Here is a 101,031-nt window from a genome sequence, read left to right on the forward strand (position 1 = left end):
ATAAGCTATAATAAAAATAATACGCGGAATAAATATGTGAGATAGTAGTAGGTGGGCCATGCCTTCGGCATGTGGCCCCCCTAAATATAATACGCGGAATAAATATGTGAGATAGTAGTAGGTGGGCCATGCCTTCGGCATGTGGCCCCCCTAATAAATATGTGAGATAGTAGTAGGTGGGCCATGCCTTCGGCATGTGGCCCCCCTAATAATACGCGGAATAAATATGTGCGATAGTAGTAGGTGGGCCATGCCTTCGGCATGTGGCCCCCCTAATAATACGCGGAATAAATATGTGAGATAGTAGTAGGTGGGCCATGCCTTCGGCATGTGGCCCCCCTAATTAGATAAAGGGGCATCATATTCTTTTTTTACAACAAAACATAAGAGGTTTTGGCACTTTTCCAGGGCTGATTTACAAGTTTAAAAACTCTTTACATTTATCGAAGCTGACTGATGTGAATGATTCCAGATCAATGGGAAAAGGCATAGATTCTTAAACCAATTAGTCTCAATACAACAATGTAGTTGACACTGTTTGGGTTTGTTTGTATGACAATTGCAATATTGAAGCAAAATGAAACAAACAAAAACACAGGGTCAGCATTTATACATGTTCCTTAGGTCTGTGAACAATATTGCACACATAATACACCTGTTTTTAAAACTCAAGAGACCTTAGCCAGATATGATCACAATCATTCTTTGTTAAAAAACTTAGTCCAACTCCTAAAGTTCTTCGTAGAAGCTGAGAAAGAGACAGCTTGCTATGATTATGCAGTTGCGGGAAGGAAAAATGCATAACTCATCTATAATCCAAGTGGAGCTTGGTGAGTGTTAACCACCGCAGGACCACTAAAAGTGCAGAAATTTGTTTTTATAATCTTTCCTTCCTACTTTCCTTTCCTTCCTAATCTTCCTTCACAATTGCCACAAGTAATCCAACAATAAAAATAATGGTATGTTTCATTCGTTGACATCTTAGAAGAATCTAAATGTTAAGATTCTTAGCAACATTGAAAATATAAAAAGTAATAGTTGCTGGATGCATTGTGCAGCTTAAATTTAGACACTTTTCCAATAGATTTAAAATCTTTAGCAACTGAGGATAAATTTGAATTTGAATTGTTAAACAACAAAACTGGCAGGGTGAAACCGTTCAAGCAACCCCCACATTTTCAAAACATACCCACTACCTGCATATTGTAGTAGTAGATAAAGAGACAGGGAGTGTCTAATAAGATTTTTAAAGAGCCTAATCTTCTTTAAAACCCTGAGTTATGACATTTAATTTCCCTTTGAGATCAGTAATTTATTTTTATTGAATGTAATAAAGGGAGGGAGTCCTGAAACTTGTCTGTGTGGTGGTGAGGGGATTGTATTAATTAGGGATGTGAGGATCTGATATTGATATTGGAAATCAATCTGATATCAGCCAAATCATAAATTTCGGATTATATGGTCCTATTTCTGAACTCTCCAAAATAAACAGAAACATTCTTCTTATTTTTAATGTTTATTCAAGAGCCCCAAAAAAATCAGATGCACACTGCGAATGGCAGTGCAGGCATTTTGGCTAGTTCCTGACAATGATACTCTGTTAAACCTGTTACCTCTGCTGTTGGTGATGGAGACCCCGATGATTTCAAATGGCAAAAACGGATGCATTATTTTTTTCAGTGTATACTGTATAGTGTCCAATCTTATGAGAGGAGACATTAATAAATAAATGTTTATTCAAAAGATGTATTAAGCCCCAAAATTGTATCACAAATAATTTATTATCAAAAACAATCCGATTTTTGTCTGTTTTGCTTATAACCATTGCCTGCTTCTCCTAAGCTGTCAATAAGGCAAATGAAAACCAAGACAAAACGGGTAGATTACTAAATTGTAATCTACAGCTTATATTAATTTATATATCAATTATATTCACCGACTAATACTGGGATGGAGGTTTATGCTTCTAAGCATCATTGGGGTAATGGTGAGGAAAAACCTTTTAGCTGAGCTATAGTTAAAGTTATTATCTGGCTATGATAGGAAATAGGAACTATTTATGTGAATTTCTAGCTTGGTTTGTATCTTGATTTGAAAAAAAAAATTGTACTTCAGCTTCTTAAATAAGAAAAACAAATACAAAAAAGTAATTTAGATCGCTGTTGCAGCTCATTGCTGCAGGCAGTCTAATTCTACATGTAGATAGAAACAAGTTATGCCAACTGAACAATATGAACTCAAGCCATTAGGACATAGGAGTAAGTGCATCCATACATTTCATTCTTCTCTTTCATATTTCCAATTCAGATCTTAAACAAAACTAATTTGAACAAAATTTAATTATTTTCTCCTTTCAGATTTCTCTTTTCTCGATGAATAAAACTACAAAAATAACTCCATACTAGCCACCTGCCAAAATTTACTCTCTAAAATTACACTGACATCTTGAGTTTATGAAACATCCATTTTATTTCCAATTATATAGAATCTGGTCTGGTTCAAATTCAGCTTATTGGTCCATTTCAGTCCAATCGTGTGCAATCTTTTATTCAGATTCCAATCCAAATATAGACATTCTGATTCATTCTTCAATTTGATAAAATACGGTCACAGTGGACTGCAATATGTTGGAGAGTCCAAGACAGTTAATCTCTGATTCGTTTCACATTTTTCAGGATTCAAAATAGATCCTAAAATGTTATCAAAATTCCTCATCTTTGTTGTCAACTACTAAGTTTAAAAATCATTAATTAAATGGCATAGAAAAATATTTGATATATATAAAACTGGGAAAATTCCATTTTTCTATGTTGCAAAAACTAAATTTACTGTAAACATCATTTGATCTACTTAAACTGTCATCCAAACTAACTTTGTTAGTCTGTAAGCCTGGTTAAATTGGAATTCCCTTCTGTTACAAGTAAAACACGGACTGATCAGTGGTACAGGAGATAATGGACTCTTTCTTTGATAAGTACATCCTTTAGAAAAAACATCAAATTTTTGGAACAGATTCAGGGATCAGCTGAAGAAACATTTCAACTTTTATTTGTAAATCCTCTAGGTCAGGGGTCTTTAACGTTTCCCAGGCTAAGGACCCCCAAACTGATGGCGAGATGGGGGCCGGGACCCCCTAATTATACGTATTGTATGAAATTGTGTTCTATCAACTTGGTGGTCACTCTATTAAAAATGGTGTCATGTAACGAAAGTAGTTTCACCCTGGGATTATTAAAGTATTTCTGATTCTAATTCTTCATTGATGGGACAGGTGTTGTGAATGAAACGGTGTCCAGCTTGAAAGAGCTCCTGTGTGTCGCTGAATGTGTGCATTGATGACTGAAAGACATCTTCTGCCTCAATTTATCTGTTTACTGCAGTGTGTTGAATTCATGTTAATGTGTATTTAAACACATTTCAATTAGTAGAAAAATTGCAGGGGGAATAAAAAAAAAAAAAAAAAAGTCTAATCAACCAAACCTTTCGTGACCCCCATGCAGTACCCCTATGGACCCCCTAGGGGTCGCGGACCCCCTGTTGAAGACCTCTGCTCTAGGTTACACAATTATTTTTGGAGTCATAATAATTATATTTATTGAAATTTTTTTTTTGCTGTGATTTGAAGTGTGAACATGTTTGTAAGACAGGCAAAATCATTTTTTTTCGAAATCTGCCTGTTTCTAATTAGTCATAGCGTTTTCTGGTGCCATATTAGATTTACAGTAAATCTGAAATGTCAGAATGACGCAGTCATGATGCAAAGGACCACAATCAAGATTTTCACACTTGTCTTGCTGCAAATGTTGAGGTTGTGCAACGAAAGTAATACGTCTTGCAAAAGTCGTCAAATTGTCTGAACCTTTCAAAAAAAAAAAAAAAAAAATTCATATTACAACCATAAACTTTAATGAGTTTTATTAGGATTTTATGTCATACACAAATGTCTAGCAGAGACCTCCAATAATCAAACACAATCCAGATTCAGATAGGTAAAGCAGTTCTTCCAAATCCCCACCCTGCACTCAAGACCATCTGTCCTTTTCTTGGCTAGAAGTTTAGTTTTAGCATTACTTGCAATTTGTATGAGCCTGAGAGGATTACATTTTATGACATTACAATCTTCTGCATATTTTAATAAAAAGTTGATAAAAGGGAGATATCCAAAAGTATAAAGAATCTTGACTCACATGTTAAATGTCACCTGGAACCAATTATCCCAATTATCATCCCACTTTCCTATGTGCTTTGTCATGTGAGTACTATATGACATTATGATGACAAAGTGGTTTACATTGATGAGCGAGGAGGAGAATCCATAAAAGATGACAGCTGTGGTGGCCTTTTAGGATTCCTCTTGCAATACTCAATAGACACTTTATTCAAACAAACTCAGTGTCTTCTGTCTAAAAGACAGGTTGTTTAGTGACAAAAAGCTTTTTTTCTACCAGTATAATGAGAACATAATGCTTTTAAATGTTTAAAAGTTTAGTGAGGAGAACTTGTGCATTTTTTTCTTTTTCCAGATAAGATGTGTTTTTTAAATGTGGGAACTTGTTGGGCCTGGGAGTTACAAAGACTCTTCTGTCCCCTCCTTATTTCTCAGACATGACTCAGCCAGAGACAGGGAGGTGATGTTCTGGTCTCTGTACCACAACAGAAACAGGGGCCCTCCCTGTTTCTCTACTCTAGTCATATATTTTACATTAGGAAATTCTTACATTTCCCTAATTTATGAGATTGTTTATATGCAAAATAATAACACCTTTTGTTTACAAGAACGTCTTTATCCTTCAAAGACACACAAAAACATGCTTCACTCTTTGAGCATCAAACGAACAGTAGTGAGTAGTGACAGATGTTATCTCACAAGATTAGTTGCCATTGTACAACATGTTTTTATTAACATATAAAGTGCAGAGTCCTTCATGTACACGTGCTGAAACTTCCCAGCAGGCACAATCCTGCTCTGTGGCCAGAAGAGTACATCAAGGGCTGGTAACAAGGTCCATATGCAGTCACTTCCTCCCACTACCACCCTACTGCAAGGAGGTTTTATTAACAAGACCACAGAATCCATTGATTTACACTCTGGAGAAAGAAAAAAAAAATACTCAAACACAAAACAGAGAGAATTACAAGCTTCCTTTTGCAATAACTTTCTTTGACGTAGGGAGGTGCACAAAGTCTAAAATCTTAACATTCTTTTTACTACAACTTTAGAGTCCTTGCATTATGTGATGTTGATTCTCTTAAAATTCACTAATTAAAACGCATAAATATTACCCCAGCATGATGCTTCCACCATGTCTATCAAAATGTGAATGTTGTGTTCTCTGCACACACACACATATATGTGTTTGTACACACACACACACACATGTTGTGTCACAATGTCCTTGTGGGGACCTTCCATTGACTTCCATTCATTTCGCACTAATTTATATGGCCTAACCATGACCCTTGCCCTAACCCTAACCATTACCGACACATACCTATCCCTAAACCTAACCTAAACTCAATTCACACCTTAGTCCTAAACCTAACCCCCACCCCAAGAAGAGAAACTTTCCTTATGGGGACCAGTTGTTGGTCCCCACAAGTACCTATGAGTCCCCAAAATGTAGCATATTCCTAGGAAATTGTCCCCACCAGGTATTAAAGACATGGTCTCACACACACACACACACACACACACACACATATATATATATATATATATATATATATATATATATATATATATATATATATATGTGTGTGTGTGTGCGTGTGTGTGTATGTGTGTGTGTTTGTACACATATATTGCAACATCGGGAAAAAGGAACAAGAGAAACTAGAAAAATACTAGGAGCTTGGAGAAGAGCTTGAGAAAACCTGGAAGGTCTGGAGGAATGGCTACAGCAGATCCTTGAAAATACAACAGACATGTCGGTCCAGAAAAGTGCAGTTCTAGGAACAGCAAAGATACTGTGCAGAACCCTCAAGCTCCCAGGCCTTTGGTAGAGGACCTGAGCTTGGAAGAAAAAGAGAGACCGCCCGCGATCGGTGAGGAAGAGGTTTATATGAGGGTTTGACTTTTATTTGTCCAGTTACTTAAATACACACACAAATTCATGGTCATTTTTAAATGTTTGGCTGAATTGTTTCTAATTTGCAATGAACCGGTTTTCTCTAGAAAAATAGCTTGTTCTCATTAGCTTCAGGAAGTTCACACAAAGCATCAATGCGACTCGGAAAACAGTTTGGTGAGGAACCACACCAGACGCTAATTGCACCAGAATTTATTTGTTATAAGGAAGAATGAGCTGCTTTAAAAGTTCATGGGAAGCATTTCCTTCAAAGACATGAAAGAAGAGGCAGGAGTACAAAATGAGTATCATTCTCTAATGTTTTCTTGTTTTTTCACCGTCTGTTTCACAAGGACTACACAACAATTATCAGGAGGAATTTCATAGAAATCATTAGAGAAAGACAATGTGGGCCAAAGAGAAGCTTTGGACTTTTGCATTTTTAAATGTGCTGCAAAAAAAGGCCTTCTTTGTTTTAATTTTTACTTTCTTATAATTATGACTTCACAAAGCTTCAGAAGAAACCTCCCCATGAAATGTTATTTTATTCGGTTTGGAATAATCAAAAGACTTCTGTGCAGAATAATAGTCGCAAACATCTGACAGATTAATACATTCTTTTACATCTACTGACAATTGTGCACTATAAACACAGCTCATCTCTCAATATTTTCCCATCCATCCTGCTTGGATTAAAAGCAACATAAAACCAATTCTTGTAATTCTGGGAGGCTCCGACATAAACCAATGATTTACTGCTAATAATCAAACACAGCAGCGTGTTAAGCAAAGGCTGAGAGAGCTAATGCGTCAGCTGTGACCATACAGAGCGATGACTTTCCAATGAATACGTACAAAAGTTGGGGTGAATCATTGACATATGCTCAAGGATTGGAAACACATTATTTAAAACAATTGTTGTGCTTGGTTATTACAGTGTAAAACATTTTATCGTTATTCTCAGTATGCAGCAGACAAAACAGCATTGCACAATTCCCTGTCGTTCCATAGTTTGTGGTCCTGGATCCATCCCTGTGGGAATTTGATTCTGTTTGTTATGTCACTCATCAACAACATCACTAAGCTGTTCCAGAGGAGGGTGGCAATGTGGGATTCCCCTTGTACCACTGCTCTTTTCAAAACTTTGAGTCACTAAGAGAGAAAAAAGGAGAGTGATCCAAAAATCGAAGCTGGTTTTGAAATAAAAGGTCACATAAAAGAAATAAAAGGTCAAATAAAAGATCACACAATTCTGATTAGGTAAGTTGTCAAATATCTAACTGGTTTCAAGCCAAGAACTTGTTAATGGCTACAAAAGTTATGTTGTTTCTCTGCATATTCCCAAAGTATGTCTATTCAAATGTTAGCCAGTGTATGTGTTTGTTTGAGCCTGTCTGTATAACTGGGATCTGTTCAGATAAGTTATTGAATAACAGCATTAATTTAAGCCTGTGTACCAAGTTCAAAATATAAAAAAAAAGGAAAAACAAAAAGCGTTTTAAATTCTCAAATCATCCTGACAGTCGTGCTACATATGAGCAGAGATGGGAAGTAACGAAGTACAAATACTTCGTTACTTTACTCAAGTAGATTTTTCTGATATTTTTACTTTACTTTACTACTTATTTTTATGGCGACTTTTTACTTCTACTCCTTACATTTTTACACAAATATCTGTACTTTCTACTCCTTACATTTTAAAAAATTGGCTCGTTACTTTGGTTTTTAATCATTTCAATGGAGTTACCGTTATTATTTTTCACGTCATCAATACCAAATTCAATCTAATTGGATGGGAATCTACGTTCATTTGACGCACCACTACAAGATGAATCGACAGATTCGGCGGTATTCATTCGCGGCAAATCATTGCAGCTTGGTGGCGTTAGCATAGTAGTATGGATGACGAGATGATTGAAAATTAACACAACGGAGATCTAGTCCTATTGGCAGACATCCATTTAAAATGTAGGCAATGGAATGAAAAAAGTGGTTTCTACTTTTACTTTTATACTTTAAGTAAATTTACAAGCCTGTACTTTGTTACTTTTACTTGAGTAAAGAAGTTTAATCAGTACTTCCACTTTTACCAGAGTATTTTTTAACACAAGTATCTGTACTTTTACTCAAGTACGGAAAGTGAGTACTTTTGCCATCTCTGCTTATGAGTGTACGTGAACACCCAATTCAAAGCTTTTTGAGGCTCAGTTAAAGAGTACGTTTCAGGTAAAGAAGAAAATTGAGAAGTAAAATTTTGTTGCGAACTTTAGAGTATCAAGCCATTAGAGTACTGAACATATGTAGCATGTAATGAATTTTGACTTACCAATCTGATATTATATTAAGCATTTAAAATGGTGCAACATTTAAACTACCCAACAGAACAGAACTACAGAGATATATGTGAAATAATTAAATTAAATAAGCTTACTAAATACAGTATAAGCAGAGCACACAGATGTCTTCTATATTTGCAAATAGAGCCACGACTACCAGGACTGCTGATACAGGAAACAAGAACAACATGATCTGATGGCCAAGAGTTGAGCCAGACTGTAAAATAATGAGATGTGGACTTTAATTTTACTATCAAGTTAAGAACAGAAAAACTGTTTTTAAAGGAAACACACATACCAATGATTATTTAGCCCTCATTTAGTCTGTGTACTTGCTCCCTCTAGTGGCGCAAATTAAGTAGAACCTATATATTTTTTTCAGACAGACAGACAGACAGACAGACAGACAGACAGACAGACAGATAGATAGACAGACAGACAGATAGATAGATAGATAGATAGATAGATAGATAGATAGATAGATAGATAGATAGATAGATAGATAGATAGATAGATAGATAGATAGATAGATAGATAGGCCTCCATCTCCAATTGCATGGTCCTCTAAGCATCAGTCCCTCATAGTTCAATTCAATTCAGTTTATTTCTATAGCGCCAATTCACAACACATTTCATATCATGGCACTTTACAGTTCACCAGATCATACAGTCATATTGATTCAAAAATTTTTATCTAAGGAAAACCAGTTGATTGCATCGACTTATTGACTCAAATGCAATCCCTCACACTAAGCATGCTTGTAGCAAAAAAACTCCCTTTTAATAGGAAGAAACCTCCAGCAGAACCAGGCTCAGTGTGAGCGGCCATCTGCCGAGGCCGACTGGGGTTCAAGGAGACAGAAGCAGAGATACAAAAAGCAGCTGTAAAAGGCGGCCCCGTCCAGGAAACACACAGCCAGGCAGACAAGCTCCGAGCCAACTCCCATGTCAGAGGATGAAGAGAGCACATCCAACCAGTCAGAGAAACAGGACTACACTGAAAAACAGGCAGATCTCCAGCATCTATAAACAACAGTGTTGATGGCAGCAGCACAGCTGATGTTTCTCTCCAGGATGGAGTCACAGCCAAACAGGATCAGACGAGGCAAAGCTACTCTGAGGAAAAGCAGAGAGAGCATAACGTTAGAGATTGAACTAACAGATTCTGCAGAGTGGGAGAATAGAGATAGAATGAAGCAGAATGATGATATAGGGGTCCCTATGTCCTCCAGAAGTCTAAGCCTATAGCAGCATAACTATAGAGATAGCTCAGGATAACCTGAGCCACTCTAACTATAAGCTTTATCAAAAAGGAAAGTTCCCCTGTAGGTAAGGGGTTACATGGCAGCACTGGGTCCCACAAGGAGTAACATGACCACCAGCCACACACCAATGAGCCCCAACCCAAGGCCTAGCCAGCTCATTTGTACTGGACAACATAACTTGTCTCAACATCAGGGGACATCCATGCGGGATATCCTTTATTTTTTTTGCTGATCTTTGTCTGACTCATCACCAAGAGCAGTTTTTGCTATTGGAGACCAGAAGAGGGGCATTTAAGCTCTAAATATAATAGCCCCAAGGATCGCCTGAGCACTGAAACCCCTTCACCAAATTACAGAAGGTGTAACAATGGTGTGTACTTTGTATATTACACCAACGTATGATGCTGCCATTTACATGTTTTTTTTTTTCATCTTTCCCCATTATTGTATATTTTTACCTTTATGCCAAACTTACCTTTTCAGTGTCCCAGATGTTCACTGTTACCATAGAAGACAATTTCCCCTAGAGTATAGGAGATTTGGCAGAAAACAAAAAATATGGTCTTGTGGCCTTGTCTTGAGTCTTGTACTATGTGTCTGGGCTACAAGACATGATTATTTTTTTCAGCCAAGAAACATATTGCTGTACATAGTAAGATTCAATAAATACCAGTGAGAGATTCCCACAGTGTTAGTTTGATGGTGCTTCTAGCCCCATGGGCTTGACCATTTCTCTACCATATTGTATCTATAGTATAATCCCATGGATTCTGTTGTATATCTTCGCAGTTGATACCTTTATATAATAAGATAAATTCCACAAACTACTCTGGTTGACCACCTGCAAATACTGGATCATCAACTTGATTACCAGCATCACCTGAAGGAATCTGTTCTAGCTGTATACTGTAATGTTCTTCCACATATTCATTAATAAACCATTTGCTAATATGGCTTGTTTTTCTTACATTTGTAATAATTCAGTCAAGCAAACTATAGCAAAATAAGCTTTTTTCTTTATTTATTTGTATTGGCACGTAGGATTTTGTAAATACTCAACTTTACTGTTCAACCCAAAAATACTTTTTCCTGTGAAAAATGAAACCGTTTATGGAGAAGTTAATAGGCTTTCTAATGATCAAAAGGTTTATTGTCAATAAACACATACCGGTACTGCCGTATTCAATCATTTTTAAAATTACTGATAAAGTTAATTTATTTTAGTAACTCACTAACTAATATGCATATAAATTACATATAAAGTGATGTTTTTCAAGTTGTTGTTTCTGTTAAGAAATATTTTAATCTTATAGCTACTAGGATCACTGCAAATTGCAATAATGTATCAGACCTATTTATGCTATAAGCTCTGAGTTTTAGACAGAACGATCAATTAACTGATCTGCACTTAGGCCGCATAATGGTGCATTTATGTCAGTGGCAACTTTTAGCTCTATTTTTCTGTCATTGGGTCAAACTTTGCAAGCACAAAAACCTCTAAGTAGCGTCTCCAGTCACCACAAGAGGGCAGTATGTCACTTTAGCCTGTAAAGGAAGGGGGCAGAAAGGCTACTGTTACTCAAGGTCAGCATTATACTTCCTGTTTAAAAAAGTTTGGGCTGATTATGGACCTGGGAAACATACATAAAGTGTCATCACTCTTCTTATCAGCCACAGTGGGTCAGACCAGTACGATGGAAATGTCTGAACAGCATGATGCAAAGCTCCATAACAGGTTCCGGCAATGGTAGATCAGTTGATTTAGGTTGAAGAACAGCAAATACGTTTGCTTAATTATATCAAAGATGTCCCCATGAAGAACCAGTTAACTACTCACTGAAAAACAACACCATGGTGTTTATAATTTGTCCTCTTAATTCTAATTACATCTTGTTCTTGGCAATAGCAAGAAGACATCATTATTAATAAGGACCTCACTGACACGTGCGCGCGCACATGCACACACTTACACAACCACACAGAGGGGAGAGGAGACACCCCGTCAGGGAATGGCAGGAACAAGCTTTGGTCTGTCTTCAGATGGGGCTGCAGTGGTTGCACCATTTGCTCACATGCTGGCAGATGTGCATGCACACACGCACACACACTAACTGAGGGAGAAATAGAGAGAGGCCATCTCTGGACTCATCCACAAGAAAAGGATTTGAGCTGTGGAAGAGCTGAGTTTGCCGCACAGACCCACGCACACACGCATACACTCTGAACGCCTGAGCCCCCATTGGTTGATGCCTCTCCACCCCACCGCCAGAGTCTCTGAGGGGTCTGCAGCAGCAATCTGCTCCAGGGTCCTTGAAATGCTGAAGTGAGCCTCGTTTTCCCCTTTTACTTCTATTTTTGGGCTGAATAACCAAGGTCCTCTGCCTCCTTCATTTTCCACAGTATTTCAAGCGCTGGTTCCCAGTGTGCATTGCCTGCTGCAGCCTCACTACTCGCTAAACAAGCAAAGAAAAAAAAGCAGTGAGGCCTACAGCTCACAAAGGCTATATGATACCGCTGAGACAACGAGAACCTGAGCAATAAGCAGCACGGAAGGATGCATAAATCGTGGCTCAGCTGCAAGGCCCAGGGGCAGCAACCCGGTGCTCAGCCAGCCATGTAGACTGAGGCTGCAGCTAAAAGAATTTGGGAAGGGCCCTTCCTGCAGCCCATCCCCCCCTATGCAAAGAAACATGGTTTCACTGGTGTCTTGCAAAGCAAGATTGGTTTTAGAATATCTCAGGATAAGTCTAAAGAATAATGTTATATTTTAAACCTCTTTTCAAAGCCAATCCAATACTGTCTAGTGTTGTAACGCACAATTTGGTTTGCAGGCACTCCAGCTATCTCGAAAATTACAATATGTCCTATAATCCTCATTAATCCTACTTTATGCATCATACATTTAATATAACATTACTACTCTTTATCATTAGATAGCACATCGTCATCCACACAATGACCACTTACCACGCAATCACAATTAATTGAATTACATAAAGCTCACATTAGCTACATATTAGAACCGTGTGTGCATGTATACAATTGTATAAAAATGTATTGTATAATCAATGAAACAATACTCAAAAGGTTTTGAATCAGCGCTTAACAGTTTTTGAGTGGCGCTCCCCCTACAGGACATGTTTAAAATAGCACTATTGTAAACACGGACAGCTCTTCGTGTGCCCTGCACCTCATAGCTACAGCACACTGCGACACAGCTGGAGGATGTATGCCAGCACAAGTTGTCTAAAGGGGTGGGCAGTATTGTACAATCCATCCATTTTCTTCCACTAATCCATCAGGGTCACAGTGGGACGGGTGCCTTTCTCCAGCAGTCTATGTGCAAAAGGCGGGGTGCACCGTGGACAGGTCACCAGTCTACTGCAAGGCAACAAAAAGACACACAACCATGCTTACACCAAAAAGCAAATTTATGGAAACCAATTTATCTAATTGGAGTACCTGGAGAGAACCCACACATGCGCGGGAAAAACATGCAAACCAGTGGGGGATCCAGAGGGATAGCTGAAATCCTTGCCCCCCTGTTGCCACCCTGCTAAAAACATTAAAACTGTTTGAATTTTATGAAGATTTGCAAATTAAACTGTCAATTTTCCCAACGGTCTTAAATGCATCCTCACGCAGAACGCTTCTGGATAAACTAGCATCCACTTCCTTCATGCTCCAAATGGTGCCAAAACACAAAACAGCAGCAAGACACGGGATCAATGAAAACATTTCCTTTGCTGATATGCATGTTTATCGGTATTAAATTGAACAAAGTGCTGTTTTAACAGGAAGTAAGGGAGATATTGCACTGCAGTGCTTGTGGTTAGTATTACCTATAAGCAGTGGTGGCTGGTGGAGTTTTCTCCAGGGGGGGGGCTATACATTTAAAACAGACGCATGCCAAAAACCAATCAAACATACACAGTTATCATACCAGTACATTTGTATATTCATATGAATGCCAACAACAAAAAACATTATAAAACACTTTATAAAAACAAAACATAATTTCATGTGCAGGTTTACTTTTTGTACATAAATTTTGCCCTTCTGAGGCTTTGTGAAGGCAAATCTGTGTTTTGCATGCTCCAATATTGTGTCACAAACTTAAAAAAATAATGTACCAGTTTAATAATGGAGAAGCTATTAGTCAGCTTTATAATTTTTTAATATATAAAAACAATCTGTTTTCTGAGAATGTGTTTCAATGTGAACAAAAAGTTAATTGTATAATATTATTTTCCATGTGAATCCCAGATTGTTCATTCTTCTTTGCCTTTTCTAAAAAGTGCTTTAAATCAGTCGTATCCGTCTGTATCTATGCTGAGTCCGATACTGACATTTGAAAAAGGAGGCAGAAAAAGCGGATTACAGCTTTAACCTCACTCCATGCATTAAAGCCTAACATACACTGTGTGGCTTTTTTGCCATTTTCGGGCCGACTTTCCAGTCATGCAAGAATATTTCGATCAGGCCAACTTTCAGCATGATCGTGCAGCGGGCGCGGTGTAATGTACAGGGGGTAACGAGGGGCGCTCAGCCTCTCACGACCACCTCCCGATCAGGAATCGTGAGGTTGGGAGAAAATCAACATGTTTGAAATTCAGTCGGCCGTCGTGGGCAAATCGCTCATTGGGCATGCGCAAACAAGGATTCAGAATCATGCAAGGGGGCAGTAAGTAAAATGTTCTTTCTGTAAAATTGACAGATGATAGTAGCCACATTTGGTCAGCCATGTCTTTGTCCAAATACATTTTTACTTTTTAGGGCTTTCAACACAAAAAATTGTCAAGGTACCGCGTTTCACTCTAGTGAGCTTCATATTCCTCTTCTGCTCGTTTGGCTAGACCAGTCCAAGTAGCGCAATCTAATTGCGGAGCTGAGTCTGACGTGGCTTTTGGACGTGCAGCGTGAGCAGGTAGATCGCATCAGAGCGTCAGGTCGCACAGTGTGAGAACATGCTTCGTTAGCTGTTAACTCACACTGTACGACGATACCCTGTGGTTTCGTTGTACATGTGAGCTGTAGCTGCATGCAACGATTGAAAAAAATCGCACAGTTTATGCCCGGCTTTAGCCAAGCCTTGTAGCTAAACCAGGTCCTGGAAAAGGATGTTTATTGGACCATTTGTCTCCCTCTCTCTCTCTCTCTCTCTCTCTCTCTCTCCAATGCATCTCTTACTCCTGCAACTCGACCTGTCAATCACCCACAAAACGTCTGTGCTGTGGCGAAAGGTAGTGAAAAAATACACTTCCTGTCAGCTCAGGGCACACGAGAGCTGCACCCCAAGCTTTCTTGTACTTCTGTATTGCAGAGGAGCTACTGTGCATTTACAACTTTTAACGAGAGTTAATGGGCAAAAATGTTTTGCACCCTAGGATGGAAATACGTCACCAATCCGACGAACAATGAAATGACGCTTTACTTGTCATTAAAGATTATTCATCTTGCACATCTCAAAACATATGTAGCAATATATTTCGAAATATTTTACATTTTATTTTAAAATTAAATAAAAAAAAAAACCCCATATATACACATATATATATATATTTTTTTGTCTTAATTAGAGTGATTGGGATGGTTGGGGCGGCACCCTGGCGCCCTCTATTGAGCAGCCGCCACTGCCTATGAGTATTACTAGTTTTTTAATTACTAGTCTCATGAAATGGACAAATAGCTTCACACTGGTGTGAAGACACTTAAAAGAACATGTTCAGACATTTTACATTTGAAATAAGAAAAAACGATTATCATATACTTATCTTATTTTAAGAGTAAAAATAATCATTCCATTGGCAAATCATCTTATTTACCTTCTCAAATTAAGGGTAAATACACTTAATTTAAGAATTTTTATTTATTGCTACATAGTTTTTGCAGTGTAGGTGCATTGAGGGTTTTTTTGTATGAATTATGGGACATTATTCCTAAAGGAGAAGCCTCTGCTTGCTTTGGGGAAAACATTCAAGTCAGATTTAGAAAACCTTAAGCATAAACTTCATCAAATGAGAGGGCTTCTTTTGAGAAGGGAGAAAAGTGGAGAGAGACCAGCTTCTCTACTTGAGTTTTACAATTTGGCTAGTGATTTCAGTTAGGACTGCATCCTGCGAAATAAGTTTCTCTGCCATTAGAAGAATAAAAACCCACCTTAGGTCAACAATGGCAGATGATAAATTAAGTCACCTGGGCATACACAGTCTTGAGTCAAGGAGGGCATATTACCCAAATATGAAAGACTTTGTAAAACATTTTGCTTCATCTCACTAGAACTGTTGCTGTTCTGGTTGCTTTTGTGAACTTGGTGTTGTCATATCGCTGGGCAGTGGTCAACTATAGTCAGTTTTATAGGGCTTTATTTTTTTCTTTTGTTGTTCTATTATTATTATTCTTTTGGAACACATTTAAATGTGCACCGCTACTTGTCCTGCCCTGTTTTGACAGGTCCATTGAGTATTTGTTTATTTCTATTTTTGCTGTATTTATAATACATTGTGCAGTACATCATTATACACATTTTGAAAAATAAATAGCTTTAATTCAATCAAAATTTATTTTTGCAGAAAATGATTCTTGTTTGTAGTCTAACTGAGCCCTTTATATACAGGCACCCCCAAATAATGCCTTGCATCCCTTAGCCACCCCTGTTCTAAAAGTCCAGCTCAGCCAGTATTGGAAATAAACAAAGTATATTCACTTAAGTACTTTTTGATTATCTTTACTTTACATGAGTAATTTTTTTGTTGTTGTTTTTTTTCGGGGGGGGGGGGGGGGGGGGGGGGGGGGTTACTTATAACTTTCACTCCACTACATTTCAAGAAGGCTCCTAAATGCTAATTCCTTTTGGGTCAGATTAGCTTTGTAAAACACTGTTGCTGTTTTTCTTTCTTGAAATGCAATTTCAACATGCGTGATACCAGCCATTAGGACTGAATTTGGATGTCAATTTGGACACCAGAGGTTTGCATGACATCCCATAAATGCGAGAAACTCAGGGGAAATATTAGTTGTAGTTTATAAATCTCATTAAGGCGTTAGTTGTTGCCATTTGGCCAACTTGCTCAGTCGGATGAATTCTTAAATCAGAGTAAAGGTCTCTTTGTGGTAATAGATTCAACCTTAAAACTCTGTCAATAGTGAAAGTGCGAGGAGAATAAAGACTCCTGTTTTCTTTTTGGTTTGCCTTTAAATAAGAAACAATATTCAAATAGCTGTCCTTGTTTTTTGTGGATTTTACAGTTCTTTACAGGTGGTTTAGAATATGTAGCAGATTGATCAGCTCTATGCACCAATACATCAGGTGGTTTCTAAAAGTTACAAGGTTCTTTAAAATAATTAGAAAAAAATTAGACAGAAATATACTGATATTAGACAATTTCATTTGTATTTTTGAATAGTATTACAGGGGTTGACATTAAGGATTTTTACCACCTGCCCTTTGGGCAAGTGACTTTCACATTTCATTTGCCCAGAAACAATTTTTACTTGCCCAGTATAATGTTTGATAAATATAGTTCCTACTATTCGTTTTTGTATATTTATCAATGAAACATGTTTGTTTTTTAAATGTTTTTTTGTTATTCAGTATTTTTTAAGTTTGCAGGTTCCTGGTGTGTATATGCATGCGTCAGATAATGAACTCAAGCCAACATTACCGTGTTAACATGCTTTTCAATCTTTCCTGCACATTCTTTTCAAACTAAACTTTGCTTTAAACTGTTGTGTGCTTGGAAAAATATAAATTGTAATGTTAAAAATATAAAAAAAAAACTTGACAGGTAAAAAACATAAGATAAATCACAAGACAGAAGTCAGTGTCACAAATGAAAAACTTTTATTTTAGAGTCACGGTATGTTTATACAAGATAATACTAATAATATAATGTGACTTTTCTAGAGAATCATTATACATAGTTATTTTATACAGTCATGTACAGTCTTACATAATTTCAGAATTCCCTGACTTTTAACTGACTCAGGATTAGTTTTCCCTGACAAAATAAATGCAGCCGTTGGTCATTTTGGTAACTTCATCAAAATTACTGCTAGGTGGAAAAGAATCACGCCATCTGGTGGAAAATCACCTGGCTTTTGCAAATCAAGCGAGAATGTGTAGTAAAACAACAAAAATGGCGCCGGCAACGCTTCTGGGTCGTTTTCAGCGAATGTCGGTGATTTTAAAGTAATTTTGAGTGATAAATAATTTTTTTTTGTCATCATTGCACTTGCCCGGCAGGCAAATGCAATGAAATTTGTACTCTCCCAACAATAAAAACTACTTGCCCACGGGAGATCAGGCAATGGTTAACATCGAGCCCTGTATTATCAAAAGTGAGTACTTCAATACTTTAACTAGAGTAGATGTTTGACCAAGTTAATTTACTTGTAGTTGAGTAAGATTTGACAATGAGTATCAATACTATTATTTGGGTAAGAGTAGAAGTCTTTTTGTTCAAGAAATTGTTACATTTTTACAAGTCAGTGAAAGGTAATGGTGCTTTCGCACCAAAAGTGTTCTGGATGTCAAAGCATATGATTTACATACAAAGTCTATGGTGGAAGGCGTCAACCAACATTGATTCTGGGTCGTGTTGGGAGCAGCTCACCCTGGCTTTCCAGCATTGGGGCATCTCAATGTCAGACGCTCAAGTTTTGAAATTTAAACTCTTGCAGGTTAATGCAAAGCGTCAACCAATTATAAAAGCTGATCCAGCGTTTTCTGAGTGACAGATACTGCATACAAGGCATAATCACTTCTGCAGAGCTGTCAGCATATGAAAAAAATTATATATATATAAAGGGGTTAAACTAGAAGAATGGATGTTTAATGTACAAGGAAATTATAAAAAGAGAGTTTTCAGATCATTATTAATCCACTAAAGCATTTTATTACTGAATTGTGGAGAATAATATATAATAATAATAAATACCTACATTACCAAAAAATGTTAAAACCTGTCAGTGAAAAATATTTAATTTTATATTCTGCTGCTTTTAACCACAGATCTAAAAAAATGTATATTCACTTTCAGGCGCTACAGATGGCTTCAGGAAATCCCAGAAAGCCTTCAGAGAGTTTTCACACTTTCATCGTTTGACACTGTTGATCACTTTATTTTATTAGAGCCTCTGGAATTACATATTCTTTATTTCTTTAGAAGGGTCTTAATACATTATTTATTTATTTTGTTTTTATTGTGAATGTCATTTCATTACATTAGCATGTTTCTTTGATGTTTATTTGTCTTATACTGGAATTTCCACAGTGGTGTTTTTATGTGTGGATGTAGTGTGACAAATTGTTTGGACTAAGTAGTAACCAGAGTCTGTACCCAAGACAAATTTCTTTCGGGACAATAAGGTTCATCATCATCATCAAAACTGGGTCAGCCTTTCTGGTACAGCACCTGAGTGGTTGAAATCCTACTTGAAGAACAGGGACTTTTATGTGTCAGTAGGGAACTTTTAACTGAAAAAAAAAAACACATGTGGGGTTCCTCAAGATTCCATTCTGGGGCCCCTCTATTCATCATCTATATGCTCCCCTTAGCTCAGGTTATAGCAAACAAGATCAGCTACCATAACTATGCAGATGACACACAGCTTAATATCACGTCATGAGGTGACTATGAACCCATCATCAATGGCTAGATACAGAGAACAGATTAATACATGGATGCACCATAATTTTCTCCTGTTGAATAAAAACAAAACTGAGATAATTATCTTTGGACCAAAGGAGGAGAGATCCAGAGTTAGCTCACAGCTACAACAGCTAGAGACCATTAATTATGGATTAAATCTTGGTGTCATGATGGACTCACACCTGAACATTAAGACACACATCAAGCAAGACAGCTGGACCCGATCCAAAAGTGTTCTTACTAGAACTAAGAATGTAGAGCACATCAGCTCTAAAGTTCCTAGGTCTTGTTGAAGTTCCAGCCTACCCTGTATACCCAGACAAGGAACCAAACATAAAGAAGCAGCATTTAGTTCCTATGCTCCACTTATCTGGAACAAACTCCTAGTAGACTGTAAAAGTGCAGAAAGCCTGAGTTTTTTTAAGTCAAAGTTAAAAACCCATTTGTTTAGAACTGCCTTTGACTTTCCAGGTGTAAATGTTAACTGAGGTATGATTAGCATACGTTTGTGGTCCAACTGTTTTATTTGTTTTACTACCTGCTTTTATCATGTTTTTATCTTTACTGGTTTTTTCTCCTTATATTTCCTTTCTATTTTATTGTTTAATTCATGCAAAGCATTTTAAATTGTTTTGTAATTTATTGCACTACCTAAACAAGTTGCCTTGCCTTTTGGACTCCCTACACCTTTGCCCACTGGTATGGGGTTGTGTACTTTTTAGCTCAAAAACATGTTGAAACAACGCATGAAAGCATATGAACCAAGACACTCTATTGATTGCAACCACAGAACAGTGAAGCTCAACAACAAGAGCCGAAAAAAATATATTAAAACATCTTGACCCGTTTTGGGCGCTTGAGCGTTTTGGACAGCCATAACTTGTTTGATCTGAGCGCATTAGTCTACCTTTTGTTAGGAATCCAGTTTGTGTGGGCTGTTTGTGTGTTTTCTTTTTCCAACAACAGGAGATGCCCTGTCGTCGCTGTCCCTCCCTGCACACCTGCGGCTCATTGGATCATTACCTGTAGGAGTATTTGAGCAGTGGACTGTCACTACCTCGACGCCAGTGTTTGCCAGTTTTGGGTACTCTAGCCAAGCTGAGTTTAGCTGAGTCTAACCTAGCTTTGTTTCTCTGAGTCTAACGAGTTTTTATCTTTGCTCCCCGGCAGGAAGCTTTCCTGTGTTACTGGATACCTGGACCTTCTCCCCCCGGAAACCTCCACATGTTCCGTTCACGTACCCATCGGAAATCCGAGTGAGAGTCCGCTCCATTACTCCTCCGGGTCCAATGCTTGTCAACCTGTTCAGCCTCCAACGTGTGCGCTATTCTCTGGATTTACCACACAGACTGGGTCCAAGGACTAACAAGGCCCTCCTCAAACGTGAGTCCCATTCTAGCATAATCAAAGTGCTTCCAAGATTCCCACGGTCCCTGAACTGACCACTGAACTTCCCTCACTTCCAGTTCCAGGTCACCAGCTCACTGAGTCCCAGATCCAACTCCTGTTTGACTCCCTCAATAAACCTGTTAAACTTTTACCGTGCTCTCTAAGTGTTTTCTCTGCATGTGGGTGAGATTCGTTAAACCGATCATGACACAGTTCAGTTAAACTTATTTTTAATTGCTCTTATCGGTTAATTCAGCCTATTTTATGTTTTATATGGCCACACTAAAAAAAATAATCACTAAATTTACAATGGTAACACCAAAAGGGATTATCACAGTAACCATTTACAGCATTGCTTGGTCCGTATCAGTTTTGCATCCTTGTTTTTGTTTGCAGTCCCTCTATGGAGTAAATGCCTCCCTGTCCCAATGAAATTCACTTTTTTTTCCTTTCCTATTGGGACAAAGTTTTCCTTCCTTCTTTTTTCTGCTGGCTCTGCAATCTCAAACCTCCAAAATCCCCAAATGTTCTATAGCAATCTAGGAGAAGTGCATTCATAGGTTTGTGGCTATTGATGGCCTTACATAGGGCTGCCAAAAAGCTGTTTATCTTAGAGTAAAAAAAAAAGAACAGAGCCATGAGACTGCCACTGGGACAGTGGCATAAAAATCACATGTTTGGTTTTCCAGCCAGAGACAGTGGTTGAGATGACAGACCTCTCAATTATCTCATAAATACCTAGATTACCATCACAGGCACTTACTGTAGAAGAGGGTGTATGAAGTTAAAAATTTTACTTAAAGCTGCTTTAACAGAATGAGTACCCCTATACTTACATGTACCATTTTAGACCGTAGCCATCACAGTTTTACTCGACATATTACTATTCATCTCAGAAGCACAACAAAAAATAAATATCCCTAAATCACTTTTTTAAGCATTGTTGTGACCCTTGTTAATATTGGGGACCTAAAGAGCTTCATCTGTGGCCCTTGCTACTACCTTAGTATTACCCCGTTTACACTACCCTTAAAAAACTGAGCCGAGACCGGTCCGAGCTCAGTAACTGAGATAACTTGTCGTGTGTGAACGGAAACAACCTGAACTGAACCGAGATAGACATAACCGGACCGCGCTAACTGCAGACCAGTTCCCGAGGTGGGTTCGGCTCGGTTTTTTCCTGGCTCGGTTCTCTGATAACAAGAGCGCATGAGCAGAACGCGTCATCGCGACTGGCTGAACATGCCGATTCACACTCCATTCAAGAACATCCGCGCAAGGTTGCCGTCTTCGCCTGACCCACCGCAAACACGGAAGTACAGCAATAATAATCAAGCCTAACTTTCTGAATGTGACGGGCGCCGCCATTTTGATTTGCTTGATTCCCTCCTCCTTCGTCTTCTTCTTCTTGGGTTTTACGGCGGTTGACAAACAGCGTTTGGTGCATTACCGCCACCAGCTGCTTGAGTCCCTCCTTCAATCCTAGCAGTAATACCGCACATCGTCACTAGGAGGCGAGGAGGCGAGGAGTCGAGATAACCGAGATAAGTGTGACGTGTGAACGGTCGTCAAAACTGAGCTTGGCCTGGTTACCGATCCAAGCTCGGACCGGTCTGGGCCTGGATCGGTTTTTCAAGGGTAGTGTAAATGGGGCTTATGTCTTAATTTCAGGGTCTTTTTTTTCTGTATAGAAAAAAACATTTCGGATGGGGGGTGGGAGTATGGGGGTGCTGTTTGATTAGTATAGCATTATGTGGTATGAAATAGAGGCATCTGATGCTGAGATCTGACTCAAGTTATTCTGCTTTTATAGTGACTACATATCAAATTCCTTAAAAAATGTATATGATATAACTTAAAATAAAATGCCATATCCCAGGGTCATTTGAAAAAAGGCTTGGAACCCAAAGAGATTCAAATCTGTTGTTGTGCTGGTTTTTAGTCAAATATACACAACACAAAATCATTATATGTTGCTATGAGTATTTTTTTATTCTTAATCTCTATAATGCATTTAATGACCTAACTTCAGTCAACAATAAACTGATATAAAACTGCTAAATGCATGTGGAAAAAAATGTAATAAATTGACGTATATAGGAAGAGAATGACAAAAAGTTGGTACAAAATGGAACTAAAAAGCTGCAAAAGAAAAAAATATGTATGATTATATAGGTCTATTAGTGGAATGCTCATAGTTTGCATGGAGTTTGCATGTTCTCCCTGAGCATGCGTGGGTTCTCCCTGGGTACTCCGGCTTCCTCCCACAGTCCAAAAACATGACTGTTAGGTTAATTGGCTTCTCTAAAGTCCCCTTAGGTGTCAGTGTGTGTGTGAATGGTTGTTAGTCCTGTTTGTCTCTGTGTTGCCCATTGACAGCTGGTGATTGGGATTAATCATGTCAGAAAATGGATGAATGGATGTCTATGAGGGGAGTGTTGGCCTAGTGGTTAGAGCAGTGCTTTGAGTCATCTGGGCATACACAGTGTCTGGGTCTATGAACAAAACCCTTAACTTCACACTGCTCCCCGGACGGCACACAATGGCAACCCACAGCTCCCCAAGGGGATGGGTCAAATGCAGAGGTTAATTTCTCCATTGTGAGATTAAAATAGTTCAATTATTATTATTTATTATTACTTCCAAAAATTATGCTAATAAAATGATTTTGCAAAGACAAATGCATAGATACATTTTCAGATAGTTATTTTTTAATGTTGAAAGTGTTTTTGAAACTTGCATTTGATGTTTATTTATATCCAATTATCAGTCTAATTGGTAGGGACCAAAACTGTCTTTGGCCCATGGCCCCAAGTCCTGCTAGATTCAGCCCTGGATATCTTGCAAGCTATATTGGTGTCACTATAAAACTAGCAAAGTGACAAAGGGGAGATAAATCTGCACAACAACTGCTTGTAAAAACTGTTTCATATGGTTATTTTGGGGCTGTAGTTATCACAGAGCAATAAATGTATATTAATAACGTTTTAAGAACTTTACTTATTAATTTGCTATATAACACAGTAGGATTCACTGATCTGATTCTGAATCATACTGTTGCTGATCTATAACTGATATATCTATTAATGCAGTCAACAAGTGCAGGGCTGATCTTCAGTCCTGAAGTTAAACCCAATTCTTCTCACATTCATAAATTAGAGGGAGGTCCCTAATTCTACAATAGCCTATAGGGCTTCAGATTCATGTGAAAACCTGTCAGAGGGAGGATGCATGTTTATGAATGAACATGGGCTCCCTGCCTCAGTTCAGAGAGGAGTATTTTAAGTAAAAGAATAAGTCAGATGTGTTTGTGACTCAGCTGAACCTGCAGCACTTTTATTACATGTGCACTTTTAATATGCTAATAAAATGATGCAGTACATTTCAATGATGGGATCAAAATCAAGTCATTCTGTCACATTTGCACAGCTGTAAAGTTTTTAATCACTTGAATTGGAGCTATGTATATATTTAGTTTTGTGGTTATTTGTGTTATAAACAATGCTTTCTGTAGGATTTTGGTATCCGGCTTATTGACGGCGGTGAATGCCAGCGGGCATTAAAACAGCGAGCGGCCATCTGCCAGCCTAACGAACTAGCAACCCCACCAGCTGCAGTCGCAAAACGCCCTACAAAGCAGGACATGCATGCAGCTTCTGACGTCTGCGGCCACACTGCGCTACAAAGCCCAGAAAAACCCAGGAGCGGAAACAATGAGAACCGAGCGCACAGGCGCCGCATAGGTCCCAAAACTGCAAGTTTTTAAACAACATCGGTTCATTTCGGGCGAGCTGTCGGTGAGATTATTCATTTTTTTTCACGCTGGAAAAAAAAACCCACATACATAAAAAAAGACTCATGCAGGGGCACTTTAATACCCCGACATGGCGACGGCAAGAAAAGGGAGAGAGCTTTTTACTATTTTGGAAACTAGCGCGGACGCAGAAAGTAGCACGGAGTGCGACAACCAAGACGCCCCGCTTAATCTTTCCGCCGATGTAAAGTGGTTCGAAATCCCGAACAGAAAGCCGGACTCGGACGAGGAGGAAGACGAGGAGACGCGGGGGGCGGCGGAGGACGGCGAGGGGGAGAATGGAGTGACGAGCTCTGCAGCCGCGGCGGAGGCTGCGGACGCGGCCAGCCTGATCGCCGGAGGAGGCTGCAACATTATTCTGGTCACCGGCAGCAACGGGATCAAGCACGACGACGAGGACTACGCGGAGGACTGCTATTATTCCACCTCAACTAACTGCTCCGACACCAACTCAAACGATTCGGATATTGATTTCTCCGATCTGGAGGAGGAGGAGGAGCGCAGGAGCTTTTTCGGCTTTGAGGAGGATCTGGAAGAAGATTGCGCATCTCCAGACTTCTGGGGCGAACCGGACCAGATGATCTCCATCGAACCGTTCTCTGCCGCCAGTGGCCCTCAGCACCCACTCGGGGATGAAGCTGACACCCGTGACTATTTCCGGATACTCTTCCCAGATTCTCTTTTTGAACACATGGTAGAACAAACAAACAATTACGCCCTCTATCGGCAGAGAAGGGTTGGGAAATCGGACCCCCACTGGCACCCCACTGATGTTAGAGAGATGAAAGCTTATGTGGGGCTGAACATTCTGATGGGCATTAATCAGCTTCCAGACACGGGCATGTACTGGGCCAGTGACATTTTTATTGGGAATGCAGGCTTTAAAAAAACAATGACAGCCAGACGCTTTGAGAAACTCACCCAGTATCTTCAGCTATGTGACCGGGAGTCTGAGCCTGTGCGCGGGGAGCGGGGATATGACGGCCTCTTTAAAATCAGGCCTCTCCTGGATATGGTGGAGAACACTATGTGGGATGCCTACACGCCCAACCGCTGTTTGACCATAGATAAGTGCGCCATTGCCACTAAGAGGCGCTTCTCTCCTACCCAGTATATGTCCTCTAAGCCCCTGCGGAAAGGGCTGACTGTGTGGATGCTCTGTGACTCCCGCTCAGGCTACTGCCACAGGACCAAGATCTATGTAGGTAAGCCCAGTGATGATGAGGCAGCAGCCGCTTTGGGTTACAGGGTGGTGAGCTCTTTAGTGCGAGGCCTGGAGGGTCAGTACCACCATCTGTTCATGGACAGCTTCTTCACCTCTGTGCCCCTCCTCCAGAGACTGCTGAGGGATGGACTGTACGCCTGTGGGCCCACTCATGCCGGGCGAAAAGGTTACCCAGAAGTCCTCCGTCCTCGCAATGTGGGAAAGCTCTGCCAGGGGGAGTTCTACCAGTGCCAGCATGGTAACCTAGTTGCTACAGTGACCCGGGATGTCAAAATGGTTAGCTGCCTCTCCACCAACTCCACACCTGGGATTGTGGGGATCAGTCCGAGCCGTCAGCACCCAGACACAGATGGGGAGGGGGAGAGCGACAGCCTGGACGGCTCTAGCTTCTCGTTCGGTGTACCACGACCTCTGCCACTGCTGCTGTACCAGGAAAACATGAGGGGGGTGGACCTGTGTGATCAATTGAGGGAGTGCTACCAGGTAGGCAGGCCGTGCAAGAAGTGGTGGCGCTACTTCCTGTGGTTCTATGTCAACCTGTGTATCGTCAACGCCTACATAATACTTAGGGAAAGCCGAGGTGGCGCGCCTCCGGCTGGATTCAATGGGAAGCAGTTCACACAGCGTCACTTCCGCGTGCGGCTGGCGCAGCAGCTGATTGGAGACTACCAGGGGGCGAGGGGCATGGAGCGAGCAGCACGTAAGAGGCATGCAGACTCCCCCATAGAGTATGGACATCGACTGGAGCGCATGTCAGAGCGCTCCCGTCGATGCAGGAACTGCACAAACAAGGGACTGCGACACGAAAGTGTTTTCGGGTGCAAGATATGCAACGTCCACCTGTGTAGGGGTGGCTGCTTCTCTGAGTTTCATAAGTAAATCTGAACTCTTTTATATATATATATATATATATATATATATATATATATATATATATATATATATATATATATATATATATATATACATAATTTCTGTAATCAAATAACTCCTGTCAATGTTTTTTAAACACTACAAAAAATATTCCAAAGGTTACCACTACAAGTGCACAGTATATTTACACTTTATGTAGAGCTAGTTTTAGATTAGAGGTATAATTGCACGAATAATATAAAAAAATAATTAAAAAGCTGTAGATTATTTTGAATAGTTGAATGTTTTGGCATCTTGCCTTCTGTAACACTGACAAAATTGCCTTGTATCACTTTTTATACATTTAATTATTGTAAACATTTTATATACAAAAAAAAAAAAACAAGAAGTCAAATGTTTCTGCACTCACAATAGATCACAAAATGTTTACGATGGAAAGTTTATCTTTCTGTTTTTTTCCAAAAATAAAGGCTTCATTATGATGAACTTAACTGAACTCTATTCTGTTTTTATTGTTTTGGTATATAAAAAAAAAAAGACATCAATGAGGAATCTGAGGGTTTTTGACATTTAAATCTTTGATGAATATTCTGAACAAAAATTTTGGTTGGGACTTTAAAGGGGACACAGCTTGGAGCAATTAGAGTAGAAAAAACCCCTCAGTCATTCCAGCCAATCGACTAAGATGAACTTTCTCCCTCCAACAGCAGCCATCTGTGGTCCGTTTACAACAAATCCAAAGTTGTGGTCCTTTTCACTGACAAAACTGAGAAAAATGAATAAAGACTTAGATGAGTATGCTGTGATAAATAGGCTGGAGAAAGCAGAGTAGTGACATAATTTAACCTTGTACACAAGCATTGGTTGAATCAGCACTGCTCAGTCAGGCTGTAGACCTCAAGAGAGTTTAGTTAAAATTTTTAGACACAGGCAAATATTTTTCTAATGAGTTTATTCTGCTGTGGGCTTCTAATTCTGTATGTAGGCAGAGATGGGCCACTTCTGCAAGGCAGAGTCCTCGTCTCCAGCCTGCTTCTGTCTGAGGTCTCTGTCCTTCTTAAGCTTTCTATCTCTTTATCACTCTCCCTCCTCAGGCTCTGCTGTGCCATCCCTCACACACACATCACAGAGACACACACATCCTCCCCTCCCTTCCCCTTCACTCCACTACCTTGCACTCCCTCTCAACCGTTCCTCAGCTGGGAGAGGGTTAGTCAACTGGACGCCCATCCCGCTGATCTGCGGTCGCCCCCGTGGGGGGTTACCATGGCAACCGTGGCCGATGAAGACAGGGAGTCGCCGGCAGGCCCACATGGTTGTCATGGCGCTGACTCTGGCTACGGCAATGGGAGGTACCAGAGGCCACACCTCCATGCTCGGCTCTCCAAAAGTAGAGAGGGCTGTGGTATGGTGTTGTGTAGTGTGTGTGTTGGTGTGTGTGTGTGTTAAAGGAGCTGGCTGGCTCATAACGTGCACAGCCTGCACAGAGCCAGAATGGTTACCAGGCAGGCTTTGCTACAAGCACAGTCAAGACCAAAATCGCTGCCAACTCTGAGCCCGTGTTGTTTTCTAGAGACATCCTCATGCAGGTGTTGCTTGGCATTAGAAGAATCTGTCTTGCCCCGTGTCACATCGCCTGTATTAAGATAGATGAGGCAGATAAAGCCACATTTGGGCCTATGTGCAGTACAAAAGTCAAAAGCGTGGACGCACAAACGATTACTTCGAATAAGTGGTATTTTGTCAAATGTTTGAAGTACAATATAGATATTTCTCCCAATAATCCATGTGAGTAAAGCGTCTTCAAGTTCGGTTAGTTTGGTATGAATCATAAACCCTTGTCTGAGCTGACTCATGTCCTTCCCAGGGTAGTGTCCTTTTCAGGGGACATAATTTTTCCTGGATCGACCCCGACCATAAAACTCTGAAGAATCTCTGAGTCTGTTAGGAATAAGGGCCTGGTTTCAATTAGAAACCACTGTTTGGCAAGCACACATACTGTAAGAGTCATCAATGTTCCTTTGTTGAACTCTTTCCTCAGTTGTAATATGAATACTTAGCCAAGGATGATCAAGATGAAAGATTTAACATCTAAACCTCGGTATTTTGCCTTTTTTTTCTGTACAGAATTCATACTGTCACCCTTTAAAATAATAATCTGCATTGCCTCATATGCTTAATGATAAAAGCCTTTTTTTGTTAGGTTAACTTTGCTTACAAATTAAAATAGTACCACAGTCAGAATTATGAGTACTCAGATGTTCTGCATAACTGATAGTCGTCTCAGCAGACACATGTACTCATTAAAATCAAATCTCTTCACCCTATTTCAGGTGATTAGATAACATTTTTATATTAAGATAATATTTTATAGATTATCTTATGAATTAACAGTTCTTAGTTGTCCTTTGTCTATTTGCAACCACCTGTTGCCATTTTGTTTCTTGCTTTTTCAGTTGCATATCTGTGAAAAAGGGCCTGTTTCATTTTATTTATAATTAAATATGCCATTACTCAAAAGTTGCTGACACTGCCATCTAGTGGAAATGTGTAGTATATACTGTATAATGTTTTACCACCATCAGAAGTTACTTTAACATAGACCCAACTTTGAAAGTGATCACTGTAGCTACTTTTATCAATTAATTTAAAATAACACCGACTTGCATTAATGCCATTATATCCATCTTCCTTTCTCAGAACTGTCCTTTTAACCAGGAAGTGTCCTGAAACAGATAGGTCTCCTGGTTTTTTGGGGAAGAGGTGCTGGCGAACTCTGCAGGATGATCAGAGGAAGTTTAATTTCTGAGTCTCTCCGCAAAGGGACATTAAGGATGACCTGTTGGCGAAAGAATAAAAAAAAATTACAAACATTCTAATAATACTTTGATAAATTGACCTATTAATATGACAATGGGCAGTAATGTATGCAATGCTTTTTTCTCTGCCTAATGAACAATTGTGTTGTGAGAGCTCAGATGCAAATCTGTTGGAGTAGATGGCATGATGGAACAGGTTGTGGTGTAATATGAAACTCTTCCCTCGATGAGCCGTGAGGCTTTCAACCCCTCCTATTTACTCTCTCTTTCCCATCACACACTCTGTTTGTTGAGCTCTTTTCATGATTCCAGCACTTAAAAAACCTTCAGTTAGTAAAATAAATACATTTATGAATCAAGCCTTTTATTGATTTATAAAAATACTGAAATTAAAATGGTGTTAAAATGAGATTAAAATGATATTAAAATGGTAGAATAAAAAGGAACTTGTACAGCTGTCTATATTTATCGCCTAACAAGTCTAATTACAGTACCTTGATTTTGTACTCAAGATTCATCAAGCTGCAGTTGAAGAAGGTAGCAGGAAGATATGGAGGGATAATCAACACTTTGGTTACAGTCTGACTGCTCTCGGCAGGAACTGCGTCTCCTATCCCGAACAAGATGTCCTTTGTTTGTGTTTTCCTCTTTGACTGTGCCACAAAGGTCTGCTTCTCACAAAGGTAGAACTTAGGTGTTACAGAGCGTGCCGAGTCATTGATTACTTCCACAGAGACTCCCATTGCCTCACCTTTTTTCAGTCAGGAAGATGCAAACCAATTTATTTTGAAAAACAGACATTGCAGAAACACTGAGCAATACTCAGATAAATGTTTTACTAATGAGGATATTTACCTGAAATTCAACCGGATGTTAGAAACAAACCATGTAATCCACTCATAAAGAAATTTATTTGCAAAAATCTGTTCAATATGCTGAAGAAAAAAATCCAGTGTAGGGACAGACTATTGGAATGATTTTTATAATCAAGACCAATAGTTCCCAGTAACAGTCTTAACATTTCTGGGTGCATTACTTATTTCATTGAACAACTGTACCTCCATATTAAGCTCTCTCTACAGCTCTCTAAAATTGATCAAATGCTCATAGAAAACCTTTATTATGATTCATTTGACTCCTCTGTAATACATTTTGTGATGAGAATGAATTCAACACCAGTTTATTGGTTTCTTATCTCTTTCTTAAAGGTATAGCGGAGGATGTTCTTTTTCCGGGTGTATCATTAAAATAGGTGGTCCTCCTAATTGTCAATCCTTCTGGTGATGTGTCACCAGTGGTGAGCCTGTCATAGTGGAAAAAATTGCAACTCTTCTTTTGGAAAGTAAGCTTGTATGAACGATGCAAACAGCAACTTTTAAGCACGTGCACGAGAAGAAATGGACGCATGCATGCTCTCACACTTAAAGTTGTAGGGAAGTCATATTTAAATTTTAAATCATTCTGGATTAAACGTGTATATAAATGTAATCTTTATCAGACCATATTGTCCCAAAAGTTAGAACATTTCTATCTAAAAGAAAATCCTGTCTTAAAATCTATGGGGTTTTTTTTCCGTTATCTTATGCAGGCCAGTTGGTTATACGTGAGATTGTACACTTAATTTCGGTCAATCATATATCAACTGTCATTTGTCAATGAAATTTTTTCGGTCATAGCATCTTGATTCATATATCGCAGCTAATATACGCAACGGAAATAAGAAATACGAATCATTTACTTTACCATTGAGTTGCGTCCCAGTGTTCACGGGGATGGACGTATATGTCTTTGGCAGGCGTAGAATTAATAGAACTGGCAGCATTGCGAGGCAATGGTTCAAACATGTATGGCTGTAAGCCTTCTACACCAAACCAAGCTTCTGCCGCCCTGGCGTCCTCTTCCATAACATCTTTGTCCGCGCTTTCCTCCTCTAAATAAAAATGTATGACAGAGGAGACTCATCCACGACCTCCGGCACGTTTCTGCTGTCCAAAGCGTTCCTTGACTGTGTCGTTTCTAAGTCACCAATTTAATGCTACTTGATCCCAATGTAATTTCCCATTGGGAACCTGCTACCACTAAGTTGCTAACTGGTTAGCAAGATGCTTCCAAGAAACCGGCTACAATCAAGCATGCTTGCAAACCTTCCTCCACAGCAATCCCGCCCCCTTGATAAACGATCAATCACATTTTTATTGACCCATTTAAGGTCGGGCACCACTCGGGAGAATTCGGAAATGCAACGTTGGAACAGCCGCTTTCCTACGATTTTAATGGGCGTTCCCTCTCGGGAGCGGTTAATTAGTTGTGCATGTGCATTTTTGGGGTGAAAATCCTCCACTATACCTTTAATTATGGCCCTATTGGTCATTAAAAAATAGAAGTATGTCTCTATCCAATGCCATCAGTATGTTGTGTTCACATCATGTAATTCATATATGACACCTTTGCAAGGAGAAATCCCTTCATCAAATAGCACTCTACACTTTTAACAGTAATTACCACTACTACACTACAATACTATCTAGATACTTCCATGTTTTAGATATTTTCTGTCTTTGTATGTATTTTCCAGGATTTTTGTGTACATGTTCAGGACTGTTTCTCTTTGTAGATACTTATGAAAATGTATGTGTTAAATCTACTTACCTTGCTTTAAGCCCATTTTTTCAGAGGTAACATTCATAGCAACCTTCCCAGAGCCACAAAATGAAATCCTGGTTGCGTGCTGTTGCTCCTATCATACCATATAAACACAAGAGAGAAATCTAAATCTTTTAGACATCTACAGAAATGAAGCTAAGCTAAATAATTTCTCACCTTCAGCCCAATGATTATCATTTCTGATTTGGAGGCAAAGGGGAACTCGGACTTGGTCAGAAAGGGAAACTCAGTCTTGGTTTTGTGTACCAACCAAATTGACTGAGTCAAATGAGCTCTCAAACTATACGTGATCTCACCCCATTTACCTTTATAAGATGAAGGCATGTCTCTGTAAAGGGAGAACCCAAAGGCAAAGTATTTTATCTCAATCATCATATTTTAGTTAGTAAATATCTGAGAACAACTCTACCTGCTTGGAATCACAAAGCTGAATGGAAAAATCTTTATCCCAGGGCCTATGATTTCTGAACCTCAAAACAGAGAATAATCTTACACTAGGTGAAAGTTTATCAACTTATTAGTCATGAAAAATTATAAAAAATAAAATGAATAACACTCATCTCAGAAAGCAAATGGCAAAATAAACTTACCATCTCCCTTGTTTTTGTCTTGAAGAATTATATGCTCAAAATAGAAGTATTTCTTCTTGTTGCAGTAAGCCACTAAGGTTTGTCCTTCCTGCTCATACCAAGTCACTTTAGCTTTTCCTTTAGCTCTGACCAAAAAACTCTGCACTTTGATCTCTTTGCTGGTTACCACTGTCACTTTCCCAGAAAGAATATCACCTGGGGAGTAGGTTCCTTGCTCATTCCCCCTGTCGTACTCCACTGAGAAATGCTTCACAGTCATGATAAGACAAACAGCCAATCAAGCTTCTGATTAAAAATCTATTCACATAAAAGCATTGTGCCGAAGTCTTGGAAGTTAGAATTGGGATGATGCCTCACTTTGATGAAGAAAGATGCCGGTAAGACCAGAGTAGTAGACTAGAGAACTGGGTTCTTTGTCTGAACAGATCACGTAATCAAACCTGCTGGTGTCATTTTCACATAGGTAACTCTATCAGGGAGGCCAAAGGCATTAGTTTAACTGAGTATACAGGGATGTTGTACTTTATGTGTGTAAGTTAAATTTTTATTCTTTTTTGTAAAGCAATTGGTATAATGTACCAGTTAATAAACAATCATTATGTATTCAATAGCTTTTTACAGAAGGTAAGACAAAAAAAAAAAAGTGGAAACTATCAAACATCACAAATTTACAACAGATATAAAAACACATTTGAAATAACACAAATTAAGTCACATGGTGATTCACCATAAAATACGTTGTTAATCTAAAACAGAATAAAGCATAACGGGTAAGATCAACACAACTGTTTAACGGATCAACTACAATTAAAATGTAAAACAATAGGAGCATTACTATCACTAAATCAAGGTGTAGGGCTCTACTCAGAGCAAATGACAATCTAAATTGGTGATTCAAAAGTGATGAGAGAGTATTAATGTGATATTCATTTTAAGAAGCAAGTAGAGGCCAGCTGTCATACCATTTGTCTCACTTCTTGATTATGTTTAAGGAGGACCTGATGTGCTATGTACAAAAAACAGAGAGAATTAGACAGCCATTCTAAAAATGCTGCATTACCACAGTTCAAGGAAGATGACATCAATAAGATGGAACTAAATTAAACCATTTTCATGACATTTAAAAAAGAAACAAAAATCTGACAGTTGTCAAACAGTTAGGTGGCTCTATTCTACAGAAAGGTTGAATCAGCCAAATCTATAATCAAACTTTTGTTTAAGTTAACATTTTTGCAGAATCAAACATTGAAAGACTCACTCCTATAAAAAGCTTCACTTTAATATATAAAGATTTAGGCAGATATTGGGCATTTATGAATATGACGAGAACAGCATTGATAAGTCCCACTGCTGTGCAAAGAGGAGCAGAGTGGGATCAACTTTCCTGCTCCACTGTTATCCCAGGAAGTTCTCTGAACTTCTGGTATTTGCTTCCAGTTTGAATTAATAATGTGAACAAATGTTCATTTATTGATTCATCAGGAGGAGACAATATGGGGCCCGTTAGAGTATACAAGTAGGAGGGTGCTGTGAAACCATGCAGAGATGGAAGTCAGATACTGGGACTAGTATCATCTGGGTCATTCTAGCAGTGTTGTTACCTAACTTATTGTGTGCAGATGATGAAAAAATGGTACCTTGTATAACCAGTTTGGGAAAATATTTCCAAAGCCCTCATTACCTGACCTTGAGCAAGCAAACAGTCTGTCAGTCATGCTTAATTGTTCAAACATCTATACTCAAAAAGTCATAGAAATTCTAAACATGTTTCTATTCATTTCAATGTCGGAAACAATACAAACACTGCAAAAACAATCTAAAAATAAGTAAACATTTCTTAAATTAAGTGTATTTGCTTTTAATTTCAGTAGGTAAACATGATTTGCCAATGGAATGAGTATTTCTACTGTTAAAATAAGACAATGAGGTAATAAGCACTTGAAATAAGACAATGCAATTCTTTTTTTATTATTTAAATGTAAATTGCCTTGTTCCATTGGCAAAGTGTCTCACTTACCTCCTCAATTCAAGAACAAATGCACTTATTTTAATTAGATTTAATTTTTTTTTTTTTTTGAATCAGGATAATCCACAAAATCAGGACTTCTACATAAGAAGATTTCTTTTTTTCATTGACAAATTAAGGACAACTAAATAAACACATTACAGATAAATACAATAATTACAAATAAGAGAAGTAGTAAAAATGGACAAATAAATAATAAATAAAACAAAAGATATGCAATTCAAACCTATCAAGCTTATATTTGTAAAAGGATCATTAGCGTATCTTTTTCATTTTCCCCTGATGGACATTTTTTAAAATGCCTGCATTTTCGATCTACATTCAAGATAGTTTTTACTACTTTTAACATTATAGAATTAAGATTATCATACAATCTAAATTAATCTTATGCTGAATTATACATAGACTACAAATAACAGCATTTGCCAACATGGTGAACCTTAACTTTAGCATGTACTCTAGCCTGATGAGGGAGCAGTTCAAAATGGATGGGGAAAGCTCTCGAGGGATGATCATTTCCTTTATCACAGTGGTTTGGCCAGATTGCGATTCAATAGCATCTGACTTTTCCTTCTGTATTTCATGTTTCTGAATTTTGCCTCGGTTTGGGCCAAAGAAGGTCTTTATTTCATACAGTACAAATTTGGCTTTGACTGAACGACTTTAGAGATTCTGAATTTCAACTTTGACCCGGAGGACCTCACCTGTACAATAAAGAGATATATGGTTTATACAAACAATACAAACACTGCAAAAACAATCTAAAAATAAGTAAACATTTCTTAAATTAAGTGTATTTGCTTTTAATTTCAGTAGGTAAACATGATTTGCCAATGGAATGAGTATTTCTACTGTTAAAATAAGACAATGAGGTAATAAGCACTTGAAATAAGACAATGCAATTCTTTTTTTATTATTTAAATGTAAATTGCCTTGTTCCATTGGCAAAGTGTCTCACTTACCTCCTCAATTCAAGAACAAATGCACTTATTTTAATTAGATTTAATTATTTTTTTTTTTTGCAGTGTGGGATATACAAACTAACAGGATTTTCAAACATCTCACTCTAGTTTAGCACAAAATTCTGATTTTAGGAGACACAATGTCCAAGAAAAGAATCAGGATAATCCACAAAATCAGGACTTCTACATAAGAAGATTTCTTTTTTTCATTGACAAATTAAGGACAATCAAATTCTTCCAACAGTTTGGCAGCAGTGGCTCACAGGTTTGGAGTTTGTCCTGTACCTGGCGGGTTATCCATTCAAACCCCAACTCTGTCCATCTCAGTCATTGTGTCATCCATCATTTGTGTGTGAAACAGTGAATGATTGTTGTGTGAAGCGATATAGAAGTACAGGTCATTTATCATTGTTTGGAATAATGATCTCTAATTGTCAATGTCTTCTAATTGCATAAATCCGGGGAGAAGGAAGTAGGCCTTCAATCTGTACTCATCCCAAGTCCATCATGTAGCCTTTTTTTAATTACATGGTTTAGGATTTCTGTATTAGCTGTTTTGCTCTCAATTAAGTCATTTTATCTAGCTAATTTATTAAATTAATCTCCAAGTTCACTGATGGTGGGTGCATTGATTTTGAGGTAGTACTTGCAGCTACATTTGACCAGTGAATGAACTATAATGAGGAAAAATACCAGTACAGCTACTGCTGGTGTGACATACTAAAGGCTACCATTAGAGGAGGAATTTATAATTAAGATCATAAATCTCCAAAGGGATATAAGGGGTACATAGCAGATTCTTCATAGGAAGGTGGGGGTTCCATTGATTGTGACATCCAGGCTGGCTGGTTTCGACTTGCAAATGTTTGAGATCTAGAACAACCAGATGTACTCCCCTCCGACAGCTCAGGAATGATGACAATAGGGAGTTTGACAACCAAGTCTGTCTCACATGGGATTTCCAGATATACCTGCCATGATAAAATATAAAATTTAATGATAGAGAGAGAGAGAGATAAATAAAGTTAAGTATAATGCATATAAATGTACCGTAAGCACAATTATCTATTCACAAATTTGTAAGATATAGGCTTAAATTTCATTTTTTTGTCATTTTGCAAACATTGTTCTTCCAACTCGGAGAATTAACATTCTTGGCCCAGCAGAGTCTCAAATTGTACCTGACAGGGATTCTGTGAATGAAGCTAAATATTAGGATCATAACAAGAAGTCTACCATCCTAATATGTGAATAATATATAGTTATGTGGTCATTCACCACTCTGATAAATTACAGGCAGACTGGTCTTTTTGTACAACTCTTTTAAATATCTTCTTAGGGTGTTAGTTTGTTATGTCTCCAAGTTGGCAGTTTATTGTTATGCAGCAATGCCCAAGTGATGAAGGCACAGTTCACTAGCAGTTTAGACAAATATGTTATGGTTCGTCCCTTTTGGACTTTGAGTTTTCAGTTATCTATGTCCTTCTGTTTTGTTCTTTGGTTTATTTTCCATTTTATATATATATATTATATATAAATTATATATATTATATTTAAGCTGTGTTGCATTTTTTTGAGTTACTCAACCTGAGTTGCCCCCTTTTGCTTGTCTCCTTTCCCCAAGATCCCTTCTAGTTACTTCTATCTACTCCTGCTCCACATTAGCTCATTAGTCCAATATTTTTTGTGTTCCCCATATATACACCTCCTCTGCAGTTGTTTATTGCTGGTTCCTCATCGTACCTTACTCCTCATGTGTGTTTTCCCTGGTGTTTCCTGTTTTTTTGCTTTTGCTGTATTTTGTTGTTGAACTTTACCTTCTATTGCATTTGGTTCTACATTAAATCAGCAAAAACTCAACCCAACTTTGACAAAATATTGGCTGTTTATTTAGTTGTTTGTTTTTTTTAACAGAGGACAGTAGATTTATACTGACATGTCATATCTTCAGTGTACAAAATAGGAGCAGTTAACTTATTTTTTGAGACAGACTACCGGTAAGTGTTAGTGTTAATTAAACTATCATTACTGATAAAACTGATGTGAAAATATACATATCTCCAAACATGTCAGAAACACAACTTTGCTTTTTTAGCATTTTTTTTTGTATAGAATCTAAATATTATGAGGTACCAGACTAAGCAAATAAGAGAAGTAGTAAAAATGGACAAATAAATAATAAATAAAACAAAAGATATGCAATTCAAACCTATCAAGCTTATATTTGTAAAAGGATCATTAGCGTATCTTTTTCATTTTCCCCTGATGGACATTTTTTAAAATGCCTGCATTTTCGATCTACATTCAAGATAGTTTTTACTACTTTTAACATTATAGAATTAAGATTATCATACAATCTAAATTAATCTTATGCTGAATTATACATAGACTACAAATAACAGCATTTGCCAACAAGGTGAACCTTACCTTTAGCATGTACTCTAGCCTGATGAGGGAGCAGTTCAAAATGGATGGGGAAAGCTCTCGAGGGATGATCATTTCCTTTATCACAGGGGGGTGGGCCAGATTGCGATTCAATAGCATCTGACTTTTCCTTCTGTATTTCATGTTTCTGAATTTTGCCTCGGTTTGGGCCAAAGAAGGTCTTTATTTCATACAGTACAAATTTGGCTTTGACTGAACGACTTGAGAGATTCTGAATTTCAACTTTGACCCGGAGGACCTCACCTGTACAATAAAGAGATATACAAGTAGTCAGTCTCCAGCCTGACACACCAAAAAGCTATAACAACAAAATAGATGTAGAGAGGAATTATGGGCCAGTAAAAAAGTTAGAACATGTTAAAAGTGTGGTGCAAATTTCTATTTTATTTCTCTTTATTTGTATCCCTTAAAAAAGCTTTTTAAATCAAGTAAATCAAGTAACTCAAAGTTTCTTGTTAGATACCATGAGAAAGCGATTAGCATCATGTAAAATTGTGAGTACCTTACTAGTATTATTCTTTTATTTTTATGGATGTAAAGCAGCTGAATTTTTTATGATATCAATGGACCAAATAGCGCAATCTGATGCGATATGTCTAGCCATTTTCTGGACGGTATAAAGCGAGTCCATATCTGGTAGATGCCATCCCACAATCCCCTGTAGCATTCTCATTAGAGGTGGGCGATACTGGGAATTTTGGAATTGATCCAACACAAAGTAAATTAAGAAGTCAGTAGCGCTGACATTGGTACTGATACCGATACTTGAACCTGTTGATCTTTTTGTGTTTTTGTTATTTTTACGTTATTATTAGAATTGAACAATAGATCATTAACAAAACAAAGTTTCAAAGCAATTTAAAACAAAATCTTAGACTTAGACTTCAACAGATTTTATTTTGTCATTTTGTACACATACGTGTATACAAAAAGAAATTTTGTTTAGTACAGCTCTCTAGACTTTTTCATTTTTCAAAGTGCAGCCTTGATAAAAGTAAGCAGCAGTGATTAAAAACATTGTGATGAAAAAAAAAAAGTCTGTATAGTTACAGTTCCAACATTAAGTTATTAAAACAAAATTAGCTCTAGAGCAATTATTGCTTGTTTGGCTGGTGCAGGTGAGCCACGTGAGGAGAGGGCAGGGCAATGAGCAGAGTACTTTGACACAGACAGTAAGACTTTGGTGAATCTGCAGCCGTCAGCGATGCATTAGAGGAAAACAAAGGATAGATCTTTTCACACAAGTGTTGTTAAATATCAGTACCAGCACTGGTATCAGTATCATCAATACTAGGATCGATCCGTCCACCTCTAATTCTAACCACCCATTCCAAATACTTCCTTTCTTGTGCAAAGACCTGATTTAGAACAAGTGTTGGAAGTACCAAAATAATGGCGGTAGTAACTGCGCTGTTTTTTCATTGAAAAAATAATCAAAATACTTTTTGCTTACTGTTACATTGCCTGAAATCTAAAGTAATGAGTTAATACAACTTGATGATTCAAAGTGACTCTTTATAAACACGCTCTCCCTGAAGTAGAGCGAGTTTTATACAGCAGGCAGGGAAGGGAGCTAAAATAGAGGCCTACGTGACTCCGACTGACTGAGGAGCCATAATATTCATGGGTCTTTAGAATGTCTTAAACACAGAGGAGAGATGATGGCACAGAGCCACTGATTTAATGACAGCGGTTTTCCAAAAAGAAAGCGCAGCTGAAGTCAAAGGATAAATGTTTCTATAATTTGCTCATTATGTGAGGGAACAAAGACTTTATAAACGTCGGTTAGAAGCTGTAATCTTATGAAGCTCCTTGCTTCATCTGAACTGACTCAAAGCTGCTGCCCAAAATCAACATCATCTTTGCTCTTTCAGGGCTACATTGATTTTGTTTGCATGATTTATGTTTTTTCACACAAATAATGGGATCATAGAATCCTTTGTTATTTTATGGAATTCTATTGAAAATAATATTTTATTTTTGTTAAATTGCTTGAAAAGTATTATTTTTCACTTTCATACCAATTGTATAGCCCTTTAAAGGCTGCCAATATGCAAAAATAAAAAGTTCTAAAAGATCTTAATGTTCTTTTCTTATAAACAAACAGACACCATTACATCTACATAATTATAGTACAACTCACTTGTCAAACCACAAATACAAAAATAAGTATTCAATGTTTTCAGATGTGTAGACCTTATAATTAATTATTTAATTCATTAATCAATAACAAACACCTTATATTCCATAACTGGACCTCTAGTTTCAGTAACAAGAAGTTATTCAAATTCTTCAACATTTTTGATCATAAAACATAACTTCATAGTTTCTTTGGCTGGTAAAAAATACTTATATTGAGGAGTAACTGAGTTACTAACTTAGTTCCTTTTTTAGAGAAGTAACTAGTAACTATAATTAGTAATTTAAGATTCCCAACACTATTGAGGACATTAGTGAAGACATTATCATGAAGATCAAGGATCGCAGCAGACTGTTCATTGATAAAGCTGTGGAGAAAGTCTAGCTTAGGAAACTAACCCTGAGCTTTGAAAATCTACAATAACAGAGCACCTTTCGATTAACCATCGGAAATCTTCAAAGAATTCGGCACAACTGTCAAGATATCAAGACATGCTCGTCCATCCGAACTGACAGTTCAGGAGAGCATATTTTAAAATAAGGCTAATATCCTTGATCTCCAATAATCTCGTAGTTAGCTTTTTCTTTTGCTTTTTAAGGAAAGCCATGTTAAAGAAGGAACGACTACATCGAAGGTGCTGCTTTGGTCGGATCAGATGAAAACTGACATTTTTGTCCACATACAAAACCGTATTTTATATTAAATACCCAGAAAACATGATGCATGCAGGGATATAGGGTGGTGGCAGCATCATGCTGTGGGGATGCGTCTCATCCTCATCAGCTGGATTAGGGAAATAGAAAAAGATCTTTACTGTGTAAAGTTCTCTATCAAGCCCGAGGATCCCAACACCCTTAAGAAAAATTGTTTAAATTCAGGCACACCCATGAGTCAGAATGGCTAAGACCTAAATCTAATTGAAAATTTGACTTATATTGGTGTTGAAAGACAGTCCACATGTCAAGCTGTTATCATAGCAAAGGGTGGTTCTAAAAGCAATAAATTGAGATGCACGCCACAGTTGTCCCTGTCTATTTGTAGAATGTTTTGAAAATGGTGAGTCATTTGTTTTTATGTGGCAACAATGTACTGCTTTGTGTTACAATTACTAAAATGTCCCAGCTGTAGTTTACGAATGTAGCATAACAACTTGTAAAAAACATCACGTTGTATTGATGCTTTTTTGACAGGGCTATGTGTGTCAGGCAAAGGGTGTGCCTAAATGTGCACAATCTAACGATATTATACGTACATCTTAAAGAGCATAAGGACAATTAGAGAACTAATACTTTGTAAACCCTAATTCATTTATTTATTTTTACAAAGCAAATACTTACCTTGTTTGTATCCACTCCGCCTTGTATGGACATCCATTGTAACCTTTCCAGAGCCAAGAACAATGTTTTTGTTCACGCTTTCATGTTGGCGGGCCTAAAATTGCATTGCAAAACATACGGTTTATATAAATTGTACGCAAGAATTATTTCTTAGATCAGAAACTTTGACAATATTTCAACAGTTCTGTTTTTTTTTCTTACCATGAGTCTACTGCCTCTTGCCGTGCCCATAAATGTGAAGTGGGTTTTAGCTTTTCTCCTAAGCTTCTTTGACTGTTTTAACTCTGCCTTCAGCGTATGAACAATTTGCCCAAAGATTGAGGAGAAAGATGAAGGTATTTTTCGGCTAAATAAAAAGAGATAGGAATTATTTTCTGAAAATATATAGGAGCACTAACTTTACATTAATACTGGGATAATACCTGTTTGGTATCTTAAAGCTGAAAGGAAATACATGCCTTCCTTTTTCAATGACTTCCCTTCCTGGAACAAAAAAAAAAAGCTTTCGTATAAGTATTATCAGCTCTGATTAGATACATTTATATTAAGTAGTAGAAATGGTAATTAACATCATACGTCACCATCTTGTTCTCCTTCCTTCACGATATCCTGTTTGATTCGATAATATTTCAATTTGTCCTGAAAATAATCATCAGTCACGTCCTCCCTGCTGATGATGTCCCCATAATAATTAACTAAGCGAACTAAAGCTTTCCCTTTAGCGATAAAAACAAGTGACTGGATTTTTGTTTTCTTTGAGGCCTCCAGGATGATCCGTCCATTTATGGTATCTCCGTTGGTAAAAATGTTCCTGCTGTTGATGGCGTCATATTCAATCTTAAAGTGTTTTATGGTCATCTTTAGCTTTAGCTGAGGATCATGAACAAACCAAAGAGAAACTCAAACTGTGTGAACCCTGCAGTCCTGCTGAGCAGTATTTATACCTGAAGAGTGTTGAGCTTGCAAATCCTGAATAACCTGTTGGGTTGTCTGATGACAAACCTTTAGCTGGTTGGAACGCTACATGATTTGCAAGAGGGGAAAAACATCAGGACAACACAAAAATATTTCTTGGAGAAATAAAAGGCTGGTTGACCTTAAAGTCACTGCTTTCCAGAAAAACATGCTTTTGATAATGAGAACTGCCAGACATTCTCTAGCGTTTTTTAAGAATTCCCTCTAGCGTGGTTTTCTTTTAGAATCTGTATGCAATGTATTCACTTTCCAACTAAAGTTTAAATTATGTGATTTTTAGAGCAAATATATTTACATAATATATTCTTTTAAAACAGTCTGTAATCTATAGTCTCTGAAATAGAAAAGTTTATCCTTTAAAGTGTGTAACTAGTAGGACATTTGTTTACATATTCCACTTCACCTAAATAGCTAGCATTTTAACAGAACCTGGGTGAAGTTATTTACATTTTTTGTATATATACACTAAATTCAGATTGTATGGATGATGCTTTGTAGGTAACAAAAAAGCTGTATTACATTCATAAATCATATGATGCTATATTTATGTTACATGTGATAAAGCATATTTTTTTACTCTCTTTTGTCACTATCTTCCATGATGGTAATCACGGAATATATTGATATTAATATTATAATCCTAAACAAACAATATATTCCAAACAAAAGTTTTTGATACAATTACTGTGCATATTAATAGTGTTTTGGTGAAATTCACTGTTTGGACACTTTATTAGGTAGATCTTGCCAGTACTGGTCTTGACTCCATTTTGCCTTCATAGCTAGCTGATTTGTTTCTAGCATGGATCTCCAACAAGGTCTCAGAAATGTTTCTGAGAGGTTTTGGTCCATGAGATACTGTTATTTGTCTTTGAACTAATATCTGGTGACTAAAGGCCCTCAGTATGATTGCATAATTGGAACATAGATGCCTTCATTCCTCCAAGAAAATATTCCCAAACATCTTTATATAACCATCACTAGCTGTAACCAATTGATACTAGATGTGATATATGCATGCAAGTGTTCACATTAATTTATTTAATCTTACAATCGGAATTTGGAGCAAAAAACAACAAAAATTGGACAAGCTACCTTTAATCCATTATTGTTTATTCATTGTGAACATGTGTCCAACCTGGTGACACTACGTTGTTCTTCTGTATGGTCCTTGGTGTAATACTTGAAGGGCTGACACACTGTGTATCCTCATTTGAGTAATTACTTAAGCTACAGTTATCCTTCTTTTGTCTCACATCAATTATCCTTAATTTATCAAAATCCTTAGATCAAATCGAGTTTTATAAATGTTTTTTTAATGCTTAATGTCATTTAATTCCCTGCATATTTACAGTACTGCAGATGCCTAATGCATCATGTTTCTGCCTGGTGATTGGCTAATCCACCTGGTTAAAAAGCAGTCAGACAGGTGTTTCTATTAAGAGGGCTTTTGAGTAAATGTAAACTGTTCTACAACAGTAGTCTGAATATAAAATCTTTGTAGGTTTCAGGTGTTCTGCTGCATAATATTCCTTTCATCCCTGAACACCTGGATAATTTAGGGACTATCAAACCATCAGTACTTCAGCTTTACCTGCAGGTGATCCAAGGATGAGTAAACTATTGATAAATGCATTTGCAATATTCAACACCTTATTTCATTTAGATGTATTAATAGAATATAGTTTAAAACAAGCATTTCATCCATTCATTGTCTAAGAACCATCTGCCTAATCATTTAGCTCATAATGCTAAATTAAGGACAATGTTTATGATAAAAAAAAAAACTGCCTTTATAATAAATATAAATGCTCCAATGTTAATAACAATGGGGACCGATTTATTTACAGTTAATGAAGGTTATTTCTTGGGGACTTCAGTGGGCACTGTCTCATTCCGGGTGGCTGCCGGGCCCGGCCTGGGCCTCCTGGCCCTGTGGGGATCCCACTTGGGGCTGGTGCACCCCTGGGCCTTGAACCCCAGGGCTCTCATCTAGATCCACCTTTGGCGTGGCAAGCCGCCAGCAGAGACCATGGGCTCACTGCCATGGCCCTTGGGACCCCGGCTCTATGGCCTCCGGATTCGGGCCCCTCAGGGACCGGGCGCCTTTTGGGGTTTGGCCCCTCAAGGATCGGGCTCCGGCTACTCTTGTCTGCCCTTATCTGGTGGTTGCGGCCATCCCTATGTCTGCCCTCCTTGTTTCCCAGTAATCTGGAGTGCCTCTTGATAATAGGGCTCACGTCCTCTCTTTTTCTGTCCTGGGCCCTGTCGGTCGAGTCTGGGGCCGCCCACACCTGCTATTAGGCATAATTTCCATCTGAAGCTTTGTGAAACCTTTATACATTAGAATGTTTTTGCATGTGGTTCCAGGTGTTCATAGATAAACACTAATCCTAAACACTAACCTGCAGCTAAAGATATATACAACCCTGATTAATATTGCGTTGTAACCATAGGTTCTGACTTTAACACACATGAAGAGGACACATACTACTCTTGAGGCTTTTTTTAAACATATTTTCTTTATATACTTTTGCTGTAATGCACCCTGGTTTCTGTTCTTTTTGTCTCTTACAGGAATGGAAGCAAACTTCCATATGTTACTGTATATCTTTTGTCTATTTTTGCTGTTTTGTTTTATTTTCGCTCTTTTCATGTGCTCTTTCCTGTCTCTTTTTCTCTCCCCTAAGTTCTTACCCCCTCTTCTCTCTCACCTCCTTTTCCATGTTCTTCTATGTGATTTTACTGCCCTAATAATGTTCAAGATTAATATACAAGTATCAAGCAGAACCTTATGGCAAAGGTCACACTGGTCTGCTTGTAAAAGCAAAGCTGTTGGGCTATCAGCTAGCTCCCAGAGCTATTTGCTAAACAGGACATACACAACAAAAAAAAAAAGGGAAAACACCCATGCAATGACTAGAAAACACCAGTAGGATGCAGTGTTATCAAGCACATTGAACAAAAGGCTCCATGAGGACAGTGAGAAAAATCAGAGGGAGGGTTGGTTTTCTAATTGAAAATAGTTTAGAAACAACACAATGCACATATTAAAGAGACAGGTACTTATTTTGACTTGTATAAATAAAGACTTTTTTCAGTAAAAAAAAAAATAAGACACAATATTTGCTCCCTGAGTTTTCTACCTATTTTTTTTTTATTGTGTTGGGACATTTAGGTGCTGCTTAGGAAGACCAGAATCGACTTTGTAGATAACTTTATAACTTGCATCGGCACCAGTACATTGCAATCCGTAATCCACTTTGTAATCTCACACCTTTCTGTCAGAACCAGCTCTAAATTTATTCATTTATTAAGTCAAATACAGATTCTTGGCTGCCTGTGACCCAGTCACCAGCTGAGCACAGTTCCTTTCTAAACCACTTGATAAATTCTGACCATTGAACCACCATCAGCAGTTATAAACATAGAAATGCTCTAACCCAGTCATCTTGCCTCTACAATCTGTCCCTTTTTGAATTTGCTGCGATCTTTATTCTTCTTCTTCTTTCCAGCTTCTAACACACTTGGAAATATTGATTAATCAAAATTTAGAGATGCTGAGCAAACGCCAGTTCACCGGCAAAAATGAGAATAAACTAAGACAAATTTATGTATTTTTTTAAATTAGTACTTATCCTCATGCAGCCACTAAACATTTTGTAAAGTGCAATGTTTAACTAACTGAATGTTTTTGTGAATTTTCATTTGCTTTTTTAAGATGTACAAATCACACTTTGTTATACAGCTATTAATTCACAACAGATACATTTTTGACAAAGGAGGTAAAACATTCTAACTGCTAGATTCTGCAAGTGATATAACATATTTAGAGCATTTACGAAAAAACTGATAACCTGCAAAGCAGCACTGTCTTGACTTTTCTGAGTAAACTTTGAAATGGTTAAACCAGTTCTGTTGCCACTAGTTCCTCACAAACAATCCCTTTTTAAAACCCGTGTTCCCAGAATGAGACATTCAGACTTTTTGCGAGTCAATTTAAGTTTGTCAGTTTATTAATAAAGCACTTTGAATTACAGATCTTTATCATAAATTCATGCAAACCAAGAAACAATACAAATCACATGTATCTAATTAATAAATAAAAAAAAAATCTATAAAGTTACCGACTAAAATTTAAGTTCAGAACTAAAATACATTCATGTGTCTAGTGGAAATAAGTGATCTTTCATTGTAATTAAAAACTATAGAAACACATTATCTAACGTCAGAGTACCTAACCCCCCCCCACCCCCTCCCCCTGTTTTATGTTAAGACATCTGAGAGCATGTCACTTTCAGCTAAAGCTTTGTTGGTGAACTAAAATCATGAACTCTATCCTACAATAAACAGGAGCAATATAGCCCAGTTCTGACTCTCCTGTTAAATGACAAACAGGTTTGTTACTTCATTTCTGTCATACATTAAGAACATACCTTTTTTTTATGTTTTAGAGCAGGATTCCTTATAACAATGTCAGACTTTGAATTTGATTGGATTTTCTTCTCACACGCACAAAAGTCCAGCGTGTTGCCAAAACAAAATAAGAATAAAGGGACAGTTTGTGTCAGCATGATCTTAGCGGCTTCTGTTCACAAACTAGGAGATATATTTACATACGTTTACCCCAGCTTTATATTACTGTGTAAAACAGATCCGTTATTTGTCTGCAAAACAGATTTTAAATTTGCTTCACAGTAAAATAACAATTGATCTTTGAAATATAATAATAACACCAAAGGTGACATCATATTCCACTACTTTTTTCATTACAAGCAAGTCATTTCAGTAGCTTATTTCTATTAGGGACTAATTAGGTTGTTTTTTTTTTTTATCAAATTAATTGTTTTGTTTTCATTCAAAGGAAATACACATAACCTATACAAAGCTTGTTTTAATCCAAACAAATCATCTAACAAAGGCTTAAACTCTAATTAGGCCTAGACAGATGTAATGTATCTCCTGGAAAATGTCTTTCAGAATAAAAGAAAATACTGTATAGCACAATTTTTAAACCCTATGCACTGTCTAAGTAGTTATTAGAGTTTACAATAATTAATTTAGTCATTGCTAGCATTTAGTGAATATTTCTGAAAAGTTTAGTTTAACATGAATCTAGGAATATATTTAGTTAAAAGAAAGATTTTATAAAGTCTATAAAAAAGTTGTTACAGTGTTTGTTGGAGCAAACATAAATGCCATAAAGCCATGTCACTCAGCAAACAACAAACCTCCAAAATATATTTCTATTTCTTCATTATAAAACTTTAAGTTAAGAAAATGTGTTTTAAAGTTATTTATATTTGTGGATGTAGGAAATGTAAAAAAATATGTAACACTTTGTTGGTGCCAGTACGTTGACAGGACCATGCCATTCCTTTCCCAGTTTAATGCATCAACTATAAACCAGAGACAGGTGGTACTAATGTTTTTTCTCAATGATTATGCATAAATGCAATTATTTCTGTTTACTAATAGTCAATATCCCTCAGTTCACCAATCACAGAATTTTCAGCTGCAGCCTAGAGTCACACTCTTTGATTGTAAGAGTGGTTTATATTAAAATAAACACTAGTTTAACTCTACCAAATCTATGACATCCCAACATCTCTGTAGAGCAGGTATTCACAGTGCTGATGTATAATCCAAAGAAGGAAACAGAGGGTACAGTGCAGCTGCTTCGTAGGGAGGTGGAGGATCAATAGCCTGTGGTTCTGTGATCCAGGCTGGTTCACATGAGCTTTCAAATACTTCATACCTGGAGCCACTGGAAGGAGATAAGCGACTTTCATCTGACAGTTCTGGGAGGATGACGATCGGGAGTTTCAGCACTAAGTTTGGTGCATATGTGATGTCAAGGTATACCTTTAAGAAAAAAATGAAAATAAATAAAGCTGTATTTCAATTTAGATTTTTTCCCCCCCAGAATTTCCTATTCAAAGTTATCAAAGTTATATGTAGAACAAGCAATACTTTGATGAAGTTTATTTAATTTGCACCATGAAATAAAATCAAGCAGCTACATTTAAATTTAAAGTAAACCAACAAAAACGGGTCAGGGATGTCACTGAAGGTATAGTTGATATTTCTCTCTCTTTGTGGCTTAGGAGAGAGCAACTTTAACCTGACACAAATGTTGCTGGAGACTGCTGCCTGTTTTCAGAATTAAAGGTATAGTGAAGGATTTTTGCAAGCTTTTGAAAAGACCCACCCTCTCTTCTTTAAAAAAAAAAAAAAAAAATCACATGCACAACCGTGTGCCCTCTGCAGAGAGGGAACGCTTAGTAAAAACGCGTGCACAAGCATGCATGAGCCCATTTCTCCTCTTGCGCGCTCTGTTTAAAAGTTGCTGTTTGCATCGTCCATTCAAGCTTACTTTCGAGCACTTACGTAACCCGGGTGAAAAACTCAGTTTTTTCCCTTTGCTAAATACCTGTCTGCGTATTACGTCATCACGCCGCTACGTGCCGGTGTGCGTCCAACCTGTATATCACCAGGAAGTTGTTTGCAGTCGCGAGATTGGAGGGACACACGCAAGGGGTGTTGCTGCAGGAGCTGGGTACCGGTGCCGTGCTGCGTCGTTCGGAGCAGGGCGCTAGTAAGAAACTGTGAATTGGCCAGGTCAGATGGCGAGCTAAGGAACCCTACCTGTGCGCGAAGGCCAGGAAATGCCTAAAAGCCTGTCCGCTTTGGCCGGCCCCTTCCACCTGCTATTGTCCTCTTTGAGCCCTTTGGACATTTTTGCTCTCGGGCCATGACTTATTGCATTTCATGTCACTCATGTGAGCGTTTGGTATTTATTTATTTTTTCCTTTTTGAATGATCTACTAGTACTGATAAGTTTTTTCATGTCGGTGAGATTACATTGTATATACAGGTGCTGGTCATAAAATTAGAATATCATGAAAAAGTAGATTGATTTCAGTAATTCCATTTAAAAAGTGAAACTTGTATATTATATTCATACATTACATACAAACTCATATATTTCAGATGTTTATTTTGTTTAATTTTGATGATTACAAATGACAACAAATGAAAATCTCAAATTCATCATATCAGAAAATTAGAATATTGTGAAAAGGTTCAAAATTGATGGCCCCTGGTGCCACACTCTAATCAGCTAATTAACTCAAACCACCTGCAAAAGCCTTTAAATGGTCTTTCAGTCTAGTTCTATAGGCTACACAATCATGGGGAAGACTGCTGACTTGACAGTTGTCCAAAAGACGACCATCGACACCTTGCACAAGGAGGGCAAGACACAAAAGGTCATCGCTAAAGAGGCTGGCTGTTCACAGAGCTCAGTGTCCAAGCACATTAATAGAGAGGCGAAGGGAAGGAAAAGATGTGGTCGAAAAAAGTGTACAAGCAAGAGAGATAACCGCACCCTGGAGAGGATTGTGAAACAAAACCCATTCAAAAATGTGGGGGAGATTCACAAAGAGTGGACTGCAGCTGGAGTGAGTGCTTCAAGAACCACCACACACAGACGTATGAAAGACATGGGTTTCTGCTGTCGCATTCCTTGTGTCAAGCCACTCTTGAACCACAGACAGCGTCAGAAGCGTCTTGCCTGGGCTAAAGAGAAACAGGACTGGACTGCTGGTGAGTGGTCCAAAGTCATGTTCTCTGATGAAAGTAAATTTTGCATTTCCTTTGGAAATCAAGGTCCCAGAGTCTGGAGGAAAAGAAGAGAGGCACTTCATCCACGTTGCTTGAAGTCCAGTGTAAAGTTTCCACAGTCAGTGATGGTTTGGGGTGCCATGTCATCTGCTGGTGTTGGTTCATTGTGTTTTCTGAGGTCCAGGGTCAACGCAGCCACATACCAGGAAGTTTTAGAGCACTTCAGGCTTCCTGCAGCTGACCAACTTTTTGGAGATGCAGATTTCATTTTCCAACAGGACTTGGCACCTGCACACAGTGCCAAAGCTACCAGTACCTGGTTGAAGGACCATGGTATCCCGGTTCTTAATTGGCCAGCAAACTCTCCTGACCTTAACCCCATAGAAAATCTATGGGGTATTGTGAAGAAGAAGATGCAATACACCAGACCCAACAATTCAGAAGAGCTAAAAGCCACTATTAGAGCAACCTGGGCTATCATAACACCTGAGCAGTGCCACAGACTGATCGACTCCATGCCACGCCGCATTGCTGCAGTAATACAGGCCAAAGGAGGCCCAACTAAATACTGAGTGCTGTACATGCTCATACTTTTCATGTTCATACTTTTCAGTTGGCCAACATTTCTATAAATCCTTTGTTTTTATTGGTCTTCAGTAATATTCTAATTTTCTGATATGATGAATTTGAGATTTTCATTTGTTGTCATTTGTAATCATCAAAATTAAACAAAATAAACATCTGAAATATATGAGTTTGTATGTAATGTATGAATATAATATACAAGTTTCACTTTTTAAATGGAATTACTGAAATCAATCTACTTTTTCATGATATTCTAATTTTATGACCAGCACCTGTATATCTTTGAATGGCCATTTCTATATGTAAATATTATGTTCTTTGACTTTTTCCACTTTCTAATATATGGTCATCAATTCATGTGTCGAGTCTCACTCCACTCCTAGAAATCTGAGAAATCTTCTGATCTAGCCCAATACTTACCTGTTATACATAATTAGCTGTGACATACATGCTACACTTAGGATTGCTTTACTGAAACATATCTGCAGAATTATTGACAATTAGGAGGACCACTTATTTTGGGCTGCTCAGTGGTGCAGTGGGTAGCACTGCTGCCTTGCAGCAAGAAGGCTCTGGGTTCGATTCCTGGCACGGGGTCTTTCTGCATGGAATGGTTGTTAGTCCTGTGTGTCTCTGTGTTGCCCTGTGATTACCCTGCCTCTTGCCCATTGACTGCTGGAGATAAGCACCAGCACCCCTTGCGACCCCACTCGGGACAAGCGTGTAAGAAGATGGATGGACTTATTTTGATGATCCACCCGGTAAAAAACATCCTCCACTACACTTTAAGTTTGTGGTTGAAAATAGTATTTAGCTTAGGATTTTGAGAAAGGAGGTAGGGATTAAAGAGACAGAACATTGCTAGCTCAAAGCTTCTTTTTCTTGTGGTTCTCCCCTTTTGGGACTCTGAGTTTTTAGTTTTCAGTTTTCAGTTATTCTGTTTTGTTGATCTTTGGTTTTTATTATATTCAAGCAGTCTTTAGCTACTCTCTGTTGCCCCCTTTTGCTTGTTTTCTTTCCCCATGGCTTCCTTCTAGATAGTTCCACTCACACCTGCTCCATATTCAGCTCATTAGTCCATCCTTTGTTCTGTTCCCGTTATATACACCACCTCTGCAGTCACTCAGTGCTGGTTCCTTGTTGTTGTTAGTTGCTTCCTGGTCTCTGGCTCCCCACGTGAAATTTCCCTGATGTTTTCTGATTTTGATCTTTATAGTTTGCATTTTTGGATGTCTGCCTCAGTTATTTATTATATCAACAAGCACTCATCTCTGCATTTAGGTCCTCAAGCAACCTCACCCCCATTGTTGACAATTTTGGGACAAAAATCATCATATATATCAAAACAAGCATAGGAACTTGAATAACTCAAAATCAAGATTTTGCAATGCTGACCATGATTTGAAGTCTTTGTTCTTCTGCATAAAACTGCTTTTCATTAACCAAACTATGTTTCTGTCTGCTACCATTGAAAGACAACTATGCTTAGGCTGCAGGTTTGATTTGCTCTTGCAGGCGAATTTAGGTTCTAATTCCTGATACTATTATTCTTAGCAACTACAACATAAAGAAAAAAATGTTTTTTGATACCAATAATGAATTATATTATTGTGCAATCCATTATGGCATAATATTTTGTGATTATATTATTATGCATTAATATTACTATGTATATAAACGTATGCATACTGCATACTTATATGCAGCATGAGCATAGGATAATATGCTCACACTGCATATTCTAGCAGTATAAGCTCAAATATGCACAGAAAGAACTGTTGATTAGATGTGAAGAACAGTTAATGCATTGGGAAAAGGAGACAATACCTGTGTGGAGATTGTGGGCTGGACATAGCCACCTGGTGATGGTTTTAGTAAAACACTTATTGCTTCTACTCTGAAGATAGGAAATTGTAAAGGAAATCTTACAGGGGTTGGATTGACATATTTATCCCCTATAAAATACACACTGTTAAGCAGTTGTTTCTGAGCAGCCACTATGTTCCACAACAATTAACCCAAATATTCAGAGGTCTATGTGTATCAAAGGAACACTAATAGTGAAATCTGCTTCATTCTTTGTAAAATAAGTTGAATGACGTCTCGGTGGAGTGTTAATATAATGTGAAATGACTGACCAATCTTTCTGGAATTTTTGGGACTGCCAGGTGGATATTTCATATTTCATGATTCTGTTTAAGGATGTTTTTCAGGTTTAATATTTTCATTCTTATTTGTGTGTGTGTTTGGTTACACTAAATGATGCAAATTCATCTCTAAATTGTTTTCAATTTCGTCTGTGTTCTAAGCGTGTTTATTCGGAGCAGAGTGTCTCTAAAAAATATTTACAGTAAAGATTCTTAAAGAAGCTGGACTGCATTCTGAGAGTGACAATGGATGCAATAGCACAATTGAAAATGCATAACAGAAAGACTCCAAGCCAGGATTAAAACCCAGGACCTTCTCGGTGCAAGGCAACAGTGCTACCAACTGCACCAACATGGAGTCCAAAGTAAGTGCTTGTTAGAGGAAAAAAAAAACATTTAACTTAATCAAAAGTTAAACCATATAAGACTCTAAAAAGAGATGATGCATGTCTATGATTAATAACATTGCATAAAATGTTTCAAATTTTTAAAGAATTATTATATATAAACATGTTCTAAGATTTAAAGTTAAAATCAGTCAACTTTATCTGCAGTGTTAAAGCATTTGCCTTTTTAAAAAAGTCAAGTTAGTAGAAAATGGCAATAGTTTTTTTCGCTTTATAAACCCAACAGCAGTAATTATTTAATTAATATGTATATTTCAGTATCCCTGACCACATGAATTTTTATACAAAACCTGAAAATTAAAATTTCATGAATATTTTACAAATACTGGCATAGATTGAAAGGTGAAGCTTACCTTAAGCCGATATTCCAGCTTGATGATAGGACAAACCAAAATGGACGGAGGTAGCTCTTTGGGGATGGTGAACACCTTTGTCACAATTACTGTGCCCCCCCATGACTTAACACTATCAGCTTTATCCTGGAGAATGTTACGCTTATCCACCTTAATATAATCTCCTCCGTTGTATGTCTTCTTTTCATCCAACACAAACTTGGGTTTGACTGAACGATTTGAAAGATTGGTGATTCTAGCTGTGACATGAAGGTCTTCCCCTGCCAAACAGAAATATATCACTTTTTATATATTTTTTTTTTACATTTTTAAATTTAAGATTAAAACTCTTTGTTTTGCTTCACTTGTTTATTTTTCTTTTTTCAACTAAAGGTACACTTGAACAAAGTAGCCGTGTCTTCTCAGAGCAAATAGTCAAAGGACAGGGGTTACAGATTTTATCTGATAATACAAAGGCAGGCGATTAGGTTTAAAAATCTGAAGTTTGTTTAAAAGAAAAAAATAATTAAACCAGCGAAAAAAAGTTGGTGAAAGATATATATGTACTCCTGGAAAAATGAAAAGAAATACCTAAGAAAAAACTTTGTTTAAAGGTAAAACATTTAAAAGAGTTTGCTCCAAAAAAAAGTGCTTTTTTAATGCTCAATCTTTTTTTTATGGCCCCAGTTTAACACCATAGATCTACTACAAAGTTAAAAAATCAAGTTTAGACCTATTGATTTTGAGCCAAATATTGTCAATTGTTTTCCAGAACAATTCAAAAAGCCCAAAATATAAATAAGAGGCTTCAAATTATTTGACAGCTATGGATTTTTATAGCTTTATCATTTTTTTTTCTTGTCACACATCATGGGAAAGGGAAAGAATAAGATAGTGTGTACTTAATGCAAAATCGAAGAACAACAGTTGAGATGATCGGCGATGCAGTAAACGTTAGAGACACAGCGACACAAGGACGCTCTGTGTCACTGACAGGTGTCCAGTTGTCTTATAGTGACCTTTTCTGTTTTTTTCTTTTACAAGGCAACAAGGTAATTTAGCTATTTCTTAGACTTAGACAAATTTTATTGTTATTTTGAATACAGAGTGTGTGCAAAACGAAATTTTGTTTCATACAGCTCTCATGACAGTTCCACTTCTGTGCAGCATTGATCAAATGTAAACATTGAGAAAAAAAACAACATGGTGCAAAAAAACGCATTGATATGGTCTGTTTGATGGAGAGACTGTGACATGATTTAGTGTTTTTCCTCCTGGCATAATGACACCGTAACAAACAGGAAATATAGGACTTTGTCAAAAGAAACGTAAGTAATTGGCAAACTCTTCTATAATATCTAAAACACTGAAGGACAGCGTGCGCTAAGGCTTTTCAATATGAAAGCTGCATGTTTGACTCTTTGGGAACCTTTAAAGTGCTCTTGCAAAATCACCCCTCCTCCCCACCACTCTGGTCATTCGCCCTGTAGGTTCAGCCAGTTTGTATAAATCAAGAGTCACTGTGTGAGATAATGTAAAAAAGGTTAAATAAAAGGTAAAATAGTGTTAAAATACTAATACAATTGTATTTACCAGATTTGTATCCCATCTGCCTTGTAGAGATATCCAGTAAGACTATTCCAGAGCTCAAAGCAATGCTTTTCTCTTTGCTTTTTTGTTGAAAAACCTGAAAACATATTTCAACATGGTGGATAAATAGTGCAAGATAATATTCTATATTTCTAAGCAAATAATTCTTCATTTCCCTTGACAATTTAGGTTTGTGGAGAATTTTAAACTGTTACTCACCCTTATGCCTGGTAAATTCATCTCTTCTTTGGATACAAATGTGAAGTAGGTTTTAGCTTTTCTTGGCAGCATCATTGACTGTTTAAGCTTGGCTTTTAAGGTATGAATAATCTGGCCAAATATTGAGGAGAAGGATGAAGGCAATTTTCTGTTAAATTGAAATAAAATGCAATCATTAAAAAATGAAAAGTAATCAAATATGAAAGATCAAGGAATTTAAGAAAGTACCTGTCTGGAATTGTGAAGCTAAAAGGAAAAACATGGCGTCCACTTCCAATTGTCTCAATTGCTAAAGTAGAAATTTTGCACTTAATCAGCATCACACACATGGAAAATTGGGTGGAAAAAACAAAATCCTTCAAATATAAGACTCATACATTACCATTTTGCCTTGATTCTCTCAAGATATATTGTTTAACTCGATAATATTTCTGTTTATAGCGGTAATTCTCCTCTACTTCTGGGTTGAGTTTTCCCAATAGTCCGTAATGTTCACTAAAGTGAACTCGAGCTTTTCCTTTGGCTATAAAAACAAGGGATTTAATTCTTATTTCTTTGCAGATTTCCAGAATGATCCGTCCATTAATAGTGTCTCCATTGGTGAAAATGTTCCTGCTGTTAATTGCATCATATTCAATTTGAAAATTTTTGATGGTCATTTTCAGCAGAGCGGGGAGCAAGAATCATGGTGAAACTCACTGTGAGTGTGCACCCACCACGTTGGCTCCACAGCTTTTATAGAGACTCGGACATCTTGAGAAACCTGTTTTTATTGCATCATTCTTGCTGATGGCTGCAGTGTGCATTGTTGGCATACCAGTGGTGAGTTTGGGGGGGGGGGGACATTCAAACTACAATTATCATGCCAAACAGCTGAGTGAACAAACTGTAACATCTGACTGTTTTTATTTTGGTTTTTGAGTGTGACGGGCACTCTAAATGTGACATGACAGATTCCTGTAACAGTTATCTGTTCCTCATCTTCTCTTTAGCACGTATGTCCAGTTAAATGGAAAATTTTGCTTTGCATTATATGTGTTTTCTTCTACACTGTGTCTTTGCTCATCTACTTTTTTTCAAATATTTAAACATTTATCTATAAAAGTGTAAAGAAACACAAAGTACTGCAGAAACTTGCAGAGGTTTCTGCTTGGTATTTAACAAAGTGCAGTTGCAGAGGGTTAAGATCCCAGCTCACCCTGAGCTTTGAAAATTCAGGTGGGTCGAAATTTACCAAATAAGCACTAAATCTACAAATAACAATATGAAAAAAAAATTGTAATTCTAAATTTACCCTTACTACAAATTGGACCTACATTTTGTTCCTTTGCATTGGTATTTCATTCCTTACTACTTCCATTATGTACAGGTAAAAAACTACTACATGCAATTGTACCTTTATTTATTTCTTTTTCTTTTTTTACATACAATTGTACTTAAATCATTTTTCCAGTTTGTGGATTTTTAGACATTTTGGGGATGTATTATCATACACAAGTGCAAGAGTATGCTGTATCTAAAAGACCCAAAGCTAATTGAACGGTGTCCCTAGAGTTGCTAAGACCAGCATTACCAGTATTTATGCAGTCCTGACCATTCCAGCAATAAAATCTGGTACTTTTTCTGATGAGCAACTGCTCAGATAGGACACAGCAGATGTTTGTGGAGCCCTAAAGAGAGCAAACACACAAGGAAAGAAACCGGCCGAACAGCATTTCGACAAGGGTGCCCAAGGCATGGGCTGACCAGTTGGTTGGTGTTCCCACAGATAAACTTAACATCTCACTATTTCAGGTAATCTTGGACTTAAAACTGACACAATGATCAATCTACCTAAAAGAAACAAACAAAAAAAATATAATCTCTCCCCTTAAATGATTTCCATTCCATAGTACTCTGATAATAATGAAGTCCATACCAGATTTTCTATCTATAAACAGAGGATATGTTTGCAATCCACAATAACTTGAAAAAACACTTTGTCTTCCGCATGTGGACAAGAACTCTTCCAGTGCCATCTTTCTCAGCAACGGAGCCCCTCAACTCTGATTCCTGAGCCAACTCCTGTTCCCTATGAGAACAAATGTCTGCTGTCCACTAAAAACCACTTGAAGTTTGCAGACAACCCAACAACAGTGGGCCTGACGATGATAATATTCTGTACCGCTAGTAGGAGCAACACTTGGTGAATAATGTAAAACCAGCAACATATATAAAAGACCAAGGAGATCACCATTGCCCTGGCTGACCTTTTGGAAAATATTCAGGGGTTTTGAGATTATTTAGAAATACTAGTTACCCTTGGAATGAAATGCTGATGTGAGCCTGATTACTGTTGTACCGAAAAACCAGGATTTAAAAATTCTTGAGTGACTTGTCATTTATTCTTGTGTAAACAAACACCCCAGACTTGACCTTTCACAGACCTACTTTCCTCCAGAGGCCTGTACCAAGAAGCAGGATTACCAGTTTAGCAAGGTAACATCGGATTCAGCTTTGACCATAAAGCTGGATTCATTCTTAGCGAGGCTAAGTACCAAGGTAACTCATTCTGAACACCAAACCTTCTCCAGGGAAGCTAAACACTCCACCCAGCAGCCAGTCACATGTGGGGAAACATTCATTGAAAACCCGATTTAATTAAGACCGAATAAGAACTTTAACAAAACAACACCACAATAAAATAACTGGAAAAACAAAAAGCAATTAAAACAAAATATATTATTGACAAACTGAATGTAGCCCTAAGACCCTAATATCTATGTCCATACCCTTGATTTCAGAGGTGTCAAGTAACAAAGTACAAATACTTTGTTACTGTACTTAAGTACACTTTTAGGTTATCTATACTTTACTCCATTACTAATTTATCTTCCTACTTCTGACTTCTACTCATTACGTTTTCACACAAGTATCTGTCATTTCTATTCCTTACATTTTCAAAATAAAGTTCCTCGTTACTCTTAGCTACAGTTTTATGTTTATGAATATTTATTTCACGTCACATCATCCACATCTAGTGAAAACTAGTGTAATTGGATGAGTCATATAATGCAAACACTCATTGTTTAGCTAAAGGAAATCATCAGAAGCAAGCAGGTGTTCAAACTGCAAACGTGAATTGTCTATGCTATGCTACAATGTCAGATTCAGAAAAAGATGTTGAAATGTCTGAAAGGTGAGAGCATATGGAGACGAAGACAGACAAGACCTCCCTCATCCTTGGCCCTATCTCTAAGATTTTTTTTCGAAATAGTCAAGAAATCGAGCTTTCAATTCATATAGTGGAATCTGGCTGTTTTTCTTTTATTTTAAGGTAACTTTATACTTTTATACTTTAAGTAGTTTTTGGAGCACATACTTTTTCACTTTTACTTGAGTAAAGAGGTCAAGTTGATACTTCAACTTTTACCAGAATGTTTTTAAACTGCAGGATCTGTACTTCTACTTAAGTAAAAATATGTGCACTTGCAACACCACTGCTTTATTTGATTTGTAATAGCTTTTTATGAATTTATTTTTTTTCTCCTTTCTATATAACCTACTATTTACTATCCTGTATTTGTTTTCTCCTATATAATTTGCTTATAAAATAAAAACTAAATCAAAATCAGAGCACGAATTGTGGGAGGATCCTTTAGCCCATCATGACAATTACTTATATGAGTTATACAGGTTTTCACAGGCTGGATTGGCTTTTCTATGGGGGACCCCGAGGTGACACCAGGCCAGCTCAGAGATAAAGCTGAAGAAAATGGATAGATACAGAGGAGGCATGGTGGAGGAAGGGCAGGAAGCAATCTTTGAGTGGCATGAAGAGTGGAAAAAGTGTAATCCAAGCTGCTTCTAAAAAGTTCTGGGTGAGACTTAAACCAGGACAGAGAGCTAGAACAGGATCAAGAGCTTTGAGAGACCAAACCTGAGAATAAGACTAAATCAAGCTAAGAAAAAATAGAAACAGTCATCACACTGGATGCTTGGAGGTAACACATAAAACTCAGGCAAAAAAGGACTGGCAGAAGGCTTCTTTTGAGCACCACGCTTGATTAGGCTATATGTGAAACAATTGCTGCTGCCTTTCTGACGCCATCTGGAGGAGAATATGGTAAAGCAAAAGAAATGAAAAAGGACAAAAAAGAGAAAAGATGGAAGACAGTCTTCCACATCCTTACACTTAAAATTGAGTCACCCAGCGGGTTAATATTTTACAAGATCCATACAAAAAAATAAAAGTCTTGCATATTACATTGTATTATATTTATTGTTCAAATTTGTGGTTTTGCACAGCTGTATTTTTTTTTACATTTCCAACACAGTAAAACTAAAATTATTTAAGATGTTTAACACAAGTGAAATCATATGAGCCTTTTTGATTGTTTTTTGGTTTTGAATATTAAAAGCAGCAATTATTCACTGGTTTTGGGGGTTCTTTCAAAATAAAAGCATGTGCTACAGACAGAGTTATTCTATGGAAGCATATTGCTGTCACGAGAGAAAATACATTTTAAAAACTATCATGTTATAATATGATGATTATGTTGTACAAACTGGATAGTATATTATACAAATGTAATAATTATATAGTTCAAATGTGATAAAAAAAAAAATCTATATTTCATACTAGCTATTAAGAGAAATGAAAATTGCATTGTACTAGTTTATTGTCATTAGACTAATAATGAAATATGAGTGAGTGAAAAATACACTTATGTGTTCCTCTTCCATGCTTCAGAGCCACTTCTCTGGTATGCTGCGGTTTTATAGCAATCGCAGCAATGGGCTGTCCATCTTTTCTGGCAGAATCAAACATTTTTTTGGATCTCCAACTTCTTATTTATCTAATTAAAAGAGTCTCAGGGTCTAAACAGACTAAAATACAACCACCACCTGTCCACAAAGAGCTGGATAAAATTATGTTTGTCCAAAATATTTTATAATATTGAATAATTTAAATAACACTTTTATACAATATAGTTATGCTTATACAATATAACTATCATGCTTATACAATATTAGTTCCACCTTTATACATTATGTTAATCTTGATGATTAACCATCCAAAGTGACCCCACTTTGGATGGAGTAACTCTTCTTCCTAGGAATCTCGGCAAATTGATCAGTCCTCCAAAACCCAGACAGCATGGGGCGGAGATCAGTATTCATAGAGTAACACACCTCTCTGCAGCTTCTCTAGTGTTATCCACCCGTTACTCCAAGCCTTTTTATCTTTTCAGAAATTTTCTTTGTTAAAAATGAAGATTTTTCCTATATGTCTTTCAGGAGATGTGACCTGAAAGGTGGATGTTTTTGTTGCTCAAAAAACCTGAATCTTTTTTCTGTTTGGGTTAGTGTTAAATTAAGTATTACAACCAGGATGAGTTTTGCAAAGGTTTTCTGAACAAATTTGCTTATCAAATGTAGCATTACAGACACAATTATTTTGAGTCAAATTCATACATCCATAGAGATGCAGCCCACAGTTGTGGTTATGCAAAGTAATTTCTCAGGGATTTAAAAACAAATGCATGTCAGCCCTTTTAGATAGTAATGCTTAAATGTGCAAACTGGTGGATCATTTGTATGAACAAAATAAGTAGCAACTGATTTTCATTTTTTTTTTGACAAATATTAGAGAAGTAACATAAATCCATAGGCAAGATGTTTTTTAACCCTTGGGAGCTTCCTGCTATAGCATATCCCTGACTATTCGATACTAAAATAATTTTCGTTTAAGGAAGCTATTGAAGGAATTCTATAATGAATAATTACTCAAATAGTAACAAAGCCCATATTGTTCAGTTATGTTCTAATATTTATGATCTCTTCCATCCATCAATTCATTTACCGTCATGCTTATCCCTACTGGGGTTGCAAGGGGTACTGGTGCCTATCTCCAGCTGTCTATGGAAGAGACACGGTACACCCTGGGCAGGTCGCCAGTCTATTGCAGGGCAACACAGAGACAAACCAACAGGACAAACAACCATTCATGCACACACTCATACCTAAGGAGAATTTAGAGAAACCTATTAAGCTAAAAGTCATGTTTTTGGACTATGTAAGGAAGCCGAAGTACTTCGAGAAAACCCATGCATGCAAAGGGAGAACATGCAGAAAGACCTAAGACGGGGAATCGAACCTGGAACCCTATTGCTGCAGGGCAGCAGTGCTTCCCACTGCAACATTGTGCAGCCCAATGATCTCTTCCTATGGATTTAATGCTTTTGTACTATTATGTCTGGTGGTGCACCTTATTACTTATTATTTCATCTGTTGCATCAATATTGTAATATCAAGATTCACAAGACACTATGTTCAAGGATATAAATCAATTATATGATTAGATAAAGATTTTATTAGTAAAATACTATCCATCCATACAAATATTAATCTAAAGTGCTTCAAATGGTAGAAACAGGACAAAGGATTAAAAAAACACATGAAATATAAAAAGAATCAAATAAAGGAGTATACCATAAAAGTACAACAAACAAGATAATCAGATAAAAAAAAAGTATCAAATTTTTACAAATAAAAACTTAGAGAATGATATTTCCTTTTTTTTCTCTTCTCAATTTAATGATGGGAAATGTTTCTGAATATTTCAGTTTGTTTCAGATGAGAGAATAATAAAAACTAGACGCTTCATCTTCTGGTTTAGCATCGGTCTGGGAAAAATAATTAGAGAAAATGTGTCTGTAACTATGTAAATATATTCATACCTGACATCTATGCTTTCCCACCCAATTAAGTATAGAACATAAGCAGTAAGTGCTTTTCTTTGGGCTATGGACATGGACAAGTTCACATTAACGTTTGGTAAAAAAAAAAAACACTAAACAACATGTTAAAAGAAATCAACAGAGATGATGTGTAATAAGGTTACATGAAAATATAAATCATCATTCAACCATTTACTGGCATCATTTAATAATCAGTAAAAGATATAAATCAACTTCAGAACATCTGCTGGATTTTAAATCCGATATATGCATCAATTTTTTGTGATTCTTTAGATATGGAACAGTTTGGGGGCATTTTCTATGCGTATGTTTTCAATAAATTTTGAAATCTATTCAATGGGAAAACTGGACCATTCTAATTTATTTCACTTCTTTGAAATCATTTTAAGAGTTTTATTGGCTTTATTGGCTATTAACAAATTTCCCTTTTCAGTCTTTTCTCTCAAGGTAAGGAGCTCAGCTCAAATGTTCTTACATTTTTACAGGCCTCCTAGATCCCAATAAAACTTTTTCAATAATCTTACTGTTTAATAATTTTTGGAGACTTCACTCATTCAAAACCCTTAAGATCTATGTGATACACTTGGCCATTTTGGTTTGGCTTAAAATGTTAAACACCCAAAAAGCAAGGAGCCTGGTGGCTTGAAGCAATTGCTTTAAGGTAACTGCTAATAAAGATGAAAATATCCTGAAAAATTGTAAAGTAAATAAGGCAGATACAACCATATTGTGATCATGTCAAGCTAAAAATATGACGATATTATATTGTAGTCATGGTTTAGTTTTAGAATTTGTGGGGAACGGGGGGGTACATGGCAGATGCTTCATAGGGAGGCGGAAGACTCATCGCTTGTGATGTGGCACCCCTGCTTTGTGGGTTTGGGTTTCCAAATGCTTCAAATCCAAACCCAACAGGAGGAAGTGGCTGTTTATCATTCAACTCCCTGCTGTTATCTTCAGGTAAAATGACAATGGGGAGTTTAACCGTTGGGTCTGAAGCACATTTGATATTGAGGTACACCTGAAAGACAAAAAAGTTTTAAATACAGACAATTTGTGGTTATTTTTTCTATAGGGTCATAATCTTGTATTTGACATATGCGGTACTTGTCTTGTCAGATATTGTCTTTGAATTCATTTTTAACCCTTTTTAGGAGAAAAACATCCGTAGAGCTCTTTTTGTTTTGCGCATGAGAATTTGACTGCTGTGGGTGTAGCAAGGGTTATAGCCAACACGATCCAGTATTGCGTCAGGTTCCTGTACCAAGTATGTACAGTTTGGAAAATATTGATCCAACATGCTGACCTTTCCAAATCATAAGCTATGTTTGGGCCCTACATTTAAGGCTAAAAAGTGTTTAACTCTGAAAAGAAAAAAGCAGCAGCTCACAGGAGTCACATCTTAAAGGTATAGAAGACAATCTTTTATTTCCAGGTGGATCATCTAAGTAAGTGGTCCTACTAATTGTCAATCACTGTGGTGATATGTTTAGGTAAGGCTGTCCTACGTGCTTATCCCATTAGCTATCTTTTTCTGCACATGCAGACTTTTAGGCATATATGTGTGGTGAGCAACGGTTTCAGACTGTCATTGAAGCTCACCTGTCTTACAGCGCTTCTTCTAAAATGGACGGGGGTCATAAGAGAAATAGTGTATCAGAAGAAAAGAAAGAATGATTTGTGCAGAGAGCTCTCCTCGCAAAGCATTATGGGATTTCCTGTAACAGCAGCCAACTGTTGCAATAGGCTGTCACTACCCAATAATGGTGACTAATAATTAAGATGGCGCAGGCACCACGCAGTAAAGGAGGAGTTACATGACCGGAGGGGAGAAAAAAGCAATGATCATCTGTCTGAACAGTCAGTTAGCTGAGTTTGTTATAAAGTCAACTATATATTCCCCGCTCTGTATAGTGATTGAGGGATTTAGGGGTTAGGGCAGACTTTCGGATACAGTAAGCTTGTATGAGCTATGAGAACAGCAACTTTTAAACAGACTGTGCACGTTGAGAAATTGGCTCATGCATGCTCTCGCACGCATTTAATAGGTGTTCCCTCTTGGCAGTGTTGTGCCTGAACGCGTTCATTGAACGAAAGTTCATGAACTCGTTCATATTTTGGGCGAACGTGAACTGAACGTACTGTATTACTGCCTGATGAACGTTATTGTGAACTCGTTCATTCTGGTGTCTGTGAACGGCACGCTCTCTCAGTTCAGCTCTGTTCAATAGGTTGCCAGATTTCTATAGAGTCCTCCAGGCGAAACCCCGGCTAAATCACACCATAAATAGGCCTTAATATGTAGCGGGAAAAACACCCAATCTGGCAACACCAGCTATCAGCGTCGTAGCCTACAGCCGCGTGCGTCATCAAAACAAAATGCAGCGTGGAAGCCACAGCAGCATGGAGGCTACCATGGATGCGACAAAGCAGCAGTATGATCACTTAAAACAGGTTTATGACCAGGTGGTCGGTGAGGATGATGGCAACAATCTTACATTTCTCTGCAAACTTTGCCCGCCGGCTTTCAGTAAAAAAATCCGCACTTCAGTAACCTTAAATTCCTACCTCAGCCCGGTCCCTCAGTTTGTGCTAGTAAAATGTTCGTGAGGGTTTTACTATTCATGTAACTTGTTTGTTAAACCTGCCTGGTATAATTTTCCAGGATTCCTTTTTAGTATGTACTGAAATGGAATTTCAAATTGAAAAAAATATTAAAATTAAAAAAACATTTGCACCTTAAAGACTACTTTCCTGTTTTTCTTTTAATTACTCATAAAAAAGACCATTCAAGCAGCACATTTTTCCTGATGTTTTTGAGAATATACTGTAGGGGTGAAAGCTGCAGCTCCTACTAGTGTGAAGTGAATGGACAGCAACAATGGGGAAATGCTGTCCCCTCAATGCTAATGTAAATCCTGGTTGGATAAGGATTCAAAACTGGATATGAAGATGAAATCTGACGCACAGTTTCAGTGTTACAACTGATAAAATAATTGCTGTGTGTAGTTCTACAGTAGGCTATGGTGTAATCGAGCAATATATGAAAAAAAAAAAAAAAAAAAAGAACTATGAACAAGTTCATTTTTTGGAACTGTGAACTTAGTTCAAAATCTTGAATTATGAACTATGAACTGAACTAGTTCATTTTAAAATGTGTGAACTGAACTTTGAACTAGTTCACGTAGAAAAAGAACTTTCCCAACACTGCCTCTTGGATCGGTTACAGGGTTGTACATGCTCATTTTTCCACTTCCACCAGACAGCCTGGATGCTTACTTTAAATGTTTACACTTGGAATTGCATTTTTTTATTAAAATGTTATTTTATTGATATATTTTTAAAATATATTTAAAACCTTGAAATATTGCTGAAGCAAAAACGTAATTTTTACTAACACGAAGCAGCTCTTTGTTTTTTTTTTGTATAGGGTAGTATAAGAAAAACAATAACACTAATAATTATAGTTATTATATGTAATAATATGCAGTGTAAAACGCTTTGAAGTCTCCTGACCAAAAAAGCACCATACAGGTCCTGGTAGTAATAGCAAAACTTCTTATTTATGACACAGTACACATGATTTTTGTGCCTCCAAACAATTAAATCATGTAGATGAACCAAATTCACAAGCAATCAAGACACATATATATATATATATATATATATATATATATATATATATATATACACACACATATATATATATATATATATATATATATATATACACACATACATACATATATACATATACATATATATATATATATATATATAGCAAAAGCCTAAATGTTATTTTAAGGTTAATGCAAGGATTGTTGATTGTGATTATAATTTAAATAATTTTGATAAAATCAAAACAGACATTCATAGGAAAGAATGGCTCCACTGGTGAAACTTACTTTCAGTCTGTACTCCAGTTTAAGGATGGAACAGTTCAGAATGGATGGAGGAAGCTCTGTTGGCATGGTGATCATCATTGTTATAGCCTTCTTTCCGGATTGTGCTTCAACAACTTCAGCTTTCTGCCTTAGTATAGTGTTTGTTTGAACATTTCTTCTGCCCATAGCGAAGAAGCTCTTCTTCTCATACAGTTCGAGTTTGGGTTTGACTGAGCGATTTGAGGCATTATTGATTTTGATGGAGACCGACAGAGTCTCACCTATAAAATGGAAACAAATGTTCAGACTGAATCATAAAACAGGCAATGGAATTTTAAATGAAATACTAGGGCAAGATCTCACTTATTGGTTAAGATGGTGGGAAATATCTACCACTTAGGTATTATATACAATATTTCCTGCCTTTTTGTTTGTATTCTGTGCTTCACTGCTTTTTTATTGTCTGTATTGTTTTCCTCTAATGCTGCGCTAAAACCAGTATAAAAAGACCATGCAATTCCCCTTAAAGTCAAGAATTTGTTTATATTTTTAACTGATTTTATGTAACCCACACAATGTTCAATAAACACATAGAAGTTTAGATATACACTTACACCCCCACAAGTATTTAGCTTTGGAAACAGCAGAAAGTTTGTCCACAGTATTTTAGACCAACATACAGGTGCTGGTCATAAAATTAGAATATCATGAAAAAGTAGATTGATTTCAGTAATTCCATTTAAAAAGTGAAACTTGTATATTATATTCATACATTACATACAAACTCATATATTTCAGATGTTTATTTTGTTTAATTTTGATGATTACAAATGACAACAAATGAAAATCTCAAATTCATCATATCAGAAAATTAGAATATTGTGAAAAGGTTCAAAATTGATGGCCCCTGGTGCCACACTCTAATCAGCTAATTAACTCAAACCACCTGCAAAAGCCTTTAAATGGTCTTTCAGTCTAGTTCTATAGGCTACACAATCATGGGGAAGACTGCTGACTTGACAGTTGTCCAAAAGACGACCATCGACACCTTGCACAAGGAGGGCAAGACACAAAAGGTCATCGCTAAAGAGGCTGGCTGTTCACAGAGCTCAGTGTCCAAGCACATTAATAGAGAGGCGAAGGGAAGGAAAAGATGTGGTCGAAAAAAGTGTACAAGCAAGAGAGATAACCGCACCCTGGAGAGGATTGTGAAACAAAACCCATTCAAAAATGTGGGGGAGATTCACAAAGAGTGGACTGCAGCTGGAGTGAGTGCTTCAAGAACCACCACACACAGACGTATGAAAGACATGGGTTTCTGCTGTCGCATTCCTTGTGTCAAGCCACTCTTGAACCACAGACAGCGTCAGAAGCGTCTTGCCTGGGCTAAAGAGAAACAGGACTGGACTGCTGGTGAGTGGTCCAAAGTCATGTTCTCTGATGAAAGTAAATTTTGCATTTCCTTTGGAAATCAAGGTCCCAGAGTCTGGAGGAAAAGAAGAGAGGCATTTCATCCACGTTGCTTGAAGTCCAGTGTAAAGTTTCCACAGTCAGTGATGGTTTGGGGTGCCATGTCATCTGCTGGTGTTGGTCCATTGTGTTTTCTGAGGTCCAGGGTCAACGCAGCCACATACCAGGAAGTTTTAGAGCACTTCATGCTTCCTGCAGCTGACCAACTTTTTGGAGATGCAGATTTCATTTTCCAACAGGACTTGGCACCTGCACACAGTGCCAAAGCTACCAGTACCTGGTTGAAGGACCATGGTATCCCTGTTCTTAATTGGCCAGCAAACTCTCCTGACCTTAACCCCATAGAAAATCTATGGGGTATTGTGAAGAAGAAGATGCAATACACCAGACCCAACAATTCAGAAGAGCTAAAAGCCACTATTAGAGCAACCTGGGCTATCATAACACCTGAGCAGTGCCACAGACTGATCGACTCCATGCCACGCCGCATTGCTGCAGTAATACAGGCCAAAGGAGGCCCAACTAAATACTGAGTGCTGTACATGCTCATACTTTTCATGTTCATACTTTTCAGTTGGCCAACATTTCTATAAATCCTTTGTTTTTATTGGTCTTCAGTAATATTCTAATTTTCTGATATGATGAATTTGAGATTTTCATTTGTTGTCATTTGTAATCATCAAAATTAAACAAAATAAACATCTGAAATATATGAGTTTGTATGTAATGTATGAATATAATATACAAGTTTCACTTTTTAAATGGAATTACTGAAATCAATCTACTTTTTCATGATATTCTAATTTTATGACCAGCACCTGTAGGAGATCGGCCATGATTCAGCTTTCAGTTAGTTTTTAAAATTAAAATACGTGGTTTAAAGCATTTCTTTGTGGACACGTGTTTCCAAGGCATTCTTAAGAGGAGAAAGTATAATATGACATGATGAGGGAATGTGAAACTAATTCTTTTTCCTAAAGCAGACTTTGTTTGTCTATTTTAGCTGCAGCATAAGTTTTTACATGTTTGAGTTTTCCTCCTTTAAAACCAGATATTTACCAAGTTTGTATCCCATCTTTTGTGCAAAGATATCCATCGAAACATTTCCAGAACCAAAAGCAAGGCTTTTTTCCTTGCTCTCATGTTGGGAAACCTGAAAGCAGATTTCATTTGAATAACAATAATAGCATTGTAAACAAGTAATTGGTTTTGAGTAGCACTGGGAAAGATTTTGTTTTTCTTCTTTTTTTTCTCAGTTTCTCACCATAAGTCCTGGTGTATCCATGTCGGCTTTGGAAATAAATGTGAAGTGTGTTTTAGCTTTTTTTGTCACCTTCATGGACTGATGTAGCTCCGCCTTTAATTTATGAACAATTCTACCCACAGATGAGTGAAAAGATGATGGCATTTTCCTGGTAAGTACAGTAACAAACAAGGATTAGAATCTAAAGAAGACAAGAGATTACAATATAAACCTTACAGAAATAAAATACCTGTCAGGTATCTTAAAGCTGAAAGGAAAAACATGTCTTCCTTTCCCAATGACTTCAGTGCCTAAAAAAAGAGACATTTTAAGCTAGCACATCAGCATTCTAGGGATTTAAATCTTTTAAATCTAAATTTATACATTACCATCTTGTATTGATTCTCTTATCAAATGTTGCTTAACACTGTAGTACTTCTCATCAGACCAGTAAACATGGGTATGCTGTCCGTAATGCTCAGACCAACACACCCTTGCATTTCCTTTCCCAATGAAAAGAAGAGACTGAACTTTTGTTTCTTTGGAGACTTCAAGGATGATCCGTCCATTTATGGTATCTCCATTTGAAAAAGTGTTCCTGTTGTTGATGGCATCATATTCAATCTGAAGATTTTTAATGGTCATTTCCAGCAGTGTAGGAAGAACAAGTCAGCTCGTGTTAACCTAGTAGGGCTGTTCTGTCACATTTATACTGGTTTTCAAACTTGCAGAACCTGAGAGACAGGTTTTTAAAGCCTCGCATTCGATGAAGAAATCCACACCACGTAATGCTTGAGAACAAAAGCATGAGTGGAAAATTTATGTTAAATAACAGAGGCTTGACTGCTCTGGCAAACAGAAGATCTTTCACAATCAGCACCTGAATGGAGAGAAACAACACCATGTTTCCATTGAGGGTTAAGGAACACCTTTCGTCATAGACATGCTGTCACATGACACATTTCTTATTCAAATTCCGATCTCTGTTGGTGTCACATGACACACCTACTTCAGTGGGACGTGTCCTGTGATGATTTCCAATGTGGAGAGAGAAAAACATAATTTTTCCGATCTAAAAATTATCACTTTGTGAATCTCAACTCAAGCACTTTTAACAACTGAAGAGGCTGTGAAGAGTTTTAGGACATAATAATTAGTAATGGCCTCAAAATAAAAACTATCTAAAAAAATAGAATTACATTAGTGATGGTTCTTTAAATTTCAAGGTTAATGGCCTCTCTGTTATAGTGTTTAGAGACGTTTTGTGTGATGATATCTTACCACGTATCACAAATTTGAATATCACAGAACAATTTCTGCTCATTTTAATTAAAACAAACTAATTAAACTGATAATTTCAAGTACCTTTTGTGTTAGTGGAAAAACATACACATTACACATAACGATTTCAATAGAAAATATTTCAAACCACAGAAATTAAGGAAGGCACACCCTGAATTGCCAAGTTGTTCCACAGCTCTGTCCAAAGTAGGAGTGTATAGATGTTATAAAGACTAAGGTTCACTGAGTTTCTACAGTAGCATTTTTATTTTGTGTTTAGTTAAGCTTTAAACCTTCTAAATACAGTAGGAGTATAAAAACCTATCCAAACATGTCCCAGATTTCTCAACTGTTTGACTAATTTTAGCTGAAAATATACACCTATGCTGAATGTATGTCAAATTGTCATTTTATCTTTATGCATCTTTGTATTAAACTGTATCAGTTGAAGTTTCCTGACTGGTATTGTGATTAGAAAGCAATTCTATGTCTGCACAGGGAAATGCAAAAGCAGTTATTTCCACTGCTATGCAAGTGAAGCATACTTACTTTAAACTAGACCTGGGAGGGGATAGAAAAAATAAGTTATTTAAAAAATAATAATAATGTTTATCTTTTTTGTGTAAATAGTCTGGACATAGCATTGACTTATTTCAAATAATTGCTATTTGTCCAAACCAGTTAAACATTCAAAATTACTGGTGATATGATTATTAGTGTTAAAATTTATCTACTCTATTTTAATGGAGGCACTGTGTTCAAGGTGTATATTGCATATTAACATGTTTACATGATGCACTTAAGTACACAATTAGATGTACTGCTCAAAAGCACTAGTGAACAAGAGGGAATCTGTCTCAGGCAGCTACCGCACAGCTTTTGTGTCAAGCCTTATTGCCTTCGATTTTACTTCATCTAAGCAAGTATTTGCAAATAATCAAGTTTTATTAGCTTGGCCTGGTTTGTTGTTCGTTATTCTTCATTCAAAGTTATAATTAGTCTTGTCAGCTGTCCAAGCATGTTTCAGTAACCTTAATTTAACTAAGTCCTTAGCTTAGTTTTCTCAGTTTAACAGAGGTGTCCTCCCTCAAACTAAGGTTTAAATTTAGTTGATTGTTATCAGATAATGCAGCATTAAATAAAAAAAAATATGTTCACTTTTTTAACTTACTTTCATTTATAGAAAGCTGGCTCCGTGGTTTAATTTAAGGCAGTATATTCTGGGACGTAATGCTAGGAAACTGGAGAGAAAATGGTCCTCTACAGGTCTACAGAAATCCTAATTATTCTGGAAAATCTCTACTGCTTTAAAATGCAAATTTTTATTCACTAACAGAGGGGAAGAAGAATAATCCTAAAACTCACACAGAGCCAACGATTAAACTGTCCATTTCCCCTGATCTTAGTAATAATGATTTTATGGGATTCCTTATTAATAAAATGTATTTTATTCAAAACAATTTAATTGGCTCCTCTCTAAAGCATGATTGGTGCATATAGAACCTTTACTGTGTTTGGACAGTTTTGATCCAGTTGAGCTTTCAGAATTAGCAATATTACCAATTTCATCTAAGCCTTCAACTTACAAGTTACTGTAGACTCAGTTCCAACCAAGCTAAATAGGTATCCTGTATGATTTCACCCTCCATTGTTTCTTGCGTTCTTAACAGAGCACTTTGCTTTGCAGGTCAATAATGGTTCCTAGAATTTCTAAAAGTAGGAGCAGCGGCAGATCTTTAGGTCTCAGGCTCTTCCACGAGTTTTAGTCCATGTGGGAGACACTGTCTACTTTAAGAACTAGGCATCTAGCTTTTCTATTCGATAAAGTCTACGGTTAGTGTTGCTTAGGTTATCCTGATCCTTTAATTAATGTCAAAACCATTAATCATTCAAATGATCAGAAAAGCTCAAATATTATTACAGAATAAATCATTTAAATCCTCTCACTTTACTATTCTATGTTGACTTTTCAAGATTTAGATCCATGACGACAATTCCTGAGATAAATTGGTAAATTTTCTTATTTCTATAATGGGGTACCTACAAGACAGGTTAGTGAACACCTGAACACAGCGAGATTAAAGGTTTTAACCTCCTATTCAAATATCCAGCAGCACAGAAGCACCACTGGGGATATTAGTCTCACATTCCTTTTAACCATTTATCCCTCTAAATTCCGGTTCAAAACAATCCTGTCGACTGCAGATATACTTGGATGACTCTACTATGGCCATGTCCTATACTCAATTGTGTCCCTTTTTTTCCATTCCACTCAGCTCTCCTTGTGAACGCTTCCATGAGTTATAATTTTTTTTTTTGTCCTACCAACCTGGCTTTTTTTCCACATCTGCTCAGGAGGTGGTAAAAGGGGAGATGAGTAGGGCTGAACTATGATGTAAATGTACTACCGTTCCTAGACGGCCCACCAAGACTAAACTAAATTAACATTAAAGGGACATAGTCATGTTAGTCATGCTTTGTTTTATGTTTCTCAGTGAATAAAGTCCTACATGTATATTTAAAATAAAAATACAACATTGCTCATGTGCACAGGGGGTAAAAGAAAAGAATCAATGGGCTAAGCCACTCCCAGGTGAGTTGTAAATAATGAAGGTTGTGTGAAAAAAACACAAATAATACTCCTATTATTAATCTCTACAGTCTACAAATGACCTGATTGATTGATTGGTATTAACATAGCTGGAAGGGGCTCAGTTAGTTTTCACAGGGTTCATCAACCATGCACTTTCCAGGGAAGTAGTATTTCATTTGTGAAACTTACATTAATTCAAATGAAAAGGCTGTGGCTGATGACTTTTTGTATTTATCTAATTTAAATAATTCTTAATTTGATACTGTGTCCCTGTTTGCATTTGGTAGGAACATTGATTCATTTTCTCCTTGATGTTTTGATAGGAGGCTTTGGGGGAGGATTCGCTAGAACTTAAAGTTGCTGTAGATTGGTTTATTCAGTTAGAGCCGGTTGTCCTTTGACCACACCAAGCTGTCGCTTTACTCACTATAGGACAGTTAGGCAGATGGCACACACGTCTGTGTATACCGCTCATCATGCCCGGTGTAGGAATCCTTTTTAGGCTAAAAAAAATAAAATAAAATATTGTCAAAACACTATCAGGGACTATAGGCATGGTGTAATTAACCCTCTTTAATTATGATAAAATGTTTGTTTTTTATATGGGCATTTATCATGACGAGGCCCCTTTAAGAGCAGCTTAAACAGAGTGGGTCAAACAGTAATATCTACTAACCATAAATAATGCCTGACGAAAACAAGAAAAAGTAGAAGTATTTCAGAATTATTTGCAGGCGGTGCTGCTTGTAATTACCTAAATCTGATATCTCATCTGTGTCTATTTTTATTAGTTTAGGTTGGTCTGTGCTGTAGATTTCTATCCCAGTGGATCATTTTATACTAACAAATAAATATTCATGACATTTTTGCAAATAGGATGGCAAACACATTTTTTCTGGTTTTTTTATTATTATTTTGTTTTATACAATTATTTTTTCCACAGAAGTCTTTAAAGTGACTAAATCATGCAAAGTGAACTGTTGGCTTTTAACCTTTTCATAATAATGTTATGCTTGCATCAAAAACTTTCTGTTAATGTTATTTTTGGTCATTCACCCCTGTTTGAGCAATCCTCAATGACAATTTGCTCTTCTTGGCAGTTCCACCCACAACCCCAAAAGGTGTTATTCCGATTTCTCTCCTCTTGCTATTAAACAAACCATGTACAACCTGGTGAAGTTAGCAACACACCTAGAAGGTAATAATCCAAAAACCACCTTTAACATATGGCAGAAATGGAGGCAAACTTTATGAGCTGTGGTCTAACACATAAGGTTCTGGTGTTTGCCTCTAAACCCTGAGTTTAAGGGAAAGTTTAAATTATAAAATACTATTTACAGTTATTCTAGCTGCTGATAGAAACTAGACAATGGATTAAAAAATAAAACACTTAAAACATTAAAAATATGAATAACACCATAAAAACATTAAAAACGGATAATCCAGTGAAGAAAAAAACAACATTAACAAATATTAGCCAATATAAAGCTTGGACATGGTATACATTTTTTTCCTTCTCAATTTAAATGTGGCAAAATATTTAGCTGATTTTAGATTTTTTAAAGTTTATTTCAGATTCGAAAATAATAAGAACTAGATGCTCCATCTTCTAGCTTAGCCCTCGTCTGGCTAACATAGTCAGACTTTTCCCTGATTAGGTGAGGGGTTTGAAGTGTTCATACATGATTTTACTGAAATCGTTTGATACTCCATTTTAATCTACTTCAGAATAGATTAATTTTAATTCAGAGCCTTGCTTCTGCACAAACTGATGCATATGTTTTGAAGAAATTTTCAAATCTATAAAATTGATAAACTGGATAATTTTAACCGATTTATCTTTCTTCTCCGAAACCCACTGAGAGTTGTTGGCTGTGTATTTGTTTATATTTACCAGTTGCAGAAATGTCCCTGTTTCATCTTCTCTCTCCAAGTAAAGAGCTCACCTTGAATGTTCTAAAACTTTTTGGTTCTTCTATGCCACAGGTGTCAAAGTAGTTCCATAAAGGGCCGTGTGGCTGCTGGTTTTCTTTCCACCCAAGCAATAGCACACCAGACTCCATTCATCCCATCAAGTCATCAGGTTAAGACTAGACTCACCTTGATGAGATAATTGGAGTCTGGTGTGCTACTGCCTGGGTGGAAAGAAAACCAGCAGCCACACGGCCCTTTCTGGAACTACTTTGACACCCCTGTTCTATGCCAAAAAAAAAAAAAAAAAAAAAAATCAATAAGATTTTCATGGTGTTGGATTATTATTGTGGGAGACTTCAACATTTGCTTTGAAAACCCTCAAAAAAAGAGACACCGAAGAACAATGTGAAACACTAAGAACGTTTTCTTTTTTTTTTTGCTTAACATGTTAAACACCCAAACAGCAAAATCCCTTATGGCTTAAAGAAGTTGTAAGGTTAGTCTCCTCCATAAAGGTAGATGCTGATAAGGATGTCAGGATACTGTCATCCTTATCAGCATCTCTCATAAAGGTAGATGCTGATAAGCACGACAGTGTCTTGACAAAGTGCAAAGTAAATAAGGCAGGTACAACCATATTGTTCTCATGTCAAGCTAAAAATATGACATTATGCCAAAATTATACTGCAGTCATGGTTTAGTCTAAGAAATTGTGGGGAACGGGGGGTACATGGCAGATGCTTCATAGGGAGGGGGAAGACTCATTGCTTGTGATGTGGCATCCCAGCTTTGTGGGTTTTGGTTTCCTTATGCTTCAAATCCAAACCCAACAGGAGGAAATGGTTGTTCTTCATCAGACACTCTGCTGTTATCTTCAGGTAAAATAACAATGGGGAGTTTAACCACTGGGTCTGCAGCAAATTTGATATTAAGATACACCTGCAAGACAAAAAGTAAGAGTTAAAAACACATTTTGTGCTTAATTTCTTTAAAAGTTGAAGATTTACATTTTTTGTCTAATCAATATTTTTAAAGTTTAATCCATACCTTTTAATTGTTAAAGTAGTTTAAGAGATGCTTAAATATGACTATCAGTCTTTACTGTAGTCTAATGCCTGGCGTCTAAAGTTAAAGCGCTCCAGGACACACCCAAAAACCAAACAGATCTCCGTATTCATGTGGAGGGACAGTCAACTCACCAATATATGCACAAGTGCGAACTAACTTCCCTTCGGTTAGCCCAGTGGTCGGCAACCCAAACTGCTCAAAGAGCCATATTGGACCAAAAAAAACAAAATTTGTCTGGAGCCAAAAAAATTTTAAAAGTCTTACATAAGCCTTGTATGGCAACATGGGCTCAAAGTGTATTAGACCACTATAAAAAATGTGGGCTTAAATATATAATAAGCATTCATGATTAAATGTTAATACTGGAGCAAATGTCACATAACAGCATGAGGTAAGCGAGGAGCAGTGGACGCTCTCACAACGTGGAATTCACCGCGTGCCGCTTCACCGCCCTTCAGCGGGCAGTTTAAGTTTTGTTGCACTGATGAAATTATAAAAACACAATAAAGGAATCTGTCTATGGTGGACGTGTTTCTGTTGGGAGTTAATTGAGTCATGAGGAACCAAGCAGGAACTGACATCCATCATAGCAGTGCTCTCTAACCACGAAATCCCTCCTCCTCCGTCAACACTGTTCCCTGGTGTTATTTTTATTTTAAGGATTTGCAGGAGAAAAATGGAAAAAAAATTCACATACCTGCATCAGAGCGCTACCTGTTTAATCTGTGGACGTTTTTTTTCATGCTTGAAACAAAACTAGCAGCAGTAGTGGAGTTCATAGAGGCAATCAATTTTCTTAAATCTATCTTTGTGCTCCTTTAATGTTTCCAGAAGTTCTGCAATCGCACGTTTTCTCTTACAACTTTGTGATCGGCTGCATATTTAGCCTTCCCTGGAAATGCCTTTCCAAATTACTATTTTTATTATTTGACAAATTATCGTGTCAAAGCAAAAATCTAGGCAATCCATCCGCATTGATAATGAAAGCAAATGCTTTGGTCCATTCTTCTTTGAATCATCTGTTCTCATCAGGTATCTTCCTTTTTTCCCTTTGGGATCCATGGCCCAAGACACACCCACCACTTTCTTTGCCCGTCACCGCGCTGCACTGAGACATGTGTTGCAGGCTTTGACCACTGATCTCTATGGCCATGACGCACTTTTTCGTTGAAATAAATGTTTGCATTCATTTCTTAAATTAATTTATTATACAAATATTTACAGCACTGGAAAACATAATGAATGTGTTTGATCTCCTGCACACCATATTCAAATAAATACACCAAAAAAAAAAAAAATTTTCATAAATTATTGAAAAAGCTCCAGGGAACCGCAAAGGAGGCGTCAATGAGCCGCATGCAGCTCTGGAGCCGTTGGTTGCCGACCCCTGGGTTAGTCCAATGTGGTGCTAATCAAAGGAGATTCATCTAACATCATCGGCTAAATGACATATAACATTCAACATTGCATTACATCTAATTATGTTTATTTTTGACCTAATGGATTTATCGTCTATGTTAAAAAAAAAATCCCTAAGCATGTCTTTGTATATTGGGACAGTGGCAGCAGAGGCAGGAGAGGTTAGATTTCAAAGTCTCTCCCCTTTGGAAAAGTACCTAAGTACTGCTTTAAAGTCACAAGTGATTTCCTATGGATTTATTACAGGGCCTTGTGAAAGTATTTAGTCCCCTTAAACTTTTCAACATTTTTTCTACATTTCAGGCTTCAAACAAAGATATAAAATTCTTATTTTTGAGAAGAATCAACAAATGGGACACAATCATGAACTGGAACAAAATTTAATGGACACTTTCAGGTCAAACTCTAGAGGCTAACCGTGGAATTAGAAAGCCGGGTAGATTGTAGAGCACGGTAGCGGTCTTGTCTGGAAGCTACGCAAGGAGGATGAATGATTTAGCTATACTTTCAGGGACTAAATTAAAATGTCTTTTTTAAAAGTTTGTGTTTTTTGTGTGTTTAATAGAATCTCAGAAAATGTCTTTAAAAATGTTGAAACAAAGGTAGTTAAAAAAAAAAAGAAACACAGGTCATATGAAAAACTGTAACTGGATTAGGATATAGCATCCAAATATGGTATGGATCTGCCATGTGGTCAGTCTCCCCCTCTTTGTGTTTGCTGCAGTGACTCCCTACTCTTCCATTTAACAAAATGTCCTCCTCTGTAGTTTACATTCTTGATTGGCTGAAACAATGGATTTTATTTTAGTTTGTTGGAAATAATACCGGGTTAGAAAAATGCATTTGTGCATCAAGTCCCATCAGGTGATTCTCAAAAATCCCTACACAAATGCAGTAATGCTCAAAGACCACTAGTAGATTATACATTCAGATATAATGGCATATGCATCACAAAGCTTTAGTGAATCTTGTCTTATGAATGTGTAAATTGTCTGTGCCTATTTGAATCATGTTCAGTTGTAGATCGTGCTTTGCATGTGTGAATCTTATCCTGTGTATGAGTGGATATTGCAGTGCATTTGGGATATCTTGTGCATATGTGGATCTTATCTTGTGCATGTGTGGATCACATTTGTGAGTTTTGTAATATAGAGACTCTTTTAGTTCCATGTGGTTCTACTGGTGAGTCTTACTTTCAGTCTGTACTCCACTTTAAGAATTGAGCAGTTTAGAATGGATGGAGGAAGCACTCTTGGGATGGTGATCATCTTCGTTACAGTTTTCTTGCCTGATTGCGCTTAAACAGCTTCGGCTTTTTCCTTTAGGATAGTTTTTGTTTCAATTTTCCTTCTGCCCTGAGTGAAGAAGCTCTTCTTCTCATACAGTTCAAGTTTGGGTTTCACTGAGCGACTTGAGGCATTATTGATTTTGATGGAGACAGACAGAGTCTCACCTATAAAATGGAGACAAATGTTCAGACTGAATCATAAAACACTGTCAGTGGGAAAAAGAAAGAAATACTAGGACAAGACTGATCTAATGGAAAGACACTTATTGGTCATATGGGCTAAGAACTGTCTACCACTCTGGTATTATGTGAATGTTCTCTCTGCGTTTGAAAAACTAGACACTAGCAAGCGTACTGCTGAATACCTGAATGAGTTACATAAACAGTGCTTTTTTATTCTGTATTTCACTGTTTGCTTGTTTTTAGGAATAATCTTGCTGGTATTTCCTATTGAAGCCCACAGTGCAGAAAAGTTTAAATGCCCTTCTTGTCCATGAGCCATATCAATTGGTGTTCTTTAATGGATTCAAAACTGGATTTCCCCCCCCCCCTAAACTAGACCTATGAAGCTTAAGTGAAAATTCCGTCTGGAAGACCTAAACCACCTGCAATGTCCCTCGTTAAGCTTCAGCCAATCAGATCTGGACTGCAATACCTTTTAAGCCAATCATCTCTAAGACCCCCTTCATCTAGCTCCTGGCCCAGTGCCTCTCCTTCACGTAAGCAAACTTTCAGTCATCAAGTGCATGGTTATGTTTATTTAATGTGCAGCGGCTCCTGTTAACACATTGCACTGATCCTTGGCTTTGGCTCAGATTCAGTCCAGCATGCCCACACAGGCTTCTCACAAGTTCATTTTCCGTCCCTCCTGCATCTGCTTCAGCAGGGATTCTCTCCTCTGCAACACCTGTTGATCCATTCAATGCTGCAGGGACTTTTAGCTCCGCCACACCTTAGCTCCCTCCGCCTCCTCAAAAGCCTCCCTTGTTCCCCCAAGCCATCATTCAGCTGGTAGCTTGGCTCCCTTCCTGTTCAGCTCTTCAGGTGAGAGGTATTTTTCTAAGACTCAAAAGTTTTTCTCATTCTTTGCTTCAGTTCTTTACTTCACTAACACGAACAGCATTAATTCCCCCGCACGTGCATCTGCAGCCCACAGCTTTACGGCGTTAATTAAATCCTCAGATTCTTGCTTTACAGGGGACCTAGCTGGATTTTCAACATCTTTTCACTGTTTAATCTATGTCATGGCTGAATTATCAGCAGATTTCATGTTGCTTTTGATGGATGAGTTGATGTAGTATTTGTATAGTGGTTCCAACGTCCCTTTCAGTTTGTTCAGTATGCTTTGTCACAGCCATTCCAATTTTAAGGTAACTAATTCCTGCATTGTAAGACATTGCGATGTAGACTAACTAACTCTGTTCATCTGTTGCCTTGAAAAGCAGCTTAAGTTAAATTTAGACCTCTCTTTGGCTAAATTTAAACACTGAGCTTGTTCTAGTTGTTTATAGAGCAAAGGTAAGTTGTTTTAACATTGTTTTTTCACTGTCTGACTTGTCATTGACTTCAGTTAAGTTGTTTGAACCCAATACTGCAAGTTTAGTCGAATAATAAGGCTTTGGTGTAACCGCCTGAAAACCATCCTCGCCTAATTGATCAAGTAAACATTTGTTACATGTCCCGCATTATGTAGTAAAATAAATATTTTTTTCCAATTACTGGAACCCAAATTCCTTATTGGACTCACATGGTTGCATATCTAAAACTATTCAAACTCATTTAATTTTAGCAGGCTAAAACAGATCTAGAAAACTGCGTGCTTGAACGCATCTAACTGTCATTTCAGTAAACATTTGTGACAATAACCACACAAAATAAAATGTATCCTTTAGTTAACATGCTCGCTGCAATTGCTTTTTAGGCTTTCACTTACGCTATTGTATATCACGTAGCATACATAAAGTCTTCACACCACTTCTTTTATCAAATAGGCTGAAAATTCAAGTTCAAATTCATGTCTTGTCACTTTAAATGATTTCAGTTTACAGACACATCTCTGCTAACCCTCATCATCAACATAATTGAGCTTGGCATTTATTAGCCCACCACAGGGCATCAGTCCTGCCCATCTTGTAGGTTATCAAGTTTGTAAAGTTTGGTGCTTGACATCACAATGATGCAACCTCAAGGTTTCTATTATCTCAGGACTACCCAATATTGCTGCTGTAGGTCTCTCCTATAGACATGGCGTCATTTACTCCGCTTATCCAATTCATTCTATACAGGTCTAGCTCCTTCTATCCCCCAGTTCAGGTTTTCAAGATTCTCCAAAATCATTCAGGGAATCTGTTTTTCAAGGGTACTTCAAACAATCATCACTCTGCTATCAACTGTTTGATCAACTGCACTGCTCTCTCTCCATCACTGCTATTGACTGCACTGCTCTGCCTCTCCTCTAATTTCTATCCCTTCATCCCCAGCTTGGGGGTCTATTCTCCTAGCCTTGCACCTTTTTTGGGGGTAAGATTTCTCTAATCCTTTCCCCAGCTTTCTAATCCAAGCAAATGTTGATTCACAGCATCTACAGGTGCTGGTCATAAAATTAGAATATCATGAAAAAGTAGATTGATTTCAGTAATTCCATTTAAAAAGTGAAACTTGTATATTATATTCATACATTACATACAAACTCATATATTTCAGATGTTTATTTTGTTTAATTTTGATGATTACAAATGACAACAAATGAAAATCTCAAATTCATCATATCAGAAAATTAGAATATTGTGAAAAGGTTCAAAATTGATGGCCCCTGGTGCCACACTCTAATCAGCTAATTAACTCAAACCACCTGCAAAAGCCTTTAAATGGTCTTTCAGTCTAGTTCTATAGGCTACACAATCATGGGGAAGACTGCTGACTTGACAGTTGTCCAAAAGACGACCATCGACACCTTCCACAAGGAGGGCAAGACACAAAAGGTCATCGCTAAAGAGGCTGGCTGTTCACAGAGCTCAGTGTCCAAGCACATTAATAGAGAGGCGAAGGGAAGGAAAAGATGTGGTCGAAAAAAGTGTACAAGCAAGAGAGATAACCGCACCCTGGAGAGGATTGTGAAACAAAACCCATTCAAAAATGTGGGGGAGATTCACAAAGAGTGGACTGCAGCTGGAGTGAGTGCTTCAAGAACCACCACACACAGACGTATGAAAGACATGGGTTTCTGCTGTCGCATTCCTTGTGTCAAGCCACTCTTGAACCACAGACAGCGTCAGAAGCGTCTTGCCTGGGCTAAAGAGAAACAGGACTGGACTGCTGGTGAGTGGTCCAAAGTCATGTTCTCTGATGAAAGTAAATTTTGCATTTCCTTTGGAAATCAAGGTCCCAGAGTCTGGAGGAAAAGAAGAGAGGCACTTCATCCACGTTGCTTGAAGTCCAGTGTAAAGTTTCCACAGTCAGTGATGGTTTGGGGTGCCATGTCATCTGCTGGTGTTGGTCCATTGTGTTTTCTGAGGTCCAGGGTCAACGCAGCCACATACCAGGAAGTTTTAGAGCACTTCATGCTTCCTGCAGCTGACCAACTTTTTGGAGATGCAGATTTCATTTTCCAACAGGACTTGGCACCTGCACACAGTGCCAAAGCTACCAGTACCTGGTTGAAGGACCATGGTATCCCTGTTCTTAATTGGCCAGCAAACTCTCCTGACCTTAACCCCATAGAAAATCTATGGGGTATTGTGAAGAAGAAGATGCAATACACCAGACCCAACAATTCAGAAGAGCTAAAAGCCACTATTAGAGCAACCTGGGCTATCATAACACCTGAGCAGTGCCACAGACTGATCGACTCCATGCCACGCCGCATTGCTGCAGTAATACAGGCCAAAGGAGGCCCAACTAAATACTGAGTGCTGTACATGCTCATACTTTTCATGTTCATACTTTTCAGTTGGCCAATATTTCTATAAATCCTTTGTTTTTATTGGTCTTCAGTAATATTCTAATTTTCTGATATGATGAATTTGAGATTTTCATTTGTTGTCATTTGTAATCATCAAAATTAAACAAAATAAACATCTGAAATATATGAGTTTGTATGTAATGTATGAATATAATATACAAGTTTCACTTTTTAAATGGAATTACTGAAATCAATCTACTTTTTCATGATATTCTAATTTTATGACCAGCACCTGTAAGTCTTCTGCCGGGGCCCAAGCACCAAATAACCTATTTAATTTATGTCAATATCTGCATATCTGCTGCTCTCACTGAGCCTGGTTCTGCTGGAGGTTTCTTGCTGGTTTCTTCTCCACTTTTGCTATGTGCATGATAGTTGTGAGGGATTGCAGAGAGTCAATGAGTGCATGCAATCAGTTGTTTTTTACTTTGATAAAAAAAATTTGACCAGTCTGACTGTGTGACTATAAATAATTTGAATTGAAAAAATCACATCTTTTGTTTGTGTGAGTTTGAATGTTTGTGATGTTTAGGTGACATTTAAGTATTAATAGTGTTGAACACACAAGTTTTCCTCTTTTAACACCAGATATTTACCAAGTTTGTATCCCATCTTTTGTGTAAAGACATCCATCGAAACATTTCCAGAACCAAAAGCAAAGCTTTTATCCTTGCTCCCATGTTGGGAAACCTAAAAGCAAATTTTATTTTAAAAAACATCTTAAACAAGTAATTTTATTTTATGTAGCACTAGAAAGGATTTCTTTTGAGGTATGTTTTGTTTTTTGGTTTCTCACCATGAGTCCTGGTGTATCCATGTCTGCTGTGGAAATAAATGTGAAGTGTGTTTTAGCCGTTTTTGTCAGCTTCATGGACTGATGGAGCTCCACCTCTAACCTATGAACAATTCTACCCACAGATGAGTAAAAAGATGATGGCATTTTCCTGGTAAAAAAGGAAAAAAAACAAGGATTAGAATCTGAAAAAGATCAGAATATAAACCTTATAGAAATAAAATACCTGTCAGGTATCTTAAAGCTGAAAGGAAAAACATGTCTTCCTTTCGCAATGACTTCAGTGCCTAAAAAAAAAGACATTTTAAACTAGCACATCAGCATTCTAGGGATTTAGCACATTACGTCCCTTTGAATCTAAATTCATACATTACCATCTTGTCTTGATTCTCTTAACAAATGATGCTTAACATTGTAGTACTTCTCATCAGACCAGTAAACATGAGTATGCTCTCCATAGTGCTCAGACCAACGCAGACCTCCAGGATGATCCGTCCATTTATGGTATCTCCATTTGTAAAAGTGTTCCTGTTGTTGATGGCATCATATTCAATATGAAAGCTTTTGATGGTCATTTCAAAGTACGAAGAACAAGAAAGCTCTTGTTAACCCAGTGGCTCTGTCATGTTCTGCCGTGTTTATATCTGGTTGCAAACTTGCAAGACCTGAGAAACTGGATTTTAAAGCCTCACATTCCATGATGAAATGTTCGTTTTGCACATGTTATAGTATATACTAAAACTATACTATATAATACACTATCTGCAAAAACCGTCAACCTGAGAAAAGCCTGTTGACTTCTGAAATGAAAAGATGAGTAGAAACTGAATGTTAGATTACAAATGCCTGACCGCTTTGGCAAACAATAGTTCTTTCATAACAGCACCTAACTGAAGAGACAATGGGGATAATTTATCACTTTTTCTATCTAGGGTTAAGGAATTCCTCTTGTCATAGTCACTGTGTCACATGATACATTTCTTATTCAAACTTTCCGTCTGTGTTGATGTCACATGAGAGGTGTATGTCAATGGGATGTGTTATCTGATGATCTCCAATGTAGAGAAGGGATACAACATGGATATCATTTTATGATAATTTTGTGATAAAATGCCACTCAGTGAATTTAATCTACTCTTCACTTGTAAACCACAGAAGAGGCTGTGAAAAGTTTGAGGAAAACATTATTGGTAATAGCATTAAACAAAAAACAAAACAAGACGTGGAGCAGGTGAGTTAAAAAATAGATTTATGTCTAGAAGATTGAGTTTTTAAGGTTGCTAAAAATTGCCAGATGTGCTCCAGCACTACCATCCATGTTTATTTCCGTATTCACAGAGCATGCTCGCTTGTGATGTCATTGCGTCCTCTACTGTGCATGCGGGACACTTGCAATGTATGAATGTAGTTAACACAGGAGATCTAACACAAGTTGCATATATTAAAGGCAATAACCCCAAAATCCCACCTCCTTCGTGACCGCCCCACTCTGTTTCGCTCCGCTCCAGACCGCCTGCGCAAACCAAAGCCTACAGCCACAGCTGTTCCTCCCATCCTGCTCCACTTCGACTTCCTTGGGCTCGATGAGAAAATGTGTGATATTATTAATTTCACAGGAGAAAAACATGCGGTAAAGAACGCCTAATCTAATATGACATATTAAACAAAATTCCCATCAGCATCCAGTATATGTGCAGTTTTTGCCCAAATATTATCTTTTGTGGATGTTTGTAACAGGGATAACTAGGATCATACAAAATTTGCTTGCATGAACTATGTTTGTTCTCCAGAGATGGCAAAAGTACTCTTTCCGTACTTGAGTAAAAGTACAGATACTTGTGTTAAAAAATACTCTGGTAAAAGTGGAATTACTGATTAAACTTCTTTACTCAAGTAAAAGTAACAAAGCACAGACTTGTAAATGTACTTAAAGTATAAAAGTAAAAGTAGAAGCCACTTTTTTCATGCCGTTGCCTACATTTTAAATGGATGTCTGCCAATAGGACTAGATCTCCGTTGTGTTCATTTTCAATCATCTCGTCGTCCATGCTACTATACTAACGCCGCCGCCACCAAGCTGCAATGATTTGCCGCCAATGAATACCGCCGAATCTGTCCATTCATCTTGTAGTGGTGCGTCAAATGCAATGTAGATTTCCATCCAATTAGATTGAATTTGGTATTGATGACGTGAAAAATAATAACGGTAACTCCATTGAAATGATTCAAAACTAAAGTAACGAGCCAATTTTTTTAAATGTAAGGAGTAGAAAGTACAGATATTTGTGTAAAAATGTATGGAGTAGAAGTAAAAAGTCGCCATAAAAATAAGTAGTAAAGTAAAAATATCAGAAAAATCTACTTGAGTACAGTAACGAAGTATTTGTACTTCGTTACTTCCCATCTCTGTTGTTCTCTACTTCCAAATTCAGCATCTCTTCATCCATGCCTGTGATAGGAAGTTTCTTTTGAAGTTGAGAGATGTACTCTTGAAAGTATTTGTGACTGGATTTGATTTAACTTTTAAGCCTCTCAGTATAAAATAAATATTTTGATCGAGATGAGAAATCTGCTTCCTGGTATGCTGAAGTACCAATTGTTTGCAATAATAATTCAATTAAACAATCTTAGATTGATGGAGCCTGAGATTGACAGACGGATGGGTGCAGAGTCGGCAGGGATGCGGTCGCTGTATAGCACTGTCGTGGTGAAGGGGGAGCTGAGTCGGGGGGCAAAGCTCTTGATTTACCAATCAATCTACGTTCCCACCCTCACTTATATTCATGAGATCTGGGTGATGACCAAAAGGACAAGATCACGAATACAAGCGGCCGAAATTAGTTTTCTTTGCAGGGTGGCTGGGCGCACCCTTCAAGATCGGTTGAGTAGCTCAGTTACCCGGGAGGAGCTTGGAGTAGAGTTGTTGCTCCTCCACGTCGAAAGGAGCCAGCTGAGGTGGCTCGGGCATTTGTTTTGGATGCCAGCATGTCCTGGGTCGTCCCCTGGGCCTCCTCCCGGTGGGATGTGCCTGGAACACCTCCCGAGGGAGGCGTCCAGGGGGCATCCGAAGAAGATGTCCGAGCCACCTCAACTGACTCCTCTCGATGTGGAGGAGAACCGGCTCTACACTGAGCCTCTCCCGAATGACCGAGCTCCTCACCCTATCTCTAAGGGAGAGCCCAGCCACCCTGCGGAAAAAGCTGATTTCAGCCGCTTGTATCCGGGATCTCGTTCTTTTGGTCATGATCCAGATTTCATGACCATAGGTGAGGGTAGGAACGTAGAACGACCGGTAAATTGAGAGCTTTGCCTTTTCGCTCAGCTCTCTCTTCACCACGACAGACCGATGCAGCGTCCGCATTACTGCAGCAGCCGCACCGATCCGTCTATCGATCTCCCGCTCCATTCTTCCCTCACTCCTCCACTGCCTGAAGTGGAGGAGTTCAAGTTACCAATTTGTCGTTACCATATTTTAAAGGGGTCATAGAATGATTATATAGGGTATTTGGTGCTGGTCCGTAAGGTCTCTGAATAGGGTGTGTAACACTGGTTTGGCTGAAAATGGCATATTTGCGCCCTAATTCAAGCCTGGTTAAAAGCCCTAGAATTAAACGAAAGGTTTTCTTCCTTTTATGGTATGCTCATGAATATTTAGATGAGCTGTGTGCTGATTGGTTTGTTTACAACGAGCGAAGCTACTGAGCAAAGACACATCATAGCAACAAGCACACACTCACTGAAACATCCAAATTGTTGATATGGTAGGGGGACCAGACATCCTCTTTTTCCCGGATATGTCCTACTTTTCATACCTAAAAAAATGTCTGGAGGAATTTCAAAATCATCCGGGATTTTGGTCAACTACTGTGCAGCACTGCTCCCCCCCCACCTGCCTTACCGGCACCCAGCCGTTTTATGGTGGCAGTTTAGAATTGTGAGACTTGCAGAGAAAGGAGGTGTCGATGGGGTTTCAACCTCTCTGTACGTCCATTTCGCCCACTTAAAGGAGAAGTTCGGTTTTTTACACTTTAAGCCCATTTTCTGTAGTGTCCAGGATGAAATCGAATGATCGACACCAAAAGTTTGACAATTGCTCCTGTCTCTGCTTTTTGGCTCATTTAGAATGAACCCCTGGCTGCTTCATAATGGCTGCCATAGTGCATGTCGGATAATGTCCTTAAAACAACCTTAAACGTTCTTTTTTTTAAATATGCTACTCACCGGGTCGTCAGCGCTGTTCAATGACGTTCCAAAAAAAGTTTCGTGAAGAAAAACCGTTCCTGTCTTGTTTTATTTAGCATTTTGTAAATCCCATTGAGTTCTGTAGGAATAGTCAATATTCCCCTGCCACCGGAAACGGAAATGGGGTCTGTTTACACAGTTGTAGTCTTTTCGCTTCACTCTGTGTACTCCGACGTCGAGAATCAAGAATCCACCTTTCGTATTCCATTTTCAGAGTTTTTTAAAGTGTTTAACAGAGACGTTAGCACCTCGACTCGGTTTTGCATTCTATGACCCCTTTAATCTGACAAACCGGATCTTCTCTATGTTCTTTTTCCTGTTTGGTGCGATTGCAATTGCAGATCTTGACCTGGCCGAGGTGTGTCAGGGAGAAAAGTTAGACACACCTTGTTAATAATTAAACAACATGACCATAACAAATTCTGTAGGGGATCCAGTGTTAAACTGTCAAATTAGTATAAAAAAAAATTTTAATAACATGTTTATTAAAGCAGGGAACATGACTGGGGCTTAACCAAATCTAACTGACTGAGCATGTCTATCAAACCCATTCAGCTGTGTGGAAGCCTTGAACATGTGCGCTACAAGCTATAAATGACAGCTTATGGCAGGGTGCGTTTTGGACATTTACCCATGGAAGATGCCCTCTAACATAATTTTATTTCAACAGTTTAGGACATAATGTGCTTTAAACACTCGTCTGGCTGGCTATCTCAGAGCCTTAAAGCTGCACTTTGGTCTAAACTGTCACCATACAACTTATGGGTAGACAAGTACTCCACGTTCCATCTGGGCGCACCATAAGATATCAGCGATATCTTATGGTGCGCACAGATGGAATGTGGTGTCAGCAGTGATTTCCGCAAGCCCCGCGAGTAATTCATAGCTCTGCAATTCAGAAGCACAGTGGTGACACCCTGGACCGCGTCATCAAACAGGAGGAGCTTTAGCTGTCTGAAGCTGACACCCAACCAAGATAGAAAAAAACTCAGCAAATAGACTGAAGGGGAGAAGCAGCCTACCGGTTGGGACCTTGACCCTTATCCCCAAGGAAATGGGTTAAATGAAGAGAGTTAATTTTGTTGCTCTGTGCCTGTGACAGTGTAATGATAATTTAAAAAAAAATAGGAAAGTTAGAGTGGTCAGTGCAGATCCTTGCATTTAAAATGGTCATTTGTAAAAAAAAAAAATAAAGAAAATGTGTACTACTGTTGTTTCAGAGATATTAAAGATTATTTTTTACGCCATCCAGAGGTACACTATCCCAACCATTAAGCTCAGAATTAAATAAAATCTTCTACTTTTGCAGTGATACTTCATTTGTACAGGTAAAACTGTCCTTTCTGCTGATTTGATTATAAAGATAGAATCGTTTATAATTACAGCCATTGACATTACCATCGTAGCAAACGTTAGTGCTGCGTTCGTTTCCTGGTGTAATCTTATTGCGTAACATCACATGTCATACCTGTGTTGGTTTTGAATATAACAGTCAGGATCTTTACCTTATTTAGATGCTGGAATTATTGTTTAATATTTAGCAAATCACCAGCCTCCCAGACCCTTCACTTTGGACCAGCCGTTAGCCCTGCAACCATAGACAAAAATACATAGACTATTGAGTGGATTGGCCCAGTGCTGGGGCGTAACTGTGTGTCTGCCATATTGGAGGAGTCAAAGCTGTGCTACAAATAGGATTCCTTCCAGTGACCTGTTACATCTGTGTTTTGAGGTTTAGACAAACTGTTGTTTGTGTGAGAGACATTGAAACTAATGGATCACTTATTTTTTTCATATTCATTTGTCAAATGTTTTTGGAGCTCCACCCCAAAGTTTGTCAATTGAGGTGTTTTTCTCTGAAGGGTAATATATGAGTTTAAAATAGTCTCTCTAAATTCTATCCTAATTCTTGAAAAGAAATATATTTGCAAATGCAAATTTATTAAAAACTGATTCCCAAATTCTTTTTATCAATACATTTAGCTCCTCTGTTAAATCACTCTAGCTAATGAATGCTGAGTTTTCTCTAGGTTATAAATCTGTACAATTTTAGATCCTGATGTTATTGTGGATTTTGTTTGTTTTTTTTAATCAATTATTTGTCTTCATTTTCCAACTGCACCTTGGCTTCTCATCATAGTATGATGGTGTATTTGTGCAAATGGGTAATTGTTTGCATACATTTGTTTTAAAAATACAAATACGATTTTAAAGCACATGTTAATGGCGAATTCAGTGGTAATGCCCTAGCTTTAATTCACATACACAAGATGTAAACATCTTCCTTTTGTTTATTTTTTCTGCCATTTTTAGGCAACAAAAATCATTTTAAAAACCACACATACACTCAGGGTTTTACACTAGAGACATTTTTCTGTTTAACTGAGACCAATAAAAACCTTTAAAAAGAATGGTTTTGTACATTTTTTTTCCTGTTGCCACTCTGTAATTGCATTGTTTCTAGTTTAGCAATGTGTTGCAGTCTCAGCTTGTGAAACACAGAAACCACAAGTGACATCAGCAGATACCGATGGTGTTGTCGGAAAATGTTTATCTTTCTTCCATTATATATTAATTTATCCTATTTACTCACTATAAAAGTTTTCACTTAGTCCGTTTCTCTCTCAAGGCTACACATTTCTCTCCAGGCTGGTGTTTGTAGACCAGACATAGCTTTTTCCCATAACAAAACAGGTTCTTTCTCAAGGTTTATTCATAACATGTTACTGTTAACCAAAGTGTGTGTAATTTGTTATGAATCTGACTGCTTTCCAGTGTTGTAAGTAAGGGGGGACGAACGCCGCCCAGATCAGAACAGAGCAGAATGCTATGCCATGAAGGCTGTATGATGAACTGTTCTCTCTTTGCAAAGATAATAATAAATGTGCCGACTGAGTGAAATCCATCGATCTCCGTTTATTTAACTAGGATGAATAGTTGAATACTTTTTTCCCACGACAGATGGTTATTAATTATCACACTGTTTCCTGAATGTGCTCATCTAGACCAAACACATCCTCAGCTACAGCATGAGCCCTTACAAAAGTGTTGATATAGGACAAGTAGAGAGCTTGCCTTGGCACAGTCTGGCGAATGAAAAGGTCAGCTGATCTGGTAATAATCAAAGTCCCCTCAGATGGAACCATTGGCCCTCCTTTGTTTTTAGATGGAGTAAGTGGTAGCTCTGATCAAGTAATGCAGGTACAGCATCAGTGACCAGACAACACCAGCACACATCACACAACAGCTTATTTATAATTTGTCAGACCACAAACCCTGAGATGTATACAAGGGCAATGCCAACAAAGCCACCAAAGCAAGTTGGCAGATACAGATTGTCACGTACAATTGCAGAAGTATTTGCAAATGGGGATAGTAGCTCTTCAGTTTGTTTTTCTATGCTAGAAGATGGCATTTCTAAAGCTGATAGGAAAACAGTTGAATCTTGAACTCCCACATTTCCTGATGAGCTTGGAAACACCCCACACCGCACCATCAGGCAACAGAAAAATAGCTTGGAACTGGCCTGCTGATGGGTCATTGTTCCAACCCATTAAAAAAAAACAGCCCAGATTAAACACTTTAACATATTACCTAGTTGAGCTTAACTTTATCTGAAAACAAAATAAAAAAAATGAAGTAACCCATAACTGTAATCAGGATGTAATGCTGTTAACAGTGAGGCATGCATTCAAATCAAGTAAAAATAAAAAAAACTGAAATTCTAACCTGAGCTCTGACTGAATTGAAGAGCAGCCCCAAGTCATATTGGCTAAATCGGTTTGTGCAGATCTACTACTGTCGTGGAAGCTGTTCAGGAATCCTAAACTTTAGGATGTCCAAAATTGATGAGTAATCCCAAGACAGACATGTACTGTACCTTCACAAAATAAATGTTTCATCAATGTTATCGTCACAGAGAAAGTTGCTTCAAGACAACAATGAATAACTAATATTTGTAAAGCAATAATGACGAGTTACCTGAAAAACTGAAATTACTCAATTCCAATAGAAAAAAAAAAACAGAAAAAAAAAAAACAGAGTGAGAGGTGAATGGGATAGATTTACATAACTGTTTGTGGAATGTTCCATTTTGGCACGCACAGAACTGAATACAGGCAAGGCCTCATCTGTGTCTTGGACAGGTTGTAAGCAGTCCCCTGACAGAGCCTCTTGAGCTTTCTTTGAGGTCTCAGTTGTTCTGGTTGAAACAGGACTAAAGTAAAGCCCCAAAAAAATATTTTATCAAAAGACACATGAGAATACATTAAAAACTGTATCAATTTTCCAGATCCAGGTAGGATGATAAACAGTCCATCCAGGACTAAATTACGCAAGATCTCACCCCGTGGGGTCAAATGATCACAAGAACGGTGAGTAAAAATCCCAGAACCACACGGGGGGACCTAGTGAATGACCTGCAGAGAGCTGGGACCAAAGTAACAAAGGCTACCATCAGTAACGCACTACGCCGCCAGGGACTCAAATCCTGCAGTGCCAGACGTGTCCTCCTGCTTAAGCCAGTACATGTCAAGGCCCGTCTCAAGTTTGCTAGAGAGCATTTGGATGATCCAGACGATGACTGGGAGAATATCATATGGTCAGATGAAATCAAAATATAACTTTTTGGTAAAAACTCTACTTGGCGTGTTTGGAGGAGAGAGAATGCTGAGTTGCATCCAAAGAACACCATACCTACAGTGAAGCATGGGGGTGGAAACATCATGCTTTGGGGCTGTTTTTCTGCTAAGGGACCAGGACGACGGATCTGTGTGAAGGAAAGAATGAATGGGACCATGTATCGTCAAATTTTGAGTGAAAACCTCCTTCCATCAGCAAGGGCATAGAGCACAGGTTTCAAACTGGTTCCAGAAAGGGCCGTGTGGCTGCAGGTTTTCTTTCCAACCAATCAATAGCACACCAGACTCCAGTCATCTCATCAAGGGAGTCTAATCTGAACATGATGACTTGATGATATGAATGGAGCCTGGTGTGCTATTGCTTGGTTGGAAAGAAAACCTGCAGCCACACGGCCCTTTCTGGAACCAGTTTGACACCCTTGGCATTGAAGATGAAACGTGGCTGGGTCTTTCAGCATGACAATGATCCCAAACACACCATCCGGGTAACAAAGGAGTGGCTTCGTAAGAAGTATTTCAAGGTCCTGGAGTGGCCTGGCCAGTCTCCAGATCTCAACCCCATAGAAAATCTTTGGAGGGAGTTGAAAGTCCGTGTTGCCCAGCGACAGTCCCAGAACATCACTGCTCTAGAGGAGATCTGCATGGAGGAATGGGCCAAAATACCAACAACAGTGTGTGAAAACCTTGTGAAAACTTACAAAAAACGTTTGATCTCTGTCATTGCCAACAAAGGGTATAAAACAAAGTACCGGTATTGAGATGAACTTTTGTTATTGACCAAATACTTATTTTCCACCATATTTTGCAAATAATTTCTTTAAAAATCAGACAATGTGATTTTCTGGATTTTTTTTTCTCATTTTGTCTCTCATAGTTGAGGTATATCTATGATGAAAATTACCGGCCTCTTTCATCTTTTTAAGTGGGAGAACTTGCACTATTGGTGGCTGACTAAATACTTTTTTACCCCACTGTACCAAGCTCAATAAACAAGCTTAAAGTTTTAGTCAAAGTCACACTATTTTATCTATAGTTTCTACTGTCTAAAATTTTAATACTGATAACAGAAAAAGGATGAGTTCTGCATTATTTAAGCCACGCAAGCTATTTCTTCCCCACAGGCAGTGTGTATTAGTGGAGACTTTACAAATGCTCCACATACCTATTGAAAACAAGAGTTTTTAGAAAAACCTATTTTGACAGGACATATATAGATAGGAGTAAAACAGAATAGGTTCAGGAAAGAACAAACTTATTTATAGATTCAATGTTTTGACAGCACTAATAAATAACATTAAGTGATTTCAGGATCCTATCTTTTGATTACATTTTACATGCAAAAACATTGAAATCAACGCTCTTTTGTATAGTGCACATTTATTGTGGTAAACTGTAGCTCTGTACAATTACCAATTCTTATACATTTTCTGAATTGAGCTAAAGGGAAAGAAAAGAATCAGTAAAGAATATTACGTCTACAAAAGGGTTTTACATGCTTTTGGCTAGATCTCCCCCCTGAAGGCAACTGTATGGGTGTTTAATATTTATTAGCAAAATCATTCAGAGGAGGGTACATCCCGTATGTTCCATAGCTGGGTGGTGGGTCAGCAGGCGGAAACACGGCCGGCGGTTGTGGAGGTCCAAAGCCCCACACAGGAGGGTTTGGATTCCCATAGTTTTCAAACAGTCCATTTCCAAAGTCAGAAGCACCTGGTGGTGCTGTTGCCATGGCAGAGACCTTAGGTGCTGGAAGGATGAAGATGTTAAATTTGACCTCTGGATCTGAAGCATACTTAACATCAAGGTAGACCTGGGAGGAGGCAGAAAATGTATAGAATGTATTATAAAGAAGTGTAATGTGCATGTTATATATTTAAATTCTGCTAAAAAATATGAGAATGTTCTTTCTAAACAGGCGCAGATTTTCTAGAAATAAAACAACTACGAAGAGATAAAGGCAGCATTCCTGTGAGCTGTAAATCCTTTCCTTTAATACATTACTATTCAATCTCATGCTTTAACTCTTTGTACGCAGATAAACAGCCTTCAAATAAGTTATTTCATAATATTCCTAATATTTATTTGTAACACAAAGTTAAAATTTAAATTGTTGCTTTGCGTTGCATTTATCTGCTCTATCTGAATAGAGCCACTGCATTTAAACGGTACACTTGCTGTTTTATACACTGTCATGCGAACATTAATAAACACCATGGACAACAGGATGAACTACAGAAAAGTGTAATCCATAACAATAAGTGGGAATGCTTATGCATTCCCACTTATTGTTTTTCTGTTTCTCTTTATTATTATTATTATTATTATTATTATTATTATTATTCCGTCTTCCGTACGCTTTTTTGGTATTCAACTACTTCTGCAATTTTCAGCCGATTTCAACAAACTTGGTATCAAAACGTTCAGCTTCTTCTGGAGAGCTGCGCTATATCTTTTGGTAAAGATATTTCTTGTAGTTTTTGCGATATTTAGCTTTTTCTGCGATTTTTGGACCCATTGAATTGCATGTAGAATTCTCAGATTTCAGCAAAATTCAGCAAAAACTGCAGCATCTTTGACCTTCAACTACTTCAGCATACTTTCAGCTAGAAACACCATTCAACTTTTAAAATGTTTCCGTATCTTTCTGCTATTACTGTTTAACTCAGCTCCTTGCTAACTTTCACAGTTTTGTTTCAGTGAAGCTTCAAACTTTAAAAGAAATTTTAACGATTTTCAGATTTATAATGGAAGTCTATGGACGGAATTCTTCAACTGTCAGAGTGCGTGCTCTAGCTTTTGAGCTGTTCTGGTTTTTCCGAACAAATTCTTCTCACTCCCACATTTTTCACTCAATTGAAATAAATTTTACATCAAAACGTAGGCATTTTTGTCAGGATTCAGGAAATGTAACCCTCATTTGTGTCTCCCATTTACACTCTAATACAGCATCTATTCACCCAATAACATGGAAAACCAGTGATTTCTTATTTGGAAATGGATTCTATATCACTGCTGGGCATGACCCTTCCCTTGACACACATCCATGATAGACTTTCAAAATAAGACTAAAGGGAACCTACAAAATAAAAGCCTCTTCCTTACGCACACTCATTCATTGTGCCGTATGGCTTGTAGCTATGACCCAAAGTCAACCAATTTCTACAAATTACACTACCAAGGCCTGTGGACCACACACCTCAGTGCATATTTCTTAATCAGGTTCTAAGATTTATACTGTAATAAAGCATCTGCTAACCTTGTAACATGCAGCCTACGCCTGCCAACGGTGCTTTCATTACCACAGCGGCTCGTAACATGCAGGTTCAATTTTTTCTATAAATTCAGCTCCTTAAGTGGTATTAGCTCTCTTTCTATAAGCTTCTCTCTCTGTCCTTCCTCTGCTTCTCATGGTCAGTCTTGCACATAGGTTTGTAGATTTTCAATCCTCTAAGGATGACACTGTTTTCTTTATGCTGATCAACCGACACATTTTAAATAATTTTCCAATTGTTTTGCCAAGTCTTGACATTTCCACATATGATTTCAAAATGTTAATACTTATTCAATACCATCGTCCTCAACATTTTACTTCCCATCCCTAAGCTACTAATTTTTTCTTCAACCAGATAAGATTAAAGTTTTTCTTTGTAATTTCTTTTCTACTTCAGCTAATTCCATACTTTTCAGCCTATGTTGTGAACTTTGGCTTCATTCTGCTCTGTTTCTGGACAGGAATTAAGCTTTTCTGTTTGCTGCTAATTCATAACACACCTGACATGTTTCTGGAAAGTAGGTAAACCCCCCTTCAAAATTTCTTTATACATTTTCTAGCAACTTGGGAGACATTATATTAAGACCCTTCTAGTGCCCACATTCAAGACATTTTTTGATATCATGTATGGTTTGGCTGTGCAGCTTTTAAGATGAGTCTGTTTCTGCAATTTTACTGCCAAATGATTCTACCCTACAAAATCTTCAGATAATTCAATTGTTTTCTGCAGTTTGAACTTTCTGATGACTTCCTATCACATTTTCATATGTTCTGCAGTTAATTTCAGCTTGTTTCATTCAGCAAAAGCATTCCCACTTTGATGTTTCTCCGAAACAGCTTTTTCTAGTCAAGTGGGAATGCTTATGCATTGCCCTTTAACTACTTCAGCATACTTTCAGCTAGAAACACCATTCAACTTTTAAAATGTTTCCGTATCTTTCTGCTATTACTATTTATCTCAGCTTTTTGCTAACTTTTACAGTTTTGCTTCAGTGAAGCTTCAAACTTTTAAAGAATTTTTAAAGATTTTCAGATTTATAATGGAAGTCTATGGACGGAATGTTCAGCTGCTAGAGTGTGCCACTCTAGCGTTTTCAAACATTTCACTCATGCCGAACAGCTTCAACTCACTCGCTCATTTTTTACTCTATCTAGATAAATTTTACATCAAAACGTAGGGATTTTTGTCAGGATTCAGGAAATGTAACCCTCATCTGTGTGGCATTTACGGTTTTCCGACAGTTTGGCCCAGACCACGAAGAAGTCCACACTTCCCCAATAGAAATCCAATGAGAGCTCTCTGAAAATCCGAACTGAAAATTCAAAAAAACAGACTTTTTCGTATCGCTCCCATTCGGGAACCGTTCGACGTAGCAACACCAGCCTTGTGGAAGTTGTTCCTCAGACCTTCCTAGCACTCACATTGAAGGAAGTGTGTCGATATCTTTTATCGTTTAGCTAGGAAAAAGGTTTGTTCGGGGGTAACAAATCTGTCCGAACCCCAAAATCAAGATTTTGACAATTATACACTTTTTTACATCGTCACCACGCCTAGACGAAATATTGTAGAAATATGAAAGTTACACCAGTTGTAGTCCAAAGATGGCTGACGCTCACGGTGAAAGAATTTTTTGAATACCTAATACGGTTTTGGCTCACCGCTCGTTTGTTCGGAGGGAAAGTTTTGCTTTTGAGAGTTCTGCTCTACCATTGTGCTGCATGTTATTCAATGAGACCAGCAGGATTTCTCAAACCTTTTTATTCCTCCTTCCCATTAAGGTTGTGAATGAGCTACATCCATGAAAGTTACCCCAATTGGAGACAAAGGATAGCTCTCGCTTAGACTGAAAGAATTTTTTAGATACCATTTACGGTTTGTCTTCAGCACTTGTTTGTTCGGAGCTGATATTCCCATTCAAAAAAGCCTGAGAGGAAAGGAACGAAAGTGATGCGCATGTCTCTCTGTCACTGACAGGCTCGTTAACGTCGTCAAGGTAACCGTGCTTCAAAGGATTTTACCTCCACCACTTTAAACAGCACATTTTAATCTAATGGAGGGAGACAACACTGATTTAACATTAGGAAGTGGATACAATATGACTACTGGCCATGACCCTTCCCTTCACACGCAACCCTGATAGACTTTCAAAATAAGATGCCGGGGACCCTACAAAATAAAAGCCCCTACATTAAACTCATATTTTTTTCCCAGTATATGGCTGAACATTATAACCCAAACTCAACCACTTTTTAAAAATTAGACTCTAGGGGGCTTTTCAAAACACACCCCACAGCAAATTTCAAAATAAAAGCCTCCCATTGCCACTTCATCTACTGCCCTAATAACAGGGGAAAAGAGTGATTTAACGATTGGAAGTCATCAAGTATCATTGCTGGGTCTGACCCTTTTCTCAACACACAACCCTGCTAGACTTTCAAAATAAGACTCCAGTGACCCTACAAAATAAAAGCCTCCATGTTATACTCGCCTATTAATTGATGCAAATGGCTCAGCATTATGACCCAAACTCTACCAGCTTGATTCTATTAGACTCTAGGGACCTTTTCACAACATACCCCAGAGCGAATTTCACAATAAAAGTCTCCCATTTATGCTCTAATACATTATCTATTCACCCAATAACATGGAAAACCAGTGATTTCATATTTAGAAATGGATTCTATATCACTGCTGGGCATGACCCTTCCCTTGACACACATCCATGATAGACTTTCAAAATAAGACTAAAGGGACCCTACAAAATAAAAGCCTCTTCCTTACGCACACTCATTCATTGTGCAGTATGGCTTGTAGCTATGACCCAAAGTCAACCAATTTCTTCAAATTACACTACCAAGGCCTGTTGACCACACACCTCAGTTTACATTTCTTAATAAGGCTCTAAGATTTACACTGTAATAAAGCATCTGCTAACCTAGTAACATGCAGCCTAAGCCTGCCAACGGTGCTTTCATCACCACAGCGGCTCGTATCATGCAGGTTAGTTTTTTTTTTATAAATTCAGCTCCTTAAGTGGTATTAGCTCTCTTTCTATAAGCTTCTCTCTCTGTCCTTCCTCTGCTTCTCATGGTTAGTCTTGCACATAGGTTTGTAAATTTTCAATCCTCAAATGATGACACTGTTTTCTTTATGCTGATCAACATTTTTTGATATCATGTATGGTTTGACTGTGCAGCTTTTAAGATGAGTTTGTTTCTGCCATTTTACTGCCAGATGATTCTACCCTACAAAATCTTCAGATGATTCAATTGTTTTCTGCAGTTTGAAGTTTCTGATGACTTCCTATCACATTTTTATATGTTCTGCAGTTAATTTCAGCTTTTTTCATTCAGCAAAAGCATTCCCACTTTGATGTTTCTCCGAAACAGCTTTTTCTAGTCAAATGCTTATGCATTCCCACTTATTGTTGTTCACTTTAAATTTTTCTGACTCTAACTAGTCCCGCAGTTTTCAACCGATTTCAACAATTTTGGTATCAAAACGTTCAGCTTGTTCAGGAGAATTCTGCTATGTCTTTTGGTAAAGATATTTTTGGTAGTTTTCGCGTTATTCAGCTTTTTCTGCGTTTTTTTTGTCCCATTGAAATGCATGTAGAATTCTTAGATTTCAGCAAAATTCAGCTAAACCTTCATCATCTTTGACCTTTAACTACTTCAGCATACTTTCAGCTAGAAACACCATTCAACTTTTAAAATGTTTCCGTATCTTTCTGCTATTACTGTTTAACTCGGCTTTTTGCTAACTTTTACAGTTTTGCTTCAGTGAAGCTTCAAACTTTAAAAGAAATTTTTAAGATTTTCAGATTTATAATGGAAGTCTATGGACGGAATTCTTCAACTGCTAGAGTGCGTGCTCTAGCTTTTGAGCTGTTCTGGTTTTTCCGAACAAATTCTTCTCAGTCCCTCATTTTTAACTCAATTGAAATTAATTATACATCAAAACGTAGGGATTTTTGTCAGGATTCAGGAAATATAACCCTCATTTGTGTGGCATTTACGGTTTTCCGACAGTTTGGCCCAGACCATGAAGAAGTCCACACTTCCCCAATAGAAATCCACTAAGAGATTTTCCAAAAATCACAGACAAAATCCAAAACGATACATATTTTCGTATCGCTCCCATTTATTAACTATTTGATGTACTAACATGAAACTTGGTATACAGCATCTTCAGAACCTTCTAGCACTCACATTGAAGGAATTTCTTCAATATCATTTATGGTTTAGCTTTTTAGCTGACTTGTTCGTGTATAGGAAAACGCTGATTCTGAGAAAAATCCTCAAACTCAGAAAATGCACATTTTTACATCGTCACCGTGGCCAAATAGTTTTTAGTAGAAACATGAAAGTTGGCACAGTCGAAGCCGAAGGATGGCTGACGCCAACGGTGAAAGAATTTTTTGAATACCTTTTACGGTTTTAGCTCACCACTCGTTTGTTCGCAGGGAAAGTTTTGCTTTTGAGCGTTCTGCTCTACCATGTTGCTGCATGTTATTTAATGAGACCAGCAGGATTTATAAACCTTTATATTTCTCCTTCCGATTAAGGCTGAGAATGAGCTACAGCCATGAAAGTTACCCCAATTGGAGACAAAGGATAGCTGTCGCTTAGACTGAAAGAATTTTTTAGATACCATTTACGGTTTGTCTTCAGCAGTCTTTTGTTCGGAGCTGATATTCCCATTCAAAAAAGCCTGAGAGGAAAGGAACGAAAGTGATGCGCATGTCTCTCTGTCACTGACAGGCTCGTTAACGTCGTCAAGGTAACCGTGCTTCAAAGAGATTTTACCTCCACCACTTTATACAGCAACGGTGCTTTCATCACTGCAGCGGCTCGTAACATGCAGGTTAGTTTTTTTTTTTTATAAATTCAGCTCCTTAAGTGGTATTAACTCTCTTTCTATAAGCTTCTCTCTCTGTCCTTCCTCTGCTTCTCATGGTCAGTCTTGCACATAGGTTTGTATATTTTCAATCCTCTAAGGATGACACTGTTTTCTTTATGCTGATCAACCAACACATTTTAAATCATTTCAAATTGTTGTGCCAAGTCTTGACATTTCCACAATTTCAAAATTTTGATACTTATTCAATACCATCTTCCTCAACATTTTACTTCCCATCCTTGAGCTACTCATATTTTCTTCAACCAGATAAGATTCAATTTTTTCTTTGTAATTTCTTTTCTGATTCAGCTAATTTTATATTGTTCAGCCTATGCTGTGAACCTTGGCTTAATTTTGCTCTTTTTCTGGACAGGAATTAAGCTTTTCTGTTTGCTGCTAATTCATAACATGCCTGACATGTTTCTGGGCAGTAGGTGGCCCCACTTCAAAATTTCTTTAGAAATTTTTCTAGAAACTTGATAGACATTATATTAAGACCCTTCTAGTGCACATATTAATGACATTTTTGATATTATGTATGGTTTGGCTGTGCAGCTTTTAAGATGAGTTTCTTTCTGCCATTTTAGTGCCAAATAATTCTACCCTACAAAAATCTTCAGATGATTCAATTGTTTTCTGCAGTTTGAAGTTTCTGATGACTTCCTATCACATTTTCATATGTTCTGCAGTTAATTTCAGCTTTATTCATTCAGCAAAAGCATTCCCACTTGCTGTTTCTCCGAAACAGCTTTTTCTAGTCAAGTGGGAATGCTTATGCATTCCCACTTATTGTTTTTCTGTTTCTCTTTATTATTATCAAGTGGGGGGAAA

General features: G+C 37.6%; 3 protein-coding genes and 2 pseudogenes across 4 annotated transcripts; all 5 read right to left on the reverse strand.

Moving 5' to 3' along the window:
• Positions 1 to 29,125: 29,125 nt before the first annotated feature.
• Positions 29,126 to 33,318, reverse strand: LOC119777351 (arrestin domain-containing protein 3-like). Of its 2 annotated transcripts, none has more exons than XM_038276200.1 (6): positions 32,697 to 33,318; positions 32,516 to 32,570; positions 32,263 to 32,434; positions 32,092 to 32,179; positions 29,937 to 30,193; positions 29,126 to 29,462 (listed from the first exon to the last, which is right to left on the reverse strand). In XM_038276200.1, the coding sequence occupies exons 1-6, from the start codon at positions 32,953 to 32,955 to the stop codon at positions 29,334 to 29,336; spliced, it is 960 nt and encodes a 319-aa protein (XP_038132128.1). In that variant the 5' UTR covers positions 32,956 to 33,318; the 3' UTR covers positions 29,126 to 29,333. The 2 variants fall into 2 exon arrangements, with proteins under 2 accessions (XP_038132128.1, XP_038132126.1); XM_038276198.1 differs by having other exon boundaries at positions 32,516 to 32,576; positions 32,697 to 33,317.
• Positions 33,319 to 35,731: 2,413 nt separating this feature from the next.
• LOC119777352 lies at positions 35,732 to 42,503 on the reverse strand (annotated as a pseudogene).
• A 5,150-nt stretch (positions 42,504 to 47,653) lies between these two features.
• Positions 47,654 to 56,197, reverse strand: LOC119777347 (arrestin domain-containing protein 3-like). Its single transcript, XM_038276196.1, has 6 exons — positions 55,870 to 56,197; positions 55,716 to 55,776; positions 55,488 to 55,635; positions 55,272 to 55,365; positions 53,700 to 53,959; positions 47,654 to 48,446 (listed from the first exon to the last, which is right to left on the reverse strand). Exons 1-6 carry the CDS (start codon positions 56,144 to 56,146, stop codon positions 48,207 to 48,209), a joined length of 1,080 nt encoding a protein of 359 aa, XP_038132124.1. The 5' UTR covers positions 56,147 to 56,197; the 3' UTR covers positions 47,654 to 48,206.
• A 6,810-nt stretch (positions 56,198 to 63,007) lies between these two features.
• On the reverse strand, positions 63,008 to 69,534 carry LOC119777349 (arrestin domain-containing protein 3-like). Its single transcript, XM_038276197.1, has 6 exons — positions 69,217 to 69,534; positions 69,078 to 69,138; positions 68,849 to 68,996; positions 68,644 to 68,737; positions 66,136 to 66,395; positions 63,008 to 63,251 (listed from the first exon to the last, which is right to left on the reverse strand). The coding sequence occupies exons 1-6, from the start codon at positions 69,470 to 69,472 to the stop codon at positions 63,015 to 63,017; spliced, it is 1,056 nt and encodes a 351-aa protein (XP_038132125.1). The 5' UTR covers positions 69,473 to 69,534; the 3' UTR covers positions 63,008 to 63,014.
• A 5,487-nt stretch (positions 69,535 to 75,021) lies between these two features.
• Positions 75,022 to 83,801, reverse strand: LOC119777350 (annotated as a pseudogene).
• Positions 83,802 to 101,031: the final 17,230 nt, after the last annotated feature.

This window comes from Cyprinodon tularosa, unplaced genomic scaffold, assembly GCF_016077235.1.
Source record: "Cyprinodon tularosa strain WSP-4 unplaced genomic scaffold, ASM1607723v1 ctg1227, whole genome shotgun sequence".
Lineage (NCBI taxonomy): Eukaryota > Metazoa > Chordata > Actinopteri > Cyprinodontiformes > Cyprinodontidae > Cyprinodon > Cyprinodon tularosa.

What these genes read in the sequence shown, in the direction of transcription:
- LOC119777351 (XM_038276198.1), bottom strand. Translation starts at nt 32,955, where the DNA reads ATGACTGTGAAGCATTTCTCAGTGGAGTACGACAGGGGGAATGAGCAA. An exon ending in AGACAAAAACAAGGGAGATG is followed by an intron (nt 32,577 to 32,696) that starts GTAAGTTTATTT and finishes CTCTGTTTTGAG; the next exon opens with GTTCAGAAATCATAGGCCCT. An exon ending in TGATAATCATTGGGCTGAAG is followed by an intron (nt 32,180 to 32,262) that starts GTGAGAAATTAT and finishes ATGGTATGATAG; the next exon opens with GAGCAACAGCACGCAACCAG.
- LOC119777347 (XM_038276196.1), bottom strand. Translation starts at nt 56,146, where the DNA reads ATGACCATCAAAAATTTTCAAATTGAATATGATGCAATTAACAGCAGG. An exon ending in GCAGATGGGATACAAATCTG is followed by an intron (nt 53,960 to 55,271) that starts GTAAATACAATT and finishes TCTGTTTGGCAG; the next exon opens with GGGAAGACCTTCATGTCACA. An exon ending in AGCTGGAATATCGGCTTAAG is followed by an intron (nt 48,447 to 53,699) that starts GTAAGCTTCACC and finishes TTTTTCTTAAAG; the next exon opens with GTATACCTTGACATCACATA.
- LOC119777349 (XM_038276197.1), bottom strand. Translation starts at nt 69,472, where the DNA reads ATGACCATTAAAAATCTTCAGATTGAATATGATGCCATCAACAACAGG. An exon ending in AGCTTTAAGATACCTGACAG is followed by an intron (nt 68,997 to 69,077) that starts GTATTTTATTTC and finishes TGTACTTACCAG; the next exon opens with GAAAATGCCATCATCTTTTC. An exon ending in AACTGGAGTACAGACTGAAA is followed by an intron (nt 63,252 to 66,135) that starts GTAAGTTTCACC and finishes TTTGTCTTTCAG; the next exon opens with GTGTACCTCAATATCAAATG.